The sequence below is a fragment of the Cupressus sempervirens genome, chromosome 3 (assembly GCF_028749045.1).
Source record: "Cupressus sempervirens isolate cs-2001-9-10 chromosome 3, ASM2874904v1, whole genome shotgun sequence".
In the NCBI taxonomy this organism is placed as follows: domain Eukaryota; kingdom Viridiplantae; phylum Streptophyta; class Pinopsida; order Cupressales; family Cupressaceae; genus Cupressus; species Cupressus sempervirens.
The window spans coordinates 279,218,838-279,363,016 of record NC_143120.1 but is presented as its reverse complement, the minus strand read 5'-3'; the positions used below and the strand labels follow the sequence as shown (position 1 = coordinate 279,363,016).

Sequence of the window (144,179 nt, the reverse complement as noted above, 5' to 3'; positions counted from 1 at the left end):
TTGTCTTGATATTGTTTAAGTAAAGGCTTGTGCAATTGAATGCAATCTAGTTAGGTTGAATATCTATTTATCACTGCTGTTAATTCAATGGATTAAATAAAATCTTTGATAAATGTGATAAGGTTTCTTTAGTAGTGGGAAGGATTTTGAATGATGAATTCTGATAAGAATTGCTGATAGAATTTGTTGTAAGGCAACAAACTAGATCTGATAACTTGCTATAGACTCTAAATCCCAATGGAATAGGCACTGATCAAAATTGATTCAGCTGAAGGAGAAATAGATCATAAATGATTATCAAAATACAACATCAAATCAAATTTTACTTTTATTTTTTGTAGATCTTCAAAGTTGGCCAGCACTTGTCTGCATGGAATGTTTTAGTTTTAGTTAGCCACTATTGTTAAAAACATCTGCAGATCTATAGAAGAATTATTGGCCATATCTGTTTTATGGGATGTGTTTTCCAAGTTAGTAAGAATTATGTATATGTCTGAGGATTTTGAAATGAGAATCAGAATGAAACTAAGAATAATCCTCATACAGTTGTTCCAGTTTTGAATCATCCCTCAGTACACCCACCCTGGTTTTGTAGAGCCAAAAGAGTAGAAAACCATCTGTGGTTTTGTTGAAGTTGGATCCAAATACTTTGCATATGAAATTGTTAATAAGAGTTGGCTAGTCTTTAGATTTTGTTTGTACTATCATTTTGGTATTAAGCATTTTGTCGCTTAGTAGTTTTAGTGCATTTTTAAAACACCAACAGACATGACGCCAAACCACTTACTTAGAGGGCTAGACACTCTTAACATGGAAGTGCTTCTATTTTAAGACAATACATTTAGCCCCCACTTTACCAAGAGTATGGACTCGATGTAAACTCTTGGTAAAGGAGATCATAACGAAAAGATAATCTTATTAGACTCAAAGGGACAAAGAGATCCTCTAGCCACAGGGACTCAAGTCTTTGTCAACTCAAAGATTACAATAAGATAGACATAACTAGAAAAAAAAGAGAAGAAAGAGAAAGGAGTGACTAGCTCCCCTAGTAAGATGTGTGTATCTCAATGTGAACCACAAAAAGAATAGAATGGCCCACCAAGAAAGAACTTGATAGTCGCCCCATAAAGTTGTGCACCTTCTAGAGGCTTTGTGCATGTATGTAGTGCTTCTTTTGACATCTTTTATAAAATACCCATGGATCCATATTCTCATATCACCATAAAATACATTTGTAAAATGTGTATCTCTTAAGGATTTATCAACTTATGTGCATTGCCTTCCAAGGATTTAGTATGTTGAAAATTGGAAATGTGTATCTCTTCAGGATTTAGCAACTTATGTGCATTACTTTTAGAGGATTTAGAATATTTGAAGATTAAAATGCATTTCTCTTCAGGATTTAGCAACTTATATTTGTTACCTTCCCAAATTTAGCATGTTGCAAAATAAAAGGTTAGAACAAAAATGCATAATATAGAATGAGGGAGGCCGTATATATGCCTCCCTCCTTAAGATGGAAAAAATACATACTATTTTGACATGTTGAGGAAAGAAAAGAATAAGGATAAAACCTTCTTCAACATAAAGACAATATCCATAGAGTACTGGGTGTTGTCTATGAGTAGAGTACTCGGTGTTGTCTATGTAAGCCTCATAGGAGCTTGACATTCATGAGTAGAGTGATCATGAAATCAATGATATAAAAAAAAAGGAAGATTCTTCAAGTGTGCACTACATTTCTTTATGCATTTAGGTCTAGTAATCATCTTAGAATGAAGGAGTTTAGGCAAAATAACTTCTTGGTCAATATCCTTCATAGTTTCATCATGTTTTGAAGTGTTATTTGAGATTTTGTTAACATTGATTTGTTGTTGAGGATTAAATCCCAATCCACAAGAATGCTTATGACCCTCATTCTGTAAGGGCATTTGAATTCCATGTTTATGCTTACCACATGCTTGACCATTGAGTCCTTGTTTAACTATGAAATGATAACCAAGACCATAACAAGAAGCCATATCATAAGGAGTCAATAGAACCTCATTAGCCACTACCATCATTAGTAGGTTTTATAGTTTCATTATGGATAGAAGTAGTGACAAAGTTGTTAATAAGAGATTTAGAAGTAAAAAATTGTTGTTCAACCTCTCTTTGTGGTTTTATAAAATCAAGATCATAAATCTTATACTCTCTAATAAAGGTAGGATTAAAATCCAAGGTTCCCCAATCATCACCAGGAAGAGCATTAGAGAAAGAAGGATTACAAGTAAAAATAGGAGTAGTGTGGTTTGGAATATTCAAACAAGGATTTGGTGCATCATCCACATGAAGTGTATACAACAAGTTGTTATGTATAAACTTGACTTTATGATGAAGGGTGGAAGGGATAACATGCATCTCATGCAACCAAGGTCTACCCAAAATAAGGTTATAATTGAGAGTTTTGGCATAACATGAATAGGTGTATTCAGGATGACAAGACCTACTTTGCTAGGTAAGGTAATGTTTCCCAAAGTGCTATTAGAAAAGTTATCAAAGCCATGTATCGGAACATTATCAAGTTGAATAGTTGAAAGATCATTGTTAATTGCTTTGAAAATGTCCATGCTACAAAAATTAAGCCTAGATCCATTATCAATCAAAGTCTTATGAATTATACTTTTATTGATAGTAATAGCCACCATAAGAGCATCATATTAATTTTGAACTTCTTTACAAGGTAAATCCTTTTGAGTAAATATAATGACAGGAGCACTTGGGGTAATATGCATGCATTGTAAGAATTTATTGATGTTCTCTTGATTAGGAAGTGGAGTGGGAAGAGTTGCTAGAGCTTTTTGCAAGGCTTCATAGTAGGTAGGTGAAGTTTGAAGAAGCTCCCATAAAGAAATCTTGGCAATGGTATTTTGTAATTGGTTTATCAAATCATAATCCTTGCTAAGAAGACAAGGTAGAGGAGGAAGAATAGGTTGAGGGTGGGGATGAAGTAGAAACCACTAGATTAGTTTAGGTTAGTCCTTGTATGATATGTGTGAGCTATAGAATCTTGGTCACTAAAAGACTCTAAATATTCCATAGGTTTACCTTTGATAGTAATACAAGGACAACCTTTGATAGTCAACAAAGGTTCTAGATAAACCATGTTAGTTGTCTCAACAGTACAAACAAATTCATAAGAAGGAAGCAGAGAAGACATCCTAGGAGAAGAATAGGTATAATCTTGATTCTCCATAAGATCATCACTATGAGGGAGAGAATTAAGAGAATTCATATCATTCTCTGCTAATGCCTCATCACTAGAAGGAATCCCAAATAGAGGTAAAGAATTTATAATATCTGCACAAGAGGAATGTGTTTTAGAAAAAGAGTCATCATCATGTATGAATATGTCATCCATTAATAAATCACCCTCTTGCATCAAAGATTCTTTGTAAGGAGGGGATAAATCAATGTCTTTATCCACAGTATCATCCAAAAAGTAGATTTATTCACAATAATTTCATGAGGAAGAGAGTAATCAACATCAAAATCTGAAGGTTCATCCAAAATACGAGGATTATCATCCCTATCAATAAGACATGTGAAAAAACTTGAAAATAACTTGTGCCACATGATAACGAATGCATAAAAATTAGATATAGATGCATTCAAATAAAACTTATAAGCATGAAAAGGAAATCAAACACCACAAACACAATAGGGAATCTAATTCCGTAAAGCATGAAAAATGTAAATGTCTTTTGTTTTTGAAGAAATTTAACATTTTTTTTTTTTCGAAATATAAATGCAAAAGAATAAAATAAATCTACTTTTTATAAACATGCAAGAACTAACACAAGATGCAAATCTAACACAAAAAAGAAAGAGTTGTCATAAACAGGTTCACCAAAATGTATATGATAAAATATGGATAATGAATAGGGTTTAGAATAATGCACATGAAAGAGACCCTAAGCCTATATTATAGACATAGATATAGAATCTTATGATAAGGAATGTAAATATAGGAGACTAATATTGAAATTAAGAAAATAAAAGGTACTTACCTCTGAAAAAGAATTGGTTGAAAACCCTGTTAAACGATCTCAAAAACTATCAATTTCTACAAACTTGAACTGAAACTATGAGATCTTCAAAACCTAGAAATCTTTTTTCTTTTTTGAGGGTAAGTTGACCTTGAGCTAGATAGTGGGGCACAAATTTACCCTAGGGCATAATTGAGCCCCAAAATGTCCACGTTGACCTACACAATTCTAATGAAATTTCTATGCGCGGATCTTGCAAGTTCAACGAAAAGGGTATCCAAATCTGCACTTTAATTTTCTATTCCACTCTTGTACCTACAAGAAAAATGATTTTTTTGTTTGGATGGAGGATTTGACTTAGTCAAACCCTAGTTTGGATTAAACCTTGAAATGTAATTGAAATATCTATAAACAAAGTAAATGGAACTATTCATCTTGCTTATGTTGAAATCCTTGTGGAGGATTCAAATCCTTGAATCCACAAGTATGGATTCTCCAAATGAATATAGAAATGAAATGTAGGATGTATCAAATCAATTGTCTTAGATCTTCAACACCAATCTTGAATGGATCTTGGATTAGGAAGAAGCTTGAATGGAAATGGATGAATCTTCATCAAGATGGCTCCATAGAGCTTGAATCCTTCAATGGCTACTAATGGATCTCCTTGCTGAATTGAATGCTTGAAATCTTGAAGGCTTGAATTCTTGATGGATAGTAGATCTTCACTTCATAGAAATTGTGAGAATAAACTTCATAATCAGTGGATGTTAAAATGAGGGAAGAAAGCTTCCTTATATAGAGATTTGGGCGCAAGCTTCTAGAGAAGGCTGACATAGGAGAATTAAATACCAATTAACCTTAACCCATATGAATGGACCTAGATTAAATGTAATTTAAGATTTTACCATTTTGGAGACCAAAACAACCAACCTGAAAGCGAGAAAATAATTCTTTCCAAAATTAGACATCCAGAAATCATGGAACCCTAAAATTTGGACATGGGCTCAAGGACAAGGTTGATACTGCCCTAAGGTAGGATTGAGGTTGACCCTAACCTAGGTAAGGGTAAACTATATCAAACTTGACCTAAAAGGTCATCCCTGACCCTAAGGTCATCCTTGACCCAAAAGGGAAGATTCTTAGGATTTCAATCCAAGATGCCAAAAAAGTGCAGAAAGAAAGTGGAGAAGGGGGTAAAATAGGGGAAAAATCTAGATCCAAGTCAAAGACCCATTCAATGCACTTGAAATGACCCCAAACCACTTACTCGAAGGGCTAAACACTCTTAAAATTGAAGTGCTTCCATTTTAATATGATACAAAAACCATCTTTTGTCTTGAAAAGAATCTTCCATTCATCACCTTCTCTAATTTCGATATGATGATAGCAACTCTTCAAATCAATCTTGGTAAAATACTTTTCTCCACTCAAACAATCCATTATGTCATCCACCCTCAGCATTGGAAACCTATATTTCACTATGATCTTGTTAATATCTCTAGAATAAATAAAAATTCTCCACTATCCATTATTCTTAGGTGCTAATACAATAGGTACAACACATGGACTCAAACTTTACCTAATCAAACCTTTCTGCAACAACTCATGCACTTGTCTATTAATTTCTTCAATCTATATCAGTGTCAATCTATATGGTGCTTTGTTCAAAAAACTAGCTCCAAGAATCAGATCCAAATTATTTATAGTTCTTACTGGTGGAAAACTATATGGAATATCTTTTGCAGCAATATCTTTATATTCATTCAAAAAAAATTCAATTTCTGTAGTACTTGGCTTCTACTAGTTTCTACTATTACTCAATCATTACTATCTGTTACTAGGTCACCACTATTTTCTATCACTCAAGTGCTATTGGTATAACTTGGCCTCCTAGGAACTATAGAAAAAAAACCTTGATTCTTCTTCACTTCTTTTTCAACTTTCTGTTTATTAACCATGCAAATTCTCATAGTAGTACAATTAACCTAATCTGGACTTTCAATCAAAAGCAACAATATTTTCTTTCTCCCATTCAGCCAAAGGATATATTGATTCAATTTTCCATCATGTATATTATAGCTATCATAATGCCAAGGTCTACCCAACAAAATATGACAACAATCTATAGGCATAATATGCTACAAAACTTCACAATACTTTGTTCACTTACCAATATCCTATGCTCATCTTTGATCCATGAAACTATTGACAATTGGCTATATGTAGTGATGTAATTATTGTCATTAATGGAAACACATGATGTACATACTTGTGGTAAACATCAAAAATAAAGATACTTAGCTTTTGGTACTCAGAAAATTGTCTAACTATGAAATTGGTTTACAACAGTACATTGTTTTATATGTAAAATATTTCTAACATCATATTATGACTAGTGAAGTTAGATGGAGACAATATACATGTTGATGATGATGTGTATAACCTTGGACATCAGTATGGATAGTATAGAAAAGAGATATTCATGATCTACCTAGTGAAACATAACAACAAAATTAAAGATAAAGGAATTATTTTGTTTACAAAATAATTACTTGACTAATTAGGGCTAACATCCTAGATGTTTACTCTAAGTTGGAAAAGTATACTATGGTCTTAGCTGACCTAGCAGTAATTTTTGAAAAGGAATGGTATTTATGCAAAGGACAACTTGTGAAAAGAATTGTGCAATTGTATTGTAATAAGTGATATGCGAACTTTTTGTGAAGCAATATATGTGAAGTTTTTGAGAACCTAATTTTGTGATTCGAGATCAAGTTGAGGTCAGATATCAATCAAGAAAGAAGTTTGGGTTGTGAGCTTTTCTTGCATCCACTTTACTAAAACTCCTAACTAGGTTGGAATTTGTTAATATAGATTCAAAGTCTCCTAATAGGGACTCTCTATATTTAATTTTCTCATTGACTCCTAATGGGGTCCATCCTCTTACAAGGAACATATATATCAGTATATTATATAGTGGGTATCATCCTCACCAGGGTTTTCCCTTGGCCAAGGGTTTTCTAGTTACCAAAATATGGTGTTATGAGTTCTCTTTATGCATGGTTATTATTTCTATTTAGCATTCCTTGTTTACTTTCTTATGCATGGTACAAAGTAATTAATAATATCCAGTTGGTGACAAATGTTTGTAGAATATTGATTCACCCCCCCTCTCAGTATTCCCTATTTCTAACAAATTGTTTTAGAGCACAGTTACTTAGAAGAGTCTTAAGGTCTTGATTAAGATCCCTATGGATATGGAATAGTTGATGAATAACCTTGAAGAGGCACTTGAACAAATTGATCTCCTTACTGAAGAAAGAGATAAGTTGAAAGATAGATATGAAGACTCCAAACTATATATTGGACAATTGAAGGACAAGATTGAACATCTCAAATCCAAGCCTAAATCAATTGAATCTAAAACTAATGATGATTGATTATTCAAAATTGAAGACAGAGTGCAAGATTTTGAAGCATGAATTGAAGATTACCATTCTAAAGTTGAATTCGAAGAATGATCCTAGAAAAATCGAATCTAATTTGAAGACTAAAAATACAAATCTTAGAGCAAGTCTAGTGAAGAAGACATCTAAATTTGAAACATTAAAAGAAGATCATGAAGAACTTCATAAGTAAAACTCTATTGTGAAAGGTGAACTAACTTAGTGTAAGGAACAACTTGAAAAGATTTACACTAGCAGAGAAAAACTTGATGAATCTATGTTAATACAAAGACCTACCTATGATAAGAATGGTCTTGGTTATTTATTTAAAATGTCTAAAAAGAAACCTAAAAGTAAATCAGATCTAAAAGATAAAGATAAATCTAATGATAAGATTGAATCCAATTAATCTTCTGATAAATCCAAAGAAGTTGAGAAGGAAACTAGGTATGAATTTAGAGGTAAATGTTTTTCATGTAATGAAATAGGTCATATGAAAGGAGATTGTACAAATAAATCATTTAATCATGTTATGAAATTTTACTATCATAATTGTCATGGTATTGGTCATAATGCAATTGATTGTAGGAAACCTAAATATGATAATGATAGAAGAAATATTAGAATGTTTGGAAACACTAGTAGATAGAAGATATAATGAAAAAACATCAAGAGAAAGTAGACCTTATGAAGAAAGGAAGTAGATCATGTGTTATAAGTATAACAACTTTGGACACATCGCCCAAAATTTTCAAGCACCTATTGATCAAAAGAATCCTAGAAGAAAAACCCTAGTATTTCAGTTATGCAACAAATTTAGACATACAAAAAATATTGTAGAATGGATAGAAGCAATAATGGAAGGAACTTTGGAAATAATAGAGGAATCATGGAAGACATTTTAGAAATGGAAGCAACAATGTGAGGAACTTTGAAAATGACAGAAGAAATCATGAGAGTAACTCCGAAACTAAGAAAGACAATGAAAAACAAACAAATTTAGTTAGTCAAATTTGAGAAGAACTCAATGAGGCATTTGTAAAGGGATTAGATACTTTAGAAGAAAAGTTAGATTACACTAAGACAAGAAATTTGAAGTTGGCAACCGAGTTTGATTCAACCGAGTTGAATCAAGCTTGTTCACAACATCAGAATTGGAAACTTCATTTAGAAATTGAGATACTCATAGCAAGGTTGAGAGATGTATTATAATATGTTTGGACTTTAGTTAATCTTGCTTATAATTTGGAGCTTATTGGAAAAAGTTACAAAGGAAATAAATGTTACTATTATAACAGAGAAAATTTACTCTACGATAGAAGATGAAATCTATGTTTGTACACAAAATTTTGTAGAGCATTGTCATGATGGAAGGAAGCTATGGTGAACCTCAGATAGCATTCAAAGATTAGACTATTGATCTTGAGTATATATTTGATTTTAGAGTGTAATAAACAACTTTTTGATTGAGAAAAGTACATAATTAATTCAAGTTCCATATGAATCAAAGGAGTACAGACTTGATTATTTCTACATTGCAATCATCTTAGAAGCCAAGAGCACCCATAAGTAGTTTGGCAAATTGATCTCGAGCAAAATCCTACTCCAAAAAAGGCATTTTATCATTTTTTGCATAGAAATTCTTTGACAAATTTATTTTCAATGTAATCATGGATATGTCAGTTGTTCAAAATGTTGAGAATGTTGAGAGACCCAAATTGATGGTTGTTCCTATGAAACCCTTAGAGGAAAACCCTAATTTGACCCTATCAATTACTCCAAACAATGTAGTGTTATTGGATGATGTAGGAAGATATCTGTGTAGTAAGTTTGAAACTATTGGAAGCAAGTTTAAGAATAGATATATGGAAATTGATTTCAATCATGATATGACTATTAAGCCTAGATATTGGCATCTAAAAGACTTAGACTTAGTCAAATATCATTTCTACCATGAACTTGATACTAAAGAATAGACATAATTATATTAAGCATAATCCATAATGGAAAGATTTTGATGGAAGATAATGTAGTTGACATCTCTGCCAACCTTATTCATGAGGTCACTGGTCTTACAAACAAGGCGGCATATCTATTGGTGAGAAATTAGTTAAGAAAAAAATTGAAAATTATACTAGGGTAGTCTACAATGGTAAATCAATGGTGATCAACAACATTTGACAACATGATGTAAGATTATTGATCAAAATCATTACATATTCTCTATGTGCAAGTTCTAAGAGTGATGAGTTGTTAGCAAGATTTATTTATGTAGATTATAAGATATGCGTTGAGAAAGAACAAGTGAATTTGAGTAAAATTGTGAGAGTACAACTTATTGAAAACTTGGAGAAGATTAAGAGAACTAGGAATGGTGTATTTAGATTTCAATATCTAATTAATCATATTTTCTTTCATGTGCTTAAGAGATTTCCATTCTTATCAATTATTGATATTATGAGCAGTGAAAGATGCACTATGGAAAAGATAATAGATGTATGCAGAAAGCATCCAACAAACAAAATCTTGGACAATGGAAATTTAATCATGAGAATATTTCAGAATGAGATGAAATAGAAATATAGTATTGCCCCTACAATTCTTGACAGATTCAAGAATGATATATGTTTTATGGTGGACACTGACCTAACCTATATCAAAGTAGTAGAACCTTGGGAAACATTTCTTGAGCCCCTAGGTTATGAATTGAGTGATGATATAGCTATTAGTTATATTGATTTATTGTTGAAATCTGATATAGATCAAGCATCATACATATTTGGAATGTATGAGGAGATAACCCAGTTATCCTACTAGGCATCATTAGAAAAGACATCTCATAAGAAGACTACATCTGTAATGAAGAAAACACTATCAGAGGTTGGTATGTGAGAAGAAGAATCACAAGTAGTAAGAAAAATTATCTCTAGAATGAAACAAATTAGTGAACAAGGTGTAATGTATGTGACATCTCTATCAGTTAGCGAAGCATCTAGTGTATCTATTGCAGAAACTCCTATAGAACAAAGCATTCCACATGTTGTATTAGTTGAATAACCAAGTGGATCCAAAAGACAATCAAAGGGAGTCAAGAAAAAAGCTACTAGACCTAAAAAGAGAAAGAAGATCTTATTGACAATTGAGGACTCTAGTGATGAAGAAGAAGAAGACGAACCTGAAGACAAACAACTAGAGAAAATTATTGTTTCTAAGTAGTCAAAAAGTAAAACAAGGAAACCATAGAAACCTAAGATAGAAAAGATTAACACAACCATTGTTAATGAAGGGAATTTTGTATATATGAATAATTTCTATGATCTATACAATGACATTGAGAAGGAACAAATTGATATCTCTATTGTGAGATATATGATCATTAATAACTTCAAACTTGAGAACATTAAAGGCTTTGTAAATTAGAAAGTCTATGATAGACTTATAGAAAACACAACACTTGTTCATGAAGAAGACATGGAACTTCAGAAGACAATGCTACAAACTATGTGTAAGTTAGATGATGAAGATGAAATTATGAAATTGATGAAGAAACTAGCACCTTACTTGCAAAGTAATATGAGGCCATTTCTTATAATGAAAGGAGAAAATAATGTTATTAGGAGTGAAATTATGGCAACCATCAATCAAATAATGAGTGATTCAAAGGAAAAACCTACTATTGTAGAGAAAACCTTGGAAGTATCAGTAAGTGGTGATACTATGCAGATTGATTAGATAAATGTTGTTGTTAACATTGATGAAGATCCGTTCAATCAACCTGAACCCCTTTCCAAAGATATTCGAGATTTTTTGAAAAAAAATGAAGAAGAGAAAACACAAATAGATGAAGAAAAGAAGAATTTTGAAGAAGACAAGTTGGAATTGCTTGAAGAAGAAAAGAAGAAAAAAGAAGATAGAAAAGAGGAAAGAAAACGAAAAAGAGAAAAAGTTGAAAGAAGAGAAGAAAGAAAGAGAAAAGGAAGAAAGATAAAAGAAAATAAGAGAAGAGAAAGAAGAAGAAGAGAGAAGTTCAAAGAAGCTAGAAGAGAAGAAACAAAAGGAAGATGAGGTGAAGGCATCTAGCTCATCCTCTCCTATATCTCTTGTAGAATTGATGAGTTGGAAGGACAAGTTGTCGATATACACTTTGACATCAGGAAATTAGAATTTGAAAAGGATATTATTGTGAGAAGACTATCAAAATTTAGAGAGTCTATTTCTCTAAAGATATTAGTCATTAAGAGACAATTGGAAGAATGTGTCAAAGCTAAAGACACTTATGCATACTTCACCTACTTTGACCTTAATGCACTTGAGATTGCATCATATGCCTTATGTGCAATGCCCACTATTTCCAAATCAGTAAAGGATACATGGGAGAAAGGTATGGAAAATTTAAAGGAAAATTTTGATGACTTTATGAAGATTTTAACAACTTAAGGTAGCAAGACAGTGTTTTGACAGCAGTCAGACAATTTTTTTGACAATTTTTTTAATTTTCCAACCTTTGTCATTGATGTCAAAGGGGGAGAAGTCGTAGAAGAAAATTGTATAGTAAGTTATGTATGTAGAAATAATATTCAAAGGGGGATAAATTCAATAATTGAGCATTTGTAATATGTAATGTAACAGATGATAAATATTGTAAGTTTTTGTTAAGGTTTTGTCACTTAGCCAATTTTCCTTACTTTGTTGCCATCAATGCTAAAGGGGGAGATTATTGACAATTGTCTATATGCAATGATGTAATTATTTTAATTAATGACAACACATGATGTACATACTTGCAGTAAACCTCAAAAATAAAGATGCTTAGCTTTTGGTACTCAAAAATTGTCTAAGTATGAAATTGGTTTACATCAGTACACTATTTTATATGTAAAATGCTTCTGAAGTCATATTATGACTAGCAAAGTTAGATGGAGATAGTATACATGTTGATGATGATGTGCATAGACTTAGACATTAGTATAGATAGTACAAAAAAGTGATATTCATGATCTACCCAGTGAAACAAAACAACAAAATTAAAGGTAAAAGGAATTATTTTATTTACAAAATAATTACTTGACCAATTAGGGCTAACATCCTAGATGTTTACTCTAAATTGGAAAAGTATATTATGGTCTTAGCCAACCTAATAGAAATTTGTGAAAAGGAATGGTATTTATACAAAGGACAACTTGCAAAAAGAAATGTACAATTTTATTTTAATAAGTGATATGTGAACTTTTTGTGAAGTGATATATGCAAAGTTTTTGAGAACCTGATTTTGTGATCTGAGATCAAGATGATGTTAGAGAGTAGTCAAGAAAGAAGTTACAACCCCTACATACCTAAGGACTAATTACTTGTTTGGGAAGTGATCTCTTCTTGCAATTGGAAGAGCATGTTTGGGCAGGGAGCTCTTCTTACATCTACTGTAATACAACCCCTAACAGGGTTGGAATTTCCTAACAGGGATTCAAAGTCTCCTAGTAGGGACTCTCTATACTGAATTTTCTCATTGACTCCTAATAGGGTCCATCCTCTAATAAGGAACATATATTTAGTACATTATCTAGTGGGTATCATCCCCACCAGGGTTTTCCCTTAGCTAGGGTTTTCCTAGTTAACAAAATGTGGTGTTATGAATTCTCTTTATGCATGGTTATTATTTCTATGTAGCATTACTTGTTTACTTTTTATGCATGGTAAAAAGTAATTAATAATATCCAGTTGGTGAAAAAAGTTTGTAGAATACTAATTTACCCCTCTCTCAGTATTCTCTATTTCTAACAGAAACATGATAGGGTTTAGGATGCTTTAGCCTCTACAACTAAAAATTTGTAACCTACTCTTTTGTTGCCAAATTTTTTGAACTTCCATTGTCAATGATCATCTTGCAATATTTTCTAGCCATCTTACATTTGGTCTTGAAAAGACATCTCCTTAAGATAGGTTACTCATCACTTCCTTTATTGCATAAGGTTCTTCTCACCATCAAATTTTCTCCAACCTAAGGTTCACTCAGTGAACCCTCTGTGTCTCCTTAAATCGTAACATTTCTATTACCTTGCCCAATTTTAAACTATTGACACTCAAAGGATCTATGCCATTCTTTACCACATCTAAAACAATTACCATGAAAACCACCTCTAGAAAAAGAATTACCTCTTCCTCAGTAAGAACTAGTACCTTCTTGGTAAGAATCACCACCTTCCCACTCGATCTCACCTTTGTCATCACTTTTCTATTCAGATTTTCCCTAATCTTGCGTAGAATTGTTAGATCGACCACCTTCTCATATAAGATCTACCTCTATCTATCTAGAATCTACCACCTCTACTTATTTGTCTTTCTTCATACTTCTTTGTCAAGATCTCCTCAGCTTTCAAGGCATATTGATATGCATCCTCCACACTTTCTAACTTCACAAAACTGATCTCATTTTGAATCCTAGATCTCAATCCATTTATGTACCTTGCAATTTTCTCCACATCATCATGCACATGTCTAAATTTGATGTCCAATTTTTATAATTCCTTGGTATACTCCTTCAAAGTCATGCCCTGTTATCTTAAATTTTGCATTTTTCTCAACAAGCTAACTTGGTAATTAGCAGGAAGGAACTTGTTCTTCACCTTGTTCACCATTTTCAGCTACGTCCTGATGTTCTCCTTTCCTCTCCTTTATCTATCAGTTTGCGAATTCTCCCACCATAGTGAGGTATGACCCTTCATCCTAGTAACTACAATTTTCACCTTCCTTTCATCAAGAGTTTTTTCATACTCAAAAACTTCTCCATATCAGATATCCAATCCAACACAACATTGGTGTCCATTTTTTCATCATACAGGACAACTTCTACAACAAGCTTTGAATGTGCCCTAGAAAATACTCTCAATAATCTTGCCTTATCTTGATATTCTTTAGCTTTTGGATTAGGGTTTGGTGTTACTACTTCAACATCACTCACATCATCAAGATGTGCTCCTCTCCTCTAGGTTATCTCTACAACATCTAATTTGGCTACAATTTGTCTCAATGTATCCAATGCAACATTATCAACATTTCCTCTAGCTCAAACCATCTTTACAATCAGGTTCCTACAAGATTGCAACCCTCTACAAGTTGTAGGTCAAATCCTCATATTTGTTATCCTACAACCAAATCAACTTAGGGTTCTACATGATCCAATCTCTGCAAGGATGAACCTCAAGCTCTAATACAACCTGACATAGGGAAGTTGAAGGAAACTAGGATCAAAGGAACACCTAGGTACCAAAGCCACTTGCAAGTGTAAACACAACAGAAACACAACATGAAGAACCACAACCAAAGGAGATAGACAAGAAAAACACGTATTGATTCATCAAATCATCAATATACATGCCTAACTATTAGGCCTTTTGGGTTATGACCAAAAATAAAATTCAAACTTTAATCTTCAATTATGATCATCGCATTCTAACTCTTGAGAAAAAACTATCCCTTTCTAACTCCTACTAACTCTTCCTTGAATGATTCCAAAAATAGTACCTATGACACTACCCACGACCCCTTTAAATTCTTGTGTGGCAACAAGTTGACTCTCAGCAAATATTAAATACAAATACCAAATTAAATATGCACAAAGTTCGCTCAAACTAGAACCAAACACAAACAAATCAGTCAAAGAAGGACCAAGGATAAATAATAGCACTTGGCAATGCTTGACACATACATGAACTTGACACCAATAAGCACTCGACACATACTAAGAACTCGACACCAACTAGGAACTTGGTAGCAATAAGGAACTCGACAGCAACAAAGAACTCTTTAGCAACAAGAAACTCGACAAAAATAGAGAACTTGATAGCAACAAGGAAATTTGTAGGAGTTGATAAAATCCAACTCCACAATGCACCAAAATCACCTACATGCAAATAGCTTACTGAAGAGAAACTAAAAGAGCAAGAGCTTGAAGCAAACAATGCAAGAGAAAATATTTCACAATAGGAAAATGAAATTGCTATGTGAATGAATGAATTTACAATAAGAGATAGAGAGATCGAATATAAAGGCCTCAAGGAAGCTTGTAGAACAAGTTGGAAGGTGGTAGAAGATAAGGTTGACAACTAAGCATACATCCACAAAAAGGTGGAATGTGCTAGAAGGGGACAAAATCTTGTGTTGTCAACAACTCATCACTACAACTATTAACTACATGCATTAACCTAAGTAAGCTTAAGTAAAAGAATAAATAAATAATTATTAATTATTTACTCTAACACCCTCCGTTAAGTGCAACTTAGGGGAATGCCTTAAGCCCACAAAACTAAGAGAAAATGCAGAATAGGTCCTAGCAAAAAGGCCATGTTAGGTACCCATGTACAATGCAAAGAAATGCAACCTCTGAAAATGGAGTAAGAGGGAAAACCTCATCGAAAAAATCCTCCCCCAAAAAGAGGTAACAAACATGCTAATAAAATGAAGTGAAGGAAGCAAGACCTCAACCAGTCCCCCCAAGGACAACTTCTGTAACCCCTAGCATAGACCACAACTGAAGATAGTGTGGTGATGCAAAAGGTTTAGTGAAGATGTCAGCAACCTGAGCATCGGCGAGAATGTACTCCAATGCCATAACACCATCTTGGATTAGTTGACAGATGAAGTGCATGTGCAACTCAATGTGCTTGGTAGACTGATGCTCCACCGAGTTTCAAGAAATGTGGATGGCACTCTGATTATCGTACCACAAAATAGTGGGACGATCAAGAGGAAAACCAAACTCAGTCATCAACTACCAAAGCCATAAAGCCTCCTGAATAGCAAGTAGGGTAGCCTAGTACTCAGCCTCTATAGATGAAAGTGCTCGAGCATGCTTATTTTTGCATGACCATGTGATAGGACTAGAGCCAAGATAAAATGAAAAGCTAGAAGTAGACTTCTGATCATCGACATCACCGACCCAATCTAAGTCAGTATAGCGAACAATGTGTGGAGTCCCCATAGTGTAATGAATGCCATACATGAGTGTGCCTTGAATGTATCTCAAAATAAACTTGGCATTGTGCCACTGACTCTCATGAGGGTCCTGAGAAAACTAAGAGACAAGGCCAACTACAAAGGAGAGATCAGGATGAGTGTGTGTTAGGTACAACAAGCTACCAACCAACTACCGATACAAGGTAGCATCCACAAAAGGCAAAGAGCATAAGGTAGACAAAGTGACACCTGACTGAAAAGGTGTGGGAGTAGGATTGCAATCAAGCATATCAAGAGCATACTTCTGCTGATACACAAAAGTCCCAGTAGAGGACTGAACAATCTAGAGGCCAAGAAAATAGTGTAGCAAACCAAGATTAGTCATCTCAAATTGGTCCATCAATGCATGCTTAACATCCTAAAGCATAGATGATGAGCTACCTGTGAGGATAAGATCATCAATATATAGAACAAGAATCAAAATCTCAACTCCAAGATACTATATGTACACTATGGGATCAGAATGGCAATGAGTGAAGCCTGTAGAAAGTAGAAAAGAGTCCATCTTCTCATACTAAGCCCTAGGGGCTTGCTTGAGACCATATAATGAGCATCAAATTTTGCAAATCAAGGAGGAATCATACACAAATTTTGAAGGCTACTCCATATAAATCTCCTCAATGATATCACTATGTAGGAAGGCACTCTTCACATCCATCTAATAAATAGGTCATCCTTGTGAAGTTGCGAGGGATAAGACAAGGTGGATATAATTCATCTTGGTGACAAGGGAAAATGTCTCAGTGTAGTCAATACCATCAACCTGTGGAAAACCCTTCGCAACAAGATGAGCTTTATGCTTATAAATGAAACTATCAACAACACACTTAGTATGATAGATACATTTGCATCGTACTAGCTTTCTCCCCTTAGGAAGAGGATAAAGATCCCATGTGTGATTTTTCATCAAAGAAGAATATTCCTCCTCCATTACATTGTCCCATTCAAAATGTCTTGTTGCTTCTATAAATGTATGAGGATAATCACTAATAGCATGACTAAGAAGATTGGATCTAGCAGTATGAGAATGGGTGCGACAGGAAGTGGAAGGGTCACTAGTTAGAGATCCTGCAGCCTCAACTATAACTCGAGCCCATTTAGGCATCTAGCAAGGATCCTATGGTGGAGGTAACTGGGGATCACCATGATGATGATCATCATCATCCATGGAACAACCTGGAAAAGAGGAGGGAGTAGTGGGAGATGAAGTAGGTGATAGAGGTGAGGAATGAACTGTAGGAGGGCTCTCATCATACTGGACATCCCGTCGAAATAGGACCTCTCTAGAATTAGGATAAAATAACCTATAAGCCTTAACATCCTCACAGTAGCTAACAAAAATGAGTAGTTGGCTCATCCATTCCATTGCTTTCCTCTAAGCATTAGGTACAAATGCCCATGTTGCACTCCCAAAAAATTAGAATGACGATACTTCAGGCCTGACATGAGACCAAGCCTCCTCAGGAGTCATATGTCAAATTGCCTTGTGAGGCATTTGATTTTGAATATAGTTGGCACAATTGATTGCCTTTTCCCAAAAACACAAATCCATGGACCTGGATTGAATCATATAATTAGCCATCTCTCAAAGTGTTTTGTTCTTTCTCTCAGCCACACCATTTTGTTGAGGAGTGTATAGCACTAAAAATTGATGTTGAAGACCATTCTTAGAACAAAAATCTCTAAAGGCTTGGTTCACATACTTCATGTGTATCTACTGAATAGAAAGGCTAGACTGCTTCTCTACAACTACCTTAAAAAATAAAAAAGAATCAAAGACATCAGACTTATACTTGAGAAAGTACACCCATGTGCATCTGGAGAAGTCATCAATGAATGTAAGCACATATTTGGCACTTGAAAAGGAAGGAGTAGGAAATGGCATGAGGCCACTATGAATCAACTCCAAAGGTGCCAAAGCACAAGTGGCTCATCCATGTGGAAAAGAATCTATATGTTGCTTGCCAAGTGCACAACCCTGACAAACACCATTTGGACAAGAAATTTGGGGAAGCCCAAGAACAAGTGCCTGTGTGCTCATCTGTTGAAGATATCTGTAATTGACATGACCAAAATGTTCATTCCAAATTTTTCTTATTGAATCTACATGTGCAACTAAACATGAACTTATGTCATTAGAAGACTCAAATCCATCAAATCTATAGAGGCAAGATGCAAAATCAACACTCCCAGTAGCCACAATCATCTCAGAATCATGTAAGTCCCTAATAACCACATCATGTGGTAAGAACTCAACTGTCTTACCAGAGCTAGAGTGGAAAATCTAATAGGTAGATAATATGTTCATCGAAATGTCAGGGACACAAAGAACATCCTGAAGAGAGCTCCTGGCTAGGGCAATAGAACTAGAACCTAGAATTGAAATTTGTTATGAGTTCCCAATAGAAATTTGTGTGGTAGCACAAGGAGCAAGTGAACTAAGCAACTCAGGAGTGTTTTTCATATGGTAAGAGGAGTCGGAATCAAGAATCCATGTAGGGCCTAAAGTCATAGCTTGAGCAAAAAGAGCACGACCTTTCCTTGTAGGGGGGATGAAGATTGAGGGGCTGAAATATGATGCTCCTTCATGGCTTTCTCTAAAGCCTCCAAATGTTTCCAACACCTACAAACAATATGTCCATCCTTGCCATAAAAACTGTAGGTCTCATTGGATTTCTTCTTGGTCTTAGAGGTAGACTCAACAGACTTTGAAGAATCTTTACCATTTGAAGGGTTTTCTAAAGGAGTAGCTCTAGGCTTAGGATTAGATTTTGATGTATCTTTCTTTGATTTTCCTTTCTTCTTTGATTTCCCCATATGATTTTGAGCAACCAATGCTTGGCTAGAAGAGCTAGAGGCATCCACTTGTTGGATCTTTACCTGTTCCCGTATCAACTGATCAAAAAATGTCTCAAATGTAGGCATCCTATGTCTATCACCAAAGGCATCCATAGTGGAGTAGAAAGTAGAAGAAAAAATATGATAGTGATAGGATGCCAAACAAAGTCTACATCAAGCTGAAGTGCTCAGAACTCATTCACTATGCCAAACAAAGTCTAAAATTTGAACCAATAAGCCCATGGAGTGGTCAATCCATCCAAGTGAAACAACAGACTGTCTAAAATGTTTAGTGCAATCAATCCCATGGCATCATCCATTTTATTCCTATGCTGAAGAACCTCAAAAGGGTGTGTAAGAATAGGTTGATTCTCATCCAGACATGACCATAAGCCCCTTGACATGAGAAGTTGAGTCATTTGTGCCTTCCAAGTGTGATAGTTGTGTGGCATGAGATGGGTCACAGATGGATCCGCCATTGAGAGAGAAGGAGACGGAAGTAGAAGGGTCTTATTCTAAATTAAATTACAGAAAAGAAAATACCCCCCCACAACAGATAATGATATCCCTCAAATACCACCAAAAATACTATGGAGAGCAAGACAATTTGAAAAAGAACCTGTATTCTAGATGTAGAGAAGGAGGAAACAAAAGCCTCTACTTCGACACAAAAAAAGGGAGCTCAAACAAACTCAAAATCTAATGAAACTAACACCATTATCTCTATCTCTAAGTTAGCTTTCTGGCACTTCTTTCGGATAAAAAAATTACCTCTATATGCTTAAGTTATGGCCAAAAAATTGACTACTACTCCAAAAAACACCTTGCTGGAAAAATACAATCACTAGATTAAATTTGATGCCCATATGGGCATCGCAAAAAAAAAAAATAGTTGCTAGTTTTTTGACATTAGCAGCTAAAAAGATGATGTCACCTAGCCAAAAATTGAGGTCAGCACAGGGTCCGGTAGTATCTAACATGAGTATCTACATGGCCTAATAACCAGGACATGTCTTGCATTTTTGTACATTCTCCCTAAGTTGCATTTAAAGGGTGCTTGATGTGAAAAGTGTGTTTTACTTAGCTAGTTAATCACCTAGGTCCTATTCACACACATTATTTAAGAGGGTTTCCCTTTGTAATTTCATTCATTTTGTTGTAATTTATCATTTGCATTGTTTGATAGAATAACATCACTCTCGTAGTTGATCTCTTTTACACTTTCATGAAGATTTGAGACCTTGGGTGATTACAATCTTCAACCAAACTATGCATGGCACAAAGAATTCTATACCAACTCTTAAAATATATCAAAGCAAGCAATAAGGTCTTGCACTTAGACATTCATGATTTCTCTTTTGAATAAAGAGGTCCTGGTTAAATTCAATTTGTGGATTATTGCTCTTTGCTTTGGAAGATGAAAACTTTGATAATCTTCAAAATAGAATTGAATGTTACTATACTTCCTCATGTTCTAAAATTGGTTTTCATAAATTCATTACCTTGAGTTGGAAAGATCATTCTATATTGGGTGATTAAAAGAAGCTAGCAATAGGGTGCTCTTGGCAAATAGGTAAGATATCTTGGGATTTTGTTTGTATTTTCTCCCTCATTGCAAATTATGTGCCCAAAGATCATGGAAACTTTGTGTATGTCAAAAAGTTTCTCATAGTGGTTGGTTCATTTGTTCTTTGATTGCCTAGTTTACTCCTTGTATGGGTTAATAATAATAAAAATGTGTGATGTAATACAAAAAAATGATAAGGTAAGACATGGTCATTTATAATATTTAGTGTATGCCATAATATTTAGGAGCTATGGTATTACAAATATGTAAGTTGTAAGTTGTTTCCTTTATTGAAGGGCACTATTAAGTAAGTGGATTTGTTGTTTAAGATTTGAAAAACTATACAATGTTGATATGGATTTGATACCATTTGCAAGGCTTGGTAAATAGCTAGAAAATATTTATTCAATTGGAGATGTTAAGGATATATAACAAAAAAGAAAATGAAAATGCTTTTAAATTTCACAATCAAAAATATATATATAACCTACTTTCTAATATTGTGAGCTTCCACCTTAATTTAACCCCCATTTAGGAATTAATAAATCTAAAGCCAAATGGATGACTAGGGTTAGTAATACTTAGTCCAACTTGCTTGGAATTAGAAACTCATATTTTACATGATTATCTGATTAAAAAGAGGATGAAAAAATTTCAAATTCACTATCATTCCCCATCAAAAGATAAATGAAAAAAACAAGTCCATATTATTTGGCCAAATTTGTTAGAACTTAAAAAGGACATTTTTTCACATTATATATCCATAAGACACTAGTTGTTGATGAGATGTTTTTGTTCTTGTTTGTGGAAGATTTAGATACATTTGAACATCTTTTCTTTCAATTTTTTGATGCTAATTAATTTGGTCTCATTTATTACATGTATGCTCTAAATATATTGGTGTTCAAACTCTTACGTGGAGGAATGCCCGTCTTGGTTTGCTAGTTCTTCCAATTAGTCTACTCAATTGTTTGATAAATATTTTTAGTCTTTTTTACAGTTGTTTTATGATTTTTGCACGTTAATGTGTTTCTCTAATTATCATGTCAGTATATCATTTGTTTGTAATGTCCCCACTAGCTAGGACAAGAATATCTGTAAAATAAATGTTAGAATTTAAACAAGAATAAATTCAGCTATATTATTCTACCCTCTATCCTAACCCTGACCTTAAAGACATTTTCATATCGAGATTGGTAACCCTATTGAGGATCCCTAGGTCCTCAGTTACTTCTCTATCTTCTATTAAGTGCTCCCTTCAAGCTCCTTCCTAGAATAGAAATTCTCTATCTAGTGCCTTATCACATATGAACATGTTAACTTCAATGAAATATTCTAGCCTTAAAGAACCATATCAAGATCACTCTCTTCCCTAAAACGAGACTCTCTTGATCTTTAACCATTAACCATATTAAGATCACTCTCTTCCTTAAAAAGGGACTCTCTTGATCTTAAACTATTAAATCCATGTGTTTCATTCTTTTAAAATTTCAAATCCACAAATACATATATGCATAAAAATAAATTATCATTAAAAATAAATTCATAATTAGTATTCTATCATTCACACATACCTCCTTGCCTTTTGTTTAGTTCACTTACCTCCATCCTTAATTGAACAGCAAGAAATTCCTCTTTGTATATGTTGGTCCGATTTTTAGGAAAAATAAAATTTTCCTAGTTCTAGGTATAAAAATCAGAATAAATTCTACGTCTTGCCTACTAAGGTTTTGGTTCTCTATTTTTGCAAAAAAAATTAAAAACCTTATGAGAAACCCTATTAAACCCTAAGCTTTATGCCCAAGTCTTGTGCTTTTTAAATTTTAATTGGGGGCAAAGCTATTTTGAATATCAAATATTCCTTCTGCACCCGTTTAAGTTACCCTTTTTCTAGTACGTGTTATCGAAGTTGTTTGCATTGTTCCATCTCTATAAAATCTACAGTGGTTGTTATGTCGCATAGAAGAAATGCAAGGTTTTTAACCCATGCGACATAGCAACTATTGTGAATTGGAATGGCGGTGTTGTAAAGTTGAGAATCGACATTGAAAATCTTGATTGTTTCAAAGTTTTGGTGACGTGATTGATGACAAAGTTGTCAATTTCGGAGAAGGGACCACTTGGAACAAGTTAAAATCAGTGTCACCAGAGTTTGGTTTTTTCGATGGGTCGCTATGTCGCGATTGGAAAAAGAATGTTCCTACCCATAGCAACATAGTGCCTTACCGGAGAATAGAAAGGATGGCAGATTTTCAAAAAAGATGGTGATTGTAAAGTTCTCAGGTGATAATAAGGTTGTGTGCTTTTATTACCTTGTCAAAGGCATTGATTATCATAATCATGATTGAAAAATGGATATCTTCCCAGCACCAAATTTTTAATAGTAATATGAGAGGTCGCTACATCGAACCACTAGTATCTATCCGCCCTCGCCCAACCTCGAATATTTCTATGGTTCTATGGGCCTATAGTTTCTAAAGGCAGATTCCCCCACCCTATATTTTAGTGGGAATAATCTATTTAGGGGCTATCCTATCCCTATCAATTTTAGGGGGAAAATAAGGAATCCCGCTAGTAGCGACATAGTGCCTTGATGGGAAATGGGTTTGTGACAGTAATTTCAAAGGTGGGTCCCAACAATCCTTTCATCAGCAGCAAGCCACATCATCACTTTTCCACGTTAGTATCATTTGAACATGTGTGTTTTTTGTGCACTGGAGTTTGCAAGAAATATGGGAGGTCACTATGTCGCGACCAGAAAGTCCTTGCTTTCTACCGGTAGCGACATAGCACCTAAACTAAAAGTATGAAACACAATGGAACCTAGTTCTATGATGTCACAAAAGGAATTAAAATATTGACTTATTTTCCAACTTTTCAGGACATTTCCAAGTCATACGTGATATGGACCCACACCCAAATGGAAAGAGAAGATAAAAATTGTGATGATTGGATTAAAGATGAATCAACGATCGTCGTCAAGTCGCTATGGAGAATTGCACACTATTTACTCAGCGTGACATGGTGACTAAGGTGCAGAATGCAGGGACCCACCACAGTTAATAGAAAATTAATGTTGATTCCTCGCCATCAGATCAAGCTCATATCAACAGTTGTCGCTTTTTCGCTATGGAGAGTTGCTAGTTTGTTAAGGGTAGCAACATAGCGACCAGAGGGAGCAAAAGAGGGACCCACCACAATTGTATTGAACCATGAATCAAAAGCCCATCATCAGATTGAAACGAAATCAATGGATGTCACTATGTTGCGTAGACAACATGCTCACTTTTTTATGCATAGCGATGTAACGACTTGGCGACATGTGTCCTTGAGAACTAGTGGGTCTAGTTTATATTGCCAATAGTGAAGGAAAAGTACATGTGGAAAAATTTCATTAGATTGACTTCCAGCATGGCTAGTGGAAAATGAGTCATTCTTGTTTTCACTCCTGGATCATCGAATTTTTTAGGATCGACGGCGTAGTTTTAAAATTTGAATGTGGTGCCACTCTGTTTCCCTTATCATTAATGAGGAATGAAGGCTTCTCATGCAAGCACAAAACAAAGTATAGTGCAGAAAGATTTTCCATTTTCATCTTACGCGAACAAAATTTTAGGCCTCCAAAGAAGAAGTTATTAAGAATTTGTGTTGGGCTTGATCAAAACATGAAACAATTTCCATTTGTTCGCAAAGCATCGCAGAATCATAGAGAAGAATAAGCAGAAAATCAAGCAAGTTCTTTTGCTCCATACTCTTCGAAGTAATCTAGTTTTCTATAAATTGTATTCAGTACGCCTCTGAAGAAGGCTTTCTTTGGGCAGGAAGACTAGTTGGCTAGGAATATCCATGATGACCTTCTTAAATTACTACCTAAATCCACAAATGAAACTATCAAAATGAAAAAGTTAACCTCATTAAACCCTAGACTTAAAATTGTAAATGGGTTATACAATAAGGAGAATTGGGTTAGGGATGCTAAAACTTTTCAAAGAGGGCTTTCTTTGTTTAAAAAATAGTTTTCGAAAAAGAATTTATTTGCCCCTCATGCAAATCTCTTGAATTTTGATTTGGGAAAGCTAGTGGTTCCTAGTGTCTTTATGGACTATGACCTCTTAGAGGTTGTTGCGAAAAATTATGATTCGATAATCAGAGTAGTGAGAAGAATTGATGGCGAGATTTTGATCACAATCAGCCCTGAGGAAATTCGAGAGGTATTTGGCCTAGAGCCACTGACAGAATATCATGTACCCATTGACCTACAAGAGTTAGAAAAAGAATATTTATCAAAGAAGGATGCAACTAGGCAGGGTGCACTAAGGGCACATATAAGCACAATTGGAACTTTGTCAGCAATCATAGCATCCTCTAGGGAACCTTTCAAAAAGGTGTATTTCAATACCCGGGTTGTGGAGGCATACAGGACTATGTAGAGTTTTTGGTGAAGATCAACAAAATGTTATGCACATAACTTTTATGTATATGATCGTCCAGATTTCTTCTTTTGGTGTTGATGTTATTTTTTATTTTGCCTCCTATTTAGCAAAAGAAATTCACACAGGCCTGGTTGGGATTGCAAAAGGCAAGGTAGAGAAAACTTTTGGTCATTATTTGGTGTTGATGCATATGTTTTTGTTCAAAGGAGTAACATATTTTGGTAAGGAAATGCAGTTGAACAGAGAACAGGATGGAGAAGCATTGTCAGTCTAGTTATGGAGTGCAGATATGACATGGGATGCAAAAAAAGCTAGTTCTGTCATATTTGATAGGTAGTTTGCTTCAAAATTGAGGTGCCTTTTATTAAGTGACAATCCCATAGTGCTTAAGGCACTGGTAAATCTTATCAGGCCCATGGATAATCCTACTAATTTGAAAGTATCACATAATTGGGGAGACATTATCCCATACTCTGTTTCAACTTTTTTTAGGATTTATGGTTTCAAAGGAACTCCTCATGAATAGCCCTACCAGGTGCCATTAAAGGTAGGGGTCGCTGAGTTTTTGTGGCAGCTAGGAGGATTGGAGGAAAATTATTTGGTGAAAAGGCAAAGAGGGTCAATTTTCCCAACTTGCACTACAGCTCACCAATTTGTGATTACAAAAGGTGGTTGGCTATCCCTCTATAAAATACTAGACTAGTATAAGATGGTTGTGTCTCGTTCTCGTTTTTGTGACACTAAGGGATTCTATGACTTGGCTTTTAGGCATAGAGCTAAGTTAGGTAAAATAAAACATGAGCCATATTACCCTAAGGACATAATAAGAAATGAGTTCTCCTTGCAAGAGCAAGAAACCAAGAAAGAAAAGTGGAGGGTTTTCTCAAGGGTTTTGGAGTTTATACATTGTTTTGATTAAGATTATAGTCCTCTGGATAATGCCAGCACAAAGGCAGATAGAATCAATAAACTCATGATTACTTTTTTTGAAATAATGGAAACTATGAATGAGAAAAAACAATTTTTAATTAATGCTTATCTAGATAAGGCCAAAGAGGTTGAGGAGATTGGCATTCACTCCCAACATAGGGGCAAGACAATTGATTGTCCAAAAAAGGTTAGGTTATAATGTGATACAAAATAAGAAGGCCACTGTGGATAAGGGTAAACAAATAATAGGATCCACTAGTGTTGTCTTGGAAGAGAGACCTGATGAGCCCTCCCCTAAGAGGCGAAAAATAATAAGAAATCAAGGTCCTCACATTGAGGAATATTCACCTACACAATCCCCTTTGCGAATTGAAGAAGAACAACTTACTAGAGAGCAAATTGAATAGTTGGGGTCCCAAGGAGGAGTATTTATTACCCAGGCAGAATTAGATGAAGGAAACCCCTAGGAGCCTCCTATGCCAAGCCTAGATTTGACAGTGGAAAAGTATAAAGGAAGGGAACTAGACCCTGTGATAGAGCAAGCTAGTCATCATTTTTTGCCAAATGATAGTTTTGTTAAGTTCGGAGCCTTTCAACAGTTTGCATGGAGAACAAACATAGGAAAGTATGAGGAAAAATGTAATAAGTTAAGAACATAGCATCCAGAACTGGAGGAGACAGCCTTGCAGAATCAAGTAAAAGAAGACATGATGCAGGAATTCCAAAGTATAACCCTTGAAGAGGGGAGGCAAATGGTGAAAGCATCAAATATTTTACTGCTACCCAATTGGGATATAGTAGATGCTCTAGTTTTTAATTCTGTTTCAAATAAATTGGACCTACAGGATCAAAACAAGAAAGAATTCAAAGGTACTACATTCAATGAGGACCAAGTTGCTTTGGTCATTTGGTCAATCAAGAAAGGGTCCAAAACAATGTCTTTACAACTAGATGACTCTGGATTAATGGGGAATATAATTGTCAAAAGGGTAGCAGATACCACCCATGTAGAGGCTACACATATGAATGTTGGAACATCTCACTTAGTTTTGGCTACTACAGAAAAAGAAGAGAAGGCAATGTTTGAACTGCAGAATAAATATGAGAGAGTTTTGGAGGCTTATAATAAAGAAGTTCATAAAAGAATTGAACTTGAAAATAAGGTAATGGGGAGGTCTTCCAAACCAAGGATTGCATATCCTTGCCCTCCAGCGGAACCTTTTAAATCCACTTCTCTCGTAGAAATGCCAGATACTCCATAAAGGCCACAATATTACACAACTGAAGATTTTGAAGAAGAAAAGAGCAAACAATGGGCACTACATGTAGAGTTGAATGTGCAATATGAAGACAAACTAAAAAAGGCTCTCATGTATCTGGTTGATAAAATTGAATGGCCATTGTTTTATGATCAATTAGAAGAAGTAATAAACATGTGGGATGAAATAAAAGCAAGTGATGAGGCCTTGAAAACTATTGTTAATAAGTGGAGTAAGAGGAGAAAGGAAATCACATTCTTGTGCTACTCTGTCATAAGGTCTTCACATGATCACATTGAAATAACTTATGATCTTGCTCATGATCTTACAGAATTTGATGATAAGAGAGTTGAACTACAAAGAAGAATTGTTAGCTATTTGGATAAGTACAAGAACAATATAAAAAAATTATTCCCACTTGCTTTGGATAAGAAAAATAAATTGAAAAATAAAGATGAATGGACTAAAGAATTAAATGATCTATTTTTGTTTAAGAATGAATGAAGTCATAAATGAAAAAGGACATCATGGTGGGCAGCCGCAACAGAAGAAATAGTGAAGGCCCAATCATTCTTTGATTCTTTAAAGCAAGATTTTGTTAGTATTAATAAAGAGGCAGAATATGTGATCAAAAAGCAAAGTGATATTCTACAATTTAACTGGCTAGATGACACTCTCTTTGACAAGTGGATGGTTGATGTTGCTTCTAATGAGCAGTTGGAAGAGGTTGAGAGTGATGATGATGAGATGAATTCAGATGAAGTACAAATCATTGATACACCTTCGGAAGATCAAAGGAGAGAAGAAGACAAAGAAGGGCAATCATCTCGTGGAAAGTACCTTGGGCCAGATGGATGATGTGGCAGAAATGAAACCAAATATAACTATCACCTTGGTAGTACATGATGATGCAAGTGAAAATGCCAAAGTAGAGGTGAATTTGCAGGAATTAGAGCTTGACACATCATTAGCAAACTTGATAGCTACATATGCAGAGGACTCAAAAAAACTAAAAGCCAATCATGGGATTTGTTGCATTTGAAAATGTAATAGAAAGGGGCCTACCAAAATAATAATCTGATGTATAAGTTTTTTTGTTACATAGTTTTTTGTGTTTTTGTGACAGCTAAATGTAACTATCTTTTGTCTAGTTGACACCTGTCAGTTCTCTATGCCTGAAGCTTGTTGCATCTCACTCTATTTAAGTGAGATTCCAAGGCTAGAGGAGGGTCCGATTTCATTGTTAATTTTGGTCTTTACTAAATATGGCTCAATCCAAATTATTAGTGCAAAACTTATGATATATTTTCTCTACAAATACTTGGGAATATATTGATGTTACAGGGGTCTAATGTTTTTTCTAGAGTCATTCTAAGTTCTATTAGAATTGTATACAATTTTCAAAGAAGATTAATACAAAGTTGAACCATCCCCATATCTGTTCTTGCTGAATTTTATCTCCATTGTTATGACCTAGTCATTCTGATGTTGTGTGAGCAAAGCCTGTCCAATTGAATGCAATTCACTTAGATTGTATGTCAATTCATTATTGTTATTGATTCAGTGAATTAAGCAAATGTTCTAGTGAGTATAATAGGGTTGCTAAGGTAATAGGAAGCATGTCTATAAGCATAAATTCCAGTAAGAATTGCTAATAGTAATGATTGTAATGCAATCAATCAAATCTATAAACTGAAATAGACTCAGAATCTCAATGGATAAAGCACTAATCTAGTTAATCCAGTCTATAGATAGAGAGATCATGAATAAGCACCAATTCTCAAATCAAAATCAATTTTATTTTACCATGTGAAGAGTTTCAAAGAGGGTCAGCACTCGTTTACATCTGATTTTTGAGTCTTAAATAGCTATTATTTTCAAAAATATTTGTAAACCTAAGGAGTATTGTAACCAAATCTACTTGTAGGTGATGAATAATATCTGAGAATGTCAAAGAATGGATAAACTATGTATATGTCAGAGATAGAAAATGAGAATCAAAATGAAACTAATAGAATTTTCATACAACATTCATTTGAATCATCCCCTAGGTATACCCACCTTGGTTCTACAGAGCCTAAAGAATAGAAAATTAATCTTGGTTTTGTTGAAATTGGATCCAAGTAATACACATACATAATTGTTAATGGGAAGTAGCTAGTTCCTAGATTTGTGAATATTATTATCTTGGTATTGAGCTTTTGTTGTTCAATAGTTGAAAAACACCAACAATATAAAAGAAAACAAAAATACAAGATTTGTGAATATTATTATCTTTAATTTTTTATAAAAGAAAAAACAAAACAAAACAAAAAGATAGTATAATTTGTCACAACGTAATTTAGTTTAGTTCAATCATGGGCATACCTTGTCTTTCTTGTAAGGCCACTCACGTGGCACCTTAACATCTTTCACTTTAACGTCTATGTTTATTTAACTTTCCATTATTCCTTTGTAGTGCCTCCATTTCAAAATATACTCCTTAGTATATGTTTCTTTTTCCCGTTTTAATTTCAACATGTCATAAACCTTATCTAATATATTTTCGGTCCAATGTTATTACCATCTTTATTTTATTATTACTTTCTCACGTTTATATGCCTATGGGCCTTTCGGTTACATCTTTTTGATAACCAAGGTGAGTGACTTCTAGTTTATCGTGACTAATAAACTATGGCTGATATACCTTATTTAGTTAATATTATAATTTATATTATAATTTAATATGATATGTATTCAACATTATCATTTATGTATTTTGATTAACTAATATAATGATTAATGATTTTACTAATGTGGTTTAGTATTTTCAATATAATATGAATTGATTATTATTAATTAATTATTCATATTGACCACCAACGGGCTAGTTATAATATTGATTTTAAATTAATTATATTTATTAGTATAGTGACAATTGCAATAATAGAACTTATATTTATATTTAAAATTCTGTAAATTTTGAATATATTTATATTAATCTAATATCAATATAGGGTTATGACATTGTTGAACAGGGGCAGAGCTAAAGTCAATGTTTGTTGGATAAGGTGCTATGTCTGGCCAAACTATGATTTTGACATCTTCCCTTTCAGTAGCTAGGGGAAATGACCCAATAGCCACCCAAGCTAAATTCAGGCACCTAGAACTCCTAATCTGTATGTCAAAATTTGCCAATTTTTTATCTGTGAGTGAAGAGTTTAAAGCAATCCTTTGGGCTTTTCTGCATTTACGGAGCTCTCTGTAGAACTCGTAGAGTGCGTGGTGGCCTAAAAGTCTCATTCTAAAACATTCTCCCGAAACCCCTTGTATTCACCCCCCAATACTCTCACCCAAAAAGTATTTTTTGCACAATTGGACCAATCAGCAACCAAGAAAGCTACAATATGATCAAGTATTAGTACGTGTGATCAGCTATTGGTGCACGTGCTATCATTTTTGGGGGCTCTTTATGAGCAGTAATTGGAGGAGATCTATAACAGTAGACGACATAGCGGTCATTGAAGCATGGACAGCTACTGGGTCATATCCCCTATCACAATGTTCTTTTTGACTTCGAAGGCTGACTCTAGATGTTGATTATTAGCTGATCTTTGTATTGAACTGTCATTGAACTGACATTGTGATCTTTCTGATGCTGTTATGTAAGTTGAGTGATCTCTTCATTGCCAAATGTACTTTGGATCAGATGGTCATTTGCTCAATCATGATATTGTGATGCTTAAGGTTTTTAGCTTTTTGGTCTCTTCTGGCTCCCTAGGAGCTTCACAGTTTTGACTCGTCCGTGCTGAGTGCTGCTCTTTTTTTGTCAACTTTATTCCAACATAAAAGAATAAACAAAAACCCTTAAGTTCACCAGTCATAATGTCTTTGATATTTAACAAGTTTATCGGGCCAAAGACACCTGATCAAGAAATGATGATGCTAATATTATTTAAAAATCTTGGCATCTTATCTCATTAAAATAATGTTAGTAGTAAGCATCGTCTCTATTTTGTATGCTCTGAGTCTATTATTCTTCAAGTTGATGCATAAGGCACACAATAGACGCATCTGTCTGTAATGATACACAAGTAGGCACATGAGGGCACATACATACAAAAAGCATGAAATAATAAGGCATTTCTGGAGTACCAAATTCTACAGTTTTGAGATTTATTTTTAAAATAGAAATATCTATTGCAGCTAGCCTCCTTGATCCCCATCTGCAATTTCAACATTTCAAAGATTATTGTTGAATCTTTTTATCACCTAATAATGTATCCATGCTTATATAGGCACCTTTCAATTATTAACCCAGAAGAGATGATGAAAAGATTTCCCCTTTTCTTGGAATTGTTGAGTTCCATCAGAAAGAAATTATTCTAGATGCAAACAGGCTGAAGGAAAAACCATCGTGTTACTAATGAATACATCCTAAACAAAAACTTTAGGGGTTACAATTATGTCCAGACAACCCATGATATACCCGCACTTTTTAGATGTTATTTTCCTTTCTCTTTAGAGATAAAAAGACATAAATATGCACAGAACAACGAAAAAGAAAGAATTCTTCCATCACAAAAGAACGAGATAGCATTACATGCTTTTCAGTTCAATAGCTAATGCCTTACACTTTCTTATTTTTAAGATACTGTTCCATAATGTTTTATCATCTCTCTAATTTCTAACGGAACTGACATCAGTCAGACTTTCTTGATTTTGATAAAGCTTTCTTTCTCTGTCCTATCATATAGGTATACATATGCGGACTTCCTGCATTTAATAAGAAAAGTAATATCAGTGTCACAAGCTCAATAACTACTTCCCCAAAACCAACCGAAAAAAGACTTACCTGGTACATAGATAGCTAGTACAAGAAGTGAAGCATAGAAATAGTCAAATCCAAAGTTGAACTTGTTTGGCATCCTTAAGCAATACAAATCAGAGTTCTGCAAAACAATTTTTTGAATAAGAGGAATAAGACCCTAAAAAACATTCATGCCGCACTGATACCTGTCTGCTTAAAAATTACATGCTAGAACATAATAACCAATAAAAGACTATTACAAATCAATAAAGGGAACCTTCAAAGCATGTCAAAGAGTACCTTTATATATGGCAAGGCCGTATAGATCAGTCCAACTTCACTAGAAATGCCAGTTGGGTACATAACAAAGAAGGTGCTATACCTATAGAACAAAAATGACACTTCCATATAATGCATAAATTGAACAATCTATGCTGGATGAAAATTTCTCCAGGAATTTCAGACAGGCAAACAATGGTACTTAAAAAGATGTACTGATCTAGCAGCCATTAATATCAAATGAAACCAGCAAAGAAAGATACACCAAGAAGAAAAGAAATAAAATAAGACTCACCGAAGCCACTGAAGCCATGATGGAGTATAACCAAATGCCTCTTTCAGTCCAAAGAAAGAATATCGAATTATCTGTATGGAACAGGAGAACTTTACGTAAGTAGATGAAGTAGGGAGATGTATCGCTTTTAGATTATTTGCTTATAACGGTGATATCAAAACAAGCGAGATAATTGCAAGAAAACTTCAACAAATTGACGATAGCAAAGCTCTCCAATAAAAAATGACTGATAAATCATTAATAACTACAATCAACAGTGGCATCAAATCTAATGCTAAAAGAATAAGATTCACCATGTAGCAACACAATGGGTAAAACCTAAGACGTCCCAATGAAGAATTACAGATATCATGGAATACAAAGAAAACGACATGATCCCCAACATTCTCTATTCATGTTACAAAAAAGCATCAGCAAAACCAACATGCAAATACAGAATTTTCATTATCATCAACAGTAATTTCACTCCCTTTCCGCAATATTGCCGATATTCATTTGGCTCACAAAGAACAGCTTAAATATTTTCTACAGCAACAAACTATATCAGCGGTCCCCATATATATCTCTATTGCATACAAGTGCTGCTATAAGTAGTCCACAGCCTTTTTATTTTCCAGCAACAAATACGAGTCTTTATTTATCAACTAACATATTCCACCTTATTTTCCAATGCCTAAATCTGAAGGAAGCTAACAAGATTCAGGATTCGCCGCAGATATTACCCTGGTAAGAATAGTCATGCCCTTAAATTATTTTTTCACAATAATAATATATGACTGAAATATTTGCCAATGTTAGCTGCAGAAAATATAAACTTCAACCAAACAATTAACCTTATATTTTACCAAATGGAGCGCTGACATTGAAAGAACAGTCACCAACTGAAAGACCCGGCAGTAAATATATAACAGTATATCGCTTTGTGATATGAATATCAGGATTTAACTGTGTGATTTTGGGTCAAACTCGATGACCCATGTTTCATGAGTAGTGATTCAACATGAATCCATCTCTCATGAGAATAAATGGAACACTTAGCACTCATTGGATCTAGGTGATGCTCACAGGGGTGAAGCACCGGGACTTCCCGGGAGGTCACCCATCCCAGTACTACTCCAGCCTGAGCGCGCTTAACTACAGAGTTTCCTCCATAGTTAAACCCAAAGCTAGCAACCCCATTTGCTTAGCAATTATAAAATAACTCAGAACACAATAATCTAATTTGCAGCAAATTTGTCTTTGAATGGATATTCACAAATTTGGGAGAGCGGTAGACTCCATCACGAATCCACCCCTTTTGAAGAACTAGATGTTCGTCCAGCCCTTTCATAAAACTCCTTATCTGTCTCCAGAAATTATAAGTCTTTAGCCAATAGGCTTTCTCACCGGGGCCAGAGGCTGTCAGAATTGTCTCACGCTGCTGCTTACAATGGGAAAATTGGTTTGCCACCCCAGTCCCCCACCTCCGGCATCTGTACCCTACAGAAGGCACTCTGCTGAGGTAATATGTATAGAATACTTATGCTCTCTGGAAGCTGCATCCAGATATCCGCCCACCCAGATCTTATACACAGATTACCATAACCAGTCTGCATGCAGAGCCTTATAATAGTAGGGAATCTTAGTCGAGTTGGGTGCATGCTAAGGGGTGAATTATAGTTATAGTTATTCTTCTCTTTCGCATTGTTTCAGAAGAGTCCGGCGGAGTGAAATCGGAACTGCGGGGTGGTGTTGGGTGGTAACTGATTGAACAGCCTAGATGGACAGGTAGCTGCTTCCCCATCAGAGATGGAGGGGCCAAGAGTCTTCCATTGGGGTAAATGCAGGGTTACCCACATTTATCCACACCGCCTATGTTATTACCGCCATAGGGTTAAAGAATGGAGCTACCATCACACTCTGCTATAAAATCCCCAAATGTGGTTCTCGCAATAAGGGATCGCTCGTTTGGTACAGATTGCACAGGTGTGTTCATCATTGCTTTCCATTCTGTTTGAATAAGTTGTGTGTTGCAATGTCCTTTCTGATAATGGTTGCCTTGTTGGCTACAGGAACCAGACAGATGGCAGATGAAGCGGATGACAACGGGTTGGAGAAGAGATCTAAATTCGTGTAGAGAGTCAATTTGGTAATTCTCCATTCCTGCAATCTGATTTCTTTTCCTAGGGTTTCAACTTCCGTACAGTTGCTTGCATTGTCAGAAAGTTTCCAAATGTTCTTAAACAGTGTTTCAAAAATGTTTGTTTTGGGCCCGAATATGAGATGAATTTATTATATTTGTGGTCAACAGTGTGATTATAGTAAGTGAAATTCATCCAAGTCTTGGACTTTGGTATATTTCATCGTCTTCTTAAGGAATCAACAATTGCATCTTGTGTCTCCCAGGCCATGTCTGCCTTCCCTGCTTTACCCCTTATACTTTAGGTGTATCCACTTTCCATTTTAGAAAGTAAACTACTAGTTGAGCTTACTTGGCTATAGGTATGAGCAAAGCGAATCGTGTTTTTCTTACAATATATATTTGGTTTGGTTTTGTTGGTTCCCAAAACCGCAGATTGGAAATCCAAGAGCCTGCCACTTCTCTGATAGGATTCTGCAATCAATTATGGCTAACGAACGGGAATATTTCTCGATTCCCCTGCACTTCAGGCTCCACTACACCTAGGCAGGTGGACCTTCTCCTCGAACCTGATCACTTGGTTCAGAGCTTTTTCAAAGCGAATTTAAGCTTTAAAGTTCTCTGACTGGCAAGGTCCTTGAACTCGATTAAAATGAAACTGAATGCTAAGTGCTTGAATGGAATGGCTTTGTATAAGGTTTTAATAATGGATTTGATGCTTGTAGAAGGAATATATAGATTTTCTGACTTCAATAATAGAAAGACCAATGCCTCTGTTCATCCGGACAATAAAGCCAACTTCGATGAATTTTCGCGTACAACTTAATAATGTTCTATGCACTTATACTGCCAACAATTAAATAATCAAGATGCGACAGACCAAATATTACGCAATCTTAAATTAATCTAGATTGAATTTTAACTCCTCTAGTAGGGAGAAATTGGACACAGATATAGAAACAATTTAATATTTCACAATATCTATGAGGATCGAATTTAAAATGCTAAATGACCATGTCCACTTACCCGACATTTAAGTTGTATACTGAATTTCAAAAAATAATTATAAAGGATGACCCATTTGTAGTTTAAATCTCCATGCCATTTAAAATAAACAAAAGATTTTATTTTATCATTAAAATAAAATAATTGAATTTATATTACAAAGTCATATTATAGCCCTTATTCCTCTGTAAAAATAGATATAAAATACTCCTTGTTGAATATAGATATTCGAATATTGTATTATTTTTACAAATGAAATACTCCTTATTTATATCCCATTCAAAGTAAGATGTGACTTTTCAAATGAAAAGTCATATATCCTTTTTTTTAAATAATTACACTTTCTAACTTTCAGCGCACCTTTCCATTACCTTAATTTATGCGTTGTAGCAAGATAATAATTATTAATTAATTCATTTACGAGCAACCACTTTATAATTCTTTAATTCTTCGTAATTCTTTGGCTCCCGACTTCTCCATAATTTATTTTTCTTTATCCATGGTGTGCGATTCTTATAAAAACTCTTGACGGCACCATAGGCGACAGGTTCCAAATATACCTGTTGGAAATCAAAGAGAATAAAAATAAATTTTGTCAGATGACATCCCTGTGGTAGATTAACACTTCTTTCAACAGGACCACCATATGTTCTCCTTATTGCTTAACGTTATCTTGCACGGGCTTCACAAAATCGCACTTTCATTTGTCTGTTAATATCGTTGGAGATGGGATTTCACATTTTGCAAATGAGTGGAGTCTCATTGCCATGTAACTGTAAACATAGATTGTGATTCACCTTCTTTACTCTCTGAAACCGTCAAAGATGATCCTTTCGCATTTACATTTAGTTCAATGAATCGCTACTAAGTAATGGAGATTTTCTTCATACTCGACGGCTCCTCTAATTGTTTTATGGCATGAGTTTTCTCCCGACTCCTTAGACGCTTCACAAACTTGTATGGTATATTAGCATTGACTATAGCAATTCATGAATCCTCAAGTTTTTATCGTGTTGCAATTGTTTCTGGAGATCCATAAATACGGTGGAGGCTCCTGATAATATATTGTTTCATAATACATCCGGTATCAATTGGCAATGATTGGACGCACCTATCCACAGTCCACTGTTAGTGGCTCTTAATTAAACTCAAGCACCCCATTCTTCCTTATTTATACTCTTTGTGATGTACACCTGCAATTTTATCTAATTGATCTTTCAACTGTAGCACTTTTCAAACAATCATGAAATTCCACAACCACGATGCTTGCCCAAGAAAATTAAAGAAAGAGCAGTTGAAGCCTTTTGTTGGAAAGGCATGATTGGACTTGCATACTCTTGATTTATTTAGCTTTTAATTGGCATTGATTTATAGCAATTTTGCACAAATGGAAACTAGAAATCTTGGGCTCCATCAGTGGCTCTTTCTGAGGACGTATGCTCCTTGTGAGTATAGTGAGACTCCAGCTATCTCTGGAGGAGCAGACCGAGCACCCATGCTTAGCATGATGCAAGGTGAAATTGGGTGGGCCCAAGCCCCCCAAAACTGAACATAGGTTCTCCCCTCTATCAAACACTCGATTCTGATCATGTAACACCTTTCTTCTAATTATGATATGTTTTCCTTTCATCATTTCAGTCTGCTGCCCAAACATGAAACTTGTAGTAGGTGCGCCATCCTCATAAAGAATATTCATTGGCCCTATTTCATCAATGAAGTCTTTGGTATCCGTCTTACTTGCCTTTGAGAGATCATGAGGTGCAATGTGGTCTTTGCTGAATAGAAGATCCCCATAGTCATGTATTTGATCAATTGCACAAACATCTTCTTGAATGCCCTTCTCTACACAGTCTGCCCTATACTTCAAATATTGTTTCTCTTCATATCAAGGCTTTGATAATGACTTATCTTCTAAAAGTAATTTTCCCTTTCACCAAGAGTTTGATCAGCTAGGATACTTTGGAAACTTTCAGCAGCATGCTTCAATGCAATTTCCTCTTCACACATATCTGATTTTGTATCTCCTTTACATGTTTGAAGCAACCCCTCCTCATAGGATGAACTAGTGCATGGCTCATTTGCTAAATACACCTCTGTTGTGAGATTTTGACACCATCGCCCCAAAATTTTTGGGGACCCCCTTTTTTCTAATCGCCTTGGCAAATGTTTGGATTGCCAAAAAAAATTTTGAGTTTTGAAAATTTCACGCCTTGGCACCTTCAGGACAAATATGGGGAGGCTTAGCTTATTTTCACCCGGTTTTCTTAACTTGATTTTCCAAAGCTATCAATTTTATCCCTAGGCCGAATAATTTTCTAAGTTAACTTCAACTTGGCAGGATAAAGTTGTGAATTTTGTACTTAGGTGTTTTCTTTTGAAAATTTGGTCTTAACTCTATAAATTTGGATAATTCTCAAAAGAGAAATTTTAATTAGACTTAAGTTTTTGGAAAATCTCAAATTTTTCTTTGATGAAAATTTTTAATTTTGTCGAAATGAGGAAAAATGCAAAAAATCGATTTTTGGTTCTAAATGCAATTTTAATTTTTTAATTTTTGGCTTGGCAAAATCGATTTGGTAGAAAATTGCAAAAAATTGACTTTAATTGGATTAATTGCCTTGAAAACTTTTAAGTTTTTAATGAATTTAGTAATTTAATATTGAAAAAATGACTTTTGGTTAGCCAAAATACAATTTTAATGATGTATTAATTACTAAATCCTCGTTAAATGGAAATATTTAAAACCCTCAAGGCTATTTAATTTCGTTTTGCAATTGGAGCTAATTGGTAAATTTAAAAGTACAATTTTCTTTTAGCAAAATTAATTTTTTAAGCTAAGTATTTAATTGTGGGCCTTAACTTGAATTTAATTTTTGTTTTTTGTTTTCTCCTAGACCATGTAGGCCAGCTTTATGGAGAAAGAAAATTGGCTATAAAAGGAGTCTCCTCCCCATTTCATTTTCACAAATCATTTCTTCCTCTCCATGTGGGCGAATTTTGTGGACGCGAATTTAGTGGAAGGCAGTTTTTTGCACGCTTGGGCAATTTTTGCTTGTATTTCTTCATTTTCAGACCTTGGCGATTTTTTTGTGGGCAGAATTCTTGCATATTTTGGTGGTTTTTTCCTCCATTTGTGGGCTGCAATTTGTGCCCTAGGTAGCATTTTGGGCAGATTTCAGACTTCATGCTTGGGCAAATTTGAGACAAAGGCAAAATTTTCCATCTTTGGCATTTTATTGAGGCAGATCTGATTCTGATTTTTGAGCAATTCATGGTGAAGGTCTGATTTTTTCCTACTTAGGACTGCATTTTTTATATCAGATTTTGGCAATTTTGTTGGGAGAAGAGATACATATGAAAATTTGATTTTTGCATAGGAGGCAAGTGTTGCATAGTTTTAGGAGTGTAAATTTCTAATTTGCAAAGGGGTTTGAACTTCTTGAAAGTCATATCCTAGGTTCCGAAAAGTCACTGTAAGTTTATCAGTTAAGGTGAATTTTCATCATCTAGAGTTGCAAGGAGTGCTTAAGCTGATATATCCATCTTTCGTTCTAGGCTAAAGATTGCTCCACTTGGTTCTTCTTGCCTTTTGGTCCACCACTCTACCATCCCGTAATAGGGCGACGAGCATGGAGGATGATAGTGCAAGTAAGAATCCCAAGCGGGCGAACACTAAGAAAGACAAAAAGGATATGATGCTCAATACTTCCTTCTTCTCGAAAATGAAGAGAATAACTGACACCAATATCTGTACAATGGACATGATACGGATGAGGGACAAACTGAAGGAAGGACAATCCCCCTTGGCAAAAAGGATTTACAAGAGTGGAATTGTACACGCAACAGTCTTTCCTCCCACATTGCCTTGTCCAGAATTGATTATGGAATGTGCATCCAGATTTGATCTAAACAATAATTCCATCATTTTTGATGGAGGGAAGAGAGTGTTGGCCAGCATTGGCGAACAAGCGATTGAAGAAACATTTAACATTCCCCAGTACAAGGGCATGACAATTGTACTGATGGATCAAGCAACTAAGTCATTTCAAGATAACCAAGGGGCCTATTACACTTATCTAAAGCAGAATTGGATACGCAAGGGAACGAAAGGAGTTAACAGATCATTGAGGCTTACAATGGCACTTGATTTTGAGAATATTAGAGAAGAGGATGTCAATGAAACAGATTTTGGATCGAGGTTGGATGAGTTGGGAAAGGTTGCCATCAGGAAAAAGCATTTGGGCACCATTTCCTCTCTCAGCGCTTTTATTGGATTTGCAAAGGAATATGAGAAGGATCATGAAAAAATACTAGAAACAGCGAATAGCGTGGCAAAGACAGCGGAACTCAAGGCGAAGCACACACCTTGTCCTCCTATGGAAGAAGTTAATGAAAGGTTAGCTAAGTTCATTGCCTTAGCTAAGAAAATGAAAGAAAAGGGAAGATTTATATTAGAAGATCATTTGATGTAAGCCCAAGTGGCAATTTCCCTTTCTTCTAGAATAGGACAAGTGTTTATTTTTTATTGGCCACCATTTTGGTGCCTTCTCATTGGTTGCCACTTTTTGCACTTTTTTCATTGGTCCATTGATGAGGTTGCGTCTCCTCATTGGCCGATAGGGTGGCAACCCTAATTAGGTTTTTGAGGATCCAATCTGGATCATTGATCTTATTTTGATCTCCACCGTCCATTGTATTTCTGGCCCCTATAGAAGGCCATTTGCTCTCATTTGTAAAGTGTTGGAGAAATTGTTGCGAAAATAATACCAAAATTGCTCTCTTTTTCATTGTTGCGATTGGCATGTTGATCAAGAACATTGGGTGTTATTGCATGTTTTCTACTTCCACATAGTTAGATTTCCTTTCAAATTGTTAAAGTTTGTTTCATTTCAAGTTGTTTAAGCAAGAGTAGAGTAGATGGATAGTTGTATGGTAGCATTGGTAAATGTTTGATAGGGATCAATACTAGAACACTAGCATCCTAGCGGCTGGTTGGGAAGCTTTGTGTGGTAAACTAGTTTATTTTTCCTTAGAATCATTGCACCTGTGGAAGTGAGGCTGCTGGTCAGCTATCATTAGGTTCGATCCTCGTCCATTTGCTAACCCTCCATTCATAGGAGTAGGAGTAGAATAGTAAGTAGCTTGGTAGTCGAAGCTTAGAGAAGCAAGTTAGAGTAGATCAAGTGATAGAACTCATCCATTCACCTTCCACAACCATCGCTTTCTCATCAACATCATCATCGACAGACACACCCTCCATCATCGTGACCATCAACATTATCTGCCTCCGCACATTTCACAAACCGAGTCACCATCACTTTCATTCCACCAAAGTCCAAGTCATCCTTGAATGAATAGCGTAAGGCCGCCTACGTGATTACCAACAAATCACATCGATAAAACTGAGCGAGTATCCAACGGTGTAAGGAACATTGGAGTTATACTCATGTCTCATGAGCATTAACTTTTCAAGAGAGAAGTTGTATGTTTGATATCCTGTATCAAATATTCAAATCCTAATATGTTATGTAAGTGATACAAAACTCGCATCAACAACCTCCTCATTCATATCTTGAGTTTCATCATCTTCAAAGCTATCATCAGGCCTTCTATCTTCATCATGGTGCTAATGGATTTGGCTGCATGGAAAATCTTCCTCAAATAAAGGATTCAAGAACATAGAAAATTCAGACCTATCTTCTATTAATTCTTCAAACAATGGGTTCAAGAATTTAGAGAATTCAGCCATACTATGATGAGAGCTTTCATCCGGATCATCAAGTGTGTCATCAACATTACCTTCTGAAGCTTCCCCATGTTGATACATTGTATGCAGTTCTACTTCATCCTCGCTATATTATTCCTTGGAATGATCATCTCTTTCATCCAATACTTATTCCTTGGAATGATCATCTCTTTCATCCAATACCCCTTGAGAATGGACTAGTCCATCAACTTGCTCAGCATGGTGAATTGAGAAAAAAATTGAGCCATTTTTCTTAACATGCTTCTAATATTCCAGATCCAACAAGGCTGAAATCTCCTCCACACTAAGAGAATCCTCTTTCTCATTTTAAAATTCACTGTCATCTGTAGGCATATAAGTATCATCATGGGCTGATTCTCCTTCAAAATGTTCAAAATTTTCATCTCACTTTGAATTTGAAACTTTACTTGACTCATATATTACTTCAGTCTTGCATTCATTTTCCTCAACAATCAATTCATTATCCATAAGTTTGAGAAAGTTAAGAAACTGATGATCATATAAGAGGCCTAATTCTCGCATCTTGTTAAGAAGATTAGATGATGGAGGTCTGTATTCTAAAGGTATTTCTTGATAAGCATTAAACATCCTCATGAAGAATTGTGTTGTAGATTCATCTTCTTGCTTTTCTAAATTCAATTATGCATCCAAAGGAGATATATAACTTGGACTTTCATCCAATATTTGGAAGAGAAGCATCTAATCAGGATCTTTTGGCGAGATTCCCAACTCACGAAACTTTCTTATCAATTCCTTGCGTGAAAGCATGATGTCTGAAGGTACTTTCCGAAAAATACCCACCATCCTTAAATATGTGTGCCAATGTCACGCCTTCATATCTTTCTAGATTGAAAAAAGCATCAAGTGGGTGTATGTCTACTTCCTCCATGGAGTAACATAAATCCATTTCCTGATCATAGTACATATTCTCCATACTACACGATCAAATCATTTCCTTCTAAGTCTTCTCCCTCAGCAGAGTTACCAATCGAAACTTTATTGAATAGAGTCGCCACCTCTTTTGAGGAATGTCTTAATTTGTTGATCTTCCAAGTTCTCACTTCTAGCAGAGTACGCTTCCAATGAAACTGATAGAACTACCTTCTGATTCTAGTCGTACGAAATGTGAAACTCTGCACAGCACTTGTTGTAAGCAACTCTCCCCGATAGAGTTGCCAATTTTGTTGTTGTACTCAGATGGGGGGAGTAATACTTCTCAAAATCTCTTGTAAATCAAACTAGGTAAACTTCCAAAATATCTAATGAATAGTTCCCCAGTAAAGTCGCCAATTATTTGGTTCCCAAAACCGCAGATTGGAAATCTAAGAGCCTGTCACTTCTCTAATAAGATTCTGCAATCAATTTTGGCCAATAAACGGGAATACTTCTTGATTCCCTGCACTTCAGGCTCCGCTACACCTAGGCCAGTAGACCTCTTCGAACCTAATCACTTGGTTCAGAGCTTTTCTAAAGCGAATTTAAGCTTTGGAGTTCTCTAACTCGCAAGGTCCTTGAACTCAATTAAAATGAAATTGAATGCTGAGTGCTTGAATTGAATGCTTTGTATAAGGTTTTAATAATGGATTTGATGCTTGTAGAAGGAATATATAGATTTTCTGACTTCACTAATAAAAAGACCAGTGCCTCTGCTCATCTGGGCAAATAATGCCAACTTCAATGAATTTTCACATACAACTTTATAATGTTCTACGCACTTATATTGCCAACAATTAAATAATCAAGTTGCGATAAACCAAATATTACGCTATCTTAAATTAGTCTAGATTGAATTTTAACTCCTCTGGTAGGGAGACAAACTAGACACAGATACGGAAACAATTGAATATTTCACAATATCTGTGAGGATTGAATTTAAAATGCTAAATGACCATGTCCACTTATCCGACATTTAAATTGTATACTAAATTCCAAAATATGATTATCAAGGACGATTCATCTGTAGTTTAAATCTCCATGCCATTTAAAATAAACAAAGACTTTATTTTATCATTAAAATAAAATAATTGAATTTATATTACAAAGTCATATTATAGCCCTTATTCCTTCGTACAAATAGATCTAAAATACTCCTTGTTGAATATAGATCTTCGAATATTGTATTGTTTTTACAAATGAAATAATCCTTGTTTATATCCCATTCAAAGGAAGATGTGACTTTTCAAACGAAAAGTCATATATCCCTTTTTTTTTTAAATCACACTTTCTAAACTTTCAGCGCACCTTTCCATTACCTTACTTAATGCATTGTGGCAAGATAATAATTGTTAATTCATTCATTTACGGGCAACCACTTTATAATTCTTTAATTCTTTGTAATTATTTGGCTCTTGACTTCTCCATAATTTATTTTTCTTAATCCATGGCGTGCGATTCTTATAAAAAGTCTTGATGGCACCATGGGTGACTTGTCCCAAATTTACCTGTTGGAAATCAAAGAGAATAAAAATAAATTTTGCTGGATGACTTCCCTATGGTAGATTAAAGCTTCTTTCAGCACGACCACCGTATGTTCTCCTTATTGCTTAACGTTATCTTGCACAAGCTTCACGAAATCGCACTTTCAGTTGTCTGTTAATATCGCCGGAGATGGGATTTCACATTTTGCAGATGAGTGGAGTCTCATTGCCATGTAACTGTAAACATAGATTGTGATTCACCTTCTTTAATGTCTGAAACCTGTCAAAGATGCTCCTTTCGCATTCACATTTAGTTCAATGAATTGCTACTAAGTAATGGAGATTGTCTTCATACTCGACGGCTCCTCTAATTGTTTCGCGGCATCAATTTTCTCCCGACTCCTTCAATGCTTCACACACTTGTATGGTATATTAGCACTGGCTGTAGCAATTCATGAATCCTCAAGTTTTTATCATGCTGCAATTGTTTCTGGATATTCATAAATATGGTGGAGGCTCCTAATAATATATTGTTTCAGAATGCGTCCGGTATCAATTGGCAATGATTGGACACACCTATCCACAGTCCACTGTTAGCAGTTCTTAATTAAAGCTCGGGCACCCCATTCTTCCTTATTTATACTCTTTGTGATGTACACCTGCGATTTTATCTAGATTATCTTTCAACTGTAGCACTTTTCAAACAGTCATGGAATTCCACAACCATGATGCTTGCGCAGGAAAATTAAAGAAAGGACAGTTGAAGCCTTTTGCTGGAAAGGCATGATTGGACTTGCATACTCTTGATTTATTTAGCGTTTAATTGGCATTGATTTATAGCAATTTTGCACAAATGGAGACTAGAAATTTTGGGCTCCATCAGATTTACGAGTCTTTTTCCTATTTGTTATGTTTTGTAAAATTAATTCATTCTTTTCATTGTTCCATCAACATCACCACAGTGTTTTGCTTTGTTGCATTCAAATTTGCTTTGCCCAAGGAATACCGATTGATGGATTTAGTGAAATTTACAAATTCCCCTTCATGTGCCATCATTTAATCTGAATATATATACAATTGAGAGCATGAAATGACCTGGAGCCCCAAATATATGTGAAACCATCTAACTACAATATCCAACTGTGTTTTGTGATGTTGTCGAGATGTTAATGAATTTCCACTGTAGTAACTAGGTACATGTTCTGCAAACCCATCCTTAACTGTTGGTATTTCTTTTCCATTATACATGCATTCATTTTTAATATATGAATTTGTGATTCCCTCTAGAGGGATATCCAGTCTCATTGCTTTTGAAAGCATATCCATCTATCATTTGTTTGACTCAGCGGATTTCTTTCCGATGTTTCTCCTTGGAAGGCACAAAATACTTATACTAAATTCCAAGCCTGATAAATTTGTCCTTTGTAGTTTAGTTGTGGAATACTTATATTTCTTTTTTAACAATCTTAGAAAAGAAAAATATATATCTTCTAACCTTTTTATACTAGTATTCTCGCCTTTAAAGAAACGTCCCATTCTCTTACATCACAGAACTATTCATCGAATTTGACTTGACATTCAATAAGCAGACACTTGTGTCATCAAATCTCTTGGAGAATTTGTTGAGATAAACTTATCTTCCACTTTATACAAAGGATGAAGATATGAGAGAAATGCTACTGCCTCTCCCTCAAAGGCTCCCAAAATCTTTGTTTTCTATGATTTTGGGAACATCTGAGGGGAGATAACAGCACTTCATCTCATTTGGATTTGAACTATTTTTTTTCTTATTGCTTTCCATGACTTCACCCAAAGTAGGCAGGTAATAGTTTATGACATTCTTTTCTTATTTATTTACCTGCTATGGAGATGTGACACCCAGTCATATGAATTTTATTATATAGCCACAATTTTAGTTCACTTTATTGTGTATAGAACGATCATCATTGCCCAAACTGTTCTTCCTCTTTTATGTTTCTCTAGATGTTATGTTCTATTTTTGTTTTTGTTTCTAATACAGAGCCTGTTAATTGAAATTCTGTTTAACTAATTCATTTATTCAGAGGCTGTAGCTCATTTGTCTTCAAATAAAATTTGTATTTCTAAACAATCATTTGTATGCATGTATTTATCCAGTTTCTGCAAGTCCACAAACACAAACCCTAGGTAGTTTACATCAGGAAACACAAGCAAAAGAGTCCAGACAGACAAATTAATATTTGACTGACTATTATTATGTTCATCTTGGCATTAGTTTCGTTGAAAACCATTCAGAATGTCATTTCAATACAACATTACAGTATTTTTTAAAAATCTACATCGGTGGCCAGTTTTGAGGCGTACACTCTCTATTATGTCTAAATAAGATAATTACTGCTAAAAATGCACTTCCCGTTAATATTTTTCAGGAGAAACATTTTGGGATGGGTGCTTTTATCCAGACCGCTACATATCTGAAAGATAGATTAGTTTTCTCAGCTTGCTATCATTAATTACTATTGCAAAATTCAGTGCTGCGTACCCATGTAGACCATGCCTTCAAATGATGGCAGCTGTTATAGATAATAATACTCAACACATTAACAAAATTGTTACACTTATGACCTTACCCTTTCGGAGTAGGAATAGCCATAAAATAAATATATACTATTCATTTTCTTTATTAATTAATGTTAAATTTGAAGAATAAATAGGTGATAATAAATGACTGCAGAAGAAAAAGAAAGGAGACTTTCAATTTTAAGTTGAGAATATGATACACATTAAGTATATGAAATAAGCTATCTAGGCTGCCCCTTCTACAGTCGTACAAATGATTGGCACACAGGCTTTGATTGCCTTTCAAACCAGTAATGGACCAGCTGTGGTGGGCACTCACGATGCGGACTCTAAGACTGCTGCTTTGAACCCTCATCTGTTACTCTCAATTGTGTTGAACTGTAGCTTCAATAGAAGTGAAGTAAACATTAATATATATATATATATACACTTTCACTATTTTATAGTATTTAATAGGATTTGATTCATATATATAAAATTTTCCATATACTCCATCGGGCTCTTACTGTTTATATTGAAAATCTGCCGAATGCTAATCAAGGTCAACCTTGGTAATTACTAATGAGTAGTCATGTTCACGTAGGGACATGACCCTACATGGCCATTGGCCACGTAGAGTCATGTCCCTAAGGGGACATGATCTCGAGTATTAATACTTAGTCGTGTGGTTGCAGATCGACATCAATAACAGGGTATTGCACGATCTCAGCAGCATTCGATATCTTCAGCATTCAAACATATTAAGACAGTCAAGTCTATCGTTAGGTTAGTATTGATACATTCTGATCTATGTTATACATTTGAAGATTATACACAGTAGTTGCAGACATATATATATTTCAGTCCAAGGCTACAATATTATTACATCAGATCTCTATCAGAAATCATGTTCTTTTACATGTTATCAGAGCCATCCTGATAGAGAAACCCAATCTCAGAATTATTAATATCAGATTTTAAATATCTTCAATTCAAAATGGTGAATCATGTAAGATTAGAGGATATACTTGAAGGGGCTTCAAACTTTGCCTCATGGAAGATTTGGGTAATGATTATTTTACAAGAGATGGAATTAGAAGAATATACAGAGTCAAATAAACCGATACCTGAAAATGATCCAGACAAAACAACATGGAAAAGACACAACAATAAAGCCATGAAGATTATCATAGATTCTGTAAAGGATCACACTCTCCCTTCTATTTCAAGTCTTAAGACAGCTCCCTTCTATTCAAGTCTTAAGACAGCCTTTGAGATGTTTTCCACAATCAAGAATACCTTTGAAATTAATAATACTAGTAAATTGCTAACATTGAAGCCAGATCTCCTATATATTAAAATGAACAATGAAGAATCTATTATGTCTTATTTCTTAAGAACTTCTGAGTCAAAAGATCAACTTGCAACTATTGGAAGTCAAGTAGATGACAAAGAACTCAGCATTATAGCCTTAAAATGACTATCACTATCTTGGTAAACTTTTATTTGTGGTCTAAGCTCTCAACCTGATCTTCCTAAATTTGAACTACTCAAAAATGAATGCACTCAAGAAGAGTCCAGATTAGTTTCCAGAGGAATCAGCTTAAATGAAGAGGGAAACATTCAAGCTCTTCAAGCTAATACCAACAATAAAGAAAAGAAAGGTAAATTCAAATGAAATAGAAAGGAATTCAACAAATCATACAAGAAACGGGATTGGTCAAAAGTACAATGTTTCAAATGTGACAAATTTGGTCACACTCATAACTTATGCCTAGAACGGAAGAAAATTCAAGTAGCTCTAACAGAAATCAAAGATGAAAAAGATGAAAACTTTGCATTTTATCTTGCACTCTCAAGTGAACTAAACTCCAACAAAAACACCTGGATTATAGACAGTGGAGCATCGCGTCATATCAAAGGATACTCCTATGAAGAAGTAACCATTGGAGACAAGCTTTAGAGATAAAATTGAAAGCTTCGAAGGATACTCCTATGAAGAAGTAACCATTGGAGACAACTAAATTCAAGTATTAATCTTCAACTTAAGAATGTTTTATTTGTACCTGGCATAAAAAGAAATTTGGTCTCTATCTCCAATCTTGCTGATCAAGGGTATCAAATCACCTTCCAAGAAGATAAAGTAATATCTTGGCCAAAGAATTTAAATATGAAGAAAGCCATATGCATTGGATAATATGTCTTAAAATGAACAATGAAGAATCTATTATGTCTTAAAATGAACAATGAAGAATCTATTATGTCTTATTTCTTAAGAACTTCTGAGTCAAAAGATCAACTTGCAACTATTGGAAGTCAAGTAGATGACAAAGAACTCAGCATTATAGCCTTAAAATGACTATCACTATCTTGGTAAACTTTTATTTGTAGTCTAAGCTCTCAACCTGATCTTCCTAAATTTGAACTACTCAAAAATGAATGCACTCAAGAAGAGTCCAGATTAGTTTCCAGAGGAATCAGCTTAAATGAAGAGGGAAACATTCAAGCTCTTCAAGCTAATACCAACAATAAAGAAAAGAAAGGTAAATTCAAATGAAATAGAAAGGAATTCAACAAATCATACAAGAAACGGGATTGGTCAAAAGTACAATGTTTCAAATGTGACAAATTTGGTCACACTCATAACTTATGCCTAGAACGGAAGAAAATTCAAGTAGCTCTAACAGAAATCAAAGATGAAAAAGATGAAAACTTTGCATTTTATCTTGCACTCTCAAGTGAACTAAACTCCAACAAAAACACCTGGATTATAGACAGTGGAGCATCGCATCATATCAAAGGATACTCCTATGAAGAAGTAACCATTGGAGACAAGCTTTAGAGATAAAATTGAAAGCTTCGAAGGATACTCCTATGAAGAAGTAACCATTGGAGACAACTAAATTCAAGTATTAATCTTCAACTTAAGAATGTTTTATTTGTACCTGGCATAAAAAGAAATTTGGTCTCTATCTCCAGTCTTGCTGATCAAGGGTATCAAATCACCTTCCAAGAAGATAAAGTAATATCTTGGCCAAAGAATTTAAATATGAAGAAAGCCATATGCATTGGATTTAGAGATGGAAGTTTATATAAACTTTGTAACCAGCAAAATTTAGCTCTAAATCATAAAACATCAAACACAAATGAAATATGGCATAGAAGACTAGGTCACCTTCATTTCCGTGCCTTATCATCAATAGGAAAAATAGTAAAAGGATTACCTAGTCTCAAACCTAATCATTTAGGCATTTGCAAAGGATGTGCCCTAGGTAAAAACACAAAAAAGATCCTTTAGAAAAAGTGAACACAAATCAAATCCTGTACTTGAACTTATTCATACTGATCTATGTGGTCCTATGTCTGTACCTTCCCTAAATGGATGTCTCTATTATGTGATCTTTATAGACAACTATTCTAGGAGAATTTGGATCTACTTCCTTAAACAAAAGGACTCAATTTAAGTGTTAACAAAAGGAATCAATCGAAGTGTTATCTAAATTCAAAGAATTCAAAGCCATAGTTGTAAATCAAAACCCTAAGATCAAATAATAGAGGTGAATACATCTCAGAAATCTTTAAAGATTTTTGCGTTTTTTTTGAGATTAAGAGGGAGTTTTCTATACCATATAATCCTCAACAGAATGGAGTCGTAGAACGGAAAAACAGATCCATTATTGAATCAGCCAGAGCTATGATGCATGATCAAATCTTCATACCTCTTTTTGGACGGAAGCTTCTAATACTGCAGTTTATATTCAAAATAAATCTCTGCACTCAATATTGGAAAATACAACTCCTAAAGAAGTATTTATAGACATCAAACCAGACTTAAGTCACCTAAGAATATTTGGGTGTCCTATTTATATTCATGTTCCTAAAGAAAAAAGAACAAAATTACAACCATCTAAAAAGAAGGGTAAACTCATCGAATATAGTGAATCAACCAAAGGTTACAGGATCTCTGTCCCTGGACAAAGAACCATTGAAGTGAGTAGAGATGTAAAATTTGAAGAAGACATTGCTTTTAATCTTTCAAAGAACATTGATGAATCATACTCAAAACCTACTACTGAACTAGATGAGAATTCTTCAGTAGAGAATGAGAAGGAGAATGATACTAAACATATTACACCTATTATTCCAAATTCAGAGAATACTTAAAATCCTAAAAATAAAAAGAGACCACTTTGGGCTAGAAAAATGATAGAAGAAAACCAAATTGAACCTAATGAAGTAGTTAGAGAAAACAAGAGAACACGAAATCAATCATGCTATGCAACACTACTCTCTGAACTCGTCAAAACAGAGCCCACAAATGTCAAAGAAGCTTTATCAAGCAAATCTTGGAAAGATGCAATGACTGAAGAATATCAATCAATACTAAAAATGATGTGTGGGATGTTGTACCCAGACCAAGAATAAATCAGTTGTCTCTTCTAAATGGCTATTCAAATTCAAGCATGCAACTGACAGCAGCATTGAAAAATAGAAAGCAAGATTTGTAGCTCGCGGATTCTTGCAAAAGGAAGGAGTTGACTATGAAGAAACATTTGCTCCTGTCACCTGGTACACATCTGTTAGGACTACAATAGCAATTGCAGCATCCAAAAGGTGGAAGATACATCAAATGGATGTCAAAACAGCATTCTTAAATAGTGAAATTGAAGTATATATTGAGTAACCAAAAGGATTCATCACTCATGACAAAAATTCTCATGTATGTAAATTAAAGAAAGCACTATATGGCCTTAACCAAGCACCCAAGGCATGGTACGAAAGAATAAATAGCTCTCTCACAAAATTAGGGTATTCCAAGAATGAAGTTGATCCTAACATATACTTCAAAATAAATGGAGATGATATCATTATTCTTGTATTATATGTTAATGACTTGCTAATAACTAGTGAAGAACATCTTATAGCTAAATACAAACAGGAACTAGCAACAAAATTTGATATGAAAGACCTAGGACCTCTTCATTACTTCATACGTCTAGAAGTTTGGCAAAAGGAGGACTACATTTTCTTAAATCAAGGAAAATATACTATTGATATTTTGACTAAGTTTGGAATGATGGATCGTAAACCAGTAACTACTCCTATGGAAGCTAACTTAAACATAAACTGAAAAATGGTGGATTTGAATCTGAACTTATTGATCCTACTTAGTACAGGCAGATCATCAAGTCATTGTAACATCCGGTTTTTCTCGAGTTTAAATTAACATCTATCATACTCAAGAATACAATTATAACTTCGTTTCATAGGAAGACAATTATATCATTCATGTTCATGTGAATAAGATTTACCGTTAAAATCAATTAGACAAAATTTCTAAACTAAAACTTGAAATACCATCAAATGAATTTTACTACAGCAATTGAAAACTACATACCTTGGAAAAATGAGATCGAAATCAAACTAAGGATGCTTCTGCAACCACCCGAGTTTGTCCACAAATACACTATAACAATTTCACATGACTATCATCTAAAAACCGCTATCTCAAAATCAAATGATATTTACAATTAAATACCGCTATATTTTAACTAGGGCATCACATACCACTATATCAATTAGGGCATCATTTACCATCAGCTCATTTAGGGCTTTTGTTACCGCTATATCACTTAAGGCTTTCGATAACACGAATTCAATTAGAGCTTCCAATACCAATGATTCAATTAGGACTTTCACTACCACAAATTCAATTAGGGCTTCTGATACCACTGATTCAGTTAGGGCTTCCAAAACCACTGATTCAATTAGGGCTTCTGATGCCACTGATTCAATTAGGGCTTCCAAAACTACTTATTCAATTAGGACTTCCACTACCACAGATTCAATTAGGGCTTCTAAGCCCACTTTATCACTTCTGATTCCAATCATCACTCAATAAATTGACGGTTTCAGGTTCCCTTCCTTCCAATTGCTTAACTATGACAGTAACTCAAGATTAGAAATATACTTATATTTGATATTCATATAAATGAAAAATAATCCTTGAATCTATTTCTTAGATCTAGATGTAAATAACAGTAACAATGATATAACTCAATTTAACCTTACCTCCTCATAAATAAAAATGATATTACATGTTTCTGATAACAATTGTTTCCATAACTTCTCTATCTGACGTACGACTGACATTCTTGGGAAGGGGTGAAACATTGTCAGGGGCTTAACCACCCAACCTCAAACCACAATTTTATCCCCACACAATCTCTAACGAGATAGGCCCTCCCTACCCGAAATAGACAAAGGACATCTTGCCCTTCACTGGACATCTTGGTTATTTAACTCACCATACAACTTGGCAGCAAGAGATCACATTAACAGGAATATGCATGAGTTATTAATTGATTCATATTAAAAATTGATAAACATTGTTATGTCATATGTGATACTATTTCATATTATTACAGATTCCTCTTTTTCATCTCACCATCATTTTTCTTGGCTACACAGCCACGTGAGTCCCAGCTGTTAGGAATTCTTAGAATAACTAGTTCTATCAAATATACATGCATCTAGCATTTCACAAACTATGATCACATAATTATGTTCTTTAAAGATCTCAAAACTGAATGTCTAATTAATTAACTCCTCTTCACCATATTGCCTGGTGAGTTTCCATGGTGTTTGGATTCATGATAATATTTTTATCTTTGTGTGGTATGAATGAATGTATTACATTCTAAGCTAATTTTAATTGCTCACAACTTTCATTGCATTTCTACCTCTTATATGCATGATTGATACACTCTTATGAATAAAGAACAATTTCCAAGAACTAGAAATCTATTACCACCCATCATGATTCAGTCTGTGATTATATTAGTTCCAGTACGTTGGATTTGCTTTACATCTCTTCACCTTAACATGCATCATTGCTGATGAATTGGTGTTCTGATTTTCAGGATCTCCATTGCAAATATATAACAGGATGTACTTGGTTCTAAACTGAGATGGTTAATTTTTTTTTTAACATAATCTTTCATGTCATGGATTACATCAAGCTACAGAATGAATCTATTTACTATCCCATGTATTCGGATGAAACTACATATATCATGTTATGGGTTCAATATCTCTAACAACATACTGTTGACGTTATACTAAGAAAGGTAGTAAAAAAGAACCGACAATGTATGAGCTATATTCTGATTGAGACATCTTAACTTAGCAAATAAGGAACATAAGACATACTTGCTTAATGGCAGATGTCTTACGTGACTTCACCAACGAATCTTGGTCAGAGCTTCGCTTGAATCAAAGTTGTCAGACAAAGCAATATGAAGGAATTAAAGGAAAGAACAAGGTCTACGTTTTATTTTATGTGACCTTAACAGTCTGTTCCAACTTCCGCGATGGCTTATACCGAACTGATCGTAACTTTAGTCTGACCTTTCTAGCTGAGGTCTCATGGTTGCTTATTGCCATGGAATTGAAGAAAACAGTCAATGAACCTTGGAGCCGATACCCAAAACTCAGAATTACTCTCCACACTTTAGACACATAAACAACGTATAGACGGATGAAAAAGGAGAAGTTACAGGTTGCACAGAGGTAAGAGTTATCAAAATACAATCAAAGAGACTATTAAAAAGAGATGCTTGGCTCTTCGGCTACCATTAGTTACAAGAAACCTATACGAATTTCAATCATAAATTCGACGTAAAGCAAGAACATAAAGTTGGAAAATTATAATCGATTCAAATTTCCAAATATTTAATCGACTATAAACAAGGAAAGCATAAAAGAATGGAAAGAGAGTTGAAAGATTATAACTCAAAAATAATAATTCAAATGTTATTAAAAATTTGAACATTATTAAAATCTTATACAACATCACTTAATTATTAAATTATAATGGTGTTAAATCATTTTATATTTAAATGTACGTTTATAAATAATTATTAAAAACAATATATCGAAAGATAAATTAAAATCCTTTAAGATACGTTTTATATTTTAATTAAATTATTTATTTAAATAACTCATGCAGTTCCACAGATGTATCCTATTTCAAATCACTGGGTCCTCTACTTGTTTGCCCAATAATGGTGATGCCCTGCCTAATTCTTTTCTAACAATGCTTCCACCCCTTCGACATGCTTCCTGCAAGGAATTTCTCCATAATTAAATTATAAATTATATAATCATAAATAATCATAACAGTTAACCCTTCATCTTAATTCCATGAATTCGCGATTAACGATCAACTAACATGTCATCTTCACTTGAAATCATAACGACCAACTATCTTACCATTTCGCCAGATTATATCAAATTAAACTGCCAACTGACTTCATGCAAACCTCAACGGCTATATTTGAAGCTAGGTCAAAAATTGGGATGTAGCAGTCACTAATGTACTTGGTGAACGCTCATCCTAATATCTGTTATGCAACTAATACATTAAGTCAATTCATGTGTGAACTAAAGAAGATGCATCTTATGGAATCTAAGCATATCTTACAATATCTAAGAAGTTCAATTAGTATGGGACTCAAATATGACCAAGTTGAGATCAATCTTCATGGATATTCAAGTTTTGATTAGGCAAGCAGCTCTACTAAATGTAAGAGTACCACAAGATGTTGTTTCCATCTTGGGTCTGCTATGATTTCATGGTTTAGCACGAAACAATTTTTAGTTGCCTTAAGCTCCACTGACGCTGAATATACAGCCTCGTCTATGGGAGCGAAAGAAGCAGTATGGTTGAGAAAGTTGCTAGTTGGGTTGTTCAAGAAACCCTTGAAGCCAACTATCATTCACTGCGATAATCAAAGTTGTATCAAGCTTTTAACAAATCCAATTTTTCACAATCAATCTAAGCATATTGAGATACCTTATCATTATATTAGGGATATGGTAGATCAAGATGTTATCAAACTAGATTACATAAGTACAAATGAGCAAATAGCGGATGTTCTTACCAAGCCTCTTGCCAAGGTTAAATTGGAATATTTTGAGGAAAACTTGGTATTGATTAATTGTAATTTTTGAATATTGAATTTAAGTTTCAATTTGTTTGTTTATGCTTCTAATTGAATAGTTGCATTAGATATGTAATGAAAGATGATCTTTCATAGACACTTTCAGAAGGTAATCATTGTAAGGTGACGATCTTACAACTGATAGGCATGACAAAGTATGTTATTGTTCCAGATACATCGGAAGTCATCGATAGTGAACATATTATGATCAATCTAATTATTGATTCAGAATGCCAGAGATCATAATACATGTTATGATAGTGTTCATAGCATTGTGATTATAGTTATTTGACAAGTCACTATCTTAGAGTGTTAAAGTCAAATAATCTGTTATTTGTTTGGATATCATTAACATTGATATCATGTTAAGAGTTCATGAGAAATTTTTATTTTCACTTCTCCCTTGCTAAGAGGGAGTGTTAAAGTGTAGCTTCAGTCGAAGTCAAGTACACATTAAACTATATATATATATATATATATATATATATATATATATATATATATATATATATATATATATATATATATAATTTAATAGGAGTTGATTCATATATATAATGTTCCATATACTCCATCGGGCTCTTATTGTTTATATTGAAAATCTGCCGAATGCTAATCAAGGTCAAACTTGGTAATTACTAATGAGTAGTCATGTCCACATAGGGACATGACCTTACGTGACCATTGGCCACATAAAGTCATGTCCCTACGGAGACATGATCTCAAGTATTAATACTTAGTCGTGCGGTTGAAGATTGACATCAATAACAAGGTAATGTACGATCTCAGCAACATTGGATATATTCAGCATTCAAACATATTAAAACAGTCAAGCCTATCATTAGGTTAGTATTGATACATTCTGATCTATATTATACATTTGAAGATTATTCACAGTAGTTATACACACACACACACACACACACACATATCAGTCTGATACATATTCAAGCATTTCAAGGCTAAAATATTATTACATCAGATCTCTATCAGAGATCCTGTTCTTTTACAAATTGAACCCACAAGAGTGCTGTAATTGACAGTAGCAGTGGGAAGATAATAATCTTTGCCTCAATGGTGGTGGACTCCAACCAAAGCAGTATTGATCAGCGGTGACAAGTGGGCAGTCACCACGCTCATCTCCTGGCATACACAGTAATACTGCCGCTGATCTGAGCAGCTAAGGGACACTAGATCTCCAAAGTGGAGTTTGCCTTGGAACACTCTGAATATTTAAATCCATGAGCAGAACCCAATACGAGCTAGATTCATACAATAAAAGATCTTCGTACTGCAAATAAAGATGAGAAAAAATTGTCAATATGGTTAATTAGGCCATCTGTTTATTTGTTTCTAATATCCAATATCTCATCTACACCTACCAACCATGTACACAGTACAGTTTCATGCCATGCTGCTTTGTTGTTAGCCAATGATTGTAAACACTGCTGAAGGTAATGTTCACCTAGGTATTTGTTCTGCTAACCCATTCTTAACTGTTGGAACGTTCACTCGTACTTCTTTTCCATTATACATGCATTCATTTTTAATATACCAATTACTGATTCCCTCTGGAGGGATATCCAGTCTCATTGCTTTTGAAAGCATGTATATCTATCGTTATCCATCTATCCTTTTGTTTGACTCGGTTTGTTTGACTCGGTGGTTTTCTTTCCAATGTTTCTCCTTGGGAGCCACGAAATACTTATACTAAATTCCAAGCCTGATACATTTGTCACTTGTAGTTTAGTTGTGTGGAATACTTATATTTCTTTTTTAACAATCTTAGAAAAGAAAGCTATATATCTTCTAACCTTTTATGCCAGATTTCTTGCCTTTAAATAATTGCTTTAATTTCTTACATCACAGAGCTATTCATTGAATTTGTCTTGACATTCAATAAGCAGACACGTGTGTCATCAAATCTCTTCAAGAATTTGTGGAGATAAACTTGTCTTCCACTTTATACAGAGGACGGAGAAAATGGGTATGCATATGAAGATAAGTGGGGGACCAGTAATTTGTAGCTAAATTTGTAAGTTTCTTTCAGATACATTGCAACACTTTCCCCTATATATATTTCCCTACCCATTATAATATATCACAGAAGAGCCAGCTAATCTCAACTAAAGATTTTGGCTATTGAGATATATTTATTGCTTAGGAGGAGGAAAGATATGAAGGAAATGCTACTGCCTCTCCCTCAAAGGATCCCAAAATCTTTTTTTTTCTGCAATTTTGGGAACCTTCGAAGGGAGATAACAGCACTACATTTCATTCGAATTTGAAATATTTTTTTTTCTTGTTGCTTTCCATGCCTTCACCCAAAGTAGGCAGATAATACTTTTCTATGAAGTAGATGTGACATCCAGTCATATGAATTTTATTATATAGCCACGATTTTATAGCACTTTATTGTGTAAAGAATAATCATCATTGTTCGCTATTGTTCTTCCTCTTTTATGTTTCTCTAGATGTTATGTTCTATTTTTGTTTGTGTTTTTTATACAGTGCCTGTGAATTGAAAATCTGTTTAACTAATTCATATATTCAGTGGCTGTAGCACATTTGTCTTCAAACAATAAAGTTTGTATTTCTAAATAATCATTTGTATGCATGTATTTATCCAGTTTCTGCAAGTCCACAAACACAAACCCTAGGTAGCTAACATCAGGAAACACAAGCAAAAGAGTCCAGACAGACAAATTAATATTCAACTGAGTATTATTATTTTGATCTGGGCATTATTTTTGTTGAAAAACATTCTGAATGTCATTTCAATACAACATTACAGTATTTTAAAAAAATCTACATTAAGGGGCAGTATTTCCATCTGGTTTTAAGGCATACACTCAATTATGTATACATAAGATAATAAAAATGCGTATCCCACTAATATTTTTCAGGAGAAACATTTTGGGATGGGCACTTTTGTCCTGACTGCTACATATCTGAAAGATATATTAAATTTCTCAGCTTGCTATCATTATTTACTATATCAAAATTCATTGCTGCATACCCATGTGGACCATGCCTTCAAATGATTTTACCTGGTTACAGATAATGATACTCAACACATTAAAAAATGTGCTACGACCCTATCCTTTTGGAGTAGGAATAGCCATAGAATAAATATATATAATTTCATTTTCTTTATTGATTAATGTTAAATTTGAATAATAAATAGGTGTTAGTAAATGACTGCAGAAGAAAAAGAAAGGAGACTAATTCATTTTTAAGTTGAGAATATGTTACACATTAAGTACATGAAATAAGCTTTCTAGGCTGCTCCTGCTGCAGTGGTACAAATGATTGACACACAGGCTTTGATTGCCTTTCAAGCCAGTAATGGATCAGCTTTGGTGGGCACTCACGATGTAGTCTCTAAGACTGCTGCTTTGAACCCTCGTCTATTACTCTCAATTGGACCCACAAGAGTGCTGTGATTGACAGTAGCAGTGGGTAGATAATAATCTTTCGCTCATTAGTGATGGATTCCAACCAAACCAGTAATGATTGGGTATAACAAGTGGGCAGTCACCACACTCATCTCCTGGCGTACACGGTACTGCTGCCACTGATCTCGCCAGCTAAGGGACACTAGATCTCCAAAGTGGAGCTGTCTTGGAACATGCTGAATATTTTAATTCATAGCAGAACCCAATATGAGCCGGATTCATACAATGAAAGATCTTTGCACTGCCAATAAAGAAGAGAAATATTTGACAATATGGTTAATTAGGCCATCTGTTTACTTGTTTCTAATATCCAATATCTCATCTACACCTACCAACTATGTACACAGTACAGTTTCACGCCATGCTGCTTTATTGTTAGCCAGTGATCATAAACATTGCTGAAGGTGGATCTAACTATTTTGAAAAAGTTTTTGAATATCCACAGTCTGGTTTTGAAACCTTGAGGCATGAATTGCTTTTGTGCATACCGTGTTTTAGAACTACATAATCGCGTCGCAAAAAGAACAAGATGATGTCATTCAGTACCTCAAGCAGCATTCTGGAGGTGGCCTCCACATCTGTGTCTACAAACGTCCACAAAACAGCCACGAAATAGATGAGGTTTCCCACACCATTGTTGGACATTGTGAACAAATCGTATGGGATCTAAGGCGCGCCTCCAACATAATAGAGACCATTACCAACAATAGCATCGAAAGGATATAACACGTCACACACACAGCAAAGGTGATGTACAATGTGGCAGATGCATTTTACAAGACATCCCATGAAATCAGAAATGAAAAGTTCTATGGTATGGATGTCTGCAGCATGTGGAAAGCAGCATTTAACTAGTATGCAAACAGGGTCTGGCCACCTAGCGGTGGCTAAGATACTTTACCACATAATTATGAAGCCCCTACATTCTATAGGGCACCTCTTTGGTCAGCACAGACAGTTATGTATATAATTGTAGACAGCTGTATGCATAATTGTAGATCTGTAACAGAAACAACCCCTATATGTACAGAAAAGTAATTCCCATGATTCCCATGACACACAAGCACATATGTAGATACAGGAAACAACCCCTATATGTACAGAAAAGTAATTCCCATGATTCCCATGACATACAAGCACATATGTAGATACATATTAAATCTCAGTCAAATTTAAAAACAATATTGTGTAGTTTTGTATTCTGAGATTCCCTTATTTCATTTGAACAACACTATGCACTATTACTAGGCTGCTACTTGTACTGGGTGCATTAGATTGCTTCCAACAAAGTCTCCGTTATGTAATGATTGTTGTTTTACTGAAATTTATGTTTAATTTGCATTTCAAAACAGATCTTGTTCCAGAAACCTGTTTTAATACAATGTGCAACTAGAGATGTCATAGACAAAGGCACTAGCACTCACCAGCGAGATCACTTGAGTACAACTGCTATGTATATGTGTAGCATATTCCATATTCAAATATGCAAACCTTTATGGCCATCAAATGCTTACACTTAGAGAGCAAGACACATGTAACTGCAATGATTATCTGATGACTGGCCTAATTCTTCATCCTCATATATTTCAACTTAATCTTGGCTCCTTTGAATAATGTATATGTAATATTATGAAAAATGTCTCCTAGAATCAGTCATTACTCGTGAATATAAACTGTTGTAACAGAAGACTGTTCTAGTCATCATGATTTCTACAAAAACAGGACTTCTAACTAAAGCTTGGCTATGTGTTTTCTTCCACTTTGAACATCAGAGCAACCAAAGCACCATACATGATGGCTACACTCACACCAGATGCTATATGTCAGTTGATTTATGGACACGAAATTCTGTCACCTACCGTACAAGTATGGTCAATCAGGAAACTCCGACAAGGCTTGGTGGAAACAGAATGTTACATCTTAGACATTTCTGATGATACACATGTACAGCAAGCTTCACTGTCTACAAAGTAGAATGAGCAAATCACTCTGGGAGAAATTGTAGTTGGCTCAATAATACAGCTGACAGAACACAACTGTTCTACAACAAATAAAGCATGGTAAGACAATAAAAGTCATACCTATTAACACAGTTACCTACCGTACTTACAATACCAAACAATCTAACATTTGTATTTTGATATTGTGTCAATATGACGGTGGATTATCGTTCTTGCGCTGGAATTGACATCTACAGTCCATGACATAATCGGAACACCAATGAAGCTCACACTAGAACGAACAGATGAAGGAAGAGTGGTTGAAATGCCATCGAATACTCATGAACAATGAAAACACCATTTCGGCCTCACACCACCATGAGCCCTCATAGAGCTGCTAGATACAATTCTACCTATTAAAAATATAAATCCATACCAGCCACAATGAAGCGTCAAAGTGTGTGTGACCATGAAAAAAGAAATGCATCACTACAACACAGAAAGAGGATCGGGCCAAATGTTCAGTTTTGACATTATAGACAGCGACAGGACCGAAACTCGTGTGTGTTGTTTTAATGATTTAGAAACAAGCGATTTTATATATATATATATATGACAAAGTACAGGTCGGTTCAACGTATATCCTATCTAGAGGGACGATAAAACCTGCAAATAGGTTGTACAACAAACTAAACAATGGAATGGAAGTGACATTGCAAGCAAACTCAAAACTAGTACCTTGTGAAGACAACCACGCCATCCCAAGCCATCAAATCTCATTCACACCACTAGAGTTAATTGCAAGCATGCTTGACAACTCTGTGATTGATGTCATAGGGGTTATTATATGTGTACAACCAACGCTTACAATAAGAAGAGCAAATGGAACAAAGGTTCCGGGTTAAACTCCACAATTACTTGATATGTCTCATACGCTCGTTCATGTAACACTTTGGGGATCAACAGCTGAACGAGTGGGAAGTCCATAGCAAAGAAAAATTTTACTTGCAAGACACCACAATTCTTGTCATCAAGGGTGGGCATGTTACAGAATTTAACGGAAAAGTAATTAGTACTGCAGGTAATACACATCCATTGATCAATGTTCAGACACTTGAGACAAAACAATTGAAAACATGGTTCGATGAAAATGTCAAGGATGTTAGTGAGCCATCAGTCAAGTATACTTCACTGCCTCCTCCAATAATAAGAATGACAATTGGTGATATATACGAACATTCCAATCATGGCTCTCACACTTTGAAGCGCATGTTGAAAGCAACTACTGTTTACATCAACACAGACAAGCTCCCTTACCTAGCTTGCCCCAACCAAATGAGAGGAAAGCAATGCAAGAAAAAGTTGACTCAACATTTATATGAAGAATGGTGTTGTGCAAAATGCGACAAGAAATTTGAAGAATGCCACTACAAGCACATGGTCTGCATACAATTACAAGACTACACTGGTGAGTTGTAGGCAACAACATTTGATGGAGCAACACAACTGATCAACATGCTTGCAATTGCATTGCAAGAACTAGAAGGTGATGATGAAACAAAAGATAAAGCACAAAAAGTTATCAAGGGCGTACTAAATAAGCAATTTATATTCACCTTGAAATGTCAAGTCAAGATGAAAAATAATGAAGAATGCCTGTAGGCAAGCATCGTACAAGTAGCACCACTAGACTTTGCGCCAGAGAGTAACAGCCTTTTAGAGCAAATCATGGAAATGACTGCTGAAACAAAAAAATCTCCCATCGGGCTGAAAAAGAACATTGGTCAAACAAAACGGGCAATGGCAATAGGAAGTTGAACACAAAAATGCTGAAGATAGTGTTTGTTCCAGGATTTGGCCAGTGGTGTATATTATATCAAAAATAGACAAATAAGATGCGACTGAATGTGGCAATGTTCTATACAAATCATAAATTTTGAGCTTAGTTAGCAATTCGGATGACGATAAAGAAGCGAGTGCAGGATGCACCATTTTTTTAGGGAGGATGCAGATGCAGATGCATGTGTGTGTGTGTGTGTGTGTGTGTGTGTGCAAAGAAATGAAAGAAATATACAAAACCAAAATATAGTTCATCATTCAATGTTTATCAATCTGAATTCGAATCATACAAAATTAAATCATTTGATAGTATGATATGCCATCATTGATCAAGATAAAGAAAAATAACAACTGATAGTTAACAAATATTCAAATTGAAATAAGCCATATTCCAATGAAAATACGAAAATTAAAAGATTCGATGATAAATAATGAAAATAAACAAATGAATAAATTATAATTCAATTTATTATTTATTATTAACATAATATACAATAACATAACATATAAATTGATATAATATAATATAATATCATCATATTTTTTATTTTATTTTTTGATAGGTAAAAGGCAATGAGGCCCAAGATTATATTTAGACTAAGAAACCCATCTCAATTGGGCACCAAAGATGGGAGATGGGTAGGTATCCTTGGTGTAGCCCTTACATAAATATCTTTGAGAAATTTAACCAATTTTGGTGCTTTTTTTATTTCCAAATTTATATCTTTGCTCTTGATAATTCCTCGCAAATATAACCTAAAAATTAAACTTGGCTACGATCAAGTTATTAGAACGACCAAAAATACAACTTGGCTAGTGACCTATTTTTGGTCAATTATACAACTTGCACATAGACGTACAGAACCTATCAAAAGAAATTAACATGTATATTTTGAATATAAGAGTTTTAAACCAATTTCACTCCAAGAACAAGTGCCTAACTTATCATATTATCTTGTCTTATTAGAATCTCTTCTCAATCTGCTATTTTGTTAGCGAGATTATCTACTTCTCTATTACCTTCCCTATAGATATGTTTTATGCTATGTTCCCTGGGGACGCGCCTTCCCCAAAAATCGTAGCATTTCGGTGACAGGGTCTGTTGGGGATTTGCATCCGTCCCCAAATTTTTAACACACAAAAAATTAAAAAAACAAACACAAATATCACTTTTGTCGTCCCCGATTGCTATCCCCCCATCCCCAAAATCGGCAAAAAAAATTGTCGTCCCAAAAACCCGTCCTAACGTCCCATCTCGAAAATTCGGGAGAAGATAGGTTTTATGATTGTTTCTTCGAATTGATCAATGATGGCTAGGGCATATTCAAGTTTCGAATTAAGGATCCGATTTGGGGTCTTCCTTTTCCTTAAAGCATTTTGGATAATTTGTGAGTCTCCTTCAATAACTAATTTGTTAATACCTATCTCTCTACTTAGAATCAAGCCTTCAATCAGGGCCTCTAATTCGGCTAAGTTATTACACATAACTCCTAAAGGCTTGGCGTGTTTAATTACGTATGATTTGTTTTCTGAACAAACAATACATCCTAAGCCTACTAGACCTAGATTACCTCTAGAAGCCCGAACAAAATTTAACTTTGACCATCTTGCAGGAGGAAGTTCCCACTTACATTCTTTCCTAGCAACCTTGTTGGATTTTGTGTATATCATTGGAGGGTAATTAGTTTAAAACAAAGTAACGACACTCGGATCTGGCTCAGACTCGGCAAGGGTAACTCGACTCGTGACCCGACTCGGACTCACCTGTGACTTGGCTATGACTTGACAAAGTGATAAAACCCTTGAAATTTAGAGATTTTTTAGGATTTAAATTAATTCCATGCACCCATTATTGAATAAAACTTATCACAATAAAATCATAAAATATAAGGTAATTTGATCACATACATAACATACATCGATTACGTAAGGTACTGTATTGTCTTAAAATGGAAGCACTTCCATGTTAAGAGTGTTTAGCCCTATGAGTAAGTGGTTTGGGGTCATGTCAAGGGCCTTGAATGGGTCTTTGCATGGATTCGGCTATTTTCCCCCTGTTATACTTCTCTCTCTCTATTTCCAACCTATTTCTGACAGCATTCTCAGAGAAACCGAGGACTTTGACTTTTTGGCTCAAGGACGACCTTTTAGGTCAAGGTTGACCTCGTCCTTGACCCCAAGTCCATTTTTCAATTTCTGGAGATTCTGGGACATCAAGCTTTGGAAAGTTTCATTTTCCAGCTTCCGGGTGGGTTGTTTCGGGTTTCGAAATGCTACTCTTAAGTTACATTTAATCTAGGTCCATTACTAGGGGTTAAGGTTAATTGGAATTTAATGCTCCCATGTCGGCCTTCTCTAGGAGCTTGTGCCCTAGATTTCTAGATTTCTTGTTGAAGATTTCTCCATCCGCATTCATCCAAGCTTTTTCTAATGCAAAGATACATTCAAGATTGGCTTTGAAGATCTAATGCCATTGATTGGAAACATCCTAAATATATTTCTACATTCATTTGGAGCATCCGTAATTGTGGATTCAAGGATTCAAATCCTCCACAAGGATTTCAATATAAGCAAGCTGAATAGTTCCATTCACTTTGTTTATGCATATTGCAATCTCAATTACATTTCAAGATTGGTTCCAAACTGGGGTTTGACCAAGAAACCCCCCATCGAAACAAACAAATCCCTTTTTCTTGTAGATACATGTGTGGAACAGCGAATTGAAGAGCAGATTTGGATACCTTTTTCATCAAACTTGCAGGATCCACGACCAAAAACTTCAAGGTCGACTTTTCAGGGTAAGATTGTGCCCCAAGGTAAGATTGTGCCCCGCTCTCTAGGTCAAGGTCGACCTCCCTTCAAAAGGGAAAAAGTTCTCTAGGTTTTCTCCATCTTGACATTTCCAATCCAAAACAAGTTGTAGAGATCCCCAAAACTATACACAAACACCAAAAATCAGCATTTTCCAGATTTATCCTACTTCAAGGTTAGTATTTGTCTTTTATCTATTTCAAGATTTAAGTACATACTTCTCAAATAGGAAAACCATAGGACCTCTGTTTTCCTTATTCTCCATTGCATAATACATTTGTGCATTGATCACTTTCTTGTGCTTAATCAATTTGGATCATTTCTTTTGAGAATTTGGGTTGAGGATAGGCCCTATTTTCATCCTATTCAAGTACAAAGGCAAACTTTAGATGTACTAAGAAAATTTTGAAAACAAAAATTAAAAATCAGATGAATCAGATGAGTCAGCCAAGTTAGCCGAGTCACCCAGTCAAGTCAGCCGAGTCAACCAAGCCACTCAACCGAGTCAGCCAAGTCAAACAAGTCAGCTCAGTTGACCCACCGAATTAGGGTTGTTGAGGTCAGTTTTTGTACCACTACATAACATATAGCAATTGAATATCTGATACAGAGTATCAAACACACAATTCCTCTCTTGAAAAGTTAATACTCACAACAATATGAGAATAACTCCAATGTTCCTTACACTTGTGGATACTAACTCAGTATGCCGATGTGATTTGCTGATAATCAAGTAGGTGGCCTTACGTTGTTGATTTGAGGATAAATTGGACTTTTGGTGGGATAATGGTGTCGATGATTTTGCATGAGTTCCAAATGATGTTGATGGAGATGGTGATGGTGATGGAGGGTGAGTGTTCTAACGACTCATGCTTTCCTAACCTCCTTCAAAACTCTAACTACTTAACTACTTGCTATTCTACTCCTACTCCTATGAAATGGGAAGATTGGCAAATGGATGGGGATCAAATCTAATGAAAATTAACTGACGGCTCCACCTCCATAGATGCAATGATTCAAGGCCCAACAAGCCGCTAGGATGCTAGTGGCCTAGTTATAGATCCCTATCAAACATCCACTAGTACTACCATGCAACTATCCATCTACTTTTCTCTCTACTTAACAACTTGAAATGAAATTTACTTTAGCAACTTCAAAGAAAATCGTGTTCTAACTATTGGAAGTAGAAACCATGCAACAATACCAAAAGTTCTTAATCACCATGCAAGTCGCAACAATGAAAAAGAAAAGCGATTTTGGCATTATCTTAGCAACAATTTTCTTCGACCCTTTACAAATGAGAGCAAATGGCCTTATATAGAGGCCAAAATTTACAACCAACGGTAGAGATAAAGAGGCAAAACCGGCGATCCAGATTGGATCCTAGAAACCCTAATAAGGGTTACCACCCCATTGGCCAATAAGAAGATGCCACCTCGTCAATGGACCAATGAAAAAAACGGAAAAGCGGTAACCAATAAAAAGGAACCAAAATGGTTGCCAATCAGAATTAGATACTTGTCCTATCCAAGAAGAAAGAGAAATTGCCACTTGGGCTTACATCAAATGATCTTCTAATATAAATCTCCTTTTTTCTTTCATCCTTTTAGCCAAGGCAATGAACTTAGCTAGCCTTTTGTTGACTTCCTCCATGGGAGGGCAAGGGGTATGCTTCATCTTGAGCTCAGCTGAATTCATCATGTTGCTTGCTGCTTGTAGTGTCTTCTCGTGGTCCTTCTCATACTCTTTTGCATATCCGAAAAAGGCATTGAGGGAGGCAAGCGTGCCCAAATGTTTCTTCTTGATAGCAACCTTCCCTGACTCATCCAATCTTGATCCCAACTTTGTCTCATTGATGTTCTCCTCTTTGATATTTTCAAAATCAAGCGCAACCCCAATGTCACTCATCATGGTTGAAATGGAAGTGTCAACGTCTAGGTTGTGCTATGCAATCTCATTCCATATCTCTTCAAGTATTCTTGATCTAATAGTCAAGGCAACAAACCGAGACTCCACTGTACTCAATCCTCCTTCACCTACCAACTTGGCTCTTTCCAAATATTTCTCCGGTAGCCCAATGAATGCATGTAGCCTGGGAATAGCTAAATCCTTGACAGGAAGGATATCCTTCCACTCACCTTCAAATATTCTGAATTTATCTCTAATAGCCACTAATGACCTGAATGACGAGACAAAGGAAGGCAAGAAGTTTCACCCATCTTGGATTGTATCATGGATCCAATCCTTGACTTCACGTAGCTGAGCCGATATCTCTTATGTGTTGCTCCCACTGTCTTGAGGAAGGGCTACCTGGTGCAACTGTTGAATAGGCTGGCAATCTCTCCAATACTTGTTCTCAGCCTCCAACTTTACAATCCTTTCATTTGCCTTCCTCAACCTTTCTCTAATTGAAACAATGTCTTCCTAGATCTCCTCACATTCCATGGCATCTGTGATTCTTCCCAAGTTATGTTCAATTATCACATATTCCTGAGCTACAATTTCATCCAATGCCTTGTTAACCGTTGGTATAGTAATTTGAACCTTTCGATGACCATCGTTGTCGCTCCTAATCACCTTTGCCACTGTTTTTGCAATTTGTCTCTGGTTCTCACTATCATCCTTTTCTACTAATCCTTGGATGTCTTCAACTGTTCGAACAGTCACTACCTCGCCTCTTGGCATAAGCATTTGCCTTAACCATTGTGGTGCAGTGCATCTCCCCAAACCTGGATTTGGTTTGATTAGCAAAGCATTACCAACGACCTCAAGCGCCTGGCTCATTTCTTCAATATCAATTGGCCGATCCTCTTCTTCACTAGTGATTGTCACGTCTTCTCCACGTTGGTTCTCCAAGAGAGGAGAGTACTCAGTGTTGTCGCTGTAACCACTTGATTTTGAATCAAAGCTCACCTCTACCGCAGCCCCTTGTCCACTTGTATTATCTTCTTGGCCTCTAGCCTCAATTATGCTCTCCCTTGACGGTGCTGCATTCTGTCTCTTTGTTGGAGGTTCCCGATGTTCGTTACCCTTTTCAACCTCCAGACCTCTCTTCTTGCTTCCAACTGTTCCTTGTTGCTGGCTACTTCCTTCACCCTTCTGTCCGATTGACTTCGTTGGACCTTCCTTTGGTTTCATTCTTTCATAAGTAAGGTGTACCCTTTGACTTTGTAATTTCCTCAACTTCCCATTATACCACAATTGGTGTACAAATCAACTACCCTTGTAACTACCTCCAAGGAAGGATCCTGATAATCGTTCCAATCCACTGGATTCAACTCTGTTCCCTCCACTATTTCATAGTCTTCTCTTAGCACATTTTCATCGTCTTCCAGTTGATCGGAAATATCAAGGCCTCTCCATTTGATTGCCATCATCATGTTCTCTAACAATCTTGAGAAAGCTAGCTTTCTCACATGAAAGTCATCATGTGCATCGGCCCAGAAATCTTCTATAGTAGGAACATGTTTGAATGTATTTCCATGAGATGCCTTGATAAGACCATTAGGATCAAATCCTTGCCTTGCTCTATGCCATGCTAGATGATACCATTCCAATTCTTTCTCTGCAGCTGCAAAAGCGACAGGATTGGGGCAACTATCATTGCCAATTCCAAATGATAAGGCAATCCCTGTCTCACCCTTAAGTTTCATTATTCTGTCATAATGTTCAAGTTGCCCAGCCAATTCCATCAAAACTACCTTGTCGGGTGGGTACCTTGGAAGCCTCTTGGGACATACTGTGCTTATTACTACTCTAATATAAGTGAATTACGAAAATTGGATGAACCAACTCCCATACTTCTGGACTTTTGCTTCTACTTCCACGAAGAGTCTCTTAGCAGGTGTCCCTTGTAATACCCTTAATGTCTTCATGGAAAAGGTGTCACAAAACATTTTATAGTCTTTGTTGTTGTGTAAATGAAGCTATGGATAGCATTCATGGACCAAATATTGTCGTAGCCCATTGCCAATCTCTCCTAAGGCCTTAAGTCTCGAATTTTCATACAACCTTGCAATCAAATAGTACAGAGAGGATGCCATATAGAATTGCTTTTGATTTTGCACGTTCCTAAGTTGCAATTCTAGATTCTAACTTATGATCCTAGCCCAATCAAATCTTCTTTTTCCTTTTTCAATTTCATCAATAAAGAAGTACATCTAGTTTTCGAATTGCATACCTTGAGCTAGACCCATGATCCGGCTGAGGAGCACAATGAGATCGCCATATTCTAATTTGAAGTCTGACGCAGTGAGCCTGGATGATCTAGTGACTCCCTTCTTTCCTTCGTGTAGCCAATCCTGCTTTAGATGCATGAAATAAGCCTCTTGGTTATCCTGAAATGACTTGGCTGCCTGATCCATCATTACCACTGTCATACTCTTGTACTGGAGAATGTTAAATGCTTCTTCGATCACCTGTCTGCCAATGTTGGCCAGCACCCTCTTCCCTTCATCAAAAATAATGTATTTACTAACCAAATCAAACCTGGATGCACATTCCATGACCAATTCTGGAAAAGGCAAGGTAGGAGTGAAGGCCGCCGCATGTACAATTCCACTTTTGTAAATCTTATTTGCCATGGGGGATTGTCCTTCCTTTAGTCTGTTCTTTAGCTGTATCATGTTCACTATCCCGATATTGGAATCGGTTATTCACCTCACTTTTGAGAAGAAGGTGGTCTTGGGCATGATGTCCTCTGTCTTTCTTAGTATTCATTCCCTTAGGGTTCTTGCTTGCACTAACATCTACCATCCTAAACACTTATTTTTGCCCCTTCGTTCTAAGTGATATGGACTACTCTTATCGATGTCCATCCTTCTTTCTATCGATGGATTCTAACTTATTTCTACCTCACCAAGTCCTATCACTACACTTATCAATCTTCAATTTTCAACCTAGGGGTAGGACTACCACTTATTTTTGCCTCTTCGTTACCTTAGGATGGACTACACTTATATCTCCCAACTTCATCCCTGGGTGGTCTAGCTTATTTTTGCTTTGCCAAGTGTCCTATCATGGAATCTACACGTATTACCCCAAACTTCAACCTATAGATGGGATGATGAAGTGGTGTATGATGAATGCAAGAAGAACATAAAGGAAACAAAACCAAGCAAGAACAAGGAGTGGAATCCACCTTTAAACCAACCTTCAACTCTAAAATGAATTGAATTTTACCTCTACCAATAGCCGGGCTTTCTTTAATTTGAATCAAAGTTTAGAAAATCAAGCCTCTTGCAAAAAAATCAGAATTTTAATCTCTTTGAAACTGCCCACACTTGGTCAAAAAACAGACTTTTGATCACATATCCTCCGCCAAATAAAATTACCTAGATCTGGTGCAAAATTCGCAGCCCTTCTAGAGAAAATCAGGCCTCCACAAAATTCGCCCAAGCAAGAAAAAATCTGAATTTGCTCCAAAAAATCGCCTAGGGCAAAAACTATTTACATCTGCTCTCTTTTGGAAAATCACCAAACACTTGAAATCTGCCCCTTGCTAAGAAAATTGCCAAGTACACCATTCTGCCCTTGCAAAATCACCAAAGCATAGAAAATCTGCTCCTTTAAGGGAAAATCGCCAAGCAAGAAGGCTGCTCCAAGGGAAAAAAATCACCAAAGAGAAGGAGGATGTGATGGAACGGAGAAATGGGAGGGGGAGGAGCCCTCTTATACCACATTCCACTCACTCCTCCAAGCTGGCTGACTAGCACCTATAGAAGAAGAAAATTAAATTAGTATTTCATTAATGGTCCCAATTAAATGCCAAACTAAAAAGAAAATTTGCCTATAGTGAAATTTGCACATTTAATTGTCGGTTAGAACCAAAATTGCAAAATAAAATTAAGTCTTAGAGATGTTAAAAAAAAATCATTTAATAACATTTTAGTCATTAAAATACCAATTAAAATCGGATTTAGCAAGCTAAAATCGATTGTCAACTTTAATTTACCAATCCTTTTTTAATATTTTTAAAATTCTGAAGGCAATTTTAACCAAATTAATGCAATATTTTGCAATTAAGTCCATCTTCGATTTTGCAATGCAATTTCAATTTTTTACCAAAAATAAACCATTTTTCTAGCATTCAAAATCAATTTTTCCAATTTACTTTCACTATCACAAATTTTTTCTCTTTCACCAAAAAATTAAAAAATTTCAGAAACAATTAAATCTAAAAAAAAATTATTTTGAAAATGCTAAAGATTATATAATTACATCCGATTTTCAAAATAAATCGTCTAAGTCCAAAAAATTTGTAAATTTATCCTACCAAGTATTGTTCTAACCATCGAAAAAATGTTGTCTTTGAAATTTGTTTGGGCAAAGGATAAAATTACAAGTTCCGAAAAATCAAGTTAAGACCATGTGAAAAAAAAAATCTAACCACATTCCTCCTAGCCCGAAGGTGTCCAAGGCGTAAGATCCTCTAAATCGAAATTTTTTTGGACAACTCCAAAAAAATCCGCCATGGCGATCAAAAAAAGGGGGTCCCCAAAGTTTTGGATTGATGATGTGAGAACCTCACAACAATAGTCACGAGTCATTTTGACCCGACTGAGGTAACTTGACTCGTTGAATCGAACAACTTGCAGCGAGTCTCATTACTATGGTTTAAACCAACTTTTACACGTATCTACATCCCAGTTTGAGAAGGAACCTTCCTCCTTATATGAGTTTCTGAGATTATTGTTAGCTACCTCAATAATACAAGCCTCCAATTATTAAAAAAGAATATTAGATCCATCTTTTTATTGCAGAAAATTCTTCTATTCCTTTCTTTCCATAGTTCTCATAAGAGTATGAAAGGGGATATTTTCCAAAAATTACTATAACCTTAGAACAACCATATTTCGACCAGCTTTTTAAAAAATTGAATAGGTTATCAAGGAATGCAATTTGCCAATTCAATTTCTTTCATAACCAATACCAACAATTCTTAGCAAAGGGACAATCATAAAGCATGTGTTCAAACGTTTCAAATTCTTTTTCGCAAAGTGGGCATCTAGATGGTCCTTCAAAACCCATATTGGTGAACCTATCTACTGTTAGAAATCTCTTTTGAAGAGCAGCCCAAAGGAAGATACTTGCTTTTGGAAGACATGCTAGATCCGAACATAGATTTAGAGGGATGTCAATCTTATCCCATTGTTGGGAATTAATTATCTTTTCATATCCTAATTCGACTTTATAATTTCCGTGTTTCGAGGCTTCTCAGATTAATTATCTTTCCTTTCTTTATGATTTGTCTGCCTACTTTTTAAAATTTGATTTAAAATGTACTTCTCTTGTGATGAAAGTGGAGTTTCATCTAAGGTTTTCCATTGCCATTCTCCATACTACTTATCGTTAATTTTACTTTTATAATCACTCACATTCTTACCCCATAGAGCTAATAGAGTGCATTTGATGTTTATAGGTAGATTTACCCTATCTGGAGATGGGAGCCCATCCCATGATTCTTCCCAGAATAATATCCTACCCTAAACCAATATCCCAAGTTAAGTTATTAGCTATTGATGGGCGGCAGTTCAGCATAAAGTTCCAAATTCTTGAACCTTTTTAAGGATTTTTAGTTTTGAACAAAGACAAAGGATTATTATTGTTTAAATATTTATTATATTAAATTTTGGCCCATTTACTATTATGTTCTTTACACATTCTCTAGATAAGTTTTCCCCCTAGCGCCTCATTTTGCCAACTCAATTTTTTTATGCCTAGGCCTCCAAAATCGTTAGGTCTACATATTTTTTTTCCATTTTATCAAAGCTTATTTTTTCTTGTCTTCGGTGCCTTGCCAAAAGAAGTTTTGAAGTTTAGAATCTAATTTTCTTTTTACACCTTTAGATAGGGAAAGACATGACATAATGATATGCAGGGATGGCCGATAGTACTACTTTGATCGTTGTCATTCTACCGGCTTTAGTTGACCATTTCTCTTTCCAACATTCCACTTTTTTATCCAACTCTTCTAAAATCATATCCCAAGCTTTACTTTCTCTAATGCCTTTTTCAAGTTGAATACCAAGGTAATTGCAAGGAAGGTTCCCTTTTTGAATTCCATTAATCTACAAATTTCTCTCTCCACCTCCTCTTTGGTATTAATAATGAAAATCTTTGCTTTGTTAGCATTTATTTTTTGCCCAAATGCTTCCATATAATTATTTATTATTTGCTTAAAAATTTCAGATTCTTCCAAAGTGCTTTCTCCTGGTAGAATTGTATCTGCAACTTGTGATGTGTTATTGTGGGGACCTCAATTACTGTGATGCCTCTAATTTTCCTTTCAATTTGAGCCTTTATAATAGCTCTGCCAAAAGTTTCTGCCATAATACTGAAGAGAAAAGGTGATATATGATTGCCTTGTCTGATACCTCTAGATATGCTAAAAAAGCCTTCAAGGGTGCCATTTATGAGAAAGGAAATTTTCGGTGTCGAAATGCAATTATATATTAAGTTGACCCATTGCCGAGAATATTAATATAGTATTACTGTAATACAATAAATTTAATAATAAATAATAACTATATATTATTTATATGATAATACAAAAGTAAATATATTATACCAAAGCAAACAGATTTCCACAATCCATGAATATTGTATTAATTTCTGGGGAAGATTGTGTGAGAGTTTTTTCATCAACGTTTCGGATCATACAGTATGATCCGAAACGTTGATGAAAAAACTCTCACACAATCTTCCCCAGAAATTAATACAAAATATATTATAATAAATATAATTTATTAAATACAAACTAGATATCAAATGACTTACATCTTATCATACGCATCCATACAACTTACCCTCACAAACTAGATGCTTCGGACAGCTTTTGTATATGTTACAAAATCGCTTTTGACTGTGCGGGATGCACGATTATAGAAAACTAGATGCTTCAAATTGCAGGTCGAAAAGCTCAAACCTTGGACGCCATATCTTTTTTTTATATGTTACCAACAGCTTTTCTAACAGAGACGAATTAAAGCTAGAGGTCATGCTCCCTACAGCAAAAAATTGCAAAATGTTGAAATGTTCAGTCTGATGCATCCGGAGGCATCCGCTCCAGAATCCGCCTCCTTTCACATCTGCCTCCACCTCTGCTCACAAGAGGCACGAATCAGTACCCAAGATTTTGAGCTTACTGTATACTCTTACCAATTACAAATCTGAAGATTATTGTATACTCTACCAATACAATATAAGCTACCAAAAAAACTGAAATATACTGCTATGTTTTCCAATAAAAAAAATGTTGGAGTAAATCTAGAATGAGTATATGTTTTACCTCAGATGTTTACATTATGGCGAATCTAATTTCTTCAAGAAGAGTTGCACCCACATTATTGATATACCAATCATAAATTTTGATATTATTGTAGACTCTACCCAAAAAATATATGGTACCAGCAAAACTGGAATATACTGTTATGTTTTCCAATAAAAAAAAAATGTTGAAACAAGTTTAGAATGCAATATGTTTTAATGGTTGCTAACCCTCATTCCACCTGCACACACTAATATTTATTAGTATGATACCTCAGATGTTTACATTGTAGCGAATCTAACTTCCTGAATAAGAGTTGCACCCACATTATCTGAATATCTACTAACAGATTTTAGATACAAATCAGTGCTTTCAACAAGCTATCTCAGTTAGGATCTTACAACACCAACTTTTCCTTGCCCTTTCCCTTCTTCTTCGTTCCAGATTTTAGATGATATAGCACAGATTGATATATGTTTTAGTGATTGCTAACTTGCATTCCATGTTCACACACCGATATCTATTTCTCAGATGTATACACTGTGGCGAATATAACTCCTTGAATAAGAGTTGCACCCACATTTTTTGAATATTTACTAACTTGCTAACTTGCATTCCATGTTCACACACCGATATTTATTTCTCAGATGTGTACACTGTGGTGAATCTAACTCCTTGAATAAGAGTTGCACCCACATTTTTTGAATATTTACTAACTGATTTCATATACAAATCAGTGCTTTCAACGAGCCATCTTAGTTAGGGTCTTGTAACAACAACTATCCATTCTTCTTTCCCTTCTTCTTGGTTCCAGATTCTAGACAATATAGCGCAGACAAATCATGAACTATTCTAACTTGAATCCATGACAAGTGATCACACTTTTGCACTGTGCAGATATATTGCAAAGGACAGTTATAGATGACGACTTCTTCAAACATGTGGATCTCCGCAACATTCACGAAGAAGAGATATCTGTTGGGGTGGCTGTAAAATGGTCCCTACAAGCGAAGGGCTTAATTTCATACTGGACACCACCAATGAGATATAATCAAGAACTGGAAAATCACACCTAATCAAATACAGACAACATTGCACTCAACACCACCAAATTCTGATACTCGCACCAACAAGAATAGCTGCATTTAAAATAAATGCAACAACAATACATAGCACTCAAAATCCCAATCAAAGACATGCACCAACTCAATGGCCAAGCACTAACAGCATTTCAAGAAGACATGAAGTATATCACGTACATCCTTATCAATGAGATGAGCTTCATCGGACCAGAACTACTACAAAAGATCGATAGCAAGTTGCGCAAGGCATTTCCTCATGACCAATCTACTCACTTTGGAGGAAGATCCATAATCCTAACTGTTGTGAGGTTTTCACACATCGCCCCAAAATCTTGGGGACCCCCTTTTTAATCGCCTTTAGGGCCAGTGGAGAAGGTTAGATGTATTTTTCACCCGGTTTCAACTTGATTTTCCAGAGCTATCAGTTCTATCCTTAGGCCGAATAAGTTCAAAATTGATTTCAACTTGCCAGGATAAGATTGTGAATTTTGTACTTAGACGATTTCTTTTGAAAATTTGGATTTAATTGTAAATTTGAATGATTTTCAAATAAGGAAATTTTTCGTTAGACTTAGGTTCTTGGAAAATCTTATTTTTTTTTGGTGAAATAGAATTTAATTTTGTAAGATGAAGTTAAATTGCAAAATCGATTTTTACTCTAGAGGCAATTTTATTTTTTGTCATAAAATTTTAATTATTTAGCAAAATCGATTTAGAATTGCAAAAATTGGCTTTAATAGATTAAATTTGCCTTGAAAGCTTTTGGTATTTAATGAAATTGGTAAATTAATATTAAGAAATGGCTTTTGGTTAGCCAAAATTCAACTTCAAGGATGTATTAATTAGCAAATCCTCATTAAATAGAAATTTTTAGCATCCCCAAGGCACCATTTAATTTCGTTTTGCAATTTGTGGTTAATTAGTAAATTAAAAGTGCAGTTTTCATTTTAGAAAATTAAAATTTTGGCAAAGTATTTAAAGTGGGCCACTAACTTAGCTTTAATTTTGGTTCTTTTTTCCTCTATAGGACCAAGTCGGCCAGCCTGGGAGGAAGGTGAAAGCTGCTATAAAGGGAGTCCCCTCCCATTTCATTTTCATCAATTCATTTGCTCCTCATGCTTGGGCGAATTTGAAGCAAGGGCAGATTTCCAGACTTGGGCGAAATTGGTGGAAGGCAGTTTTTTGGCGATTTTTGGGCAATTTCTCCATTGCCATTGTTGGGCGATTTGTCTAAGAGCCAGATTTTTTGCGTTTTTGGGGATTTTTGCTCCACTTTGTGGGCTGCGATTTGTGCCCTAGGTGGCAGATTTTACAGATTTTGCTCCTTCTTTGCTTGGGCGAATTTTGTGGAAGGGCAGATTTTTTTTTCATGCTTAGCCGAATTTTGTGGGAACCGAATTTTGTGGGGGCCGAAATTTGTGGAAGACAAAATTCTGATTTTCTAGAGGGGCTGCAATTTTTTTTATATCAGATTTGGGCAATTTTGTTGGGAGAAGAGATACATATGAAAGTTTGATTTTTGCATAGAAGGCAAGTGTTGGATAAGCTTAGAGGCTTTGTTTTCTAATTTGCAAAGGGATTTGTAATTCTTTGATGTCATATCCCGAGTTCCGAAAAGTTGCTGTAAGATTATTAGTTAAGGTGAAAGTCATCATCTAGAGTTGCAAGGAGTGCTTAAGCTAACATCCATTCTTTCGCTCTTTTCTAAGAATTGCACTACTTGGTTCTTCTTGCCTTTTGGTCCACCACTCTACCATCCCGTAATAGGGCGACGAGCATGGAGGATGATAGTGCAAGTAAGAATCCCAAGCGGGCAAACGCTAAGAAAGACAAAGAGGATATGACGCCCAAAACTTCCTTCTTCTCGAAAATGAAGAAAATAACCGATACTAATATCGCTACAGTGGACATGATACGGATGAGGGACAGACTAAAGGAAGGACAATCTCCCTTGGCAAAGAGGATATACAAGAGCGGAATTGTACATGCAGCAGCTTTTCCTCCTACTTTGCCTTGTCCGGAATTGATTATGGAGTGTGCATCCAGATTTGATCTAGACAGTAAATCCGTCATTTTTGGCGAAGGGAAGAGAGTGTTGGCCAACATTGGCGAACAAGCAATTGAAGAGACATTTAATATTCCCCAGAGACATTTAATATTCCCCAGAGCAAGGGCATGACAGTTGTAATGGTGGATCAGGCGGCCAAATCATTTCAAGGTAACCAAGAGGCCTACTTCTCACATCTAAAGCGGAATTGGATACACGAAGGAAGGAAAGGAGTTAACAAATCAACAAGGCTTACAGTGGCAGATTTCAAGCCGGAATATGGCGATCTCATTGTTCTTCTCAGCCGGATCATGGGCCTAGCTCAAGCTATGCAATTCGAAAACTGGATGTACTTCTTCATTGATGAAATTGAAAAGGGAAAAGGAAAATTTGATTGGGCTAGGATCATAAGTGAAAATTTAGAGTTGCAACTTAGAACAGTTCAAAACCAAAGGCAATTCTACATGGGATCCTATCTGTTTTACTTAATTGCTAGATTGTATGAGAGTCCGGGACTTAGGGCCTTAGGAGAGATTGGTAATGGGCCGGGGCAATATTTGGTGCATGAATGCTATCCGCAGCTTCATTTGCACAATAACAAGGATTACAAGATGTTTTGCGATGCATTCGCCATGAAGACAGTAAGGGTATTACAAGGGGCGCCTGCTAAGAGACTTTCATCGGAAGCAGATGCAAGGATTAAGAAGTTTGGGAGTTGGTTCATCCAATTCCCGCAATTCACATACATTAGAGTGGCAGGAAGTACAGTTTGTCCCAAGAGGCTTCCAAGATACCCGCCCGACAAGGTAGTTTTGATGGAATTGGCTAGGCAGCTTGAGCACTATGATAGAGTAATGAGGAATGAGGGGAAAACAGGCGTTTCCTTCTCAATTATAATTGGCAATGATAGTTGCCCAAATCGGGCCGCCTTTGAGGCTGCGGAAAAGGAATTGGAGTGGTATCATCTAGGATGGTACAGAGCAAGGCAAGGATTCGACCCTGTTGGTCTTATCAAGGCATCTCATGAAAGCGAATTTAAGCATGTTCCCACTATAGAGGACTTTTGGGCCAATGCAAAGGATGATTTTCACGTGAGAAAGCTAGCTTTCTCGAGATTGTCGGTGAACATAATGAGAGATATCAGATGGAGAGGCCTTGATATTCCCGATCAATTGGAGGATGATCGTAGTGTGTTGAGAGAAGACTATGAGACAGTAGTTGGAACAGAGTTGAATCGAGTGGATTGGGACGATCATCAGGATCCTTCCTTGGAGGCAGTCACAAGGACAGTAGATTTGCATACCGAGTCGTGGTATAATGCCAAGTTGAGAAAGCTACAAAGACAAAAGGTTCTCCTTACTTATGAGATGATGAAACCGAAGGAAGGTCTAGTAGAATCAATCGGACAGAAGGGTGAAGGAAGTGGCCGGCAATCGGAGACAGTTAGAAATAGCAAGAAGAGGGCTTTGGAGGTAGAGAAAAGCCAAGAACGTTCGGAACCTCCAGCCAAGAGACAGCGGGCAGCGCCGTCAAGGGAGAGTATAACTAAGGCTAGAAGCCAAGAGGTCAATTCGAGTGAAAAAGGGGCCGCAATGGAGGTGAGCTCTGATTCGGAATCAAGTGGCTACAGTGAAAGTACGGAGTACTCCCCTCTCTCGGAGAACCAGCAAGGAAATATGGCAGAAACTAGTAGAGAAGAAGATGGGCCGATTGATATTGAAGAGATAAGTCAGGCATCTAAGGCCGTTGGTGATGCTTTGTTGGTCGAACCGAATCCGGATTTGGGGAGATGCACTGCACCACTATGGTTAAGGCAAATGCTTATGCCGAGAGGCGAGGTGGTAATGGCTCACGCAGTTGATGATATCCAAGGACTAATAGAAAAGGATGATAGCGGGAACCAAAAACAGATGGCAAATACGGTGGCAAGGGTAATCAGAAGCGACAGTGATGGTCACCGAAGGGTTCAGATTGCTATACCAACAGTCAATAAGGCAGCGGATGAGATTGCAGCCCGGGAGTACGAAATAGTAGAACATAATTTGGGAAGAAATACAGATGATATGGAATGTGAGGAGGTTCAGGAAGGCATAGCATCAATCAGAGAAAGACTGAGGAAGGCAAACGAAAGGATAGTAAAGTTGGAGGCCGAAAACAAATATTGGAGAGATTGCCAGCCAATCCAACAGCTGCATCAGGCAGCCCTTCCTCAAGACAGCGGGAGCAATTCAGAAGAGGTATCAGCTCAGTTACATGAAGTAAGGGGTTGGATCTATGATACAATCCAAGATGGGCGAAATTTCTTGCCCTCCTTCATCTCAACATTCCAGTCATTGGTGACTGTCAGAAACAAATTCAGATTATTTGAAGAGGAATGGAAGAATTTTCTTCCCATCAAGGATTTGGTTATTCCTAGGCTGCAGGCGTTCATTAGGCTACCGGAGGCATATTTGGAAAGAGCTCGGTTGGTTGATGAGAGAGGATTGAGCATAGTTGAATCTTGGTATGTCGCATTGACTACCAGATTCAGAACACTTGAAGAAATTCATGATGAGATTGCACAACACGGCCCAAGCGTCGACACTTCCATTTCGACCATGATGAGCGATGTTGGGGTGGCGCTTGATTTTGAGGGTATTAGAGAGGAGGATGTCAGTGAGACAGGATTTGGATCGAGATTGGATGAGTTAGGAAAGGCTGCCGTCAAAAGGAAACATCTGAACACCCTTTCCTCACTCAATGCTTTTATTGGGTTTGCAAAGGAATATGAGAAGGATCACGAAAGGATACTACAAGCAGCAAACAGCGTGGCAAAGTCAGCAGAACTCCGAGAGAAGCACACACCTTGTCCTCCTATGGAAGAAGTTAACGAAAGGCTAGCTAAGTTCATTGCCTTAGCTAAAAGAACAAAAGAAAAAGGAAGAATTATATTAGAAGATCATCTTATGTAAGCCCAAGTGGCAACTCTCTCTTTCTTCTAGAATAGGACAAGTGTTTGTTTCTGATTGGCCACCATTTTGGTGCCTTCTCATTGGTTGCCACTTTTGCACTTTTTTCATTGGTCCATTGATGAGGTGGCATCTTCTCATTGGCCGATGGGGTGGCAACCCTAATTAGGGTTTTTGGATCCAATCTGAATTGTCGATCTTGTTTTGATCTCTACCGTCCATTGTATTTTGGACCTCTATATAAGGCCATTGGCTCTCATTTGTAAAGAGGAGGGGTTGGAGAAATTGTTGCGAAAATAATACCAAAGTGCTCTCTTTTTCATTGCATGTTGACTAAGAACATTGGGTGTTATTGCATGTTTTCTACTTCCACATAGTTAAATTTTCTTTTCAAGTTGAAGCAATTTCATTTCAAGTTGTTAGAGTAAGAGTAAAATAAAATGGATAGTTGCATGGTAGCTTTGGTAGATGTTTGATAGGGGTCAACACTAGGCCACTAGCATCCTAGCGGCTGGTTGGGAGGCTTTGTGTGGTGATCTAGTTTACTTTCCTTTGAAACGTTGCATCTATGGAGGTAGGGCCGCTGGTTAGCCTTCATTAGATTCGATCCCCGTCCATCTGCTAACCTTCCATTCTTAGGAGTAGGAGTAGTTGAGTAGCCAAATTTCATGCTTAGAAGAGGTTAGTTAGAGAAGTAAACCAAAACATCGGCATTCTCACCTTCCATCGCCATTCACCCTACATTGCCATCATCGCGCCATCAACATCATCTAGCATTCACACCGAACCACCATTTCCATTTTCTCACCAAGATCCAAACTTTTCTCAAACAAGAAAACGTAAGGCCGCCTACGTGATTACCAGCAAATCACATTGATAAAACTGAGCGAGTATCCAACGGTGTAAGGAACATTGGAGTTATACTCATGTCCCATGAGAGATCGCTTTTCAAGAGAGGAATTGTGTATTTGATATTCTGTATCAAGCATCCAATTACTAATATGTTATGTAGTGATACAAAACTCGCATCAACACTCACTGGAGACCTTGCACAACTGCCTCCAGTATTAGACAAGCCCCTGTACATTGCACACTCAGACGCCCTTGCAATTTGGAGTCAATTAACAACAGTCGTAACATTGCACACCATATTCCGGCAACAAGACGAAGGACCTGCAAAACTACAATTCAAACAAGCATTGACCAATATACAAAATGCAGAACCCACGCAAGATGATTGGGATCTACTGATGACAAGATCTCAATAGCAACTACCGACCTGAAGAAAATCAAAAATTCAATAACTTGATCCACATATTTGGTACAAACGATATTGTGTCCGTACACAATAAAAGAATGCTGAAACAACTAAACCATCCAATTGCCATGAGCATTGCAGCAAATACTAGTAGTCAAAACAGTCGATCCGATGAAGAACAACTCCAAAAAAGTGTGCTCTTGTGTAAGAGTCAACAAATAATGCTTACAGAAAATCTATGGGCACAAGCAGGACTTGTCAATGGCTCCAAGCCACCTGACATTCCCATGTACATTATAGCTAGTGTTGACAACTACAATGGTCCAGCATGGGATCCACAGGAACCTAAGCGTGTTGCAATAGCACCAATTACACTAGGGAACAGAAGGCAAATACCAATTACTATGGCGTGGGCTATCACAATTCACAAATCCCAAGGTCTCACACTCTGCAAAGCAACAATTGATATTGGAAAAGTAGAACGACAAGGTCTAACATTCACGGCCAGCCATGTCACAGTTCAAGTCAATTAACGGACTCTATATTGACCCAACTTTCTCTTTTGACAAATGCAAAATAACATGCAACTAACTTCTACTACTTCAGCTTTAGAATATCGTTATTATTAGATGACTATTGTTTTCATTATATTAAGTTTAAAAATATTATTAAGCTATTATGAGAAATACGGTATGGTATTTTTGTTGCTAGTATCTAATTCCTAGTTTTTTATATAGCATTTTTCTTTTATCATTTATCTGAAATCTTTGTAATACTAATAGATTTATTGCCATCTCTCAATTTGCAACCTCCCCACATTTATGAGCAATATGGATGCGGTCATTTTTCTCAATTTGATGTGATAATTGTACAAACTTCATATTTAGTTCCATTGACTTTTACCCCTCTATTAGTCTTACCGCTCTATTAGTCGTAACCTCTACTTTTATAATTATACATTAATAATACTTTTATCATTTTCTTTTCTGTTCTTCACCCTTCTGACTTCTCAGATCACACTCCCTTCTTACCCATTCTGGATCTTGTTATTTATTTAGTGAGCTAATTTAGCATTTCATTTTTAAGTTTTCCACATTTTGATGATGAATCATAGAGTGTGATCTGAAATGTCAATGTAAAAAACATATACAAACTGCAAACGTCCTCTATTACTACAGGTACTGTGGAAATACAAGTTTCCTATATTTATCATCTGGGCATTTCCATTCTGAATTAATTACCTTGCATTTGCCAACAAGGATTTCTATGCATTCATGAAAAACAGTAGAGTAGTTAGGGACCCCCAGAGGTAGGGGGTAAAGCTGCAGAGGCCCCCCACCAGGGCGGCCCTACTCAATTCTAGTCCCGGTAGGGTTCATCGGGGGCATGTTACCTATAGAATCTGGTGCACCGGTCCCCCTAGCCTAAAATTTTATGGGTATGGGTTTTATGGGCCCTACCCCTACCCCTACCCCTAAACTTTGGACAATCTCCAGTCGTTTATAGATTTTACAGATTATAATAGATATTAGGGCACCATCTTTAAGCACATGGCCATTTGATACACTATCTTTAAAATGCATTCTAATAGGCGGTAGACCAAGATGTAAATCCAGCAATATCCAAAGATGCTCAAACTTGACCTTGCCTTCAGACCCATCCACCTCCACACGGACAGCAAATTGCCACACAAAATTCTCACCACACTATTAAAAAGCATAGAATACTAAGTTCATATTAAACAACATTATCACACTGTTAGTAGCATAGAATACCTGCTATAGAATGTTGGAGAGATAAATGCAAGCAATTAATCTGAGGGCCATCATATACATACACCCTCAAATATATATGCATACACACAAATCTTCAGTTTCATATAAACTAGGAAAGCTCAAAGAAATATAAGTCCTACCTCTGTCACAGACCAACTAATCACCAGGCTGCTGACAAGCCAACTGGTCCTTACCTACATACATCATAAAAATATCCCAAGAATAAATGCTTAGCTTATGAATTGATGCAGCATTAATCATTTACCACCCTTAACACTCTCAATGGTAGGGAATACCTCAGGAAAACTATGCAAGATTCCCCAAGTAACAAAAAGCCTTGAGCCTATTTGAGGAAGGGTTGCTGAGATTGGAGACTTAACAAGCCCTACAAGCAGAAGAATTATGACAATCAGACCCTTAATTATAAAATTTCAGAACATCACAGATCCAAGTATTCAGTATCCTCAATGAAAGTGATTTTTAATATGGAATACTCAATGGAAATGAATTTGAATATGGCGAACTCACCTACAAGACCATGGAATATCTTTGGAACACCAAAAGTTTGTACACCCGCAATACATAAATTCAAATGAAGTTAGAGAGTTTGTGGTAAAAAAATTCAAAATCATAAACACCTCAAACATAAGCATCATTGGGAAGCTTGTCTTACTTCCAAAATAGCTGCTGTTTGGGCAAACTGCAAAGGTTTTTCAACTGCTCCATAAACTGCAGTAGGACTAGACTCTCTCAATGTATTCAGTGCAAAATACAGAACCTGCAACCTGTAGAAATAACCAATAATCAAAAGGGCAACATTGAATAACAAACAAGGTTCATGAGAAAAAGTAGAAACGATAAAAAACATATCTGAAACAAAGTAGGAGGCAAGCAGAAAAGAGGTGCAGATCAGGAAAAGAATGGGTGCAACAAGTAAAGGCATCAAAGCGAGGAGAGGAAACGCTGTGGTATATTTGGAATCTCAAACTGCTGACAGAAAGAGTATATGTACTCCAGCTATTGAGCCTGCTGCTTTGACAGATCAGATTGTAACCCTGCACAATGAGGAGCTTGATTCTAATGTAGCATTTTGGATGTAAAAGATCTTGATATGACAACTTTTGTGTTTTCGACTTTCTGAACTAGTTCTGCTGATTTAGAAAAATGGATCTCTTATAAACAGATGATCTGTGCATGTTGGAAGATATGTGCACTCCCTCCAGATTTTTCACATCAACAAATTAAAACGTGGACTTGGAGAATTAAAACAGCATTTTGCAAGCTCGTATATGTGAATCACAATATTTTACTTGTTCAGAGGAAATTGAAAGCGAGGTTTTATTTTTTCCAAATTTCAAGAAAATCAGGGTGCATGGAAAGGCAGGTGGCTTATGCCATCTGGTTAGATTCAGTCATTCAGCTCATCAAATCTAGCTTGAAGCAATGTCCATTTATCTAATGTCAATTCTTACCCCCCTCCAAAAAAATTTCTTTAAGTGTCACCAGTGAGAATAGGAAAATCTTCTGCTCAGCAGGTCAAGGGCCTGTGTTGATAAATCCTGGGACAGCATGCCATCTGGTCAGATTCAGTCATTCAGCTCATCAAATCTAGCTTGAAGCAATGTCCATTTATCTAATGTCAATTCTTACCCCCTTCCAAAGAATTTTCTTTTAGTGTCACCAGTGAGAATAGAAAAATCTTCTGCTCAGCAGGTCAAGGGCCTGTGTTGTTAAATCCTGGGACAGCATGCCACCAATGAGGATAGGATAACCCTCTGCTCAGAAGATTTAACTGTCTTCCTAAATAGAGTTACAAAGCAAGTATTACGAATTGTTTAATGATGAATAAGGCTCTGGAACTTTAGCTATTCTGGAAAATCCATCAGGATGAACATCAGCTGTGTAGCATTAACCTATTTATCAAGTACCTTGGATCTTTGAATGATATTTCAAGTCCCTTTGCTGGAGAGAGCATCAAGGATTTGACACTTTATTTGAAGTTCCTCAAGCGCACCTAGTTAAGACATTTCTTAGATAAGATGTAGAAATGAACGCTAAAACTCCCTTTTTATAAACCCTTAGAGCCCGTTTGGCTGCGGGAATAGAAATGGGGAATAGGGATAGGAATTGGAATTGGAATTGGAAATAAGGAATAAGGAATAGGAATCGGAAATAAGAATAGGAATAAAAATAAGATTTGTTATTCCACACCCCGTTTGGTTCTACAAAACCATCAAAGTAATCATCTGATTTGGAAGGGGTGATATACACCAGGAGGGAGAATAAAATTGCGCAGCTATTCAAAATGTAGTCATGGAAATGAATGGAGCCAAAGTCGGGAACTAAATCGCCCAACTTCAATGCCATGTTGTAATGCAATAATAGCATAGTTACACCATCCCGAGGGACGGGGGGATGAGGGAAGGGGAGAACAAGTTTCCAAGACAAGGGGACAAAGGGGCCTTAATTTGGGGACAGCAGCGGGGGGACCAGAGGGGTTGTATATATTATGCATATGGTACTTAAAATGCTAGTTATGAAAAGATTTATTGCAATATAAGATGTCAAGATGTAAAAGAGTAAATACTTGAACATTGCATTGAATTGCAACATCAAACATTGAACATAAATAGTCAAATCAGCAAATAGTTAACACTCGGATGTCCCCCTATCCTTGGCAGAGGTGGTGGAATCTAGTGGCACTAGTGGGGACGAGGGAACGAAGTCCCCAAGTCCTCGGTGCGTCCAAGTCCCCGGTGCGTGGGGCAAAAAGAGGGGACGCATCCCCATGTTACTATGAATAATAGTCAAGATTGGTGATTTTAATCTGTGATTTGTGATGAAGAATTTTGTGTGAATGGATTTATAGAGGGATTTGTTAGGTGGAATGGATTTGGATGAATGGCATGGGAATGTGATGCGCTTCTTGGCTTACCTGGTTATGGCCACCTTGCCCAACGCGAGACGATAGAATAAGCCTACCCTGATCAATACAATCGAGTATTCAATTGTATTATATGGTTTGTGGGGATCCTTGGCGAACTTTGAAATTTTTGACCATATTTCTTGTAAACATGTAGGTTTTTCTATGTCGTATATCCTCAAGATTGTCGTTTGGATTCACATATGTAATTCACTGAAATGTCTTGGTTCTTGTGACTAATGAAATGAAAAATAAATAAACAAATCTAACAATATTCTTAAGGTTTGGCAGCTTATGGGATCGAGGGTTGAAGACATTGGATTGAGCCTCTCGTACGGGACCAATGATTGGAAACAACAGGGTAATCAGCTCATGCAATGGGAATCAACTATGGAAGAGTGGCAAACAATCTATCATCTCCATCCAAAGCAGTGGAGCTAATGAAGAGCATAAATGCGGGGTACATGAAGATATGCGATGCAAACGCCCAAGTCCTAAAGGCCTTAGCCAACAGCAACCTTCCAGTGGTCATAACGATCCCAAACAATGAAGTTTCCGACACCCACCAATGATCATTGTTCTTCATTTCTCGAAAGCGGATCTGGAAAATTCATCAAATCAGAAAAAGTCAAAATGGGAATAGGAATAGCTATTCAAATAACATGTATTTTATAGAAGGAACACATGCTCATTTTGAGGCCAAAATGGGAATACGAATTCCAATTCCCAATTCCTATTTGGTGCACCGAACTAAAATCTAAAAACACATTCCAATTCCCAATTCTGATTTGACGCACCAAGCAGAGAATTAAAAACAAATTCCTATTCGAGTTAAGTTCCCACAAACAAACGGGCCCTTAAATCAAATGGAGTTTAGAGATTCCAATGTAAACCTATCACAGAAAAAATGGTGCTAGGATATCAAATTACTTTGTATCTTCTCTGGATTCATAAACCAATCTACTTTATCTTCACTTCCAAACCAATTCAAGGAAATTCTCTCCTCCAGCAAGCTCTTTATTTTTATCCATCCCCTAGCTAAAACTCTACATGGTATAGAATGGAATGATACCAAGAGTTACCATAGCATTATGATTTCCAAAACCTGATAGAATGTTATCGTATCAATGGATTTTGATTGAGAAAGGTTTCCCTTGGGCAACTACAAACCTTGGGTTACTACTACAACACAAGATCTTGACTTATAAACTATTCTCAGCAACTCTCTAATGAAGCAAAATAATCTATTGCTCTGTTGTTCTATTGCTTCAAGAATCTAGCATTGACTCATTCGAGTTCGCGTCTGACAAGATTTGCTAGTACCTTGTTAAAACATTTCAACTACTCTTTCGAGAGATTAAATCGAGATTTAACTGGTGTAACTATTAGGAAACAACTAAATCACAAATCTGGATGTGGCACTCCTTGCCTATCAAATACAATTAGTTTTCTCCTCTTCTTCAACTATTCTTTCCTCTTCTGCAATTGTTCTCTCTTCTTCACTACTTTGTATCTTGATCACAATCTTCATACACTACACAATCTTCTCAATTCACTCTCTTCTCGTTATCCCTTTTCTTTGTTACAACCCTTCCTTAAGAAGGGTTAGGTTAGGAATAACTTTTATCTGTTAATCTGGACCATTGGTTCAAATCTCAAGCTTCTCACTCAATCTCCATAAGGATATCACTTATCTCAATGTCTCAAGATGATTCATCCTAACCACGTCGGCCTTAAACTAGATTTCCTTATCACCTGCTTAGAACAGTCAAAACGTATTACCTTTCCCAATGCAACGCTTTAGTGTTGCCTTACACTGATGCAACAACCAACTGATGTCAACACAACATCTCATAACTTTTACTCTTGATAACAATATTATCCAATAGGATTGCACATATTGTATCTTTCAATGATCTTGAATCTTCTAACTTTCCTCAAGTGTTTTTCCTTTGCTTGACATTTGGAATAATTCAAATTGCTTACACCAGTCAACCAATTAGGTTGTAGTCATAAATATGAAATGGAATAATCACTTAGATTCTATGCATGTGATCGCATCTCTTGATTCCTCTTCTACCTCAATCATTGTATAGGTGTTTTGTAAACTGTCAATTGCTCTGTTGTAATCACTGTTCAAAGGCTTATTCACCAATTATTTCTAAACACTTATTCTATTTGCATTTTATTTGAAGCCAATCTCAATCGCTACATCATTCATATTCAAGAAGTTGATAAATCCTCCACAAAGAAACAAACATAAATCCCCACGAAATTGTCACCAAATCACATCCAAAACAAAGTTATGTTTATCTCCAACATAAACAAGTACCTTAGAGTCAACTCTATGATCTTGTTAGCCATGTTTTCTAAACCCCCTAATTTCGAATTTTGAAACTTTCCTTCTCACCCATGAATTTTGTTAGACCGCTCTTTTCTGTAACATGTAGTTTCGCCCAATCAGCGCTTGTGATAACCTTACAAGACGCGACCTTGCTTTGAGCCTTCCACGACGAGACAATTATATCACCCAGTTGCCCATTATCCTAAGTTGGGTAACTTTTGATCCATGCTTTGAAACTTCAGCAAGTGTCTACCGCCAACGAGCTCCCCAAGGAAAGGATTTTATGGCTTTGTTTTGCATTTAATGAGGCGATACAGAGGCAATCTTTCAAAGGAAGCATGTATTTTGAAAATGGTAAAACTAAGTCTTTTCATGAAGTGACATTGTACGAAAAAATTATTTCTCGTGCATTAACTACATTAATAAGTTATTAGGGTTTGTTATAAATATAATCTTCAGCCACCTCATTCTTCAACAATCATCTTGCAAACTCCATCAACTCATAATCTTATTTGTGTTAAGATGGGAATTCCACTACTAGAAGAATACAACCATGATGACCCTCAACCTGTGCTTGAGCTACATCTTTGGTAAATTGAAATGGAGGAGCAATACAATGTTCTCTTTAGCTTATACACCGTTGCTTGGGACTTGAGGACCACTGTCGTTCGTTAACAGAGAGACGTTTATGAGCTAAAGCGAGAAAGAGATCATGCAAAGTTTGGTTTTATTCTAGAAGTAAAAGATGATAAAGCCCTAGACTTCAAGATGGATCTTCTCAATTTGCTCCATGTAAACCCAAAGGAAGGCAGGGAAGCAAGAAATGAAGAAGACGTGGAGACCACTCTAGAGGGAATCTAACCATTACTTTTTTTTACAACAGAATGCCTACAATTTTCTTTTTGTAACCATCGTGTAATTCTATATATATGGGAATGGTGTGAATGAAATGGTGAGGGGGGCAATGAAGATAGAAAGAAAGAATTTTTGTAAAGGCACTTTTTGATTGGATATTTGTAATCAAAAGACTGTGATCTTTTTGTTTCACATATGAATATAATAGTGATTTTGCATTGTCCCTCTCTGGGCTTCTATTTCTATGTATTGTATGGATTACTTGCACATATTGTTCAATTATGTGCAATATATTATCTTTGAATAACAGTTATGTGTGCTGCAAGGTTACTCTCCCCTATTCATATTATGGTTTAGTTTTCTATTTCCACTCTACGTGTAGTTTAGTTCACTTATTTTACATGCATGATCATATACCTTCGCTTTCTGGTTGAATGCTTTTGGATTTTTTCATTCCTTGTATATCTTACACGAGGGGGTTGTACCTCTAAAATTCAGAGATGGACCTATGTACTCTGCCCCATCTATCTATTGTGGGTGTTCTGTTGCATCTCTTTTTGGGTTCATGGGGTCAAGCACACATTTGAAATTCTAGTAACAAAACATCCACCAACAGATTTTCTAGCGACTTTGTGGGGAAACTATTGAGCCTCAAAGTTCTTCAAGTTTTGTACGGCCCCCGCATTCCCCATATTCCTATTCTAAAATTCCTTTTTAGCCCTAAATATGATGGAATTATTGTCATTGCGGTCAAAGAGCATGAGCAAAACTATAAGAGTTAGTATCGTCAATGTCAAAGGTATGAAGAAAAAATCATTATTGAAGTCAAATATAAGGAGTTGATTACTACTGAAGCTAAGAAACAGATAGCAGCAAGTGATATGTATGCAATGATATTCATAGATAATCATTCAAACGTAAAATATAAATATGAATTACTACAGCAAGAGTATGATAATACACCAATCAGGAGGTACATGCTTGTGCTATTAAGGATGTTGTCAATAAACAACAGTAATATATGGTGCAAGAAATTTGGCTATACGAATATTGTTAGAGTAATAAGATATTTCCTTATTAATTAAATCATTTTGATTTAATTATTCACTTATTATCTCTAGTTTACTTAAGCTAAATTTTAGGCATATAATAATTAATTATTATCATGCAACCTAGCTTTTTTCCTATTAGGGTTTTGATCTCCTTTTATAAAGATTGATCTCTTTGTAATTTATTCATGCATTATTGATATTAGCAATCTCTTTGTTGCTCATCAAGAATGTCTCATTTATGGATCTGGCAATTTCTACCTCCATAGCTTTTTGCTTCTCTTCTATAACAGGTGTTTGCGTGCAGGTGATTTTTGGGAGTTGTGTGGTTGATCTTTCATCAACTTCAACATGGTATCAAACCTCCAAATCCTAATGCCCATGTTCAGTTTATGAGAGATTTTTTCTGGCTTTCAGATCTGTGCTTTTTTATTTCAGAGAGTTTCAATTTTCAAAGTTATTTTGTATTGGATCTGGGGGTCATTTTTTTTGGTGCACTTTGAGCCCAAACGGACATCATTGTTTTTCATATAAAATTTGTCCACTTTGGACACAGTTGAAAATTGAGGCAAAAAAATTGCTACCAGATTTAGGGCACGTTTCCTGAAGTGACGATTTTTTTTATTAAAAAATAAATAAATCACAAAAACAAAAGGCTTTATTAAAAAAAGCTCATTATTTTTTTTTAAAAGCTTATGCTTTTTTTTAAAAAAATTCTTCAAAGAGTTTTGTCCTTTTAAAAAACCTTTTTAAATCTTCCAAAAAAGGACACCTACATCAACAAAGTACTAACATAGCAGGGATGTCAGAAAAGTACTGACGATGCAAGCCTGCTGCAGGTGCTGACATCATCATTTTTTGGGCCAAAACTTGACGGTCTTCAAACCATCTCTTCTTTGATTTGTTTTGGTTGTATCTTTGTCATATGGAGGTATTTTTTGACGAATCTTATATCGTCGGAAAGCTCTTTTCGAGCCTATCATGATGGTGCAGGTTATTTGGACTTTTGATGTTGTTTGGTTTCTTATTTACGCAGTCAAAGCTAGAAGTTCTATTTTGCACTCCGGTAGACATATCTTAGGCATCTGATCTCCGATTTGGGAATTCTTTATATCGTTGGAAAGGTCATTCCAACCTCTTTTCAATGATGCTTGTTATTTTTCCACATTCTACTCCAAGCCCATTCTATTCAGTCTTCTGCATTTTTTATTTATGGTGGATAACTTGGTTGTTTTAGGTCCAAGGATCAATTTCTTTGCTTCAAATGATTTGTCCTAACTTGTACTATCTACTGTATTAGTCTTATGTCTCTTCTGGTCTATTTAGACATCATTTGTATGAATTCTTGCAAATGCACTAAAATAAAGTGTCATACTACATCTGTATTTTTGTTTCAGTTATTTGCATTGTTTTGCCTTCTAATTCGAGCAATGTCATCTGAGGACACTCATGCAGATTATTGTATTCTTGAGATTCACCATATCTTGTGCCTTATTGTACATGCACTTCTCTGATAAAGTGCCATGGGGGGGTTGATGTTTGCCTTCGTTTGCCATCTTCCTTTGTCCAGTGAGTGTCCCTTCCGTGATATTGTCTAAGACTGATCACCTCAATACACACATATGTACTCTTTTGTGCATCTTGATCGCAGTTCCTTGACTTGTAGTTCTTTTGGCCCACTTTTCAAGTTGCCTGTCACCTCACCCTTGTCTGCATTAGGGGGGGGGTTATTCTGTTGTTTCTCATGCTTCCTCAGTTCGATTGATCAGCTCTTCAGGCTTTAGTATTTCATGCCATCTGTATCTTTGAGTTCAGTTGTTTGCCTTTGTGTGCCTTCTGATTCGATGCACACTAAAATCTTCTCTACCTGATCAAGTTCTATTTCAGTGGAGGTTCATCAAATCGGCAGTTACTTTCAACAAAGCTTTGCAGCTTTACATGCTTCAATGGTGTTCTATATGATCCTCTTTGTTCCTATCTTCTAGAACATTCCCTAGTTTGGAGGCTTCTTCCGTCTTTCACTAGTTCTTTTCAGCATTTTTTTCATCTTTTTGGAAAAGGGTTTTTCCCATGTGGTTTTCTCTATTTCTCCTCTTTTCAGAGATTAGGTTGTGCTTGGGTACCTCATCAAACCTTGTTGCCGAGACCCAATTTGCTTTCAGCAGTAGTTTCTAGGTTTTGAGCTACTCCCTAAGTTTATCTTAAGAGGGGGTGTTAGAGTAATATGATATTTCCTTATTAATTAAATCAGTTTGATTTAATTATTAAATCACTTATTATCTATAGTTTACTTCAGCTAAACTTTAGACATATAATAATTAATTTTTTTATTAATTATTATCATGCAACCTAGCTTTTTTCTTGTTAAGGTTTTTATCTCCTTTTATAAGGATTGATCTCTTTGTAATTTATTCATTCATTATTGATATTAGTAATCTCTTTTTTGCTCATCAAGAATGTCTCATCTATGGATCTGGCAATTTCTGCCTCCATAGCTTTTTGCTTCTCTCTTTTGTAATAGGTGTGTTTGCATGCAAGTGATTCTTGGGAGCTATGGGGTTGATCTTTCATCAATTTTTCCATATTTGTATACCTAGTAGTGAACAAGACAAAAACAGAGACCAAGGTTGACAAAGTAAGAAACGACGACTCAAGGAACAAAAACTTGTATAGCAGTGGCATAGTGTGTAAGACCAAGGGCCAAGGGCGGTGGATAGAGCACGAAAGATATTACGAAGACTATGCACAGTCAATTATAATGTATTAAGTGGCCAAGACAGATGAAAGCACTATATTCAGAAAATGGGACTTGTCTTAAGGAAGATTAGTTAAAGAGAATGCCCAATGAAATAAAGAATAATATATATAAGAAATGGTGGAATCATAGGATTTACAATGACTGTCATTGAAGAACCGGACAATAATTTGTTGCAACAGCAATACAATAGACACAAAGTAACTAAGACGAGAATGATATGCTCCCTGAATTAACAGTGAAGATAGAACATAACAATATGCAGCAATAAAAGGACAAAATGAGCAGTGATGTGTTTGAGGAAACTATGTACGGCATCGAGAGCAGGTTTGATGTAAACATAAACAAAAACTATATGACCACTTGATATAGCAGTCAAAAGTAGTCAATAATATTCAAGTTTATAACTTGATAAAGTAGAAAGATAAAACAAAAACGATGCCAGTAATGCACATACAGAGATGTCAGCAATAAACACAACAGAGACCTCCATGATTGAAGAAGTTCAGACGTATCTGACATGTAGCATATAAAAGATGAAAGTAAACTACGTTATACTGATGGATACACTCAGCAATAGCATATGAATGAGAGATGTCATGGCTTTGGATTTAGTATCAAACAAATCTGAATACGTATGATGACACACAGAAAGAAGGACAAATTTAATTAGATATAACAAACAATATATATATATATATATATTGTATTAAAGACAAGAATACAAAGTGAGCAATCATAAGCATGGAAACAATATGTAACAGTTATTCTACACGTCAGCATATGAAGTTTAACGAGATATCGCTCATTATGAAACAAAGAGCAATTTTATTATGCCTGTAGTCGATTGGTTGAAGAGTCAACTACATAAACAGTTTGGAAACATGATGGAAAAAGAGTCCACATCACATTGAAAAAGAGACAGCAGCGAATATAGAGTCAACACCATCAAGACATAAATTGAAGAAAAAAATAATATACAAGGAGCCAAATATAAAATGGAGTGACCAGAACATGAAATAAAGGCTATAGGTACGATCTCAAACATTGGAATATAAAGAAATATTTGAAGTGTTTATGCAGTAGAAGATTTAAAATTAAAATAAAATGTGTAAAGTGTGATAAGGTGCAGTTAAGATTTAAATAATGTTATGATTATAATAAAAATATTTGAAATTAAAGAGTTGGATTAAGATTAAGAAAAGCCACAACCTGTGTGTGGAAGGTTGCATCAAAGGTATAAAAGAAAGAAAATAAGTGGATTGAATAGTGCAATAAATGGAGAATAAGTGAGTGGAAAAGAGCAAAACAGTAAGAAGAATATACATAGGAAATAAGAAATTGTGTGAGAAGTATGGAGTGTAGTAATTGTGTGAGAAGTATGGAGTGTAGTACGTGAATATAAGAAAAGCATGTAAACAGTTGATAAGAATGTGGAAGAGTGAAAGAAAGTAGAGCAGATCAGCAAAGGAAGAAATTAATTAAATACATATTCAGATTAATTAAATCTGATATATATTGATATAAGTGTAATGGACACCCTAGAATTTCCCAAAAACTTAACCAACTACTAATAGGAATTTAGTCAAATAATTTGCATCCCACTCTTAATTTCCCGGTTAAATGTTTAAACCCCTTTATGGCTCTAGAAATAAAATGTTCGTTTGTTTTTATGTCTTTGCATAGATTTGAAACCACCTAACATAAACAAGAAGGAATTTATAATAATATGCAAACTGAAGATTGAACTACTGCTGAAATAATATTTATTTTCGACTAATAAAATCAAATACATAGCAAACTTTTCAACTCACTAATTACTCCAGCATTATAACATAATTTTCTAGTAATGACTTCCCATCTTGCTGCTACAGTAATATGAATAGTGTCATGCTACAGTGCTATTACAGTGAAATCTGCCTCCAATCAGTTGAAGACCCTCATAAAATCATCCCTTCACAATGGCATAAGCATCGGACAAAAAGCAAGAATAATATGAGCAAACACCCAATCCGCCTATAGCTGGCAATGCGCCCAATCTGCCTATTAATGAAGCTGATAGCAATGAATTCCAAAGGTCGAACCCCAAGGGAATGACGTCTAGAATGTCACAAGAGAGGATAGGTGTCGTCTAATGCCAAGAACGGATCTACAACTCACACATCAATTTTCTTCTCATATTCAACCTGCCGAATGAAGCCACTAACGCTCCCTTTTATTCTTTCTCCAAGAGTCCATTCCACGCACATGAGCAATGTGGGATAAAAGATGTGCGATATAAAACATATTAAAATAATCACTTATGTCTCCCTTAGGCGCCCCTTTTGATTTGCACACATTCCCATAAAATTTACTATTAAAGTAACACTTTAATATTTTAGTACTCAATTAATTGTTACTTTAATAATACTCCAGGCATAAAAATATATTAGTTATCGGAATTCAAATAGCACGAGTGATAGCTCGTTGGAAAGCTCACGCCGCAGAGTATCAAATTCAATCACCAAAACTAACATCCCTTGTGTCCTGTTGACTTACTAAAAATAGTAAGTATGCCTAAAACTGAGTAAATCAACTCCATTTTGGCCCAACCTAGAGATGACTAGGCCAAAATACTCTAAGATCCCTTTAAACCCTTCATTAGCCCTTAGGACCATGTAGAACTAAGCTAACGCACACACACTTGGTTGACTGCTAAAGTGGGGACATTATAGTTCGCCCCCCTTGAAATTGTTTGTCCTCAAGCAATCTCAGTCCAGCCTGCTGAATAACTTGCTCACTCTCCCATGTAGCATCCTCCTCTGGCAAGTCTCTCCATCTGACCAAATACTTCTTCACTATCTTGGTTCTGAGTTTCCTCTCTCGGGTGTCCAAAATAGCCTTAGGTACTAACACGAGCTTCCCCTCATCCAATGAGGGTAAATTTGTAGAAGGAACTAACACTCTGACCAATGGCTTTCTTAAGCCTCGACACATGAAATACATTGTGCACCCGACTGCCCTCTAGAAGCTCAAGCTCATAGGAGACTTCTCCCATTCTGTGAATCACCCTGTAGGGACCATAAAATGTAGGCTTCAACTTCTCTGCTCCACTCCTCTTGAGCGATGATTGCCTATATGGCTGTAGCCTCAAATACACCATATCCCCTACCTCAAAACTACACTCTACCCTATGCTGATCAGCATACAACTTCTGCTGATTTTGAGCCTATTGTATGTTCTCCTTGAGTGCTCTCAGGATATCCTGACTATTTTGCAACAGGTCTTTGGCTTTGGGCACTCAATTGTTCCCCGAAACTAAATCCATGAAGTTGGGTGCTTCATACCCATACAATGCCATAAATGGAGTCATCCTGATGGTCATGTGATATGTGGTATTGTAACAATACTCCCCCATGTATAACCACTTGACCCACGTTCTCTGTTGTGCAGTCGCATAGTTCTGCAAATAGAACTTCCACCCATTTATTTACTATTTCCGTCTATCCATCTGTCTGAGGGTGGTAACTCGTACTAGGTGTAAAATCTGTACCACACAACCTGAACAACTCCTGCCAAAAGGTGCTCATGAACTTGCTATACCTATCACTAACAACAAATCTTAGCATCCCATGCAACCTAAAGACCTCTCTAAAGAATAAATTTGCAACCTGTGCTACTGTATAAGTAGAAGGAATAGCAAAAAAGTGAGTAAACTTGGTTAATTTGTCTACCACCACATAAATACAATCTCTTCCCTGCATTCGTGGTAAACCAGTGATGAAGTCCATAGAAATACTTTCCCATTTCCTATCCGGAATAGGTAAGGGTTATAGTAAACCTATAGGAAACGTGTGCTCTCCCTTATTCTGTTGACAAACTGCACACTCCCTGACATACTTCTGAACATCCTCTTTGAGCCCTCTCCATGAGAACCGCTCTCAGATTTGCCTATAAGTATTGAAGATCCTTAGATGCTCAGTTCTAGTTGCATCATGAAATGCCCTCAGAATCTTCTCTCTAAACTGTGATGTAGGGACCAAATAAACCTTGTCCTAAAATCTGATCAACCCATCCAACACCGCATACCTGTCATCCTTAATGGTGCTCGTAACTATCCCAAAAGCCCAATCATCTCCTGCATACTCCGCTGCAATTCAATCTCTCCAATCTCCTGAAACCTCTGCCAGAGCACATAACTGAGGTCTCCGAGATAAAGCATCAACCAACACATTTTTCTTACCTTTGACAAACTCTATATCAAAGTCATAAGCTTGCAATTTAGTAACGCATTTCTGTTGCCGATCATTAAGATCTTGTTGGCTCATGAAGTATTTAATACTATTGTGATCAGTTTTGATCACAAAACACCCACCTACCAAATATGATCGAAATTTGGCCAATGCATGCATTATGGCCAACATTTCCCTGTCATAGATAGAATAAATCCTCTCAACTCCTCAGAGCTTCCTACTCTCGAATGCAATGGAGCATCTCTCCTGTATCAATACTACTCCTATCTCGTCTCCTAAAGCATCACGTCGAAGCTCAAATGGCTTCGCGAAATCAAGTAGAGCTAGAACTGGACAACATGACATCACCTGTTTGAAGTGGTCAAAACATCTCTGCGCTGCCTCTGTCCATGTCAAGGCTCCTTTCTTGGTAAGATTTGTAAAGGTGCGATAATCTGTGAGAATCCCCTAACGAACCTCCTGTAAAAACCACATAAACCAAAGAACCCCTTAAGTTGTGTGAGGTTTGTGGGAGTAGGCTAATCCACAATAGCTCTAATCTTTTCAGGATCAACCCGAACACCATCGGCACTAATGATATACCCAAGGTAAAGGAGCTATGTCATGCCAAACTCGCATTTTGATTTCTTGGCATACAACGACTCTCTATCCAGAATAGATAACACCTCCAAATGCTACAAGTGCTCCTCCCAAGTCATACTGAAGACCAAATGTCATCAAAGACCACGACGAATCTCCTCAATTGCCCCCTGAACACCTGGTTCATACAACTTTAAATGTGGCAAGTGCATCGGTTAGCCCAAATGGCATAACCATAAACTTGAAATGATCATAGTGACATCGAAAGGTTGTCTTCTCAATGTCCTCTACTCTCATCCTGATCTGGTGGTATCCAAATCGTAAATCGATTTTGGTGAAGAAGCGTGCACCATGCAACTCATCAATCGGCTCATCAATCCTAGGAATGGGATACCTATTTTTAATTTTTTTTATTTAGTGCCTTATAATCAATGCACATGTGCATCGTCCCATCCTTCTTCACTAGAACTACTACTAAAGCAAAAGGGCCTTTGCTAGACCTAATATGCCCATCTCCAATAACTCCTTAATTGCCTTCTCTATCTCATCCATGTGTTTCTTATGATGACGCTAAGGGGTAATCATGACCAGTATGGCTCGCTCCTCAAGCTCAATAACATGCTCTATTCCCCTATCAAGAGGAACCCCGTGTGGAATATCGCCAAATACTTTGGCATGCCTATCAAGTATCTCCTGGATATCCGGTGGATGACTCTTTACCTATGCCTCCTGTGGGGCTAGCATGATGAAACACTCTGTTGCCCACTCTATGTAATTATGCTGAAAAAGTCTTTGCATTCTCCTTAGGGAGACTACTCTGCAACTCCCATTTGAAAGTCCTCTGAGTACAACAATTCTTCCCTCGTGCTAGAATCTCATCTCTAGTTTTGCTAGGTTGAGTGTGAACTCAACTAGTGAGGCCATCCATGTCATGTCGAGGATGACATCATAGTTTTCCGTGTCTACTACATAGAACTCATCCTCCAACTCATAGCCATCTCCAAACCTGATGTGAAGATTAGATATCTTCTGAGTGCATAATAATTTGTCACCATTAGATACCATGACTCTAAACCCTGCATGCTCCTCAATCTGTAAATCTCTCGTGGCTACTAACCGTGCATCTATGAAATTATGTGTAGCCCCAGTGTCAATGAGAGAGATAACTTTCTACCCCTAACCCTAAATGTGATCGCCTTTTGAGCCACTATCAATCGTGCCAACAACCTCTCATCCTTAGGAATGATGTTCTCCTCTGGAGTGCTACTCTCATCCGAATCAAAGCGCTGATCCTCCCCCTCTGACTGTGACTCCTCCACTGAAAAATACTCTATTTGATTTGCCTTAAGCCTTGCCAGGGCACTTATGAGATAAGTTCCAAGGCTCTCTACAATTAAAACACAACTTCTTCCTCCTCAACTCATTCAAGGTGTCATTATCCAACTTCCTACTATCCCCTTTTGGTTGTGCATCCTAGTAAAAAGGTTTTTTGTCCTTATCCTTATCCTTCTTCGTATGTGAAGCCCTAGGCTGAAATCTGCTCTTAAAAGAAGAAGGTGCTAAGTCACGAGCCTTCATAGTGGCCTCCTATAATGTACCCTGGTCATGCCCCTTGACCCAACCCCTCGAGGGATCTAAGAGTCCATCCATAAATAACACTACTAATCTCCTCTCTGAAATATCTGTAACCAACACAGCTAACCTCTGAAATTCACTGATGTATGTCTCAACTGATCCCCACTGCTTGAGCTGTGTCAACTCTTTAAACTGTAACTCAGGATCTTTTGTATCAAATCTCTCTATGAGTCTCTTAGTGAACTCCTCGTAAGATGTGATTTGATTATGCCCCAAGGTTACCATGCCATGGTGCCACCACTCATGTGCTGAGCCATCCAAATGAATAGTCGCATACTTGATAGCCTCCTCCTTAGGCATCGGATTCAGCTAGAAGTATGTATCTACCTTCTACACCTAAGCTCATGCAATCATCTTCCCTAAGGCATCATAATAAGGTAAAGAAAGTTTCCCAACTTTCTTTCTCAGCTCAAAGTTTTGATTTCTCCCTCTTGCTCTAGGCCTGTGTCTCATCCTCAAGTCCATATAATCTCTGAGGGAAATATCCGCCTAAAACTCAAGTCCCCTAGCCTCCCAATCCCTCCTAAACTGTTCCTGTAACTTAGTAATTTGCGGTTCGTTTACTGGTTGAACCGGATCTCTGGGTGGGAAGGTGGGTAGAAGAGGTCTCAAGCTCGTTGTCCGAGCTAGGCGTGCAACATGTCTAAAGTTATTAGCCTCATTCCCATTGTTGTCATGTTCACTATTATTACCATTAATGTTATTCTTAGGACCATTGTTGTTCCCTCGACCTCCATTATTATCATTGCCCCCATTTCCATTGGTTGTATCACCTAGATTAATATTGACACCCATCTGTCTAGCCATAAGCTGCAACATCATATCCATTCACCTATCCTGCTCTTGTTGCATACGCTGCCCCTCCTCTAATATACCTAGTAACCGTCTGAACATTACCTCCTCCTAATCTGGACTGACATTCCTACCTCTGCCTAGTCTTGTATTCCTGTCATCTCAGTCACCCATATTGTTGTCTTGTTCAAAGAATCTCCTTTGTGTCTATATGACTGGATTCTATGTCCACCTGCATGGATGAACTAGACTGCTCGCTTTGTAAGTCTGAATCTTTGTTGTCTTGCTCTAGTATTGTGGAAGTTAATGGCCTCTGTCACATGCTCAAACATACATTCTAAACCTGTTTTATTTCTAACTTTAGTGTTTTGACATTTTGTCAAACACTTTTCCCTTTATCTGGCTGTTCCAAATTCTCTGTAAGTCTTCCACAAGATGGTAGAACTTAAAGCTCTAATACCACTATAATGAACACCCTAGAATTGCCCAAAAATTGAACCAACTGCTAATAGGAATTTAGTCAAATAATTTGCATTCAACTCTTAATTTCTCCATTAAATGTTTAAAACCCTTTGTGGCTTCGGAAATAAAATGTTTGTTTGTTTTTATGTCTTTGCATAGATTTGAAACCACATAACATGAACAAGAAGGAATTTATAATAATATGCAAACTGAAGATTGAACTACTGCTGAAATAATATTAATTTTCAACTAATAAAATCAAAGACATAGCAAACTTTTCAACTCACTAATTAGTCCAACATTATAACATAGTTTTCCAGTAATGACTTCCCATCTTGCTACTACAGTAATATGAATAGTGTCACGCTACAGTGTTGCTACAACAAAATTTGCCTTCAATCAGTCCAAGACCCTCATAAAATCATCCCTTCACAATGGCATAAGCATTAGACAAGAAGCAAGAATGATATGAGCAAACACCCAATCCGCTTGCAGCTAGAAATGTGCCCAATCTGCCTATTAATGAAACTGATAGCAATGAATTCCAAAGGCCAAACCCCAAGGGAATGATGTTTAGAATGTCACGAGAGAGGATAGACGTCCTCTATTGCCAAAAATGGATCTACAACTCACACATCAATTTTCTTCTCATATTCAACTTGCTGAATGAAGCCACTAATGCTCCCTTTTATTCTTTCTCCAAGGGTCCATTCCACTCACATGAGCAATGTGGAATAAAAGATATGCAATATAAAACATATTATAATAATCACTTGTCTCCCTTAAGCGCCCCTTTCGATTTACACACATTCCCATAAAATTTAATAGTAAAGTAATATTTTAATATTTTACAGCTAAATTAATTGTTACTTTAATAATACTTCATGCATATAAATATATTAGCAATCTGACTCCGAATAGCACAAGTGATAGCTCGTCGAAAAGCTCTTGAGGCGGAATATCAAATTCAATCACCAAAACTAGCCTCCCCTATTCCTATTGACTTACTAAAAATAGTAAGTGTGTCTGAAATTGAGTAAATCAACTTCAATTTGGCCCAAACTGGAGATGACTAGGCCAAAACACTCTAAGATCCCCTTAAGCCCTTTGTTAGCCCTCGAGACCATGTCGAACTAGGCTATCGCACACACACTTGGTCGATTGCTAAAGTGGGGACATTACAATAAGAGAAGAGTTGAAATGAGATGTCTACTGGAAGTCAGTAAAAAGAGAAGAGGGAGAAAAATATGAAGTATATAAATATTATAATATATATCATTTGATTAAATTCTGATTTACATGTATTAGAAGAATATTGTAAATAAAGATATTTCTTTATTGGATGTTGACTTCAAGAAGAGAGAAGAGTTTGCATGCTGGAATAAAAGAATTCATGCAGATATAAATTTCAAATAAAAGATGAGAAATTGTACAAGCAATGTATCCATCACCAGTTGAGTAAGCAACATTGCCAAGGTGGTAAAACTAAATTTAAGTGCGGTGGGTTGGTGTTCACGAAGACAGTGGTGGGGGTTGGTGCTTCCAATAGGTTGGTGCCTGCAAAGTTTGAGAGTTGAAGCTTCTAGTGAGTCAATGCTCATAAACATACTAGGTCGGAGCCTCTAGTAGGTCGAAGCCTACAAACCATTGTAAAAGAAGAAGTTTATATAAAAGCATATATTTGTCGTGGTTTTCTCCTACATTAGGTTTCCTTGTAAAACATTGTATCATTGTGTTCATGTGCATAATTGTTTATTTCAGTATTTGAAGTTATTGTGTGGACTAAAGTTATTATACTAATTCACCCCCCCAAGTATAATCATGTGCTCTTCATCTCTACTCTTGGAAGAAATTAGACATACACACGATAAGGTGCTTCAGTCTAGCTGGAACGCTCTAAGAAAGGGCATAATTTAAGCCAAGAAACTCAAATTGCAGCCTTCTGATGATTCCTAAACAACATCACTTCTAGAATGTCTAAGGCAGAGACTTTGCTACTTAAAAACCTCTGAATCCCAAAAACCCAATGTTACATCCCAAATTTTGACCTAATTTTAAATTTTCTCATACCCATTGGATCTAATAGGTTTTCCTTTCATAATCATATGAAGTAGGTAGTTATTTATATCTATTGTATTAATTGTTAATGAAGATGGTCGTTAACCATTATTTGTTATATGATGTTTAGCATTTGCTTGATTTTAGAATTATGGTTAATAATTAAAGTCTTTTTGTTTATATGAAAATTATTACGAAGCATGTTATTATGAAGGAAGTGTTTCACGGGTGATTGCAGGAGAAGATGAAGGGGGAAAGCATTGCTAAACAGGATCAACGAAATGGGATACTAGCATAGTCCAATCAATAGGATTGACAGGTATGACCTTAAACTTCTTGGCAAGGACCTAGCGACTTGAACTTCAGGATACATCTATAGGACCCACATGAGCTATTAAATAAATAATTTAACTAACATAAAATAATTTAATTAAAATTTAATACATACCTCAAAGGATTATTAAATGATCTTTCACCATATTATTATAATATATATTTATGTACATACACATAGACATAAAAATGAAGTGACACTTTCTTATAATATGATGCCATCTCACCAATACATCTATGTGAACGTAAATAAATATAAACCATAATAACTTTCGAATTATAACCTTCAAACCTTTTTCCATCCTTTTTATTCTTTTCTTAATTGAAACCGATTGAACACTTCACGTTTTTAATTGCCAAGATAATTCTTATGTTATGGAAGCCAAAGAGCCACCTTTTTTGTTCTTTTATAAGAAATCACAAGTGAGAGGCAGAGGTATCTCTTTTCAAGCACCCGACTGCCTTCCTCTCATTTCTAACTCTCTCCTTTACATTTTCAACTTTCCTTCATAAGTCAAGAACCTGAAAATATCTTTGGAAAATCACTGCTGCCCATAGCATTCCAAGTTTTATTTCAGTCTTGATTGCTGAAATCGTGATATATATATGCATTGGATATTGGTGCCTGATGGACGTTTGTGGGAGGCTGAATCATAGCGGCCAGCTAGGCTCCTACTCCCTTTCTTTTCCATAAAAGTCTCAAGTTATGTAATCAACATTCTCCAAGTTCTTGCTGAATTTCTTTCATGTCAATTGTTACTGTTTTTCTTTTGACTTCATATCAGCTAGAATGCAGATATAATCATCATAGTTAATATTGGATATAACCTCTTGAGAAAAGAGAAATTTAATAAATATGGAAATCAGAAGTCAATAATGTTTTTGCTGGTTTAAAAGAGCATATTTTTCCAAGCCACAGTTTGTGATAAGATATATTATTCAAGGAAATCCTTTGGAATTAATGAACAAAGCAGATTGCTCAGAATTTCCAAACACCAGGGATTCACCGGTTGAATAGCCATGTAAGGTGAAGAGGTGAAATGAAACCTGCAAGAACACGGAAGTGAAATCAGATATGATTAAATAATTTAAATAATCTTACTTAATAGCTCATGCTCGTCCTTATTAATGTTCTCCTGTTGTCAAGTTGAGCGGTGGTGATGGGGTCATTGAACCCATCCGAAAACCTTGGCCAAGGTAGTTTAAAAGCATGTTTATCATATATTGATCACTTGATGTCAGTGGTGTCAGTTATGCAGACATGTCCGTCCATAACTAAGCAGACATTCTGAACACCAAGATGCTCAGGTGGTTGTACTAAGAATATCCCAAGCCCGATCCAGAAGTAGGGAGGGTATTTCTAATTCAATAGATTGTGTGGGGATAAGTATGGTCCAAGGTTGGGAGGTTAAACCTAAGTCCATGCTTCTCCTCTTACCAAAAGTTGAGGATTGCACACCCAGCTAAAGACCCCTAGATGATACTTGTATGTTTCTTTTTTTTTTCCCATGATAAGCATTTACTTACTTGTATGTAGAAAAGATAGTTAATCGCTACTCTAGTTATTTTAGTTGATCATAGATACAGTTATTTTCAGTTAATCGTTAAACTAGTTATTTCAGTTGATCATAGATACAGTTACTTTCACTTAATCGTTAAACTATCTATTTTAGTTGATCATTGATATGGTTATCTCAGTTGAACATGGTTATTTCAGATAATTGTTGATAGTTAAAACAGTTAATGTCATATGAAAAGGAATTTAGTTACCTATTCAATGAATCTCTTTATAAACTGTCTTTGTTTTTGTTATGAAAAACCGTTTGTTACACCCAAAGAACTCGAACAAAGTTGCATGTGTCTATAAAAGAAGTCTCGCCGCATGCCATTCCCCTTTTCTTGCAAGCCCTGCTCCATAGGAAGAGTCACAAAGACGGCTTCAAGATAACTATGAGCAGAGTCTCTTTTGGGAGCATTCTTATTTAAAGAATGATAAAGTCAACAAGTAACCCACATGAGTGATTTGATCCCATGATCGACGAAAGAAACACGCGTATTTCTAGCGTAGAAAAGTTGATTGAGAAACGAGGAAGCAAACTTCTTGCAGATTGTTAGGACATCTTCGACAATTCGGCCATACCTATCATAGTTCAAGCTCCTATTCTGATCAAGGAAAATGATGTCGCCCTTTCGGAGGCTATTCGCTTCCACATGCCTACATGTTGGTTCCTTGTTTGTGAAGGCAAGGATCAGAATTCAAAAACACTTCCTAAGGGCTGGTTTAAACAAGTCAGAACGGAAAACGCCAAGTCAATTTCTAGGGAGACTGATTTGCACACACACAAGGCACTGTGAGGAAAGGGTCACTCTTCTCACAACCAATAATTAGATTCACTTAAAGGTCACTCCCTTCCTCTTCTTTGTAAATATTGTACAGTTGTGTTTGCCTAGTTTTCCTTTTGCTTGTTTTTGCATGTGTTATTGCCTTTCTCTTCCAATCACCTTTCCTCGATTGGACCCTTTTGCCCAATGGATAAGGCATTAGTCTATTTCCTTCCTGGGTTCTCTTTGTCCCTGTAGGTCTCATCCCCATTTAGAGCCAATGTTAGTCGTGCTTTTTGCACCCCCTAATTTTGGAACTTTCCTTCTCACTCGTCAAAGTTGCTCGACTGCTCCCTTTTCTAACCTACGGTGTCTCCTAATCGGCGCTTATGATAACCTTACAAGTCACGGCCTTTGACGTCCCCGTGAACCAATGACTATCACCCAATCAATCATTATCCTAAGATTGTTAACTTCTAATCCATGCTTTGAAACTTCGACAAGTAAGCACCTAAGTTGGCGAGCTCCCCAAGGACATTATGGCTCTGCTTTGCATTAAATGAGGCAATCCAGAGGCAATCTTTCAAAGGAAGCATGTTTTCTGAAACTAGTAAAATTAAGTCTTTTCATGAGGTGGTGTCATACAAAAACTTAATTTCTTTTGCGTTAACTACATTAATAAGTTAATTGGGTTTGTTATAAATGTAATCTTTGGCCACCTTATTCTTCAACAATCATCTTGCAAACTCCATCAATTCATAATCTTTCTCGTGCTAAGGTAGGAATTCTACTACCAAAAGACTAGAACCATGATGAGCCTCAACCTGTGCTTTAGCCAAATCTTTGGGTGCTTGAGATAGAGGAGCAATACATTGTTTTCTCTAGCTTATAAATCGTTGCTTGGGACCTGAGGACCACCATTTTCCGCTACCAGAATGACATTTATGAGTTGAAGTGAGTAAGAGGTCATGCAGAGTTTGGTTTTATTCTAGAAGATGTAGAGGATGACAAAGCCCTAGACTTCATGATAAATCTCCTCAATTTTCTCCATGCAAACCTACAGGAAGGCAGGGAAGCAAGAAATGAAGAAGACGTAGTAATCGCTCCAAATGGAATCTCACTGTTACTTTTCTTGACAACGGAATGCCTAAAGTTTTCATTTCTAACTGTCATGTAATGATATATATATATATATATATGGGAATGTTTTAAATGAAATGGGGGGGCTACAAGAAATTTTGTAAAGGCACTTTTTGATTGGATATCTGTGATAAAAACACTGTGATCTCTTTGTTTTGCATATGAATATAGTAGTGATTTTGTGTTGTCACTCTTTGGGCCTCTATTTCTATGAATTTTATAGATTACTTGCAAATATTGTTCAATTTTGTGGAATGTGATATCGTTGATTAACCATTATATGAGCTACAAGGTTACTCTCCTTTGTTCATATTATGGTTTAGCTTTTTACAAATGAACTATGTTTCATTTATATTAGTTTTCCGCACTACAGATAGTTTAGTTTAATTATTTTACATGCATGATCATACACCCTTGCTTTCTGCTTAAAAGCATTTGGATTTTCAATCCTTGTATATCTTACACGAGGGATTCCTCTAAAATTCAAAGATAGGCCAAATACAGATGGGTGTTCTATTGCATCTCTTTTTGGGTGCACAGGGTCTGTTAGAAAGTAAAGTCCACCAAGATAATTGAGAGTGGGGGCTGAATCACTTATGCACTTAAAACAATTCTCAATATCTTTATTAATTCTGAAATATTTAAATAGTAGATGGAACAACCATAGAAAGATAACCATGCACAATAACACCAGATATGTTAACTAGGGAAACCCTTGATCAAAGGGAAAGCCCCAATGGGGATGGTAGCCAAAAAATGGTGTAGTAATATTAAAGTTCCTTGTTGGAGGATAGACCCTATTAGGAGCCAATGATATACAATCAGTGCATGAGTCCTTGTTAGGAGACTTTGAATCCCTATTACGAGTTGTGCCAACCCTGTTAGGAGTTGAAAGGAGGGCAACTGAACCCACTGTTCAAATAGCCTCGTACTATAATAATACAATGTGAAACAATAACTGTCCAACCAGTAACTTGTCTTGCCAAATACAACTTCCTGTAAGGTCACTGTGCCTTGTACTCATATAAAAGTTCCTTGTTAGAGGATAGACCCTGTTAGGAGCCAATGATATACAATCAGTACATATGAGTGCCTGTTAGGAGACTTTGAATCCCTGTTAGGAGTTGAAAGGAGGACAACTGAACCCACTATTCAAATAGCCTCATACTATAACAATACAATGTGAAACAACAATTGTCCAACCAATAACTTATCTTGCCAAATACAACTCCTTGTAAGGTCACCATGCCTCAACCGCACCAAACTTTGCTCTAATCTTCATAAGTTTGCATATCAAGCTTGCACAATACATATTGCAAAGATATGACCGCATAGCATAACATTACATCCAAGGAAAATGTCTTTCCTTTATACCAAGTCCAAAAACAAGTTATTGAGTCAGCCTTAAGGCTTTCCCAATGTACAATAATAGTACAGAACCATCTTAAGATATTACAATACATGTTACATTACAATTTTACATTTTATCCAAGATTACAAACAAATGGTTGGCTCACAGTCTTTATTACTTTTCACTTGATGATCTTCGAATTATGCCCTTTGAACCAAGGCATCTCTAACATGTCTTCAACCTCTGTCTCAGTCCGCTTAAGCCAATTCCAACCCTGTGAGGAGATAGGATCAAAACAATAGTGCCCGCTTTCCAAAAATTATGTTTGAAAGTTGCTTTCACTAAACTCTTCATAACTCTATCTAGTCTTCATATTTATGCATACGCTCTTGGTTGTAGCATCTAGACATCCTGTAGAACATATCCTCAAGTACACATAAGCTGATCTTCGATCCACAAACCGCACCAAACGCTTCTTCCTTTGTAACTCTACCAATCCCTACAGAATAACCAATATGTTGACATCAATGACAAATATTGTCACGAATGCAACACATAAGCTCTGAATCATGTCTCCAGCAATGCTAATATACTCCCCAATAGGAATATCATCAGCATTCGTGATAACAAGATCAGATGCACATTTGATATTCTAGTAACAAAACATCCACCAACACATCTACAATGTAATCGTGAGAATACGCAATGTCTTTGTTCAAGAGGAGATTGGATATTTGGTGTTCCATCCTAGGATACCAAGTGTGTCATCCTAAATATTGGTGGTCACAAAACTCAAATCGACAAGACCCTCTAAAAATTTCAAGTTTTATTTGGATATTGAAGTTGTCTTCACTTCTTCTAGGAAGATAAGTATTTTAGGCTTTCTGGTTAGTAAGGTTTTTCCCTAATATTTTTATGACTTAAACCTAAATTTCCAAATTGGATTTGGATATGGATTCAGGTTTGAGATTCGGTTCAAAAAAAGATTGGGTTGCATTCGAATTCCTTTTGGTTTTGTTTGTACAATAATATATGTGTAACAACCAGATTTTCATAACAAAATAAAGGCAAACTAGAAAGAGTTTTCCTCAACTAATTATTGAACATTTAATAATGAATTCCTTTTCATGAAACATTAACTGCTTTTAACTACCAATGATTAATTGAAATAACAAGGCTCAACTTAAATAACTATAACAATGATCAACTGAAATAACTGTAACAATGATCAATTGTAATAAATATAATAACGATTAACTGAAATAATCATGATAACGTTCAACTGAAATAACTGTAACATTGATCAACTGTAATAACTGAAATAACGATTAAATGAAATAATCATGATAACGTTAAACTCAAATAACTGTAACAATGATCAACTGTAATAACTGAAATAACAATTTACATACATATTTGTAAAGTAATTGCATAACATGAAAAAGAAAGAAGAACATGTAAGAAATATTCAGTGAGTCTTTGTTTGGTTGTGCAAGCCTCGATTTTCGGTAAGAGGAGAAGCATTGAATTAGGCTTAAACTCCCAACCTCGGACCATATTTATCCCCACGCAATCTATTAAACAAAAAGGCCCTCCCTATCCTAGGTCAGGCTTGGGATACTTTTAGTCTAGCCACCTGAGCATTCTGGTGTTTAGAATGTTCAATCACCACCGCTCGACTTGACAACAAGGGAACTAGCATGAGCTATTAAATGAGTTTAATTTAAAATTGTTGTCATGTTTAACTTTTATTTAAATTATTATTACAGATTCTCATTTCACCTCTTCATCTTTTCCATGGCTATACAACCGGTGAGTCCTAGGTGTTCGAATCTTAGAGCAATCGGCTATGTCCTGTTGATCCTCATAAGAATATTATATGTTTCCAGCTTATCACATTTTGTGATCTAAGAAAAGTAGCTATAAGCATTGCAGAATAATATCATTTAATTTGAACTTTCAACAGCATAAATAAAATATGAAATCATGTCATGGATACTTGGCTTTTATTCATCTTAACCGATGATATTATAAACAAGGATGATTTGCTTCATGATCTGGATTCGTATCTAACTGCTATAATAATCAGATTGCAGTAATAATTGTTATAAAACATATTGCAATACTTGGGATTTGGACATCCACATAACCTGGTAGAAATTTGGAATAAGAGGGAGTCTTGTTGGGCGCTAATAATCAGCTTCTCCACAAAATGAATCTTCAGTCGCAATTTTCAATGTAAATCGCAACCACGTTTTCAGCGAAAAGCAATGAAAAAGGCATTTGTTGCAAGGAAAATGCATTAGAAGTCGGGTGGTATATAGCAAGGATATCATGTAAAAAAAAATGTAGAAGTATTTGATTAATATGTGAAGAAGGAATCGGGTGATATATTATGTGTCCATGGTCTCTCTTGACTTCATAATATAAGAAGTATTCGAAGTCTCTTTGGTTTCCGAGAAGCCGTAACATAAAAAGAAGAGACTCGACTCTTGATTGCCAATAAAATATGCCAAGTGTGCATTTTGGTTTTTAGCAAGAAATTGAATAAATATGGAAAAAGATTTGAAGGTTATAAATCAAGGATAATTATAATTTATATCCATCTATTTGCACGTAAATATACTTATGTGGTGGCATCATATTATTTATAAAAATAATATTATGGTGTCACATTATTCCTATATCTATGTGCACGTGCATGGATATACATTATAATGATGAGGTGGAAAAATCAATCAAAAAACCATTTGAGGTACATATTATTTTTTATTATATTAATTTATGTTTTAAATGTTTATTTAATAGCTCATGCGAGTCTATCAATTGTATCCTAATGTTCAAGTTGCTAGGTCCTTACCAAGGCAATTAAAAGTCATACCTATCAACTTGATAATTGGACTAAGCTAGTATCCCATTCCATTGATCTTGTTTAGCAATGCTTCACCCCTTCATCTTCTCCAGCAATCACACGTGCAATATTTCCACGATAATAACAAGTTCCATAATAATTCCATAATAACATTTAATATAGATAAAGAATTTAATATTAACCATAATTCCAAAATCAAGCAATTGTTAAACATCACATGACAAATAATTAGTATAACCCCGATACTGGGGTACGTTGGGATAGTGGGATGCCGAGACTTCTGGGACATGGGGAAAATAGACCTCATTTGCGGGATGGCGGGGGGACGGCAGCAAGGGGAGGACGGGGCAGGAAGGGGTGTTGTATAGTATACATAGAACTTGAAAAGTTAGTTATGAGATGATGTTTTAGTAAACATACCAAATTAAAATACTTGAACATAGCAAAATTGCAACATGAACTACAATTATTGAACAATCAACAAAGTAACATATTACATACCCAATAGTAACATTCAAAAATCAAGATTCATATAGAAATTCAAATACCCATTCCAGTAACGGCATGGTTATTGAATGGCGGAGGCGAGGTGCTTGGGTACTCAAGCACCCGATGTGGGGACGTCGCGGGGACAAGTACTTCTAGGTTTGGGAGGGGGGTGTGAGTCCTCAAGTTACACTGCAAATAATGGATAACGACCATCTTCATTAAACAATTAACATAATGAATACAACAAATATAAATAACTACCTTCTTCACATGATTATGAAAGAAAAATCCGTTCAATCTAACGGCTATAAATAAATTTAAAATTAGATCAAAATTTGGGATGTAACAATATGTTTTGTTTTTTTAAATATATAAGTATTTATATACGGCAGCAATAAGTTCATACAACACTTAGTTCACAAATGCACAAATGACACATAAAACAACCTTTTTGGTCTTTTTTGTGGTCACTTAGAGGGATGGAGGGGCAAATAGACCTTATTTGGCCAAAAACTTTATGAAAAAAGGTCAATAAAAGGTGTTTTTGGACCAAATTCACTAAAAATTCTGCAATATTCTTACCCAGTTACTCCGCTAGAAACCAAAGTCGCCTAATATCCGTCTTGATTCTGTTCACGTTCCTCTACAAGAGTTCGCAGAGAATTTTGGTCTCTACAATAGAATGTTGACTGAATTTGACAAAGACCAGACTTTGGAGCAAACCAAATTTCAAATTCCTAGGTCCAAGAGCAAATTCGATAACATAGACTTAAGCCCTAGTCCTTCTATGCTTTGGTCCTTTGAAATCTCATTGACATATTCTTCCAATCGAATGTTGATTGGTTAAGCCATATTTCTTTGAAAATCATAGCCTTACTAGTCATTTGCTTTCATTTACCGATGTTTACCCACGTTTGTTTAATTCCTTATTTATCCAATCACAGTCTCATTGCAACTTTAAATCTATGTTGGCATTATGTCTAACAATTTCCTTTTGCATCACGAGTGTCCTTCGTATCAAAGTTTTCATATGAAGTCATTTGTTACAACAAGAAGCTAGCAATATTGCTCCATGTGTTCTTGAGATAGGAGTCATCCTTGCCAATCCATGTGTTGTTGTGGTGTTCCCTAGCTAAGCTAACGGATTATGATTAGCCCTTTAATACTCATGTATATGCTTCATGGAATAATTACAAAAGTCTTGTCAACTGGTGATAGTTGGCAATATTTTATTTCATTGTACACCACAATTATGAAGGTGTACTCCACTTTCACTTCTTCATATGGAATGGCCTTTATCTCTCTCAAAACAATGTTGGTTTGGTCTTCATCTAGTAGTATTCTATTGCATCATGTCGCTCCTCCATATCACAATTTTGAATATCGCTGCCACATTCATATGTACAGTGGTTGTGTCTCTTCTAAGCAAAATGCTGATTTGGTTTCCAATTTGACAATATTATATATGACGGCCCACAAGTCAAAATTTTCCATTGTGTTGTAGCTTTGAATGTGCACACACACTTTCATTCCCACAATACCCAGTGGGAACAAAAGGTGAAATGTTATGAAGTGTCTTGGCTTAGTTGTCAATACGCATGTGAAAGAGTTATTATGATACTATTGGACCACATGTTAGTCACCCCAGCAAATACAATGCTCCTCTATTGGTCAAAGTTGCCATGTCTCCCTACTAACATCATATGTAAGGACCCATAAATTTAAAGCCTAGTACGTTGTTATGATTACCATGGCTAGACATAACATCTAGCTGCCCCAACAATTTCCACATCATCATTAAGGCCCCAATTTGGTAATTGCAGACACATTTTTCAAAGGCTATTGTTGAACCCTACCGCAGTCCACCATTAATGGAGTGGCTTAATGTTAAAACTGATGCAAATATCACCATTGTGGTTGGTCATTGTAGTTTCCAATGAACTTCTATAGGAGTCAAGGAGAATTTGGTTAGTCTCGTGAATCATGTGCCTGTGCCTTCATCTTGCATTTCCTGCAATGATGTCAACATCAACTACATAAGAGGTCTTTTTCTACATTTCAGGATGAGAATTTGAGGTCATTTTTGTGGGCGGCAGGGGATGAGTACATATCTGGGAAGTTAAAATATCATATATATATATATATATACACACATGAATATTGAAAGTATAGGAGAAGTTCAAATATTCATATGATAACAGTGATAAAGCATTCATTATAGTATCCTTAAAACACAAATAGAGTTCACATGAGTGTTCAACAAATTACATACTTGCATAATTGCTAGAATGGAAAAAAAGAATCCGAGGAACAAGTTAAGAATTTGATCATAGAATTTACATACATTATCATCTAAGGAATAAGTTAAGAATTTAATCATAGAAATTGCATACTTGCATAGTTGCTGGAATGGAAACAGCATACAATAAATCAACAATCAAGCAAGTGAAGAACACAACACGATATTAAACACGAGATGCAAAATATATCACAATTTCCTCCCCGTGTGTCAATTGTGATGAACACAAATGCTCTCAAAAACCAACAAAAACCATGTGACTAACACGTCTGCCTGCCACATTACGAGAAATAGTTCTTGGAATCGCTTCAATAAACCAAAAAATGGAGATTTTTTCAAGTAATCAGGAAATTAAAAAGCATGGAGTTCAAATGCCAATTTTTATATTCCCGCAAAATAAATGAGGGAAAAACTGCTTTACTCTCAATTTTTTGTGAGCATTGGAAAATTGGAGAGAGCCAACCCTTCATGCCCCACCATGGAGATATCAAGGACCAAGATAATCATCTTACTTTTAAGACTTCATGATTTTCTCAAGTAAAATGCTAGGCCAAGCATTATAAGACCAGACAGTGATCATGCATCGATTAAGGGCAATAATTACCAAAGTGACTGCAATTAAAACACAGCAGTATATTATGCTAACCAGTGATTAAAGCGAAGGCAAAGAAACAACATTTAGATTATGCTAACCAGTGATTAAAATGCTATGGCAGTGATCCTACTATCTTAAAAGGCAAACCATATAACAACAGCAGCAATTTAATACCAATGATCGGCAGTGATCCTATTAGCTTAAGTACCAATTAAAGGTCTGATTAAGAGAAGGAGCTCCCAAGGGACATCTCTCTCATTAAGAAATTAAGGTATAAAATAGAAGACTACAATGGGACAGAAGACATCAAGCAATCATTTCAAAAGGACCATCGATCCTCATATGGAAGCAAACAATATCCAGCAATCCAATGAATAGGTCAAACCATCAAGAAATAAAACAATGCAGTCAGCAGCATAAAAGAATAGAACAGTCTTCAGCAATCAAGCATGTCGATTAGATCACAGATTTCTAACTGCACTCGTATCCACTTGTGGTATGCATGAAATGTATGCTTCATGTATGCATTATGAAGATATTATCGGGCAGATATTATCTAACAAGTAATTTATTATGCGTCTAGCATTAATAATAATGTGAAATGAATTTTCTAAAAACATTACTATAATTATTACCCGGCAGGTGATCATGTTGAGAAGGGAATGTAATACAAGGAAGGGGGGCAGATATTATCTAACACATAATTTATTATGCATCTGGCATTAATAATAATGTGAAATGAATTTTCTAAAAACATTACTATAATTATAACCCGGCAGGTGATCATGTTGAGAAGGGAATGTAATACAAGGAAGGGGGGCAGATAAGAGATCACTATCTAGCTTAAGCAACCCCATGCTGGATGGCCAATGTGCCTGCCACTTGGGGCCAAGAGGGCGAGTATCCACTCTTGGGCTTATATAGGAGGATTTCCAGGCACAATATTGCAATTTCCTTTCCAACCTCTACGATGGTTGATTATTGGAGAAAACAAAAGAGATAAGAGGATAAATAAGAAGACATAAAACATTAATAGGGAGGGCAGATACAAGCACCCCAGTAGATAGACCACCATATGTTGGATGTCCAATATGCCTGACAGTTAGGCCAAGAGGGCCGGTGCCCACTCTTGGGCTTAGTGTGAGGATTGCTTCAGGCTGACCTATCATGCTCCCTCATGCAAACCTTATTGTTATTGAATACTGAAAATGAAAATAGATATGATATGGCCTATCTAATAAATTATGATGATTATATACATATTTTTTATTACTAACCTTAATAGAAATAACTGAGATGTATGAATAATGTGTATGTACGTGCACACTCACATATATCCATGAGTGTGTTTGTGCCTACATACATATATATTATATATACTTATAGGTATATATGTGAGTATGTATATTTTAATATGGTTGCAGGATCTAAATCAGGGTTTATCTTGTTAAAGGGCATTTTAATTGTTAATATTTCATATTTCAATGGAATTTGTGAATTTAAGGCAAGACTTGGGACAATCCCAAAGAGGCATTACACAGCCAACCCCACTTTGTCCCCCATCATCCTATCATCCCAAAAACAATTTTAGGAGTACGGCAAATTTTGGGGATGGCTCAAAAATTTTCCCCAAGTTGTCCCTCGTCATTGATGCAAGGAAATGAGAAAAAAATATCGGGGATGCATCCCTATGTACCCTTGGTTGCTTGTGCAATTGGCTGGCTTTTAACCCAAAGACAACCTTTGGGATTAAACTTCCATTGGATACAAGTGCAACTTGTCATAATTTCTCATCTTTTAGTACCTTTACTTGTGTTTAGGATACCTTCTAGAAACACTCTCCTAAATCTATGTTGAGCACGAAGTGTAGGATAGTTTAGCTACTTTTGTTAATCAGCCTTTGACCCTTTTCAGTTTATTGATGTGCCTCTATTTTACATTCATGAATGACAACCCTTAGTCTTGAAGGTAAAACTATATTCTAGGATTGTGAAGCAATAATTTTGAGACCCAATGCTATCGAAACTCAATAGAAAGATACCAAGGATATTCAATAACTTTGTGCCAAATTTCGCAAGACTTGAAGCAAAATCTGAAATCTCCATGACAAACTCTGTGAGTATTAAGAATCTATGCCCTGTCGTAACATAGAATTGATGGCTTTCAGCACTGGGTAGTGTTGTGAGGTTTTCACACCATCACCCCATTGTGAATGGGAACCCCCTTTTTTGCTCATAGTTGTGAGGTCAGTTAGGTTTTGGCAGTCAAGTTGGCTGTTTAGAGCATTAAAAGAGTGAGGGATAACGCAAAAAACCAAGTGTCCAAGTTGTGATTTTAAGGTGGGAAGGTAAAATTGAAGTCTATCGGAATCATGTTATAATGGGTTCAATGTAAAATCCTAAGTGTATTTAAATTTTGGCTAGTCCGTATAAAGGCATATTCCACGTATAAGGGCCTCAAAATCCTTATAAAATTTGATTTTCCACACTTAAAATGGCCAAAATCCTAAGGCAAATCCATTTTTCTTTCTAAAAATACACAAAATCCAGACCATACATAAATGTCCCTTCATATCTTGAACAAAATCTGGACTCAGCATGAATTTCCCTTCTTGATTTAGTATTTTCAAAAACAAATCAAGTGTTGGAGGTCAAAATCCAAGCATACTATGAATTTCCACCACTTTGGATGATCTTGGCTTGAAAAATTTTAAGTGTCAGAAAAATTCACACAAGGGGTGGTTTTCCCCGAACTATGAGCTTTAAAATTTTCTAAGTCTAGAAATTGTCCAAACTAGGGTGGATTTTCCCTCCAAGAGCTATTTTGTGAAAAAAAATAAGTGTTGGAAATATCCAAACTAAGGTGGATTTTCCCAGCGAGGGCTATTTTGTGAAATTATTGTAAGCACCAAGGATGTCCATACTTGGGTGGATTTTCCCCTTTGTAAGTACAAGATGAATCCTATCCAAACCTTGACCAATTCTCCCCGCCTTGCGTGCATGGAGATGGAGTTTAGACATAGTTTTACATCCATAAAGTTGTGGACTTAGGCAAATTTGAGAATCTCATCATGGATCGCTTTTCCTATGAGAGCATTATTTTTTTATTTAATTTATATAGAGGGGAAAATTAATAAAGCCAAAATTATAAGCTTCTAGAGAGGGTACTTTCTTTTATCCCACATTGCTCAAGTGAGGCAATCAGAGGCAAAAAATAAGTATAAAAGGAAGTGTGCTGCTATTGTGAACTTAAATATTTCTGGAAGACTATCATAAACTTAAATATTTCTGGAAGACAAAAGCAAGGCAAGAGGTAGGCTGAAGCAAGACTCCATAAAAGGCACTTTCTTCCTTGAATTGCTCCAATTCCTCCAACTTCTCCTTCCATCCATGGTAGATTGCAGGCATTAAGGCCATCTTTTTCTAAGGCATTGAAAGTCATTAGAGGGCTGTAGGCAAGGTATTTTCAGACCAAAATTGTGAAACCCTTCCTATTGAGCGATTTTTTAGAAAATTTGTGGAAATTCATTTGCAAAGAATTTCATCCATGCATTATTACAGGATATCAGGAATCCATTTTTCTGAGTTTTGGAGGCAAGAGTAGGCTGAAAATCCATGATTGCAGACCCAAATCTGCATACTTCCTAAACAGGGGTGATTTTGGGAAAAATCATATAAAATAATTTGCTGCCCAAATCCACCAACTCGTCTGCTGAGTCTTCCTTTGGTCATATGCTCGCCATTTGCAACCAAGTTCAGACATTAGAGGGATGAGGTAAACGAGTTATGAATGAAAGTCTGAAGAGTGAAGACTACCTCTGGAAATTGATTTTTCTGTTAACTTAAATCTGGGTATATTCTTTGACCACAATCCGATCATGAATGTGTTGCATACACTTTTGGCATGGTTCTGAGGCTTACCTTAGGCCATTAGAGGTACGAGAATCCTAAGTTGAAGACCCAGGTCTGCAGACATCTGAAAACAGGGGCGATTTTGTTTGAAAATTCATTAAAAATAATCTAAGTGTGTAACCTGTCCAAATGTAATTGCTGAATGTTCCATTGCCATTTTCAGGCATCAAGGGTCTGTGGTAAGGCTGCCATAACAAAAATCTAAAAATTATGCCCAAGAATTCAAGTTTCTTTCACTTTACTTGGGTTTGTTTTGAGATTGCACTCTGATTGTGAGTTGATTGCAGGTCTTTTGAGAGTGATTTGAGGCCCATTTGAAGCCTGAAACACAACTTGTCTTCAGATTAAGTCTGGAACATTCAATACAGTGGCATTTTTGTAAATATTCTCATAATTCAGTCATTGGCCGAATCATTGAGAGGGCTGTTCCTGAGTATGGTGTGGGTGTCCTTGTGCATTTATCACTAAGTTTTAAGGTCAAATTCATCCAGACTAAGGTAAGTTGCAGGCATGTCTTCAGAAAATCCTTGCCTTACTAGGATCTGATTTTATCTTATTCAATGATAGACCTCTGTACTAACTCATTGATAAACACAAACTCAAGTTCAGAACCTTCTTTACAATTATTGTGCATGGTTTTTGAGCATGGTTTGGATCAATTACAACTCATTTTCAGACTTGTCCTAAGAAAACTTTTGGTTAGTTTTGATCTAAGTTACCTCGCTCCTGAAGGGGCAAAATCAAAATTTGATTCGCATTAAATCGAAGTCGGTCTTGGTTTGATCCAAATTCACCAAATGTCTTCATTTCGCACCCTGGATGAATGTTAGCGAATTTCGAGCAAATTTGGGAGTCGACAAAAGAGCCCAGATGGAATGACAATGGATTTCGAGCAAATTTGGGCATATGACCAAAAAATGTTCGACTTTTTTATGGATTGGAAAGGTGTTTGTTACTTTATTATAGTCGTTTTTGTCTCTTATTCGGACCCAACCCTAAAACAACACCCTCACCCATATTCGCACTTCTTATTACAGAGATTTGTTTTTGCGTTTCAACTTTTTGCTCACGGTTTGTTTTTTCGTTTGTTTTTTCATTTGTTTTTGTGCGGTTGACTCACCTTCTGCCATGTGTGTTTGTTCTTGAACCAAAGGTCCAAAATGTTGACTCCAAAGGCAACGATTGCAGAGGTAGCAGTTTGTATTTGATAGCTTCAACGATTACTCCTGAGATTGAGGTGGTGGTATATATTTGATAGCTTCATAGCAGATAATAGAGGCAGCAATTTCTTCTCCAACCCTAGAGATAAAAAAGAGGTAGGGAATAATCAAAAACTGCATGCAACTTGTTAGATTTGAATTGTTCTTAGTTTTTAAATTTTCATTATGAACTTACTGATATATGCTAAGAATCCATTACAGTTTAGTTTCAATACATAAATGAGCTTTTGTCATATTTAATTTTTTGTTTTATTTATTGTGTAATTTTTAAATTTCTTTGTAGATTCTATTATGGCTGCAATTGATTCTGTTGGCAATAATCCCCACTTCAAAATTGACAGATGTTCCCCACTTTGAAAACATGTGCAGATGATTCGACCAATGCCAAGTGGAGGAGGTTATGTGTGGATTTGTAGCCATTGCAAGGAGGAATTTAGTAGCTCTTACAGTAGAGCAAAAGCACATTTGTGCTTTATTCCTCAAAAAGGCATAAATTTTGCATCAGGAAGCCAAGAGTAAACAGAGTGCTACCTAAAACATTTCTTCCAAATCACATCGTAAACAAATATATTCAAGAACAAAAGCAATCAAAGAAAGCTGTTGGGAGAGCAAATTCTTCACATCCGTTGGAAAGTGGTAGGCCTCTAAAGAAAGGAAAAACATCATCCATGTCTTCAACTACCTCTCCTAGTGAACCACCTGCAAAAGGCCATCCATTGTTGCGTCCTCCTCAACAACAGATTGTAAGTAAAAGAGTAGTGGGACCCTTGGAATCATCATTCCAAAATGAAGCTAGAGACATTGTTGATCAAGCCATAGCCAGATGCGTTTATGCAAATGGATTGTCAGTTAATGTTGTTTGCTCACCGTATTGGCAATACATGGTGAGGGCAATTAATGTGGCTCCAAACGGGTTCAAGGGCCCTAGGTATGAGAAGGTATGCACCACTTTATTGGATGATGAGGTGGCCCGTGTAGAGAATGCCATGTTGCCCATCAAGGATGCATGGGTCAAAACAGGTGTGACAATAGTATCAGATGGATGGAAAGATGCAAGGAACCGTCCTTTAGTGAACGTTCTTGCAGTGTCTACAAGAGGTGCAATGTTTCTAAAAGCTGTGGATTGTGAAGGAGAGGTAAAGGCTGGTCCTTTCATTGCAAACATTCTCATCCAAGCTATCAAGCAAGTTGGCCCTCAGAATGTTGTTCAAGTAATAACTGACAATGTAAAAAATTATAGGGTTGTTGGCTTATTGATTGAGGAGCAGTATGAACACATTTTTTGGACACCTTGTGCAGTGCACTCACTCAACCTAATGCTGAAAAAAATTGGCACTAAGGTTGAGTGGATAACAAAAATGTATGAAGAGGTACAAGAGATCCAAATGTTTGTCATGAGCCACCATATGACGCAAGCCATATTCGGACAATTCTCGAAATTGGAGCTCTTGAAGGTAAGTTGAATTGTTTAAAATTTAAACATGTTTTAGAAATCTAGCCACTTTAGTAAACTTTCTATGTTTTCAAATTTTTAATCTATTATTGTTTTGATTTTAAAATAGGTTGCTAAGACCTGCTTTGCCTCCAACACCATTGTTTCGAGGCGCCTTATCAAGGTTAAAGACGCATTGACTAGAATGGTAACTAGTGCTAATTGGAGTGTATGGAGGCAATCTAATAGTGATAAAGCAACTACCATAAGGGGATTGATACTAAATGAATCTTGGTGGGATCGTGATGAGTACCTTCTAAAGATCACCGAGCCTATATTGAGCATGATCCGATACATTGACATGGATAGGCTTTGCTTGGTGAGGTATATGATGGCGTTGACTCCATGATTGAGGACATTAGAAATATCATAAATGAGAAAGAGCAAGATCTTGATGAAAAGTTCTTCAAGGAGCTACAATTAATCATGATAGAGAGGTTGAACAAAATGACTACCCCTTTACATCTACTTGCCATTGCATTGAGCCCCAAGTTCTATAGCCAATCAATCCTCAAGGTGAGTACCACTAGAGTTTCCCCATACAAAGATCCTGAAGTTGCTCAAGGGTACAAGGCAGCCCTTTGAAGACTCTTTCCTAAGCACCCACGAACTATAGTGAGGTTTGAATTTATGAGTTTTGCAAGCACCGATGATTGTGGTCTTAACAACTGATGAAAAGTTCTTCAAGGAGCTACAGTTAATCATGATAGAGAGATTGAACAAAATGACTACCCCTTTACATCTACTTGCCATTGCATTGAGCCCCAAGTTCTATAGCCAATCAGTCCTCAAGGTGAGTACCACTAGAGTTTCCCCATACAAAGATCCTGAAGTTGCTCAAGGGTACAAAGCAGCCCTTTGAAGACTCTTTCCTAAGCACCTGCAACCTACAATGAGGTCTGAATTTATGAGTTTTGCAAGCACCGATGATTGTGGTCTTAACACTCTGGAAGACAAGAACAATGTTGATGCTCATAAATGGTGGTACTTCCATGGCCAAAAATACCAACACTTGCAGCCCATTGCCATCAAAATTTTATCACAAGTAAGTTTTTTAATCTTAAGATTCTAAATTACTAGTTTCTTGTTGGTAAATATTCAAAACCCTAATTTCTAGTTTATTGTTGGTAAATTTGTAAATCTTGATAGGTTGCTAGTTCATCATCATCTGAGAGGAATTGGAGCACATACTCCTTCATCCACTCGATAAAACGCAACCAACTAAACTCCAAGAAAGCAGATAACTTGGTGTTTGTGCATTCAAACTTGAGGCTCACAACTCACAAAGAGAATACGTACAAAAAGGTGGAGGCAAAACAATGGGATGTCGAACCAAAGGCCGCGGAGTTGGAAGTCCACTTTGATGCACTTGTGATTGAAGATGGTGATCCTAAGATACATAGTACTGATGGAGCTGATCTTGAGGCTATGGCTAAGACTACGGTTGAGACTGTTGACACTAGTGGCACTAATTGTGCTTGTAATCAGCAATTGCCTAATGATGATGAATCCTTTGATGATTTTTGATGATACATTGATATTTGTCATTTGATCGCATATGAGTCTATGACTGATTATTGATTGCTGATTCAGTGATTAGTAATGTTCACATTGTTGTTTTAAAGACTAAAGTTTTGAACTGAAACATTCATTTGGTATTACGGTGGTATATTTTGACATTTGTCATGCCATTCGAACAAATCATTAATATATGTGGTGGTTGAATTTGCTAAATTGCTTTAGATTAGCATAGTAGTGTATGAACTAGTATGCTGCGACATATTTTAACATATATGTATATGTGTGTGTGTGTGTATATTTTTATTTTTTTTGATTTCTTGTATGGACGAACCCAAACCCAGCCCTAAATTTTTTGATCGAATTTCGAACCCGAATGTCGAACTCGCATCCGAACCAAAATCCAACCCGACAACTTAGGTTTTGATCATAAACTTGGTTTTAGCACTTGATTTTTTTGTTCATTGTTCACCAATGAGTTCCTACACTTGGAATTTGCTTAATTCGGAATGCTGAAATAATCTTAAGAGGAATTAAAATGAAATTGCAGAATTGTCTTCAGAAATTTTAAGCATTCCAAGTAACTAGTTCACTGTCATGATTGGATTGTTGTTTGTTTCTAAGGTCATATGAGAGTTCTAAGTCGTGATTTGGAATAATTTGATAAGTTAGTGGGACTCATTTGAGGATGTTATCATGACTGGTTTGAAAATCAAAATTCATAATTGTGTCCAAGTATTAAGGATCCTTGGTGTTTCAATATTCTTGCTTGCATTTCAATTGTTTCTTTCCTTGGATTTGTTCCTTGAAACTGAGTGAAATTAATCGTTTGACCCATGGATACATTCAAGCACATTCATGATCTAGACTTAATATTTTCTTGTGTTTAATCCTTACTAACTTCGAGCTTTGTAGAAGGAATCATGTTCAGATCAAAAGGATAGTCATAAGGAAGTGAACAAAGGAATACGGAAGACAAGTTCAAGCTTAAGGCCTAGGATAGCAATGAAAGAGGACTAATCTAAGGTGATCGAGTTCAAAGGACAACACGTCAAGATGGTGGACTTCAAAACTGGAACAAAGGAAAGAAATATCAACAATCAAGCTGAAGGAATTATCCCAAGATTAAAACTTCATCAAGCAAGGAAATAACGAAAAGTCTAAGGTTGAGAGCAAGTAGGAATTCGGGTACAAGATTCTCATCAAGGGAGTGATCCTGATGATGATGGAACCACACAAGGAAATGGATTAAATATGCCAAGGAAGATGTTAATGTATTCAAAGGATTGCTCCAAGGGTCAAATACAAAGATGAAGAAGGAAAAGAACAATTCCAAATGATGAAGGTAGGAAAATCAAAGGTTCACGCATTGTAAAGTCCAGCCATCCAAGAGAAAGAAGTCCAAGAATGATTTTTAAAAAATTCTAAGAATAAGGTGGTCGTATTAAGATAAAGATTGCATGAAGAAGTTAGAGGTTATGGAGATGCAACATGGCAACCTTCATAGCATTGATATTAAGGAACTCGGTAAAACTTTGCTAGAAGAGAGAAGAGGAAGTCTGCATCTTGGATGATGACTTCTATGATGATTAGGTGGCTTCTTTGTTTCTTATTGGTCCTAAAGCCTTTGAATTTTTTTTATTGGCTTATTTTGTGGCGCTTCATTTCGATTGGCTACTTTTGGTTGCCCTAATTAGGGTATGTCATGAAAAATCTAGGCCATTGATTTTAAATCAATCTTGGTAATGTTGGCAATTTGACTAGGGTAGATATGACAGAGTTGTCATTTATGTCAACATATACACAGTGTTAAGTAAGCAAAGTATGGAGATAATATTAAAATAATAGATAGTTTCTATTATCTCTGGCTAGTATCTAATGGTTATCTCTTGTAATCCTCTGTAAATATTAGAATGTTTCTAATATTTAGTTTTCTGTTTCTAGAATAGAATGTTTCTGTAGAAACAGTTGTTCCATTCTTTTGTATATATAGACCTCTCGATCTCTATTAATAACAAGCAAATATTTACCAATTACTTCGTAATATAGTATCAGAGCCAATACTCTAAAAAAATTCAAAAATAATTATAATTTATTAGTTGAAATTATCTACTTTTACTTTCAAAATTATTTTCATGCATATTTGCTTCCAAAACCTCTAGTTCGACTAGAGTTTTCTTCCAAAAAAATACGCCATTTTGTCTTTGACTCGCGATTTTTTCCGATCTGCAAACTCGCACCCTTCTCTCTACAACTAACACGATTGAAACCTCTGAAAATAGAGGATTATTCTCTATTGTTCACATGGAAGTCTATTGGGCGCCATTTCTCTGCAACTCACACCAGATTTTTCTACCACTTACATCCATATTTCACTAAAAATTGCACATTTGTTTTGTGGCCCATTTTATTTTTAAAAGTGGTTTTTTTGCCTATTTGGAGGTGTCTAGGTTTTTTAGAAACTTCTCTTGGTTATTTGTGCCCTCTGCATTTCTCTCTGTAAATCCGCCATTTTTCTAAGCTTTTTTGAAGCTTTTAAGCAGTCGGGGCTGTTTTTGGTCAAGACCCTAAATTTTGAGCTCAGAAATTTTTTCTAATTTTAGATTCTTGGCAAGTTTTTCGAGACCTCAACTAGGTTGTCATCAATTTTTTTTGGGTGCCTCTATTTTTGTGCCTTGATTTTGAGCTAGGGGATCCAGAAACCAACAAATTATTGTTTCTAGGTTTTTTGAGCTGTCTTCTAGGTCAACCTTCAAATTTTTTGGGTCTTTCATTTTTTTGCCTCATGGAACGTGCATGTACAGATACTCACGATTTTTCATTAGAAAACGTGCAATGGCATCTTTGACAAATATTCTGCTCGAAAGCAACTCAAAATTCAATGGTTGAAATTATGGCACTTGGATGCAATGGATCATGGCAATTTTTGAATATCGGAATACCAATCAAATTGTTTTGGGTGTTACAAAGCACCTGACTGCCCCTGGTACTCATCAAGATACATGGAATCTCAATAATCCGGAGGTGGTGATGCTTCTCAAATTATCCATAGCTGATGATCAGCTTTGTCAGATTCCATCCAGCAAGACAGTTGTCAAGATATGGGCACATCGCAAAGGTCTTCATGAGGTTTCTAACGAAAGCAGAACTTGAAGAGCACACGATTATACTGAGAGGGGGGGGGGGGGGGAAGAAGTGAATCAGTATAATAATAAAATTTGCTAATTTAAAACTTTTATCCAATCAATAAACTTCAAATGTTGAAATGAACAATTATGCACATGAACACACTGACACAATGATTTACATGGAAACCCAATGCAGGAGAAAACCACAACAATAAATGCTTTTTATATAAACTTGATCTTTTACAATGATTTGTAGGCTACGACCTCTATGTTTATGAGCATCGACTCACTAAAAGCTTCAACTCCCTCACTTCACAGGCCCTGACCTACTGGAAGCACCAACCCCACTGCTTGTCTTTGTGAGCACCAACCCACTGCACACAAACTACTATCCACCCTGACTATGTGCTTTTCTTCAACTGATGATGGAGAATTCAAATGCACAACTTCCCTTCCTCAAGTTAATATTTTTAATCTTTGTTCAAACACTCCTTTATCACTTAGTTTTCTTTTTCTTCAAATTAGTCTTCAAATTTATTATTTTAATCCCCTCCCCTTTTTATTTCATATTTGTTTTCTTTATAAACACTTCACTCCAATTCTTTTGTTTATTTTATATTGTCATTTCATTATCTCTTTCAACTCTCCAAGGCTGACCTCTCTTCTCACATATCTTACTTCTCTTTTTCTTATATTATTTTCTTTTATATACTCCATATTTCACTCTTCTATGAGCTCTTTTATTTTCTTCAAACGGAATTCTTTATAAATTAATTTTTTATCATGTCTTTCTATTTAGAAGTCATATCTTTTGAAATAAAACATATTTCACAACTCTTCACATGATAACCTATTATTTATTATTTTTAACAAAATAAGCCAACACTTTAACCGCTCCTTTTGGAAATAATTAAATTTACTTAGCAAATCATTTAACCTTTTGAATGTTGAATTTGTTGTGAATCTTTTTTGAAACTACAAAAATATACCATCGTTTCTATATCAAATCTGCCTATGCGTCAGCATCCAAATGTTTACCGTGATACCATTCTCTCTATGTTGACACAAGGGATATATATCTTCGGACACTTTTCTAGAAACAGTCAACTTCACAAAATATTAAATCTAACAACCTGTCTTTGTATTTCATAACTCTTGCTCTCAACTGTACCTCTATATATTGCATCAATGTCTTAAGATGATGATTCTTATTCGCGTATATTCTTTGGGTGTGTTCACCATGATAAAATTGGATGTGTTATTTCCCTTGAATTTTGAAAGTTCTTTAACACTGCCTAAATACATGATGCTAATTCACACCACTGCTTTATATCACTATTTGTTCATGAGTGATTGTCTTTGTCTTATTGCTGCTGTAGAAATAATCTTTGCATATCTATTGCATGTATCTTTCATGTAGCTAATATCGTTGCCTTGTTTAAATTCAGTGCTAGGCAGATATCATTTCAACCATAATTAATATATTCTTCCATTTCGTAAAAATTGGTTGCTGCTACCAAATAAGCCTCTCTCGCATATGTTGATGTGATTGGACTCTATATCCATCGGTTGGTTCCATTGTTGAATATCTTGTTTACAAAACTTCAGAAACTGCACATTCATTCACTAATTTAATCATCTCTTTAAACAAACTTGGAATTTCATGGAGGCTTCATGAGTTTGCTGTATTTGATTTTGTACAGACGTGGCAAGAGGATTTTTATATCTTAATTTATTTTTACTAATCGCACTTCTTACTAAACACTGCCTTTATCTTTGATAGAGAATCGAGCATTGCTCTTTTGCATTCAATCATCACTAAAGACATTGTTGTAGTGTGTATCTTATGGATCATTTCGTCCTCCAGTATACTCTTCTCATTCTTCAATGGAATGCCACAATCTCCTTGTCTCCTTTGCATATTTATTGTCACAATTACCCATATATCAATGCTTTATATTCATTGCTGACAAATCTTTTCTCTGACTTTATTGTTCCTTTGTCTATACAAATGTTGTCTTCTTCTCTATAAAATGCAATATGATCTATTTTTTACTATACTATTTTGATTGATTGGTGACCAGATAATTGAGTGTCAATAAAAATCTTTTGTTTGTGTTATATTTGGCATCTTTAATAATCAACATGTTTTATGTATCATGGCTTCCATAGTCACTGAGATCTATTAAAATTGGATTCCATTATCTTGTGGCTTTTCTCGCTGCATACCGGTATCACTCTAAATCTTACAGATTTCCATTGCTTCCATCAATTTTGTCCATGCTATAGTTCTAACTTCATAGGTGCATAAAATTACTTCTTCATAGCTTTGTCTTCATAGTACACTGTCTTAGAATTGCTTGTTCGACCTTTGTCTTTACTTATCACATATGCTTTAATCATTACTTTGTTATCTTTCCTCAAATGTTCATTCTATCATGTAATCAAATAGTCATTGTGCCTTTTTATTCTTTATATGCTATTGGCTGTTCTATAAATCTGAAACGTGTTCACACATTACAGCTTTGGCTTTTTGTATTTTCATACCTTTGACATTGATACTTATACGTTTGTTCATGTCCAAGAATCCTTTGACATCAATGACAATACTTTCATTAGAGCTTTCTTCTTGAAGAAAGCACTCCATTTTCTATTATCATGGATGAGCGAACCTCACTCCAAGCTCACCTAAATAGGATTCAAGAAATCTGTGATCAGTTGCTTGCCATCGATCGCAAGATGGAAGAAGACATTGTGGTTATCACTCTCCAGAGTCTACCAAAGTCCTCCAAGCATTTTATCGAGACTCTCAACATCACATCTTCTAGTGTTGATCTAAAGTTCACTGATCTTTGCACACTTCTACTTCAGCAAAATCAATGGAAACAATAGTTTGGTAGCTGTTCTAGCTCCACCTCCACAGAGCAAGCCTCTGATGCTAAATCCTTTCAGAAGGATAAAGGCAAGTCTTAGTAGTCTTCTCAGCAGAAATCCTCTGCTCCAAATTCAAAAGGCTCCCGAAAGAATAACATTCAATGCAACTATTGCCACAACTTTGGTGACATGAAGGTTGAATGTTAGAAGCGCTTAGCTGCCCTATCTAAGTAATCTGGTTTGCAACTCACAGCGAACAATGTGAAGCACTCTGAGCAAACAGAATCTACCTTTTACACTTTTTTACAACTTTGTCGTCTGGATAAATTAACCATTAATGGAGGGTATTACGATAATAGATAGTTTTTATTATGTTTGTTTAGTATCTAATGGTTATCTATTGTAATCTTCTGTAAATATTAGAATGTTTCTAATATTTAGTTTTTTGTTTCTAGAAGTAGAATGTTTCTATTCTTTACAATCATTTCCTAAGGAAACATCATTCCATTCTTTGTATATATAGACCTCTTGGTCTCTGTTAATAACAAACAAATTTTTGTACTGATATGTTTCTGGATTCGATTGTGTTAAGATTTTTACCATCAACGTTTTGAATCACACTACGTGATCCATCATCAGGATGAATAGCAAGAGATGCAAAAAACAATATGCTATTCATCCTGATGATGGATCACGTAGTGTGATTCGAAACGTTGATGGTAAAAATCTTAACACAATCGAATCCAGAAACATATCAGTACAATAGAATGGATTGTGGAAATTTGTTCTCTTTAAACAAATTTTTACCAATTATTTCGTAATAGATAAAGTGTTGGCAGTAAGACTTAAAAATTTAGTATCATGAAGATTATTTATCAGCACAGGCATAGTTTTGTTTGGAGAGCTTCACAAAGACATTATTGGCACCTGTGTAGTTACATGGTGATAGTACAGTATGTCAGGATACCATACCTAAGTGTGAGGCAATACGATCAGTGTGGACAAAGTTATGACGGTTTTTCCAATTGCAGTATTGAGCCAACTGATCAGGACAAAGTTAAGGAATCGAATATTATATGTGAAGGAATTATTTTGTTTACCAAATTAATTACTTAACTAATTAGGGACGACATCCTAGATGTTAACCCTAAGTGGGCAAAGTATAGTTTTGTATTTTGAGATATGTGTGGAAGCGTGAAAGCCAACAGTACAGAATATTATGAAATATTATGGTATAAAGGAAAGATTTGAAGTGCGAGATTAAGTGTGATTTTGTGATGTCTATGCTATTGTTTTGTGATGCAAATTTTGTAAGCAAAGCAATAAGAGGCAATATATGCAAAGTTGGTACAATGAGCTCCAAAGATCATATCAGATATTGAAGATATCAACATTAAGAAAGAGGTTACTATATCTATACTTTTGTATACTAAATATCATTGTATATTGCATGTTTGGGCAGTGGACTCATCTTGCATACATTCTATAATTGTAATAACAACTCTTAACAGGGTTCAAGCTTCTAACAAGGCCTAGTCCTCTAATAAGGACCGAGACACTATAAAGATGTAGTAGACTTCTAACAAGGCCAACATCTTTCACAGGATAGTTTTTATTAGTGGATCACTTTGTGGGTACTATACACACCAAGGTTTTTCCTTGGCCAAGGTTTCCCTAGTTAACAAAATATGGTGTTATGTGTTGCATTGCTTTATGGTTGTGTTTATCGTTCAACTTAATCAATTTATTTGTTTATGCAAGTTATAAGATCGTGAATGATATCCTCATGACTGGGCAAAAGTTTGTGAAATACTGATTCACCCCCCTCTCAATATATCGTATTTCTAATAGGTTGTTCATTGTAACAAGGGCTCCTATATAAACCCCAACCCTCTCATTTGTAAAACAAGACTTGTTGCAAAATTTCGCTAATACAATGTCAAATTAGCTCTACTTTTCATTGTTGTGTCTTGCATGATGAATTGTTATGATCAAGTTTGCATTGTTGCAAGGTGATCCATATTTCGTCACGTAGCATAGGATTGCATTTCATTTTGTTTAGAAATAGTTTAATTGGATGAAAGAGTTATGGATATTTCCTTGGTTAACTCGAATCTAAACTAGGACACTAGCCTCTTGTTGATGGTAGGAATGCATTGTGTGGTGAGCTAGTGAAAGTACATAACTTTAATTGACATCCAATCTTTAGTTTGCATCCATTGATGGGATTGAAGAGGGTAGATGTCGATTTGAAAATCATTTGAGTATATCCTTAGATGCTTGCATTAGGTGGATGGAGTCATTGATTAAGCTACACCTAGTAGAGTCCAAGTCCATCCATGATTTCTTGCATTCATAGTAGAAGTAGAAGTAGAAATAAAGGGTAGAAGTTTAAATTGGAGTTGAATTGGGAAAGTCATACCATATTTGCATTGCACATTGTGAAGCTAAATCTTTAGAAGTGCAATAAGTTAATATTCATTGAATGAATAGCATAAGTCCCCAAAGTGATTACCAGCAAATCACATTATTTCACTAAGCAAGTATTCCCCGTAAAAGAACCTTGAAGTCACCTTGTGATCTTACTTTGCAGGCTTAGCATTAGAAGTGACTTTATATCAAAAGAGAGTTGAAAATTTTGTGTTTCACTTTGAAACACTAAGTATTTGATTCTGCATGTTTTAGTTGAATGAAACTCACATCAAAAAGTAGGTAGAAATTAGGAATCAATTTTTCAGAATGTCCTTGATGATGGGTCATAGGATAATACAAAAAAATATCAAGCCTCTTGTAAACTGATCGGACATCGTAGCAGGGAGAATAAAAAATTAAACTTCTATAGGGTGAGCAACGGAACTTCTATAGGGTAAGAAAAGGTAATAGTGACTTGGTTGGGGGAGATGGCATATTCTAGAATCAATTGAATTGCTGAATTTCACGCTTTAGCTGCTGGTCTAAGAGTTCCTAAAGTCAAGGATGGTATGATATGGAGTCTGGACATTTTAGGTACCTCTAAAATGATGTTAAATGTGATTAAGACATACGCTGATTGGAACTCTCCTCATGCAGAGCCTAAATCACACAGATGAAGTATCTAAGTATTAGGTCACCATTCTAACCAAGTAATCAACCACTTGACTATTGAGAATCTTGTTTCCAAATGAACTAGGGAATATATTCAAAACTCTGCACCACTAGATATTTATTCCTGATGATAGAAGGTGAATGTGGTTTCCTCCTACGTCATAAGGTTGCCATAAATGTGCTTTGAACAGGAATACAATCTGACCTGAGTTCTGTATGCTTTGCTGTGTTAAAGAGTAGTTTGAATTGTCCGGTGGTATTGTTTATGGATGTTGATCAGTGTGACCTGTAAAATGCATAGGGTTGTGGGTTGTTATGACTTATGAGAATCATGCTCCTGCTTAATTTCTGTTCAAGAAAAATAGTTAAGGGAACTCAATTGTCAGAAACAAAATCGTAGCCTGGAAAATAACAATAATAGATGCAAGATCCAGCATAAAGTAAGGAAAATTGCAAAAAAATTCAAAAAAAATTATTTTATTTGAGAAATATACACTAGATCAAATTTGAACTTGTTGAGGCAAGGAGCTTGAAGATCTTGATTGAAGAAGGGCTTACCGATAAAGAGATAAGGTTAACATAAAGGAAGCAAATTATGCTTGGCAGAAAGCCCCTCGGATGGGCATTTCTTACCTTGAGCTTCCCGAGTAGATTCGCAGTGACTTAGGTTGCAGAAGTAATGGGAGTACAAGCTATCCTACTTAATCAACCAACAGACTTACTGTCCACCATTACATATCTCGGGTGGAACCATATTTCTTGAACACTGAACATTATGGAGACTGCTAAAAGGACATTCCATACATGCTCAGTTCAGAAGAAAATGGTAAGTAGTATTAATCACAAAATAAGAGTAGTATTAATCACAAAATAAGAATTGACATTTCTGCTGAGCTGATCCTTCCGTGAACACGATGAGTTTACGAAAGATACAAAATTGGAATCTGCTTAGGTGAAAAGAGCATCTGGTGAAGAGCACTGATCTATATCTATCCTGGTGGAAAGTCCAGGAGTAGAACCGAGACATGACCAAATGATCTTCCTGGCATTTTTTTTCTTAGGTCAGCTTTCTCCATACGCCTTTGTTTCAGGGTCATTGTCGTGGGGTTTCCCTTGAGGTTCTGGGTGCAGAGTTTGACTGCTATGACTATGTCTACTCATTTGAAAAGCACTCACAAATACGATGTTTATTGTCACTCAATACACACATGAATCCAATCCGCGTTCATCATTTTAAACCAAATCTAAATGCCACTAAACATAAAGGGAATAAGCAGATTGAGATACAAAAACCGACGAAAATAGAAAACCTGTTTAACTCTGTTATGATATTGAACTTCACCGAAACAATATAAAATGGATTTCTACACCATTAAAATATATAAATAAATGAATATGAAGACACAAACTTTTCAGTAAACAGGTGCTCACCAGCCTGCACAAACCACCCAGTTGTATGTTGCAAGATAAAGCCTCCTGATTGCTGAAAGAAATCCTGCCATTGGTGCCCACAAAACTTGCAAAACCCAAGAAACAAACTCGACACAACTCCCACAAACACGAAATTGTGCCCTACGCCATGTATAAATGGTTGAGCAAGGCCATTTAAAGTGAAACCAAGAAGTGAACGGCCAAGTTATTAAATAATACAGCCTGATAATTTGTTTACTTCATGTCGAGTTCAAATGGGTAGATAAGGGAGTTGAGTGCATTGGATGATGAATCAGCGTTTGGGGAATATCCATTATATCTGCATTACATTCTAGCTTGTCTGCGTGTGGGTTGTTTGGATGTTGCATTTTATTGCTCAACAACCCATCTGTTTCTTGTTGCAGTAACTTCCCCTCATCTAATGTGTCCTATTAAATGGTTTTCAACTATTCCCATGTCTCGCCATAAATAAATCGATTTAGCTGTGTACCTCTGACCCTTTTAATTGCTTTCCTCCGCACCCAAAACGGAGACATAAAGGAAACTTCAATTTTTTATTAATTAACGGGATAATTTGTCCGTTTTATGACAAAGGAAATAAACAGCAACTGTGCTTAATATAAACTCACTAGCACTTGCACCAAAAGAAGGTGCAAGGAATATGCCTATAGGTGTTTGATTTTAAAAGCATAGCTGAAGTTTATTGCACCACCATGAGGAGGAGGTTAAATATCAAGTTTGTTGAACTTTGCAGTCAAGAAGTTTGACCTATCTTTTTGATATACAAGTTGATTCAATTTTCTCACTTACATCACTTTTACTACATCTCCATACCAAGCCAAGCACTAGAAAAATGACTACTAGGGTTCATGAAGTGATAAGAAAATTTTCTAAACCATATTTGATCCATTGGTACAAGCCAAATCAGACAAACAAAGAAATTAAATTGGTCAACCATCCTTGAACCATTTCAACATCTGTTCACAACCAATTTGTATTGTGATCTATAGCCTTTAGTTCACGTTTAAGCTGTACATCTTCTAGGTCAGTCTTATGGTGTTGTGTTCCATGGATTTATAGTTGTCTAATTAATATCCTATTTTTTAAATCGTTACCACAGGACATCATTTGTTGAATCTAAAAATCTGCAATGATATTGTTTGTTGTTTATTAGCTCCCTCCAAATAATTTATAATAGTATAAATTTGAATCAATTGGAATTCATTTTTAGATGATGATACTGAAATTTTAATGAGTTTTGTAATTGTTCCAAAACAAACTTAAACATTTTAATCCTTAAAAGTTTTCTTTCTTAGATCAAAATGTTTCTAATTGTACCAAAACAAACTTAAACATTTTTATCGTTAAAACCTTTCTTTCTTAGATCAAAATGTTTCCATTTGTATCCTTCTTCTCATTTCTGAACCATAGATACCACTCCATCCCACAAGCCATAGAAGAGGGATGAAAGCTTCAACAGAGATGTTGCCAATAAGGACTCAAGCACTGGATTTGGTAATGATGTGTTTCCTATGAGCTATTCTATTTAAATGTCATAGTTGACCTATACCAAAATTATAAAAGAGATTACTTTGAATATTCATTGATTGATGATTTATAATTAAACAAGTGTACTTTGGAAGGCTATACTTTTATCTAACACATGTATGCACACGACTTTCTAATATCTAGGGCTTTGTACCTATGTTAACATAGAAAAAGTCTACACATGTTAACATTGGGTGTACAACCTCACATAAGAACATATGCACATACACAAGTGAATGAAAATTGCTAGTTGGCCTAAACTGCAATTATGGTCTAGCAAATGTTGCTTGAAATGGAAGCTTTGGAACTGCATTTTAGATGTCCAAACAAAGTGCTTAACTTTCTTGGTAGATGCCTTTAAATAATAGTCCAATGGTTGCCATGAAAGATGCATGAGTTACTCCATGGTCATAGGATAGGCAATCTTGGCCTACATCCTCACTATTTGCTCTGAATGGAACAAATTTTTTTAAAGAATTTTGTGGTAATAAACATAGTTAGATATATAAATTTAAAATAACAACCTTGATGAAATGTGATTTCAGATGTTACTAAACAAATGTTAATATTTAAATATATGGATTATTTAATTAATATTATATTATATATTATTTAAATACACTTGACATATTCACCAATTAATTAATTTTATACTTAATATAATTGATGATGCTTATATTTAATACCAAATATGTTACTTATTTAAATATCTCAATTGACATTGATACCTTTCCCACGAGTATCATTTGATGGGAGGGCATTTTGGTAAACCACTCCACACCTGTAGAGAGAACATGGCTCTTGACAGGATAAGAAGAAGTGAGTAGACTCCCATTTATCTAGAATATTTCACTTAGCTAGATTAGAAGTTGAATATGAAAGTTTGATCTATGTAGTGGACAACTCAAATCAAAATGAGAAGAGAGGACAAATATCGATGATGTTTAGCAATCAACATGGAGCAAACTCATCGAACATTAAAGGAGGATTGTCAGCGATATCACTCGAAGTGGACTAAATATAATATAAAACTCGAGTGACTAAGACCTAGATATGTGGTTGTAATACCAAAACTATGTCTAGCCACCCTTAAACATTAAACACTATGGGAAGAATTAAGTTTGGAATTAAAAAAAGTCAATTTTGACTATTTAACATTTTTGGTCTAGGAATTAAACTTAATGTGTAAGTTGTTCCCGCTTGTAGCCATGTTGTGACCATTCATATCGTTGGATTCCACAACCTCAAATGAGTCAAAGGTGTTTGATGAGATGCAAATTCCAGAAACAAAGACTATATTTATATTGCCACATTGGAAAATAAATTATAATTGTATGCTCCAATTTTTTTTTAAATATCTACATATGAAAGGGGTAGTTGATCTCAAGAAGCAGCAGCATCTATATCATGTTCCTCCAGTCCTCTCTGCAACTTCATCTTTACGAATGCATCCAATTTCCACCAGCTTCTCTATCAGCTCGCTAACCTTTCCTGCCATTTCAAATCATATTTCCATCCTCTTTTCATCATAATTTTCTCCCCAATTCCATATGTACTTTAAAAGCACATCCACGACTTCCAACAGAGCCGACACAATGACTTTGCCCACCAATTCCTGCAACATTTGACCTAACTCATTGTTATAATCTCGACATTCCAACACTCTGTTCAAGTCAAATCCTCTAAGTGGAAGATCACCCAAAAACTTCTGTAGGTTGTCCTCCTAATCTTGTGTTGTGGATTATTGCTTTTCTTCAACCGATTCAGTTTGCTTGAGCTTTCTCTCCATATTGAACATTTCTGCTTCAAACTTTATACTATTCATGAAGCCCCACAAATTCAATGTGTCAAAGATGTTAAAGGGGTCCACAACTATATTGTCTGGGCAGTCCATAAATTTTAACACATCCTGCATCTCCCTGTAAGCTGCCAAGGCATCACTGAAATCCTCAATCATATGGTCAGGTACACTTTTGAATTTTTTGCTACTACTCCCATCCAACCCTCTTTATGTTGATCATTCTCTAGCTGTAGATGCTCATCTTCAGTAAATTCAACGTCTTTCATAGTTAAAAGCAATTATGTGCAACTCTCTGCTCTTTTACTACATTCATCCATATTGTCCTTATTCTGATAAAGGTTTTTTTATTGACTACCCAGGAAGTGAGCCGTACATCTTCAATTGTATTCGAGTGTGGCAAAAATATTTGGAAGTTGGAATATTCATATGATCTGCCGACAGAGACTCTTTATCTAATTTGCAAAGCTGCTGAACAAACTGGTTGTTGAATACCAAAGCTGAATACACAAAGTGAGGAGTGCCAAAATGCAGGAAATGGAAATTTCCCTAATTGAGGAATCATTGAGATTGAGCAGATAATATGCCAACCTAGGATTTAATAGGTATATTAAAACAACAAGCGGGACAAAGAATGAAGAACAAATTGTGGAGATAATTTGTTTATATGGGAGAGAAGCTCCACAATAAAGTGCAATCAAAAGTTCATATATAATTGATTAGCTTTAGTCTTATCTCTCATGCCATCCCCCATTAATGTATTGCAGTAAATGCGCAACTGCAATTTTATTCGACATCAACTCAGTAAGTTTAGTCATATCGTCTTTTGGCAAATCATGAACTACAAACCATTTTCAGCTGGTGGTTTACCCGCGTGAGACAACTTTCGATTGTAGGTAACCTCACAAGGAAAGCCTATCCGCTAATTAATTAATTAATGAGTGAGGCTTAATGTAATTTTGAGAAGAGACTTTTGGCAGTGGGGTGGATAGTTCAAGGTAGATAAAAGTGGAGATGAAAATAGAGGGGAGAAGAAGAGGGAAAGAAGTAGAGAGGTTGAGTGAGAGATTAAAATAGAGAGATGGATATGAAGACATAGAGTAATGAGATAGACAAGTATATGTTGAAGTTGAGGAAAGTTCTACCGACACCTCTTAAGAATTACTTGTATGCAAGCATTCGTTACGTAAAGAGAGAAGCAAAGCTATAGAAGCTTGAATTCACAAATCCATGAAAGATGAGACATTCTTGATGTGTAAAAGATAAATTGATATTAAATTAAAAAGTGAATGAATGAATTATTACAAAGAGAACAATTCTTATAAAGGAGATCAAAACCCTAAAAGGTAAAACCTAAGTTGCATGATAATAATTAATAGAAGAATTAATTATTATATGCTTAAAGTTTAGCTTAAGAAAATTAAAATCAATAAGATAATACATTATTACTATAATAGTATATAAGGAGAGGAGAGATAAAGAGGAAGAGATAGATAGATATAGTGGGAGAAGGAGAGAGAAAGGGAGAGGATGAGGATGAGCGTAAGAGTGAGGGAGATAACAAAGAAGTTGAGGAAACAATTTGAGCATCCACAAGACAAAACATAAGGAAGAGAGATTTGTGTAAGGATATGTATTTAGAATTAAGATTAGGTATGATCAGTAGTTCGACGTTGCATAACCAATTTGTAGATTTTAATTATAAATTAAAATAATAGGTAGCTAGTAAAAATATGTATAAATTTTTAGGGATGTAACATTCAGTAATTGTTTCTAGGCCTTTGGGTTTGACCCATTTTGCTTTCCTTATTTTCATGAAGGCAGATTCTAAAGGTTTTCTCATCCTCTCCATGAGTGTGCCCCTTCCTTTTGGTAGTCTTAATTGTTGTGGTGAGTATGTGTGAGTTCTTGTTTAGGGAGTTGTTCTTGAGGCAAAGGGTTTGCTCTTTCTTCTAGATCCTCTGTTGGTTATGGTTATTTTCTAGGATTTTAGCTTTGCCTTGTGTAGTTGATGCACCTTTTGGCCTTTTTGGGTTTGATTGTATATTTGTTTTGTGGAGTATGAGTTTTCTCTACAATTCTCTTTTCATACCCATGTTGGTTGCTCTTAGAGAGTCTTTTTTTTTTTTCTTAGATGGAGTTGTTGGTTTTCGTTGTCTTGGGTGCCAAATCTATTGGTTTTTATCTTTGGTTAAGGTTTTAATTGAGTTTTACGGGGATGTCCAACCCAATGAGTTTAGTTAGAGCCTTGTGATTTCAAGTTCTTTTTGTGATCTCCTAGTCCTCCTTCTCTGCTTCATTTTTATGTCTCTTTGGTTGTGGTGTTTTCTCCTATTTAGATGGAGATTTTCTCAACTTTTTCTTCCACTTTTTTTGCTCCTATAGAGGCAAAGGTTTCTCTAATTGAGTTGGAGAATGGTTTTGTAGGGGAGGTTGGATGTTGTTTCAAGGGGGATTGTGTCATTGTATTTATGGACATTTGCTAGATAAGAGTCGAAGTGGATCACATCCAACTCTGTTTATTGTTGATTTCTTTGTATATTACCTTGATATGGAGGCATCTTCTACTGGGTTGGAGATGGTATATGTGGGAGGGGTAGGGAATTGTTATAAGAGGGCTCTTGTTGATATGTTCGAAATGATTATGCAAACATTATAGAACCCTTTGTTATGGTTGGGAGAGCCTACCAAAACCCCCTTTTGTTGCTCTTTAGCGGGGGCTTGGTTGCTTGGGAGGAGCTAGTGATGACTTTATTTCTAGAGTTTTAGGAACCTTTTCAAAACTTTGTCATTTGAGTGTTTCTTTGTGTTATAGGCTTTATTTTTCTGGGCCTTAGGTTATGGGAGCCTTGTTAAAATTGGTGTTAGGTTATGGAAGCCTTTCATCTCTACGATTTATTATTTGATGACTTTGACCTTTTCATTACTTTAGCTCATTCTTTGATGTCTTGATTTTGGTGTTCAGTTGTCAGTCAGATGTTATTTTTTGTGTTATTTCTCTTTGTAGTTTTTGGTTAGTGGGTTCTTGAACCCTAGGTGAACCCATAATAGTGGGTTACACATTTTTTGCCTAAACTAACACTGAACTGTGAATTTTTTTAGAAAAAAATCACTTTTAAATGCAAATTGTCATTTAATGGTTAGGAATTTGAAGATGAAGTAAATTATAACTTTTTAAGGCTCTCTCTCTCTCTCTCTCTCTCTCTCTCTCTCTCTCTCTCTCTCTCTCTCTCTCTCTCTCTCTCTCTCTCTCTCTCTCTCTCTCTCTCTCTCTCTCTCTCTCTATATATATATATATATATATATATATATATATATATATATATATATATATATATATATATATATATATATGATTTTATTGAATTATTTTCTCCCACTGAAATTGGTATGTTATCAAAATTCTTATTTTGAAAGAGTGACATTACTTTTGACACACATAACCTTTTTTCTAAAATAGATATCAATTTTTTTTTTGAATTTAGTTTGCTAACATGCATACCGAAATTGTGGAGGCGGTTTGATGTCTTTATCCTTAATATTTCATATTTTATCAAAGTTTAAAGTTGACATAACGCTAATTTGGACACACATGGCTTTTGACACATGTAACTTATTATATATTTACCTGATTTTAATTTTTCTTTTTTTGTTTGAAAGAGGACTGAAATACGAAGATTGTAGCTATTTTTCAAAATAATTATTCTCTTAGTTACTATTTTTCCATGAGCATCCAATATAGAAGTTTATTTTTTATAACGAACCTCCATTCAATTCATGTAAAAAAACGTATACCTAAAAAATTCAAAATGTATCAAATTCATAGTCGTTGGAAAGTTCATTCAGAGTACTTCTATCATGCAAAATGACATGGCTTCAATGTTCCACCTGAACCTAGTAATTGAGCCTGGAATCCATGAAAACACTGGATAACTTCTAACATTTGGGGAAGACTTGTAATTTCCTAGTTTTGATAGAAACTAAGTTTCTATCGAAACTAAGAAAGTGGGTCACACATGCGATTAACTAACCCTAGGTAGTTTTGATCGAAAGTAGGATCAACCTTTAGGGGTTTTTTTTTGTTTATATAACTTGTCATATAATTTATTTCTTTCTTTCAATTTTAACATTCAAATCCAATCAGATAATTCACACTTCAATTGGGAGGGAGGAAATATTTTGCAATTTTCTATTTTTTAATTTTGGAAGAAGAATATGTGACATGGGCAATAAAGATAAAAGAGCAAGTAAATATGCATGAAGAAGAACTCACAAACAAGAAGACAAAAATCGTCAAAAAACTTTAGTAGGATATTATAGGAGGCAAGGTACACGTGCAATTTCTTTTCCAATGCATATTTAACATATAGTGTATAATTCTATTCTAGACTTTTTGTACATATGGTTAGGATTAGGGTTCATCCAATTAGGAATATGGTGAATATTAACTTAGGGTTACTATTAACTTAATATTAAGGGTTTATTGAATTATGAATATTTAGAATTAGGGTTCATTTTAATTATGGTCTTTTAAATTATGAATTTATTTAGGACATAGTCATCTAGGACAACCTACTGAGGTTGGAGAAGGTTCATCCCAAGTTCAAACAGGTGTGTACATGCATGCATCTCTCACAAGTACAATCTCTCTCTAGATTTTTAGGTGTAGGCAAACTTGATATCTTTGATTTTTTATTTTAGAGACTAATCCCCTTACAAACTTGCTTAATTTTATTTGTTATGGATCATGCACGTGCAGTAGTAGATGATGAAAATGTTAGACATGAGGAAATTAAAGATGAAGAAATGGATATCAAAGAAGGATCATCTGAATATTTACTTGCGCTTTAGATAAATTTGTATTTAATAGTTCACTTATTATGTAGATACACTTATGTCCCCTAGAAATAAGTTGTGTCTTAAGTATTTATTTTAATTTTTCTTACAGCCCAAGATCAAACAACAAATGAGAATGTTATTCTAGCTCTGAGATTCAAGAGAAAATTTAATTATAGAAACATAAATCATTTAATTGAAATGGATGTGGAAAAATTAAGAGAATATGCTAGTCAACCTACACATACTACAGAGAGGAAATTGAATAAAAAGTCTGAAGAAATAATTGCACAATTTGAGAATCTTGATACAATGGAGAAAACTCAACTATTATCAATTTCACTTCTTAAATATGAATTAAAAGAGTAATTGAAACTATTGGGTATAGATACAAGTATTAAAAAGAGGAAGACTACTAAATTGCAAAAAGATATTGTTGAAAGTGTTAAGGAAGGGTTACGTTCCATTGGGGAAAAAAATAGATTTACAAATAAACCCATTGCATGAAGAGTGATATTGGCATATGTTTTAAATAAGAAATTATGGCAAAAAAGATAGATCTCTTCACTATCATCTCCTATTGAGTTTTGATGATATAACATTATCTGAAAAGGAAAAACAATTTAGATGATGGTATATTAGAAGGAAATTGGGCACTAATGTGTAGAGTTCCTCGATCTGACAAGATTGTGGAAATGGTTAAGAACTTAGTCATTCGATTTTGGATTGATAATACTCATCCTCCACCAAATAGAAGATATATCATCAAGCAGAGGATCAGGCCTAAGGAGTATCTTCAACACACAAAACATTGGTTAGATGTCATGCAACATGAATTGTATCTCTCATTTTGTAATTTAAATCCTAACACAAAGATTGGACAATGTTTGAAAGATAGAAACCTTATTTTGTGAAGATAAATAAATCTTTTGAAACATGTTGTTATTAATATCATGTTGAATTTGATTTGTACTATCAAGAGTTTTGAAAGATGATAGAAGAAAGTGGTGGTTCTCAAAATTCTTTTCATAAATGACCAAGCCAATTCATAACATCAATCTTACGTGACAAACCAAATGATCGTGCAATAGGTGAAATAGATTGCATAAGAGGAACTTGTGAAACATATGGTGACCTGACTAAATTTCCTTTGAGAAATGAAGATATCGATATGATGAGGATGGTAAAATGTAAGAGATATAAGTACATAAAGTTGGAAATGAAAGTTGGAAAAGAATCAACAAGGTTGGAGTGTGTAGAGGATGACATACCTGCTGGAGAATTTATGCCAAATTTTTGTAAATTGATTCAACCATATATACGTCATGTTTTTTTTGCTAAGTGGCAAGCAAAACAATTTCAATTTGTTCTTGATTTTGCAAAGAATTACTCTTTCATTTCTCAAAAATAACTTCAAGTGAAATACTACTATACAAAGCAAGTTACTATTATGATTCAAGTGTCTTATAGACATGCACAAATTGATTTGGATGGTGTGGAAAGTACAGATCAAGTACGAGTCATTAAAAAAGAGTATCACTTTTACATTAGTGATGAAAAAGAACACGACACACATTTTGTGGAACATTATTTTAAGACATTTTTTGAATATTTGAAAATAAAGACAAAAAAATGGAAAAACATTTTGTATGGTTAGATGGATGTGCAACATAACTTAAATAAGCTAGACCATTTTATGCATTATGTAGATATCATCAATACCTTAATATACCACACATTTGGAGCTTTTTTCAAGAGTGGACATGGAAAGGGTGAGCACGATGGTGTAGGAGCTTGTATCAAATGTTCTTTAAGAAAGTATCAAATGGACTATAAAGGATATTACATTAATAATGCTCATTATGTGGTTGAGTGTTGCAAAACTCATTTTACGATGCCAACAAATATAGATAGCATGTCATCGCAAGTGGATCAAGTCATACCATTCAGAGTGTTTTGGGAGGTATCAAGTATAAATTAATTTGAATATTACAATTAAATCAAAATTGTATTTAATATGTTAGGTGATAACTAAATTATGTACACACATGTTTAAAACTCATTTTTTTAATTGTTTGTATGGACCTTACATTCAGGTGTT

General features: G+C 35.6%; 1 protein-coding gene across 1 annotated transcript; it reads right to left on the bottom strand.

The window, feature by feature from the left end:
- Positions 1-31,893: 31,893 nt before the first annotated feature.
- PAS2 (Protein-tyrosine phosphatase-like, PTPLA) lies at positions 31,894-134,408 on the bottom strand. Its single transcript, XM_089819477.1, has 9 exons — positions 133,897-134,408; positions 84,827-84,938; positions 84,682-84,700; positions 84,450-84,538; positions 84,294-84,347; positions 32,877-32,947; positions 32,603-32,684; positions 32,348-32,444; positions 31,894-32,268 (listed from the first exon to the last, which is right to left on the bottom strand). Exons 1-9 carry the CDS (start codon positions 133,965-133,967, stop codon positions 32,195-32,197), a joined length of 669 nt encoding a protein of 222 aa, XP_089675603.1. The 5' UTR covers positions 133,968-134,408; the 3' UTR covers positions 31,894-32,194.
- Positions 134,409-144,179: the final 9,771 nt, after the last annotated feature.

Coding starts and splice junctions, on each gene's coding strand:
- PAS2 (XM_089819477.1), bottom strand. CDS start 133,967: ATGGCAGGATTTCTTTCAGCAATCAGGAGGCTTTATCTTGCAACATAC. Junction 84,939..133,896: donor TGGGTGGTTTGTGCAGGCTG/GTGAGCACCTGT, acceptor TTATTTCTACAG/GTTGCAGGTTCTGTATTTTG. Junction 32,269..32,347: donor ACTAGCTATCTATGTACCAG/GTAAGTCTTTTT, acceptor TATTAAATGCAG/GAAGTCCGCATATGTATACC.